The sequence below is a fragment of the Telmatherina bonti genome (assembly GCF_933228915.1).
Source record: "Telmatherina bonti genome assembly, chromosome: 17".
Taxonomy (NCBI): domain Eukaryota; kingdom Metazoa; phylum Chordata; class Actinopteri; order Atheriniformes; family Telmatherinidae; genus Telmatherina; species Telmatherina bonti.
Window position 1 is genome coordinate 14,728,775 of NC_136615.1, and position 144,179 is coordinate 14,872,953.

The window sequence follows — 144,179 nt, forward strand, 5'->3', positions numbered from 1 at the left end:
CCCAGTTAGCCATAAGAATGACAATGCAGTGACTGCAGCCTGTTTTAAATTGAGCCTTCATTCCAAGAAGAATAGGGAAACCCTGCCAAGTTTGTGGGATCCTTCCTAAAAGGCTTCATGGTGCCATTGCTGCCAAAGCTACTTGAGGCAAGTTCTAAGTAAAAGAACTGAATTCTTCTTTAAATAAAATAGTTTAATTTTGCTGTCCTAAATATGTTAATTATATAAAAAAAGAAATTCTTAAAATATTAAAAATTCACATACAGATATAGATTGAATAAGAAAAGGAAAGCCTAAGATATTATATACAAACCACAGAGCATCTGAGATAAACAAATCCCTTTCTTTGGGGACAGACCTAATTTTCCTGTGAAATTTTAAAAGTGGAACGTGAGTAAATGGTTTCCACTTTAGTCGATAGAAAAAGAAGGAAGCAGTAGCTGCTGCTGGCATTGGTGTATGAACAAACTGTTGTCAGCTAGAGCATAGGCATCAGTACAAGTTATGGAAAACCACAGTAATTATGGTAGAAACTCCTGGCAAGCAAACATTACCTCCAGCCCTCCCACAACAAAACGTCTCAGTAGCAAACATATGAAACGACAGAAAAGAGAAGCAAAACAAAAGGAAACTTTTGGTGTTGGTTTCTTTGCTGTAAAAAAGCTTTTGGACAGTAAACAACTCAAATCAGATGCAACAGTTGCAGCTTTTCTTCTGTTATTTTTCTGAGTTTATGCCCTGATTTCTAGCTTGTTTTACAAAAACATAATGCAGGTCTCAACCACCTTTGTAATGTAGGTTATCAAAGAGGGACAGTGAAGGGTTAATGATGACATAGGTGTGGAACTTATATGTAAAAAGAATTACTGATTTGATATGTCAACTACAATCATATAATGTAAGTTGTGCACATGTATATATACCATGTTGTAGTGAAAGGTCAGTGTACTATCAGTAGATCAGAATTAGGGTACACTCTTATGGTTAATGATAATTGGCTATTTTCTAATGAAAACTTTAAATTTCATCATTTTAAATGAAAACATGAAACATTAGTCCTGCCGTTATTCTTTTATTTCAAGTTTAGAGGGCAAGCTCTAGATCCAATCATTTTTAGATCAAGATGCGTTTTTCTTTATGCCACTAATCATTCAAGTCTAAAATCTCCAAACTCAATAGATGAATTGGCGTTGTGTTGACACGTAACTTAGCAAATAATGAATCTTAAATAGACTCTTTAGGCTGGATGTCACCGGCTACTTGTTTTATCTCTAAAAGACAACAAAGATAATAAAGTTTAACAGACAGAAAATAGGATTTTTGCAGCGACATTGTGATTCCCAAAGAACTGTTAGCTGAAAATTTAGCATATCTCAGTATGGTGTGAGGAAACTGGACAAATGGAGGAGAAATGAAGAAGTGTTGAGACACAGCGGATACAGCTGATGAACATGATCTGAAAGGATGTTGTGAATAAACAGGTACAAATCCAGGGACCTGACACAGGAGACATGCATCTGGACCTTCAGTAGATTGACCAAAACCTCATCAAAAATAGTGTCCATGTAGTGTGGAAGTTAAGAAGCTATTGATAAAGAAGGGTTCAGGTTGGATATTCACCAACTCGCTATCCATGCTATAGCCTACCTCTCTATTAAAGATTAACTGACCTGGATTAACTGAACATGCCATGTTTTTACTTTACAAATTAAATTAAATAAGAAACTAGCAAGCCAAAACTAGACTGGGGGTAGAAAATGGAGTCAGCAAAGAATACTTGAACACATAATCATGTAGTTGCTTTATAGTGCTCTATAAGATTTTAATAACCCTGTGATGGACTGGCCACCTGTCCAGGGTGTACCCTGCCTCTTGCTGACAATTGCTGGGAGAAGCTCCAGCTTCCTTGCGACCCTTAATTAGACTAATTGATGTAGAGAATGAATGAAGATGCTAGCAGCAATCACCCTCCAAAATAAGACTTTTAGTCTTTGAGTAATTATTTCTGTAAAAAACAAAAAAATCAAAATGCTATTATTACACAACATCATAGCGCTCAGAGGATAATGCATTCTTTCTTCTTTCATTCATATGCTTGTGTAAGATTTGTCCTTTTATTTTCACAAAATAAATAATTTTTTTAAAAAACAAGAACAGAAAGTGCATCAGTGGGTTTTTGTGTTTTGTGGCTTTTGAGTGTTTTTTTTTTTTCCTGGCCCTTTTATTTTCTTGACAACTATTGGGAGGAGAGACTGTATGAGCTTGGTCAACACCTGTTTAGCATAGTCTGTATGCTCATATGTATACTGCACATATGAGTCAGAGAAACTGGCTGAATAAGGTACTGTGAAATTCCACCTTTAAATCTCTTCCTTCTTTAAACAGGATATGCTGACAGTTTGTACAGTAGGAGAAGCCCCGATTTTAAATTCAAGGCAAGATCTTATGCAATTCACTGCATAATGGAATCCCACCTCAGCATACAATTCACCTCCTGATTAAATCCAGCTTCAATTTCCGATTCTGTACTTATCATCTGTCAAACAGAGCCATAATTCATTCTTATTCTGAACACAAGGCTCTGTATTGCATGTGGATCAGGCCACCAGAGACCAGGGTGGCCTAAGCAGAAACAGCAGGTCCTAGTGAAACCTGCTCTCTCTGGCATAAAATCAGTGTCCAGATTCCAGTGATGCCTTCTGTAAAAGAACTTCATTATGCTCTCAGAATATGGACTAGACAAATATTTGGCTTAGTCATTATGATGCTGTGTCCACTCCCACCATGGACCCAGGTTCTACACCAGGCTCAGTGCTTCTGTATCCCAAAAATGGTTCCCACTGCCTCCCCAGCAACCTGTCTCAGTCCTCCTTCAAATCAAACAAGAAACAAAGTGCTTTTAATTTCAGTAACATGAACCTAAAAGTATTAAAAACCTGATTAAAATAACTGTGTTTGATAATCAGTTGAGTAATTCCAACATATTTTATCTGTAAATTCTCAGTGACCATAAGTCTGACATAATTTTAAAGTAGTCCGGAAGTGTCATTCTCTGCCCCGCCAGACCCCTCCAAACAGATGGCGTTTCACTTCAATGCTTCTGCTCTGCTACTACCTACTCTGCCTACACTCCCCCCTTCCTCTCCATGCACACAACGGTTGTATTTTCAGTTTTGTGGACATTCACTTACATTTCATGTAGATCAACCATGTGGTCCAAACCTTAAATTAAGTTTTTGCCTTGAAACTGAATGATTTAGGTCGGGATAGGCTGGTTTTCCCTTCTATAAATCAGTGGATGCCGAAGTTTACATCAAAGTAGATGTCAAAATCAGATTTAAACATTCAGAGTTATTACACGTATAACTCATAAAAGCTCTTCATGAGGATGAAGCCCAAACATAAACTCTTAAAGGAGAGAGGGCATCTATAACTATTCAAAAGCTGACTGGTATATTTTTTCATGTGTGTTTGTTAAACACTGTGGATACATTCTCACTGTACTGTGAAACCAACAGGCAGATATTCCTGAATCAAACATCATGTTGTTCACTGAAGCTCACATTCACATACTGAAGAACGGACATGGAAAATGGGATTCCTCATCATTTAAACTACAGATGAAACAGTTTATTGGACCTGTGCATGTCATTTTCTACATGTGCATAATGACATGCTGCAGGAAGAAATGAAATTCGTTGATCTGTAATGCTCAATGGAATATCGAGTCATGGACCGCTGCATTTACAGCCTTCGGCTGTGAAGATTATCTTGAACACTTTAAAGTTTAGTCAATGTCAAATAAATTTTTCCAGGCAGAAATACACATGCATGTTGCTTTGGATTATCAATGGAAACACTGTAGCAACAATACAGGAAAAAACATGGAGTATACATACATTAACATTATATATACATTAACAATAAATTAATGTTCATTACTGTTACTTTACAAGAAATATTGCTACTTACAAAAGCCATATTAGACTTCAACATGGCAAAGCATGACCCCTTACCTTACAGGCATTGCAGCTAGACCTCTAAGCGTGTAACGTAATGGGACAATGTCTGCTGATTCTTCGAGCACTTCAGGTTGCATGGTGGAGCATCTGCAGTTCAGTGTTGTTCCTGTGCATAGTTGTTGATCTGTTTGGCATGTAAAAGTTTAGATGCCAGTTCAACACCTGTTTGCTTCCTACAGGAGTGCAGCCTGAGTGATTCAGTTTCTGTAATAGGCAAGGCGAGTTTATTTATATAGCACATGGTGAATCAAAGTGTTTTACAGAGACAATAAAACATTAGAAAATAAGAAGCATAATTTAAAATTGAAACATGAAAGCGTGTCGATGCAAGAGTAAGCAAAGTGTTTTTCTCTGTACATTTTCTTAATTTAATTAATTCAATATTCTTTAATGCCTGTAGAAACGTGTGCAACAGAAGCGGTTCTCATCCCTCTTTCAAATGTGGCCATTAAAACAAAGTAAAAACACCAAACACTATCTTCCAAAATAGCCAACTTTTTAGGCAGTCTGATCTGCATTAGTTCTACTGGATGGATATAAACATACTGATACTATTACAAGTAGAGCTCTTGACTTATCATTATTAAGGATTGAGCTCAAAGATTGGGGACCTTTGTAATGTTGCTTTTGTGTACACAGATTGCCCTCAGCTTTGCTGCATTTTACATATCAACATTGTCTGTGTGTCTACCTTTAAACATGATTGTAAAGCAAAACTGTTCCAGGCCAATGGCTGTGCTTTGTAATCACTTTCAGATGCTTCTGATAGTGGGAGATTATCCCACTGCCTGAGTAAAGTGGGTGCAGGAAATTGGAGAATTTTCTTATAGACACGAGTAATAGGCCATATGACCCTGTGTCCTGTCCACGCCACTGAGATAACTTCCTCTGCAGGACTGTGACACTCATGCCATTAGCATCAGCATGGCCAAAGCAAATGCTTCTTCTTATTGCAGAGACTCTGACTTGGAGCCTAGCAGGCAAAATGGGGTTTACCATGGCTATCTTAGCCCCAAGCACTGGGCTTTCCATTAATGAGATCTCTAGTATATCTCAAGATTTGCTGAAAAGAAGACTATATTTGCTTTTTCATGCAATCTAGAAAAGTAAAGTCCTGCAATAAAATAATAAAAGGCACCATTAAATGTTTTCAATTTAAATGATAATCTCATAACTTCCATTCAACTGATTTTTTTCCAGCAGTGAGGTCCTGCTGCAGAGATTTGCCAGGTGTAGGATGAGCTTGATAAAGGGATGGACCTGCACAGTTTTGTTACATCCTACAAATCAAAGACTGTGCCCATGCAGGAGATTGGCATTGTCCCCCCAACTCTGCCAAGCTTAAGTCCTTTGCCCAGTCTTTGTTGGATCATTTCTGTTGGTCCTTTACTATTTCTGTGACCCTGTAACTCCTGCCTCTGATATGCCACAGGAGTTGGCCAAGTTTGGAAGGGAGGAGGGGAACGCTTATCCTTTCTTTAAATCCACCAAAACTCTCTCTTCAAAACCCCTAAGGGTTATACAATAAACATTTCATTTCCTCTGGCAAGCAATAAGAAGGGTTATGTGATGTAAAAGAGCAGAAATAGCCACTGAGAAATTCTTGTCATTCTGTATTTCTTAGGATAGGTTCATTCCTGTACTTTAAAGCCTCTCATCTGTGAAGGATGAGTTCACATAATGTTTTGCAAAAGGAAAACTTTTTTTCTTTTAAACATAGAAGATAAAGACAAAATCACCTGAGGTTAATAGTATTAGCTATATTCTTGATGAACAGAATATCAACCTTTGAAGTATCTTGTTAATATTTTTTATAAGAAACTTAAAACATGACTTTTTTTTTTACGACACAGTTCTCCTATGCTTCGAAAAACTCTTTATAACTCTGTTATTAAATATTATAACATATGGTTTATAAATTGTTTTTTTTTTTCATTCTGTGGGCATTTTTTTTTTTAAACTAGAGGACTCTGAAGGAGCAAGCAAAGCCGAGCCCCACATTCCATAATAGTGGGGATAAAGATCAGACTGAGTTTTAAGTCTATCCTCTTAGGTTTGAGATTTTGTTGAGAGAAACCTTATCATTTGCTTCTTTCACATTTGTCTCCCATCATCACAAAACCAACTTCATCCTTCATGTAATCTGTGAGATATTAAGACAGCCAACCACTCCCATAAATACATCTCTTGTTAAATTTAATGATCCGTAATAACTGTGCGGCATATTTAAAGACAGAAAATAAACGCTACCAAGAAACAAATGCCAGAAAAATATTAGAAAAACTAGAACCATATATACAAACTAATGTACCCTTCTTTAACTCTTTGGACTCACAAATGTTGCAGTTTACTTTATTGTGCAAGTCTGATGGCTGACACGGAACAAAAATATGCATGACTCTTGGATGTATGCTCATAATGAAATAAGTGTATTACAGCAACCACCGGGTCTATTTGGATACTTTTGGAGTCATAGTAAAGGGAATACATGTGAGACTTGTTAAAATGCATAAATATATATGTGTTATTGGTGAACAATTAATAAAGATGGCAGATAGTATTGAGGTTTCAGACTTGTCTAAAATAATATTTAGGAACACTATCGATATTCTTCTGGAATGATGCAGTTGTGTCTCCAAAACTATTGTCAAATGATGTTAAAACATATAAACATTATCTCTGCATAAGCTGACTGTGATTTAATGAAGCAGAACTAAATTAGAGGTTTTAGTGCACAAAGTGGAGGCAGATTCTTGCTCCAAAATGGCCATGGAGCAGGACTGAGCACCGTCTGTTCTCACAGTTGGCAGACCTAAAAAGGCTAAAAGAGCTCATAATATCCATATTAAAAGCTTCACTGTTCTGGTTTGGGGTCTACTAGAATGGGTTATATGATTCAATGCCCAAAAAATATGTATTGTTCCTGCACTTCTTTTAATGTTCTCTGTGAAACTCTTGGTCCTAATTTGCTCTTGCTGGTTAAAACTGGCAAACTGAGTTCCAAATTTTTATTCTTTTCTTGTTTCACGCACCTAAAACAAACATTATTTTGCACTTGTGCCAGCGCAGGGTCAGAAGAGCCTATCTCGGTACCTTCTAAGCAAGAGGGAGGGTGCAGTCTGGACAGGTCAACAACACAAAGAGGCAAACAACCACTCAAGCGGATGTTCACTCATTGGGAGAATTTAGACACATCATTTAACCTAACCTGCATGCTCCTGGACTCTGGGAAGAAGTCAATGTACCTGGAGAGAACCCACACACAGGAGAACATGTAAACTCCACGTAGAAAGGCCCCAGCTGTAGTTTGACCCACTGCATGTGCAGCCAGAAAGTAGCCCAAACATATTAGAATGCAATATTTGTTTGTGATGGAAACAGCTAAACAAAAATAATTTTTTTATTAAACACATAATTTGATTTGATCACTTAAGTTTAACTAAAGAAGATAATTGGAGCAGATTATTAATGAATGTTTTTTTCTCCTCTCAGGCCAGACTAAAGCAGAAACTCTCCTCTGAGTGCCAGACTGCTTATTACTCCAACAGATTGTTACACCTTGCACACATTACCATTTCCTTCCTAGCCAAAATAAACTCTAGAAATTATTATAGTTAGGCTCCTGTGTGTACCTGCAGTGTATTTATATAAGAAACAGACATTTTTCCATGCTGCTATTTAAACATCACAACCTATGAGAAGAATGGTTGAAGGATGAAGAGAATCAGGCTGTGAGCTTATTTCTTTCTGGACAAATGAGCACCAATTAGTGTTCTTACCCCTTAATTCTTATAGTTTCTAATTTAACATTGTCCTTAGCCGCTTTCAGCCTCCGTGTTTGAGATTTGATTGTTGAATTATGTTGTCTCCAGGACTCTAATCTTTTCAGCCACGCAGGCAACCTTTAGCTTTGAAATGGCAGAAACCATCTGTTAGATGGTCAAGAACATTGGCCAATAAGAACAATGGTCTACAAGACAGTAAGACCACTTGAAACAGAAATATTATGAAATGCATTCATTCATTCATTCATTCATTTTCTGAACCGCTTAATCCAATTCAGGGTCGCGGGGAAGCTGGAGCCCATCCCAGCTGGCTTTGGGCGACAGGCAGGGTACACCCTGGACAGCTCGCCAGTCCATTGCAGGGCCACACAATATACATATTATGAAATCATTTGATGTTATTTAATGTGATACTGTGATTACCTTTAAATGTCTTGATTAACAAAAGAAGACAAGTTTTGAAGTTTATTGAGTCCAATCTGTGAAATTGTTTAAATAGCATCTTTAAACTTTAATAAATGTGTCAGCTAAATCATTTTTAAAAAGACAAATCAATAACTACGTGGAAATAAAACAAACATAAAAGCAAATAAATGAAATAGTAAGCTCAGGATAAAAAGAACCCACATTAAAGTCCCTGGACTGGCAATAAAGGTAAACCGCTGGGCCCCTGAGAAAGGGCTTTAACCCCTAACTGCGCAGGAATCTGGCCTGGCAGCCCACAGCTCGTAGTGTAACTAGGATGGGTTAAATGTAGAGAAGGAATTTCCCAGCTAATTAATAAAGTAAAATAAAATGGAAAGAAAAAAAAAATTGGGAGTGTAAGTAGCTGACCAATTCTGGACAAACTAACACTCAAAGATTCATATAACTACAGTGTTGGCTTGACTTTGGCAATGTTCCTCCAGATGTGAAACCATATTTGAAATATTGCCTCCACTGGCACCGACTCTTGGTGTTTTGAAGAGCATGTTTTAAAAAACATAGCCCTGCAGATGCTGGATAGCTACACACCATGAGGAATCACAACATTCATGCTTGACAGATTGAAGTTTCAAGTTAAACTGGCAAAATGATCCCACTGGTGTGGTTCATTTCGGTGAGTCTGAGATCTGTCTGTCAGCTTTTCTGACTTAGACTAATTAATCTAAAATGTAGTTTTAAATGTATGCAAACAAAGAGGTGAGAAACACATCATCAAAAGAAGTTGGAAATAATTACAGCAGAGAATGAGAAACAACTCACTTGGGCCCCAAAAAGGAGAACGTTGCACCATCTTGCTAAATGTTTCCAAACCTAGTAGATGCTTGTTTCCACACATTCAACCAGTGAGTAACAACTACATTTGTGTTCTTAAGGGTTGCGGTTAAGTTTTCTGATAAAGAGCTTGGAAATATGCACAACAGATTGCATTTCAACATTTTTTTTTTTTGACTGTTTCACTCTTGGTCTCTTGATGGGTTTCAAAAGCGCCAACAAACTATTTTGTAATTTATCTCCTTTTTAGTCCCAACAGTATTATGAACCTATCATTTATAAAGGAACCCCATGTTAACTTTTTATTATAATGTCATTGAAATACATTGTAAAGACTCAATAACATCACTAATCCAATATGAACTGTGACTACATTCAAGTGTCGTGTTAAACTAAAATATGCTTAAACAACCATGGAGCAAGACACGATCCTGAAAATGATTCACATTTTTGGAAGGGAAATTGTGGAGTTTCTTTACTTTCAGATGAATAGATCTTATGTCTTACCCCTCCTGAAGAAAACTCCCATAATTTTAGTTTAGACTGAAATTAATTTTGCATTCTTTGACAAAACTTAGCTCTAGAAGTGAAAGAAAAAAAGTAAACAACACAAATGAATGAACATGTGTGAATTTAATGACTGGTTCAAAAAAGATCTCTGAATTCTTACTTGCATTTTTAACTGCTCTTGTAGTTATGAACTTAAAGGAAATGTTAGCTTTAACTCCAGAGCGAAAGCTGTTTCCACCATTTTAGGAATGGTTTGCTTGGTTTTTGTTTTAATGTGTTTCTGTGTTGTTTAAAGTATGTTTGATAGTCTTCTTGTTTCTGTAGTATTTCTACATTTGAAGAATCCAAGAGGAATTCTGACAGGGGAGCAGAGTACAAAGGTACAATAACTCAAACTTAAAAGATTACGCAGCAGTTGGAACAAATGCTATATGTAACATTTTTATACTACGTCACTTTTGCAGCACAACTGACTGCACGGATCTGTCACTAACACTTGGGATGACTTTGCTGCGTTTAGTTTTTGAATATATTTCCTTATTTTTCCTCAAGCAGCTGGCTATTTAACTCTCGTTGACCACAATGTTGTCTATCAACTAGTAAATCAATTTTTGTTCACACTTTCAGCACTCATGAGGTGAATCTGTTGGTACATGAGGCTGCAGTTGCCTGATGGCGGCAATACTATATCCAGTCACGCAACCCTCCCTCCATGTATTTGCTGTGCACTTCTTTTTTAAAGAAAAAGAGCCTAGTCATGCTTCTTGTGAAAAAATGCCACAACTCTTGGATTTAATGCGTGAAAGTTTGCAGCCCTTACCATTAAAGGCCATTTGATCTTAAGAGTGTGAGTCTTGTCTTAGAGCAAAGAACAAGGATGAGCTAGTTTGTAGCACTTCACATTTCTTTCAAAATACATGCTGATAATGTTAGCGAGCCAAAATCTCATATTACCATTAATATTGTTAAAAGTGCTTTTGGGTCAAAAACTTTACAATTTTGAGGAATGCAGGTTGGTTTTAGTGGATGAATAGCTAATTTAACTTTAGAAATATTTTAGAGAAGCAAATCAGCTCTCACTGTGATCCTCTATGTGGTGATACTCCATCTCAAGTTTAAGGGCGAAGTGGTCTTTATGAAAAGACAGCATCCATGCAAATGACAGAGCGCAGTTCTCTTCCAAACAAACAAACTCTCAGTGTTCATTACTTGTTTTGTGCTGAACTGGACGTCCACTGTGTACGGAGCCATGTTAATCTCCACTCAACCACACATGAGCAACTATAGCTGGATTGACTTGTACTTAGATTGAATACAGTCTCTATGCGCCTCTGTTATTTCTGTGGGAGGGAGCTGAGGAGAGAGACGGGCCATTCCAGTAGCATTTCCAGTGGCAATCACTGAAAGCTGGTCCCCTCATGAGTTCAGGAGACTTAGCGCTCCTTGCGTGTTCAAGTAAGGACTCTCATTTGGTCTGAGGCACCTCCAAGGGTCAACACACAGTTACATCACAGAAGCTGGATTCATGGATACTTTCACAACTCTGATCAAGCTATCTAATGTGTTACTTTTCTTGTTCCTAATCTCTAATTTGCTTCCTTTGTAATTAGCCAAAATATATTATTTCATCCTGTTGCTGACTGTCAGTCTTTGTAATTTAGTTGGTACTGTCTCCTTCTTTCCCGTCTCCTCATTTTGAGCTCAGCACACACACCCTTTCACTATTCTGTCTTCAATTTTTCCTGGATGCAGGTAAATGAAGGCTCTGAGAAGGAGCAAGCGATTATGGCCATTGGCTGCCCTTCCCAAAGACGCACAAACTCGTTCTCAGAGGGGAAAGTGGAGGAAGATGTGTTTATTATTAAATAAACAAAAATACTATCACAGCTGTCAAGTTAAAATTCTGGCCAAAAAACATCAGATTATTCTTTTACTGCTTTGTTTAGGAAGACCTATCTGACATATATGGAGAAAACTATGAGAAGATTTTTCTTCTTCTAAATCACTGACTTTGCATTCAGTATTTTGTTTTTTTTTAATATTTATTTTATGTTCCTGAGATGCCTGAGTCATGCATCTATAAATAGACAACACTACCTCTGGTGGTTGCATGTGCACAATGCATGCTGTAGAATAAGCTGATCCACTGAAGACTCTTGAGTTTGGAACATCCAGGAGAACATACTGACACACTGAACTGCAGCCAAGAGAAAAAAAAAATCATCATCAGGTGTAACAAGATACATATGACCTTAGAAACAGCCGGCAAAAACGTACAATATTTCTACAACAAGAGCTGACTAAACAAATCCAATCCCATAATCCCCCTTTACATGGGGAGGGCTTGTTACTGAAAGTCTAATAGTCAAGGGACTGGGAGAAAATTAGTAGCTAGCTACAGCCAACTATACTTTTCTTTGAGCATATACAATAATTAACTTTATATATACGTTCTTGAACCCAATCCTTAGCCATACCCAGCTGTGTATTTTTAGTGCCAGTAACCAGGCTGAAGCCACTGTCATTTCCCAACAAGGATGCAGTCGTATGCAGCCTTGTCTCATATGAAGCCTCCTGACTTTAAACCACCACACTTGTCCCAGTAAACCAAACCTTAATGACAGGCCTGTCTAAAGTTGGAGTCTGTAAAAATGCTTCTGGGCACTTCTATTTGTCTGTGTCTATTTCCTATAGCTTCTGCTCAGCGTTTATGAGCACTTTTCTTTTATATTTGTGGTTTTTGCTTCCGGTTATGAGACACAATGTTATTTCAGCTGCTTTTTTAAAAAAGAAAAGAAAAAAAAAACAACTCTGGCGATTCCCCTTCAATGTTCCTGGCTGACACAACTGAAATACAATACAAGTGTGAAGTTTACAAGTTTTAATTTCAATCGTTCCTACTTTGAAAAGCTGGCAGGGGCCAGTGGGGCGCTGGATTTTTTTCCCCCTCCTATTTTTTCAGGCTATATTTTGAATGGAGTCTTTCTACAAAACTCATTAATATCATTGCACAGTCACACCTATATTCGCGAACTGAACTTCCTGCAGAAATCCAAACAGGGCAGAAAGAGACAGATGGACTTTTGAGAATTCCCAAAGTTTGCGTCCCAGTAGAACAGCCGGTCTGTGTAGAACCAGGGCTCTGCTCCATGAAGGGCACTCACTAAGGCATCACTGTGACTCGTTTCACTGAAAACATCCATCAAAAGGCTTCATTTAACCAGAGATGAAAGGTGAGCCTTTTAACTCCTTCCTCTATCCTAAGCCTGGCCTGTTGACTTTCTCATCTTGTTGACGTTGCGATGCATAAACATAGAAAGCACCTCTGAGGCTCCTTCCTTCATGATTAGTGATAGTCTGCATGAAGTTCTCATATTTTCTACATGAAGAAAAAACATGGCTGCCACACTGAATCAAATGCTTCCTCTGTTTTGCACAGAGTGCTCCTCATTATAACATGTGTGTTTGCAAACAGCAGCATGCACTCTTGAAGTAGCTGCGCATCTGCTTGGCAGTGAGGCTTGCGTGACGTAAATTTGGTTATCCTCACCGGTCTGCAAGGTTCCACCAGGTCCCTCTAAAGCCAACAGTCTAAATATTTGTAACCATGCTGACCGAGTGTGCCAAAGACACGTAGGCCTGGATCAAATTCCATTCAGAAAACCAATCATGGACACTTGTCTTGTGGAAAGGGTTTGCAGGAGGATTGCAATTATCCACACCTCCACAGTATACTGTAGATGCATTTACATGCCAAAACATGGGAAGCACCAGCGCAGCTAACCCAAAAGATAGAATGTGTGTGACCGCATGTGTTTCTGCAAAATCTCTCTTGGTTTGTTTGCGTGCACCTGGAAACCATGCACCCCATCCAGTCAGCCGCACAGTACTTCATTCATGGGACATCTGCATAAGCTTCAATTTTCTTGTCAAAGTTTGCTTGAAAATACACATATTTCAGAGTAATGCATGACTGTAGGATAAGTTTTGTGACTGCAGGTATCTGAAAAGTTTTGTTTGTTTTGCTGTCCAGTACTCTGATGGTGTGACATTTTTCAAGGAGTCTGTAATATTTAACAGATATTAAGAGATGTTAAAGTGTCTGTCATTTCAGGGGTTAGACTGAACTCGTAATCTTTGGAAAGAGTTGAAGTACATGACAAAAAGCAGCAGGTTGGATTCAGTAGAAAAGATTAAAAAAAAACAGCTTAATGCAATGTGCAAACTGTCATTGGCTGATGAATGCCAAAATGGTAAGCAAACAAAGCACTTTACATCAAACAGAAAAGCACTATGTCATTGTTTCTGGTTGCTATCACCACATGAAAAGCATTAAAAATTAATCAAAGGTATTTCAACAGCACTGAACTCTGTTTTAAAGTTTCATTACACGTTTTATCTTGCAATTATTATTATTATACTTTTCAAACTGATGGCATTGACAGCTCTATTTTATGACTAAGACTGAGACTAATCTATGGTCAAATCACCAGACCTATGCTGGTGCACTCACAACAAAAGAAAAACAACAAAAAAAATATTATTTTAGATCATTATTGAAAACAACACACCTAATGGAAATTAACACAGTGGTGGTTTGAAACATACAAACATACATGTCGTAGCAGATTTAGCAATGAAATGCAAAAGGACACTGGAAACTTTGCTGTTATTACAGAACAGCAAGTGTGAATGTGATAATGTGTAATAATTACTGATGTATAGTGCAAAAAAGCTGAGTCAAGATGTCACTGAAAGTTGTGACAACACATTCCAGCTGCCAGCAGATGTGCAGCATGTTTTGGTGAAAGTAGAAGTATTTGGTGAAATGTTGCTTGTTGGATTTGAACCTTTAACATTCAGCACCAAGGCCCATTGTCATAACCACTAGGCCACAATCTGCCACATATGGATGTATGGAAAAAGACAAAGATTTTCTATTGAGAAGAGGATGTTCAAGGTACTGGCAGAACTACTGAAGAGTTTAATATTTGAATGGGCTAAGTAGCACAACAGACGTAGAAGCTTGAAACTATGGTTTTCTGAGCGTAAGTGTAACCATTAGGATAAGGAAATACTGCAGTACCACAATTTAAACCTGTGACCTTCCAAACCAGAGCCCTTTAATTAAACCACTACACCACCAGAAGACTTAGCAGCACGCTGGCAGTAATTTTTTTTCCAATGACCAGTCAACTGAAAAGCACCATAGACTGAAAAGCACGGAGTTTCTTTTGATTTCTGGTCTTAGAGTGCCATCTAGTGGCCATGTAAAGGAACACTTTTCTTTTTAGGCACTATTAATAGGTACTATTAAGAGGCACTGAGCTGACTTAAAACTGGCCCTCCCTGTCTTTTTTTTTAAAGAATAATTTTAAAAAGCCTTAGCTTACACTAACTATGCTGATTTAATTAGTAACAAACAGATGTTGCCGGTTGCACCAAGCAGCTGGGAGCAATGCATGAATTCAAATCACAACATTGTCAGTATTAATAGGGCTGCCACGTACCTGACACTGGAAACTGGTGCAGACCTCTAAACCCTGGTGAAGCACTTTGCAGCTCATCATGTAAAAACTGACCAATGGCTGAGCTGAATTTTTTTCAGGGTACAATCCGCATTCGCTTTGAATGATTGTCATCCAATCACAAGTTATTTTTACAAAACGTTAAATATCTCAAAAACTTCAAAAACTACAAGCGATGAATCGCATTCACATTGATAATTTTACAGAACAGAATCTCAATACTGTGATTGCCCAATGGGCATTTACAGTAATAAAGAATAAAGAGAAACAGGAACTCATTCACACTGATAATTGAGGGAATGAGGAAAAAGAGAGAAAGTGACATAGCAAGAAATAAGACAAGACTTGCAAATATTAGACTTTCAGTGATTAAAAAGAGGTTAGAGAAGAGAAAAGAGGCAAGATGGATGTCAAATTAGCCTTTTTTATTTGGCATCAAAGTGTTAAACTCTGCCAAACATCAACAGTAGTACTTTAATAGAAAAATAGGTTACATATCCAGGTAACGTACCCTTTTTATTTCTTGTGTATGTCAGATGCAAAATAAGTAAATCAGACCTTTTTTTTCTTATTTTACTTGTAAAATGTTACCTGTAACAATTTTGCTACAGCACTATTATATCGGCATAAGATACCTAAAAGGATTGACAAAAGCACATTAAACAGACTGTTGGAGGTTTGGTAGTTACAGACTACATTAACATATTCATACGATTTCTAACGTCATACTTATAGGGTGGTGCTCTTTCTGCCAATTAAAAGACTACATTGAAGCTGCAACAAGGTTACAAGGAATGCATGTGGATGTGTTTGAGGCATGCATGCTGTATGTTCAGTACGAAAAAAATGCAAACATGCAATACAAGAATGGAAAAGGCTCTTCATCCACAGAGAGCAAAGAACACAGCACATAAACACACCCAGCAACAAACTGGTAGAAGTCTAATTTTATATCAAAGCTGCAGTGATTAGAAAACATATATAAAGAAATTTACAGCAGCAAATGATCCCAAATCATGAGATTACTGTGGAGTTAATGGAGAAATGTCCACATTACTTGCGGGGTTCTTCAGTTAATTAAAAAAGCAAAAAAAAAAAAAAAAGAAAACAGTTGCCAGTGAGAATAGATGAGTGACAGAGATAATAAAGTTACAGTTTGTTTCATGTGTAATCAAGTGAACAGTTAAGCAATTTTTATTTGAAAGTCGAATAAAAATAAAGCAGAAAAAATTCATGTGAGGTAGGAGAAGAGGGAAATCATTTGTTGGAACTGATAAAAACAAAACAAAACCAAATTAAGCATGTTTGAAATTTCAAACCGGACAGCATGGTGCAGTAAATACATAAGAGTGGAACATTTGAAAAAAAGGATTCAATTAAAGCCAAATCAAGAGTGATTAGTCTGATTCTATTTCTGATGTTTATTCTGGTTTTGTTGTTTTGAATTGTTGTTTTTTTTATATTCTTACAAAATAGGTGAAATTTCTCTACATTTTCTTAAAATCTCAGATTGTATTACATACTAGAAAAACTGCATAGCATCCATCCATCCATCCATCCATCCATCCATCCATGCAGCTATCCTCCAATTATGGGTGATGACCAACTTGGAGTGTATCCCAACAATCATTAGGCAAGAGGCAGGGTACACCCTAGTCAGGTTTTTTTTTTTGTTTGTTTGTTTTTTTTTAAAGTTTATTTGACAGGGACAATGTACATCAGCATTAATCACAAAGAAAATGTGCCTAGTAAGATTATAGCTCTCAGAACCAATTTCCATCTGGAGTCTCTGGACTAACAAGACACACAAACATGAATTAAACACAAAACAATGAAAAAAGATACAAAATTTCATAATAAAACAGTAAAAATTATCATGGTAGGTGGCCAGTCCATTGCAGGCTGCAGAGTATATATTTCTTATTTTCTGTTTTAAGAAAATGTTAAATCAGTGGAGTTCTTTGAAATACATTAAAAGTATTCCGCTATGTTTTCCATAGGGACCTCCATTGTATTTAAATGTGTCAACAAGTCTTTCTAAACAATCGGTGTGAAATGTTGCCTCTGTAGTTCTGTAGCTGATCATGTGGGTTTATAAATTATCTACGAAATAAAACATGCCCATGCTGAACCCGTCACAGATAAAAATCTGACACACTTTACCTGTAATTGATCACACACTCTAGATCAGAGATCTCCAACTCGGCCCTAGATCCACAATCCTGTGTATTTCTACTTCAAAACACCTGAATCAAATCAAATGGATTTAACAACCTATCAGGTTCTGCACAAATGATCAATAATTTCAATCAGCTGTGTTGGAGAAAGGATACATAAACCTGCTGGATTGCAGACCTTATAGGACTGAGTTGGAGACCTCTGCTCTAGATACTAACTAAAAAGTGCCAGAGTTAGCCATGTTTAAGGATTTTCCATCACTGGCATGGTTCAAAAGCAGTGGCTCCTATATTTCAACCTTTGTCATGGTAATTGTAGGGACAAAACCATGGTTAGTGATGCTGTCATGACTAAAATGATCTTTGTGAGAAAAATCTATATAGAGCAACTTGAAGAAATTAAAAATATGTATGAGATGCAGGGATGAAGACTGTCTTACCAGACAACACAGATACACACCCAACATTCTTCACATTGCAGCTGAGCAGTGAGGAGTAAACCAAGCAACAACATCCAACCCTAAAAACATCTTTGGAGTTGTGAGAAACAGATCCTGCTTATGGTGAAAATATAATGCCAGAGAATGTTAACATCTGCTGTTTCATAAGCATCGTTATGTGTGTGGATATGTGCTGCAGACGTGTAAAAGAGAAAGAAAGACAGCAGTGAAAGAAAAGAAGCGTCTTGTAGACTTAAAGGAGCAACAAGAATAAAAGAAGGGTTTGCATAATGCTATATTTTGAAAACCAGTGAACTGGCACCTGATCCAGCAGACAGAATAATTTGGTACCACAAGAGAAGTCTTATAGCTTAGTGCACCAAGTCAGATGTATCATTACAGAGTAGTCGTTGCAATATAAAGGAATAGTCGACATATTTTTATGTCTCAAACTGCATAGACTGGAAGTTGGTTCAAATAAAAACCAAAAAAATGAACCTTACACGACTCTCAATAAAAGAAAATTATAAATGCAAGAAAAATTTCAAGCTTCAAGCACTGAACGCAATGAAAAGTATAATAAAATTCACCCTGATGTAATGCACAGATAAAAGACACCATTACAACCAACTCTGCTGAAGTTGCAAATGTTGCAGTGAAACTTCTGCCTGCAGCCCTCACATAAAAAGCAGCTCACATATGACTGGTTGAAAGTCCTCACTAAAACAAAACGCTATTCAGGCCAGATTAAGATCACTTTCTGAAGGAGGACAATGGGACTACTGATCTGGGGCCAGAGGAAATAGAGAAGGTTGCTTTGCCGATTTTAACGTGAGATACACCTCCCTCCAAGTGCTGCAACCATAAGGAAACCGAGGCCAACACTGTACACACTTAAGATAAATCTTTAATCCACAGGCATTTAATGGGAGTATCAGCTGGTTGTACAACAGTTTAAAAATAAGTATAATGAATATAATTAGCTCCTGAAAACAATAACAGCATTTACAGATGGGTCTTAATTCATTACAGGGCATGCCATAGCACCTCATAAAATATCATACTTGTAGTTATACTTATTCATTGACTTCTTTTTATCTTCCTCTGCACTTCCTTAAGAATCTTCAATCAAGCACACAACAAACACAACACAACTGGCTGACAAGCAGAATAAGGAGGTTTGAGATGTTAACTCCTCAAATGTGGTTCAGTGGTGACCACGCTGTCACATTGTCAATGAGTTATTACTTGTTGAAGAGACAACATCCACAGGAACTGCCTGCAGCCAAAAACAATGAAGAATAGGTTTGCTCGGATGCGTGAATCTCCAAAATAAAAAATAGTACACATCTCTGGTCAGTGTAGCATTGGATGTCTAAACCATAACCACAAGTGGTTTGATATAAATTTTCTATATACAAATTTAGGTAAAGCTTTCTTTGGCTAGGTTATAGATTTGTGATGTTGATAATCCATCAGTTTTATGTGAGCTTCTGAGGAGGAAGCTGTAATGAGATGTGTTGGTTTTAATGGACACCCATGTTTTATAATGACTATTATTATAAGACAAGCCTGTCTGTAAAATATATGCTTAAACTTTCCTGTCCAGTGTGACCAAGTGGCATCAGCTCGTCTTTGAGAAGAGCTGAGTTATATCGCTTCCTATTCCCATAATTCTTAGACACTCAAAACCTGAATTTCAGTGTTTGCCTGTTGAAGCCAAAATCATTGTTTTTGAGATATTTTTATGGATTGACTTTGATATTATATTTAAAAGTTTGGGTTTGTGGTTCTGTACGGTTTTTAAAATTATTTTATATGAGAGCAAGAGCTTTAACTTATACTCCAAATGAATTCTATATTTTTGTACTCCTAGGCAGAGTACCTTTTGCCAAAGTAGCCGGAGTCTGGAGTCAGTTCCAGCAGAAATTGAACAGCGTAGACCCTGCAGTCCACAACAGAACTAATAAAGAGAAAAAGAAGCACTTGTACAGTAATTGACTGTCAATTTGGAATTCCCAGTAAGTTTAACAAAAATGTAATTTGTACGAGTGACATTCATGCAAAATATCTACACACAGTTCTATTCTATTCTATTCTATTCTATTCTATTCTATTCTATTCTACAGTAATTTAGCAGACGCTTTTATCCAAAGCGAGAACAACACAAGCACGAAATCAAACAGTAGAGGACATTGTGGGAAGGTGCTAGTGGACTGTCCAGTTGGATGTAGGTCCTTCCATGAAGTGCTGCAGGCTTTTTAACAATAACAATAGCTTGTTATTTGCCTTAGCACTAATGTATAGTAATACTGATGGTTAGCAAAACAAAATCTCTTGAATTTGATAAGTAGTGGTGCATTTAAGTGTTTGCACATGTGACGCCTTCCCATCATACCCTGCTCCAATCATTTATCCAATCCAATCACTACCGTACATTCCCATGCCCTATACTGTACCTGTGTATTATGACCAACTGATGTGCACCCGTTAAGTGCTAACGATCAGCATATTTAGCATTTTGAGTATTTGAGGTTATAAGGTCAAATGTCGGGAGCCATTTTTCTTTTTGTAGGGGAGTGTGTGACGCCTACAAATGTAGGATCACAAATGTGATTTAATTTGTTTTTTTTATTTATATTATTTTATTATTCTGTGTTTTAAGTAAGATTGTATACATAAGAATTCTGAACAAATGTCTGCATTTTGTAATGAGGAATGTTTGATAGGAAAATTGATTGCTAATAAATGCAGACCAGAGCCTGCCTGCCAACAGATCACAGCTCACGCGTCTTTTCCTTCCTGCAAAAATATACAGGACTCAACAGAGGCTTGTAACACACATGTCTCCTTCATTGGCAGTGAAAATTTGGGGAAAAGTAAAGGAGAAGATTCTGTGTTGCCAAGCCATTCTACAGATGCAGTACAAGCCTCTAATAACATGTGATATGGTCCACAGACCAAGTTTCCACTCAGTAGTGCTTCTGACAAGGAGGAGAAAGGAACGTTTTGATAAATGACTCAGTTTGTAAGTATACTTTGACAAGCCCAACCCATTAGTACCAGCAGTGCCAGTAGCAATTATGTATTCCCTTTGAATTGACAGACCACAAGCATGACTACAAAAAATTAGGCTAATTATATGCTGGTGACTTGGATGTGTAAGAGGAAAAATGAGATTTTTAGGTTCTTTAAGCGCATGTTTTCTAATAAATAATATATTGATTGTAAGGGAGTGGAAAATTGGGCATGCAAATGAATGAACAAGCAAAACAATGAGGACATTTCTCATTTGAAGAAATGAAAAAGATGTACAAAGAAAGATACAGGACTAGGAGATGCTTTCAAAGTGAAAAAAAAACAGTGAACAGAGGAAGACATGCAGATGTAGACAATAAATACAGAGAGGAGGACAAAAACAGGCAGAAACTTGAGGTTAAAGACACAATATCAAAACTAACATGAGGAAACATTTGGGAAACTTTATAGCCCGAAAATGTCAAGTGGTAGTAAAACATGGCACTAAAGACAAGGAAATTGTCTTTACATCATCACTTTATGTAACATTTATTTTTGTCTCCATAAAATGTGATGTATTATAGTTTAGGTGAATGCCATGAAGATTCCTTGCTGCACCCTAAGATCCAGGCTATTGTTTTTTACACGCTACATTACAGGTAAGATGCTAGAAGGTTGTTTTACTGCTAAATAAAAAATATGAAATAAGAAAAATACGTTAATTTTTCCTAAAAAAGATGTTTGAAACAGCACTCGTGCTCAATTGCTAAATGTTACATAAAGAAATGCGACCAAGTCTTTCATGTTTAATACACCTAATTTAATCCAGATGGAATCCCTTTTTTAGAAAAAGAAAAAGTCAAGTAAAATATATAGAACTGAAAATTAAAACATAAGGAGTCGAAAGCAGCTGCAGCCAGTGGCACAAACCTTTGGCTTGGCCAAGTTTCCAAAACCTCAAAGGACAGATTATGGAGTTTTGTTTTTTTTTTAAATGGAGAAAGTAGCAGAAACCACAGATGTTGTCAAAAAAAGGAGAAAAAAAACAGGCTTTATCCTTGAGGTTACAGCTTCTACGTGAATGAACATATGCTGGAGGGCCATATGAATGCCAAGCCTCAGCTCTGAACAGCAACCTCAAAACAATCCATCAGGATTGCTCACTGATGAATAAAAATGAACTATCTATGTTCTTGCGTCTGGCATATATGCCCATATAAGTTATAATACAATTATTTCTTTCATCAGTTGTGATATTAACTCCCACTGACCAGCCCCTCAAATCAGCAGCCATGGCTATGCAGTCCCAGGCTTTTTTCTTCAGTGCAAACCCTCTAAATAAAACAGCCTTCTCTGGTTTGATGAGTCCGTCTCTCTTAGGAGATGCTTCTCTTTGAGGAGAGCTATTCATTAGAGCACACCACCCACATGCAGCTTGCCGACCCCTCAACCTCACATTAACAATCTCTACATGCTGTCTTATAATTGCGTATGTGTGGATGTGTGTGTGTGCATTTACGTAGGTCTACATGTGGTTTGAGAGGGGGATGATGGATTTTCCCACTCCGCTGACCCTGTTTCCACTTTCTCTTGGAAAATCCTACCAAACCTCAGCAGAACGTAAAGCCAGGAGTTTATGTTGAGGAGCTCGAAAGAAGAATTACTGCACTCACATGATTCTGGCAACGTTTGAAATAGAACAGTAGTAAAAACAAGAGAGTACACACGTTTGAGCTTCTGGGTTTTTTTTTTTTTGTGCTTTTGGGTATTTTAATCGCAGAGGTAAACAGTGTGTAGCTGGATTTCTGAAGTATAAATGTCTGTGTCTATGTAACTATGTTAGTTTTTAAACAAAGTTTTAATAAATTTAAGGGTAAGATTTGTGTTTGCCTGTTTCATGTCAAATTTTTTGTTAAAAAATAAATTAAAATGTTCTGGAGCCTCTGTATTTTTAATTGGTCACCCTATTTCTAGAAAAAAATGAATGGCTATGTTCTCTTAAACATGCGCCCACTGAGACATACTGTCACATACTACCAGGTTGTCTTTAAATGAGCTTATTTAAGACTTTGATTTGAAACAACTCGTGTCCAAATTGAAGCATGAATTGAGGAAAAAAGCTCTTTATAAGATCTCAAATGTAATCATGAATCATGAAATGCTCTTTTTTTTTTATTCCCTGAGGACCCTGTGTACGTAGTGACAACATAATCCTAGCAGGTTACCTTCCTCTGTATTTGCCAAGCCTTTTGTACTCAGCCAATAAAAGAAAGTTCAGTTTTAGATCAGGTGGTGCACTCAGGCTATGTAGAACATTCCTCCTCTTTGCCTCCAAAAAAAATATTGGTTTCTCTAACTGTATGGTCACTGTGCATCTGCACTGTGAATCGCTTTCCTATCAGCATTGCTGCATTTGACTGAATGTGATATATCCCTGCACTACTTCCCATTTGGGCACAAAATTGCTAAATCCTGATGATATGGCAACACCAACTCCTTATCAGCCTAATTTTCCTCTACTGAGTTATGACTCTCCACTGCTCTTCATTTGCAGGTTGGACTTTTGTCAAGAAAACATCAGTTCTTTTATATTTCTGTCCTGAATTGACATCTGTGAAGAATGGCTGACCCTTGATTAGCAAACAGTTAAAATAGATAAAAGCAAATCTGTGTCTAAGCATTTCCATTGTGCAGAATATTCTCTCTCAGCAATAAGTTGTTGCAAAGTCAAGTTTTGTTGGCTTCAAAACTAAATTGCTCCTGTCTGTAGAGGCAGAAATGCAAAATTCTGTCAAGGCTGTTTATATCATGTCCTGGATTATATTGAAACTTTTCTGTCGTGCTGTTGATCTCAGCTTTCTCTTGGCAAGACAGTAAACATGAGGCAACTATTAGTTTGAGTCTTTAGATGCTTCCATGTCAGCTTTTCTCCACCACTAACAACCAACAAGCTAGAAAATTGTTTAAAATGAAACAAGAAGGGCTTTAGGAACAAAACGCCCACACTCCTGCATGGGTGCTGCAAGTATTGCGAGATTTGGGGTCACAATGGCAACAGGACTCCAAGAGAGAAAGAGGGAGAAATAATAATAGTAGCTGGGCTATACTAACAACCTACAACTCGAGCAGCATGGAGCAGGTTGTTAAGTAATAGTCAGACAGAGAGGCCTATGATCATGGTGTGTTTAATGGTGTTTGGGCTGTGAAGGGAACATGTTGATGCTAATTAGTGCTGATAAGTCCTGCAGAGAAATCTGGGTTCACGTTGATGTATCTTCATCAAATCATTGCTCAAACTAAGCATCAGCCAGGAACACTATAGACATGAAGTGATGGTTTCGTTTGATGCAGACAGACATTTAGGGAAAGTTCTGCAGACACAATGGAACCTGGCCAAGCTGGAGTGAAGTGTTTTGGTGTGAAACACTGGCAGGAATACAGGAAAGAGGAAGGTTGTAGAACACCCACTCATTCTGTGTGGTCAGCTCATTGTGCTGGGACAGAGGCCAAAATTTCCTTTGTGGAATTTAAAGAGAGATTTGAGCAGCATTTAGATGGCATGAAGTTGCAGTTAGTTCACATATTTCTCTCATGTAAACTGGCTGAAAATGAAAATATTAATATTTTTCCCTGAGAAAGTAGGTGTTTAATGAGAGTCCAAAGCTTTTTTGTTGAGATTTTGTGCTGAATTACACAAAAGTTATATTATAAATGACTCTGCATGGAAATGTGTTATGCCCTATGGTGGCCACTAGATGGCCTCCTTAACACAGAGGGAATTATTAACAGTTTACCCCGGTGGTTCAGTGAGTTTAGTATAATCCTGAATGGCTGTTTATAATGACTGAAGTAATGAATGAAAATTTTTATTTTGGAAAATATTAGCAAAAAGGATATCTTAATTTCCTTGTAGCATTTACCAATGTGTATTCAGCCAGCGTATGAGTTGTGTCAGACTGTTCCACAGAAGCATCCCAGTCTGTAAACTGAATTTAAACTAAATATTTCTTTTATTCATTTGCATCAAACACAGGTGGGATGTGAAAACCACAACAAAAAGAAAACAAAAGGGAAAAAAGAATGGGCAAAGTAAGGAGGGAATGACCACAAAGAAGAAGATGCAACAAAAAACATGCTAAAAAATTAACTTAGCCATGTGAAAGCAAACGTGAGAAATCCAAGACTGCACATACACAGTAATATTTAACTAAAAAACTGGATACAAATCTAGATCTGCAACAAGAGTCAGTCACTCCTAAGTTGGATCCTCCTCTGTTTGTTCACCTTAACTTTTTGAATTATTCTGGAAACAGATGAAGTATTTCACTTTACAGGAATGACAAAACAACTTCAAAGAAACTCAGAACACATCCTCATCCTCTAGATTGTATTTGACTTCAGCAGGTTTGTGCTCTTGCTCCAGCTCGACATGGAACTGATGAGAAAAATAACATTTCCTGAGAATACATCGCTTTCATTTGAACTAAACGGTCTTTAAAGAAATTACTTAATGGTTAACATGAATTAAACTCTCCATGATTTAAGAAGCCCATCTAACATTGTTCATGAACAAAAATCATCATGTCTTCAGACAGATTCTTTATGTTTGTTATGTCATTATTGTGGCAATTTTTGCCAAATGTATCATTTAGGTTAGATACCTTCTATAAGGTTTTAACGAGAAGAGTTAAGATATCAGAATATTTCCTTTGCTGCAGTATTTTTTGTTATTGTTTTAATTTCTTTAACCAACAAGTAACACTTGCAACTGGTGTTGTTTATTGGTGCCTGATTAAACCACCTCTCAGGACTTTGTGACCATGTACAGACTGTGCTTCATTCATGCTCCGTGACTCACACACTGTTATTTTGCTAAACGAGAAAGAGTGAGCCCTCCTCTTCACAGCGTGCTTCACCCACACAATTTAAATCATCAAAGCAGACAAAGCGCACTAATGTATATTTATAAAATGTTCAATTGTCCCAGTGAATTGTAATAATGCAAGTATGAACAATAGAAGACCTGAAACCTAATCTCACACACAGATTTGTGTAAAGTCATTTAATTATCTATCAAATCGGATTAATTTGATAATTTTGTTTATAAGCCAGCTGAGTGACATACATGAGACAAACAAAGATTGGAAACATTGTTTAATCTAATTTAATCCAGTAAAACACAACTACCCACATCATTAATCAACATAACTTACAATTATCACATTTTGACAACATGGAAACAACAAACTCCAAACTGTTTATTATGAATATTTGTTCATGTTGAAGCTTCTTGTTCTTACAGACAGATGGAGACAGCCTGCGTCACTACAACAAGATCTTTTTGTTGCAAGTTTAGCCTAAAATGTTCACATCAGCAAAAGAAAGACACAAGCGCACTTCACTGCACTATATACAGTAAGTTGGTGAGAATCAGTGATAATTATGCATCTCTCCCGACTCAACCTGGGCTCTTTGGTCACATGAAAGTGTCCTGCGAAGCGTCATGATGTGTTTAGATCTCTATCATACAGAATACATACACCCTTAGCTGATGCCTATAGGCTTCATAGGGGAACCTACAAAAATAAGTTCAGGATAGAAAACATTCAAGTTAATGTTGTGCAATAGTAGAATTAGGATGATAAAAAAAATATTGATCCTCTCATTTTCAGCTTTTTCAGAAAATGTTTCAAGAAAATAATAATTCCTTTTTGGGAAAATAAATAATCGGAATACCTTTTAAGAATGTGTAAGTTTATCATTCAAAATCAAATAACTTTTATATTTGATTGAACTTTGTCATTAAATTGTGACAGAGTCAAAACAAAATTAATTTATTAAAATATAAAAATGTGTGCTTCAGAAGAAATTTCTTGATTTTGAAGGATTTTATGTTTTATAAAATTGCACACATACAAAAAAAACTGGAAGTAGTTGAAAATTTTCATTTCCATGCCATTTTCATCCAACTTAATTAAGAAATGATTGACTATTGAGACTTAACTCAAAAAAAGGGACGAAATAGAACTCATGGGATCAATGACTTACTCAACTATTAACTATGCAATATAGTTTGTCCCTGTGAGTCGAGGAAGGATAATTTATGTAAGTTTATCTAAGTATGTGTAAACTTTGCACATCACCAGGCTGTAATAGGTTTTAAAATGTGAGCATCTTCCACTTTTCTGTCCCAAGTCTGTCCACACTCTCTCTAACTCACGGCTCCCAATTCCTGCTGAGCAAAACAGATGGTGGTAGCAGCAGGCGTTGTAGTGGATATGTTTCTCTCCTGAGAACCTGGCACTGTGAGTTGGTACTACACCAGCCCTCTGAGCACAGAGACCCACAAAAACAGCAACTGGAACAGGAGCCAGTACTGCTGTAGATGCTACATAGACTTTTCGGACCACATCCTGAGACAGAACATATGCAGTTCCATCGCAGTAATCGGGAAGGTACTTGTTGGGGTAGAGAGCCGGTGGCAGGTAGCCAGGACTATTGGGGTCCCTGTTGGGGGAGTCTCTCTGGATTACCCTACCAAGGTACAGGTCTTCAGGGTGTCTGTGTAGCCCCAGGAGGTAGCTTCCAATTGCAGGGAGGTTGACAAATGTATTCTCTTTGGCAAGCAGAACAAAGCGTGCAAGAGGACAGAAGGTGATCACCCAGCGCAGAGCCAGTAGTGTCCTCTCCGTTGGGCCATGGAGGGTCGACTCTTCTGCAGCATGACCTTGGATCATGTCTCCATAAAGTTCAGACTCTCTCATGATGGCATCCTGTGGAACAGAAGTCTGAGTTGATCCTAAGAAGAAGAGTATTTTCACTGGAAAGCCTTGGATTAGTGTTTGGTTTGCCCATGTTCTCCTGACCGCATCTCTTTGGGTAAAATTAGCTGGAGAGCTGAAGACCAGAGCAAGGAGGAAGAGGTCAGAGTTTCTGCAGGCATCAGGGTTGGGAATAGGGTAGGCCTGGGAGATATTTTCCCTGGCGTTGCCAAGATCTAGTTTCCGTGCTTTCTCCCTCACACCTACAACCATGACATCAGTGTAAACCCCAGGCGTGGGCTGCAGGAGATATTCCTCCACAAAATCTGCGCCAAACAGGAAAGCATGGAAGAGCAGCACATTGAAGAGGATGAAACACCACTGGTGAGAACGCAGCTTGCACAAAGAGCACTGAAGTATTATAAAAGAGAGCGAAAGAGAGAGAGAGATGAAGAGAGAGAATGAAATACCATAAACACAGTTGATCGAATTCAAATTAAAATTCATAAGCCAGAAAGGACCAGCCTTTTACCTGCATGACAGCTGTTTCAGTTGGCCTCTTTTTTATCTGGTAAATAGCTGTAGGTGATGAGCAGACCTGTTGCTGTGGTCGGTTCCACAACAATAACAGATGACAGACAGGGTTTCCACTTTCAGGAAACCCTAGCAGCATGAAACCTTGCACCCAATCACCAAGTCAGGTCTTCATTAAGAAGAGTGTATTCTGCATCATCCATGAAACATTGATGATGTCAAAGGAGTGGGACAAAGAATTATGAAGAAGAAGTAGGTTGCTTGTGATAACGTTGAAATTTAAATTGTGACATATAGTATCATTCTCTCTGGTTATGACACTGACTATCAAATTAGATTAATTACATATTTCACATTTTTAAATCCTGGAGAGAAGAGGTGGGACAGAAGCTTGGTAGTTCAGAGACTGCACACAGCAGGGTGGCCAATAATAAAGACCAAACAACAAAATTGAATTTCAGCAGCAACCAGGATTTTACGTTAGTAAAATTGTTGGAAGGATTGGTCAAAGCCAAATGTATAAAACTGATCTGAATGATCTGGTCTGAAGCTTTGCAAAGACACGGTGGGACCTGCAACCTGCAAAAGTGTACTAGTCTGTATCACAAATGTGAGGTTTAAACCCACTGGCAAACAGGAGACAAGCTGCACCTGACCTAAATTTAGTAAATGTAATGTTGGGAAAAAAACATACCATCAGGGAATGATGTCAATATTTGTTGCTATTTAAGCAGTTTACTTCAATCAGTAGTCCATTGTGCTGGTTTGATTTCAGCTAGAGCTCTTCTTATGTTCACTATCACCTAAGATCACATCAAACTGCGTATTAAGTCATTTCCAAAAGTCTAACATACCTAATTACTGTAATCCTACCTGCCAACCAATTCTATGGCAATTATTTATGACTTTATTTACAAAGCTAGGTAGAGGTTGGTATATTAAAGGAAATAATGAAGGTTAAAAATAAAATAAGAAAATGATTGGATACAAGAATGTACATCTACTGACACTAATGGTTGATGACAAAGTATAACAACTGTCTCTGTAGTCACAAAATATAAAATAAGATGGCTAATCAATGTATGTAAGCATCAATTATGAATCTTATAAATTATTAATGAGTCTTGGCTGCAACAGTTGCATGTCAGTACTTCATAAACTGGTTAGGTTATTGCTTTGTTGGGACAACGCTCCCAACAAAGAACATAGTTTCCCTGAGGAGAAAATAAAATAAGATTTAAAGTGTGTTTACACTAACGCTTTACTGTTTTCAGGAGTTCACGAGTGTTTTGATGTCAAACTACATTTACATAAACAAAGGAAAGGAAAATTTGTAATGAATAGAGGTGTACAGACTGTTCAGTCCTCTAATAGCCAGTTTGCAAAGTGCCAGTCATACACAAAAACAAAAAGTAAAGTAAGAAGGTAAAACATAAACAAAGACTGACGCAATTTAAAGATTACTCAGGGCATTAAATGATATTAAATGGAGCTTCCCATTTGGGACACCAGGTGGCAGTAACGTGCCATGACGTTGGAAATGTGAATCGAGAAGAAGAGGCAGAAGTCACGTTGGTAAGAGGCGGAAACATTTGTCGGTAGTTTCCAAACATTGAGTCATGGCTGCCTCTATTCAGAGTTTGCTGGAGGAAATCTCCGGCGTTGAAGACCCAATAGAAGAGTTACAGAACTTAAAAACAGCTCTGTTTTCCATACCAGTCAGTGCTTTGAGAGACACAGTGAGCGGTCAGCGTTTCGATGTGATTTTCTCTTTACTCAACTCTAATGAAAGGTTGGTTCGGTTCGTTGCATCTTGTTTACAGTGAAAGGGAAAACACTGCCAGCTATCTGCTGAGTCAGTGCCTATCGGTTTTGTCCCCAACAGTTTGCAACTTGAACAATGTTGTAGCAGAACTGGGAAACATTGGCAAGCTAAAGATGCTGAGTTAGCTAGTTGTTAGCAAGCTAATTGGCTACAAAGCTAACCGGTGTTTTATATATATATGTATGTATGTGTATGTGTGTATATATATATATATATATATATATATATTGTATGTAAGTATATGTGTGTGTGTGTGTGTGTGTGTTAAAAATATTCAATAGACAATTCAGTTTAATTCTTACTTTCATATGATTGAGGTAGTTGAATCATAGAGATCAGTGTGTCTCAGTCCTGATCCTCAGGAACATTGCCCTGCATGTTTAGAAGTACCCATACTCTACTAAAAAGAACTTAAAGCTGAGGTAGGTAATGTTTGGGAGCTAGCAAGATCTGAAAGTGGCACCCTGTCTTGGCTCCTTCCCCTCTTGTTTTGCTCCTTGCATGATCCAAGGCTTTTTTCTTACCTTTGCCAAGGAGTTTATGCTTTTACCGGCATTTATTCCATTCAATTAAACTTTATTTATATAGCTGCAAATCAAGGCAATGCCATCTCGAAGATGCTTTACAGACAGGAAAAAAACTTCATGGCAATTCATAGTAGCATATATAAGGAAACCAACAGATTGAGTTGGAGTGCTCAGAGTGCTTTTCTAGTTCACAGTTTTTTCCACCAACAAAATGTCTCTGAGCAAGATTACCAACTTTAGTTTTAATAAGAAGGTTCAATAATCTTAACTGGGTGTGTTGGGGTAAGAACACATCTAAAACAGTGATTCCTGAGGATTTTGTTTAAGAAACACTGATACTGATCAAAATGGAGGGATTAAAAAAGTAGGAAAAAATACCTGCTGTTAAGATTATTTACAACAGCATTTTACCCAACTAGGTCTCTGACAAGTTCATATATTTACTGGTAACTGGTCCAATGCAGATTAATAACATTAGGCTAATTTACAAAAAATTTAGTAAACTAAATAACCGGTAATTGCAGACGTATCTTAAATTTGTAAACTGCTACTTTCTAATGGGAGCTGTGTTCACAGGGAGCAGGTTGAGCTATGTGTGGACATCCTTGAACGCATCCTAATGGCCCTCAGCCCTGTGCACCTGGTCCAAAACTACAGAGCAGAACTGGAAAGGGGTTTGACCCATCCTAATGAAACAGTTAAGACACTAGCCTTGACACAGGTAGGCTGTGTGTGGGCACCCATTGAGGGGGAAAAAAAGGCTAAATAAATGAAATAATATTAAAATTAAAACTTTAACAGTACCAGTTATTCCTGATTTATTCTGACAGATTGGCAGAGTGGTGGAGCACCCAGATGCTGTCAATGAGATCCTCAACAACCATGACATCCTTCGAGCTGTGATCCTCAGTATTGGAGAGGACAAGATCGCTGTGGCAAAACAGGTGATACCTGAGGCACTGAAAGGACATTAATGTTACTTAGGTGAAGTTATAGCTAACAGTATAATGTTTTCTTTTTTCCCAACTCCACTCAGGCGATTCAGTCCTTGTCTAAACTGAGTCACTCCAAACCCGGTTTGGATAAATTATTCCACAGTGATCTGCTGAAAGTCATAAAGGATGTGATGGCTAAAAGTGACATCATCAGATACAGAATATATGAGGTATGGGCAAATGGTTTGACCGACAGGGGAAGTAACAATCTTTGGAGTAATTTCTAATTACACACTTTTTGAAAGATACACTAATTATTTTAGTCCATGTATTTCTGTGGAGGCAGCAGTGTTATCTGAATGTGGCTCTTTTTTTAAGTTTATACTTTATCTTTCTGCTTGTTTTTCTTTCTGCTTGCAGCTGGTGATTGAAATCTCATCTGTTTCCCCCATTTCTCTTGGTTACTGTGCCAACAGTGGCCTCATTTCTCAGCTGCTCTGCGAACTGACAGGCGATGATGTCTTGATCAGGTAATGACTTGATCAGCATAAGGATATATTACTATATATGTTACATTATATTACTTCACATCTGACACACTGTCATGTTTTTACAGTCTCACTTTTATCTCTTTAATTATACTGATAAGTTCGTCTTCTTCCATTAGGGCTACAGCCATAGAGATGGTGACCACTCTGGCTCACAGTCAACATGGGCGGCAGTATTTGGCTCAGCAAGGTATAATGGATAAAATCTCAAACATGATCAGAGGAGCAGAAACAGACCCCTTCTCCTCCCTCTACCTTCCTGGTGAGTATTTCTGAAAACTTTTCTAAAGTTTACTACTGTCTGAAAATCTATTTACATGATAGGTTACAGACTTCAAAGCATAATCTCGATTTCTTTGTCTGTATTTTGGATAAATTAAGTTCACCTGAAGCATTAAATGAACTTTGAGCTGTCAGTCGCATCATAACAAGAAGAAAATGTCAGTATGTGAAATTCGATTAGCTTTAAAGGATAAACAAGTACAAACTTTGTGTTTAGCCCCTTACTATGTAAATGTTACTGCTTTAGGTTTGGTGAAGTTCTTTGGGAACCTGGCCATTATGGACAGTCCACAGCAGGTTTGTGAGTCCTACCCAGCCTTCCAGAACAAGGTGTTTGAGATGGCTCTTGATCCAGACCCTGTGATGATGGGGGTGGCCCTGGACACTTTGGGATTACTTGGATCTACTGTAGAGGGCAAGCAGGTTCTGCAGAAAACGGGTAGGTCTGGTATTTTTGAAGGCCTCCGTCAAAGATCATCAATATGAGTTGCTTGTTCTAAAAATGGTTATATAGGAGATTTTGAAAAAAATATAGGATTAATCAGTTTTTTTTCTGTTTCTTTATTTATTTATTTTCTTTAGATATTAACAAAACCGGAGGTTAAGATATGTCATGTAAACCAGGGACCCACAATCCTGGTCCTAAAGGTGTCCTGCAGGTTTTCCTTATGGAACACGTCAGACTCAGATAAGCTCTGCCTACGTCTGCTAAATACACTTTGATTTGAATCAGGTGAGTTGCAGCTGGGACGCTTGGAAAACCTGCAGGACACCGGTCCTCAAGGACCTGGAATGAGGATCCCTGATGTAAACCCTATAAAGCGGAAAAAGGACCAGTTTTACCATGATTTGATCTTCTAAGATATTTTAAAAAGGATTGCTAAAATGCACATGGTGCATTGTTCATCTTGTGTTAGTTAAGTTCAGGTGGAGGATTAGTTTTTCCATGTTAGGTTACAGATGCTATTGGACTGTCTCATAATGTTGAACCTTACTTGCTGTAGTTATCACTGATGCTGTAAAATCACAGCTAAACATATTTTGTGTTTAGGAGAAAAAATCAAGGCAGTTTTGTCAAGAATGAGCCAGCTTGCCAGTTCTGGAGCTACTGAGCTTAGAGTTCGCAGCTTGGAGGCCATATCACAACTTCTTACCTTACAGGTATTTATATTGACATGTGAAGTATGCCCATATGCAGAAATTAAGTTTTGTTCCGTTATTCAGTTTATATGTTTCCTTTGCTTTTTCCTTTTTAGCCAGAACATCAAACAGAGGACCTTTTGGCCCTGACAGAATCCTGGTTCCACCTACTGTCTAACCAGCCAATGGACATGATTCGCAACATCAGCACTCAACCTTTTCCAGAGCTGCATTGTGGGGCTTTACAGATATTCACTGTAAATATTGCCTTCCTTTTGTAACTGAATTTCAGAAATTGTGAAATGAACAAGTGCACCTGATAATTAATCATTTCCTTTTTTTTTTTTTTTAACCTATGAATTTATCTCTGTACAGGGGTGTCGAACTCCAGTCCTCGAGGGCCGGTATCCGGCAGGTTTTTGTTGTTTCCCTCCACCAGCACAGCTGATTCAAATCAAATGCATCCAGCAGCTTCTTGTCAACCTGTTTTCAAGTTTTCGGTCAGGTGTGCTGGAGCATGGAGACAACAGAAACCTGCAGGATACCGGCCCTCGAGGACTGGAGTTCGACACCTGTGCTGTAAGATGTCACATAGACATGTGACATGTCCGCTACTTTAGCGATAATGGTTTGAGAGTGTGTGCATGTGCATGTTTTCCAGGCCATTGCCACTCAGCCGTGGGGCCAGAAACTAATGATAAACACTCCCGGATTCATGGAGTTTGTTTTGGATCGTTCAACCGGTCAAACAAAGGATGCCAAAGATGCCAAGTTCGAACTGGTGGGGTCACTTGTGGGTTCATCCACAGCAGCAGACATCCTGGGCAGTCAACACTACATTCGCCTGAAGACTTATCTGAAAGAAGGACCTTACTATGTTTCAGCAGTAGCTTCAGTCAGCACAGAAGGAGCAGACTGAATGAAATAAAGTCATGTGCACATTATCAGGGTTTTTTTTTTTTATTGCTTATGCAGCAAGTAAATTACTGACTTCTGTGTTCTTGAAAACATCCCTTTTTAATACTCTGCTCTAAAAGTATTAGTCTGTGGTTAAAAAAAAAAAAGTCTTGGTGTTGCTAACTTGAATTAAACATTTTTTTTTTTATTTTACATAAGTTTAAAAATCTAGTAAGGATCCCCAAGAGTTTAAATGTATGTATAGAAAAAACATTTGGCTGAAAAAAATTTGGACTGTGAAATTAATAATATCTGTTGTGTTTAACGCTGCAGTTAGCGTTTTATCAGGCAACACGTATCATACATTTATTATACTGGTGATAAGGAGGTAATATTACCCACCTGATCTTCCTCGTTCTTTCTCTTTACTTTAATAATAAATCAAGTGTTATTTGCCAGGTAGATACATTAGTATAAAGGCCCCTAATAGTATTCTTAAAGAAGAAGCACAACTTCAAAAATATTTTACATTTTTGGTCTTTTTTTTTTTTTTTTTTTAAACAAATTATTCAACTTGAGGAACATGGCCATTGCAGAAATTGATAAACATGTTTATGTAAGACCTTAAGCCATTTGTCATCACAACAAATTTTAAGCTTTTTTTTTTTTTTTTTTTTTTTTTTTAATGGTTGAGTAACATCCGAAGAAGAGTTGAAATAACTGGAATAAAATCAGATTAATTTGTCTTACAGTTTTTATTTCTACAGTTTTTTTTTCTCTCCCTTTCATCTTAATCTGATAACTTTATTGAAATGCAGTGCTTATGCATTGCTGTATCCTTTAACACCAAATACTTAACATCTTTGAACCATGTTAACGTAAAACTGCTAAATAAATTTCAATGAAAATTTGCTGACACAAATTCAGATATGCCATAATTAAATAACAGCTTCAGTTGTTCAACAGCCTGAGGTGTATTTTGCACTTCATGATGCTCCACCCATTTCCAGTGCCCGACAGGTCCGGACTACAGGAAGTCAGTCTTGTACATGAACGCTTACTATGAGGCCACACTGTTGTAACATGCAGAATGTGGCTTGGCATTGTCTTAATGAGTTAAGCAGGAATGTCCTTGAAAAGAATGTCGTTTGGTTGCAGCATACGTTGCTCCATAACCTGTGTGTACCTTCCGGCATTAATGGTGCCTTCACAGATGTACAAGTTACCGATACCATGGGCACTGCCACTAACACACCCCCATACCATGACAGATGCTGGCTTTTAAACTTTAGCCTGACAGCAATCCAGATAAACTTTTACCTCTTTGGTCCAAAAGACACAATTTCCAAGATTTCCAATAAAAAAAGTTACAGCATACTTTCCCATTTTGCATCAGGCGATCTGAGATGAGTTCGGGCCCAGAGAAGCAGCAAGTGTTTGAGGGTGTTGATATCAGGGCTTTTGCTTTGCATGGTAACTTTCACTTGTAGATACAGCGATGAACTGTCTTGGCTAACAATGGTTTTCTGAAATGTTCCCGTAACAGGTGATAAACATCCTGTACACAATGATGTTTGTTTTTAATGCGGTGCTGAGAGAAAGACAGTCATGGACATTCATTGTTATTGGCCTTGCTACTTACGCACAGAGATTTTCTACATTCTCTGAATCTTTTGATTATATTATTTGTTGCTGCCGCTGATGAATTCCCCAAATTTCTTGCACTTTTACACTGAGAAACTTACTCACACTGGGATTATTTGCTCATGCAGTTTTTCCACAAAGTGTTGAACCTCGTCCCATCCTTGCTTGTGAATGCCTTTTGAGAGATGCTCCTTTTATACCTAATCATGACACCCACCCACCAAAAAAAAAAAACCTGTCCACCTTTGGAACATTCCAGATCTAAGAGCCAGCCAACTAGAAAGTCATGACTGATGTACAGTTGCAAAGAAACACAAGGCACACAGTGGCTGCAGACACCATATGGAGACAGCAACTTTACAGGTGAAAGGTTCTGACTGAAAGTTTATCTTCACTGTTCCACATGCAAGCTCAAGCCATTACACCGAGGGATTATTCAAAATTAAGCCTTAAAATTGTGTAGCCCTTAATTCTGTACATACTTTACATAATTATACCAACTGAAAAACGTTTGTGAATTTTTAATATTTCCCATCTCTCAAGACAAAATCTAACACAGCTCTCTTTACATTCATCCATTAGTGAAAAGGCTTTTCTCCAGTGAGTATTGACTCACTCCCAAACATCAAGCATGAGCTTGAAACTCTTCAACTCATGTCACCTTCTCCACTGTGAATCATATCACTTCTCCCACGTCTTCTCTGTACTTGCTCCAGTTGCATCATCAAATAATCAAGTGATTATATTATAGAACATCTCGACTTTTTCTTATTTCACGTTTTGCATTAGTGACCTGATAAATGGCACAGGGGCAGAATTCTGTTTTATTGCCAAAGAAAGTCACATGTAGCAGTTATAAGATTCTCCTTTACACATGTTTTGTCAGTCTTAGGATTTGCTGCAAGCACCCTCTTTGTTATGAAATTAATATAAAACTTACCATCTCTGCAGATGCATGTTAATCCTGCAGAATTTGTTATATTTCCTGGTGTCTGCTTCTCTAGAGAACATTGCTGGTTTTCCCAAGTGTAAGAGGTCAAATGATCTTACAGTGACCAAAATGGACACTCAACTTGACAAATTATACATTCAATCTATCAATCTTGTAATGAGATGTTTACATTTATTGCTGTAGATTCACCAGAACGAGGTCTAAATTAATTAAAAGTAAATGCATAAAGCAAACAGATTGACAGTTACAATTTAAAGCAAATATAATTCTTATTTGGTGCAAAACACACAAATAAAACATGATCTACAGATGTGTTTAGGTAGATGGTCAGTGTTATGAAATGCCAGGTTTTCCATCACACAAGAAGGTAAGCTGGTAACTACCTGTCAGAATACAGTCTTGTGGCTGATCAGTGCAATCATATCATAAATAACCTGCTGAAGTTGATATTTCCACTTATTCACAGAGGAAATCTCATGTGGCCAAGTGTAAAGGAGAGCTGAAAGGACTCTAAGCCTCCAATAGATGGAGCTCATCATTCTTGCTCCTGAACAAGAGTTGGGTGATAATTCAACAGTTATGTTCACTGTTGCAGACCTGTCTTCTGCATTGCCTACAATATTTCCACCTTTAGACGCTGCCAGCTCAGTCTTCTGCTGCCAGACAAATAATTCCACGTGCATCTTCTTAGTTTGTCTATTTAAAGAGTATATTAGGCTTCTGTCGTTCTGCCTGCAGACGTGATCTGCGTAGGCTGAGAAGAAAAAAAAAATCACCTTCAAAATGCACCTGTATAGGTGAGACACAAGTTTACTGGGAGGAATCACTTTCTTTTCTTACAAGAGACCACCCCTGTCTGGCAGGTCGCCCCCCCGATGCAATTAACCCAGGAAGACGACTTCGCAAAGGGAGACTCACCGCCGACCGCCGCAGCTCTCCGGTCCAACGGGAGCGCCGGATCTCCGGCCAAAATGTGCAGTGAATGCTACGTGAACCAGTCATTTGTCAACGATGACGGGACTGTGAATGGCCAAAAGCCACGGTAAGAAACACAGACACACAACTTTTCTCTGCATTTTATGTCAATTTGGCTTGTACACAAGGTGCTTCAAAAGTTTTTTTTTGTTTGTTTGTTTTTTGGATTAATAACTTGCATGCTTTATAGAAAAGGTTATGACAAATGAAAACTGAAATATTTCATTTGATTTTGGGGTTTTTTCTTTGGACAGTTGGTGAGCATGTTAACTTGAACATTTTTGTGTTTCATTCAACCTCTCCTGTCAGCAGGCAGCTGTTCAGCTGTTCACTGTCCTGCTGTCTCAACATAATAGCTGACAGATTATATCTAGAGTGAATATTGTTGCACTATCAACACTAAAAATTTCATTCTGTTGTACTGCAGCTGAACACATGTAAAGTTAAACTGAACATGAAATGAAATTAACAAATAAATGAATTTAAAAAAAAAAAAAAAAAGCGTTAATTAAGCGTCATGTTAATTACAAAACATTTAAGGCAAAAAGTTCCAAAATTGCCATGTAGATAGATCAGTTAAACACACGTCCATATGAGCTGAAAAGGCAACTTTTCATTTGTCATCTGCTGGGCTTTTTTTTTTTTTTTTAAAGAAAAGTCACAAGCTCTTTGTGTTCATGAGATCTGAGTGCTGCCTTTGCTGTTGTGTTTTGCTTGGTTGGATTGCAAACAACCGCAAGTGAAATAGACTAAAATGAACCAACTAAATAAGACAAACGACAGGATTGTAACAAACAGTGATGGCGAGAGGATAAAACAGTTTTTTTTTTGTGTGTCTGATTGGAGGATGGTGTGTCCTGTGCTTCAAGGAGACTTGAAACAGCAACCATCTTCACACCTCACCATAAACACTGGAGTCATTGTGTTAATTAGGAGGAGAATGTGAATTTATTTATTTGTTTATTTATTTATTTTCTGCAGCTGATTATTTGGCTGATATCAAGACTTGTCCATGATGTGAATGCACATGTGAGCCTTTTAATCTGAACTGTCTAATTACTCTGTTGTTTTAAGCTTCCCACCTATTTCCCCTTTGCATTCCACTCAGACTCACATCTTAGGATTGTGCAAGCATTTAGAAAAACCTCTTCAGTAGTATTGATCATTTTTCAGGTCTGAGTTAAGGATAAGCTCTCCCTATGTCAGCCTTGGTGCTCAAAGCGTACTATGACTTCCACCCACCATCCAAAAACCTGCATGTAAGGTTAATTAGTGATTTTTAATGAACTCCTAGGAGTGAGCGTGCGCATGCATGGTTGTTAGTGTCTTTGTCTCTGTATTGGCTATGGACTAATGACCTGTTCGGGGTGCACCCTGCTGCTATGGACAGACTACAGATACCCTGAGACCCTGAATTTGATAAATTAAGAACAGAAAATACTTGGGAGGATGGCTGGAGATTAAGATTAAGCAAAGTCATGAATCTATGACAGCAAACACATAGGGTTGTGTTTCATTGATCAGGTGATGAAATAAGTACCAGACCGTTTGCTTAGATTCCTTATTGAGAGGGTTGTGATTGCTACAGTGGGTTACACTTGTTTTTGTGATTTGTTTTTCTGTGCAACTACAAATGAATAGATTTATTTTTGGACACTGATGCCTTGAAAGTAGTTTTCTTATCTAAAATATATCACATAGTTACATTTTTCTGTGTTAATCTAAGAAAAAACTTCCCTGAAAACAAAGAAGTTCTGAACTTTAAGAAAGCCATTTCCAAACTTCTAAGTACACCTTTGAAAACAGAGCGTGAGAGCACAATAAAACTCTTCTGCTTAGGCTTGAATGGTCACACATTAAGCTTTTAGAAACAATTACTGTGTTTATTGTGACATCTGCTTCATGGTAATAAAGCAGTCATTACATACAGTGTTTTTCAATGATAATGTGTTGAGTGACTACACGGTATTCATTTTTTACTGTGTGTCTTCTTTCTTTTTTCTAACCCATGATTGTATGCATTTCAGTAAAAGCTCACCATTTCACATGTTTTCATCCCATCTTTTATTTCTTTGTTCCCTTTTCTTCCTTGTGCGTGTTTCACCATTTCTTGTCCTTGCAGCTTCCTTCACTCTTTACAGCCCTTCTTTCCCCACCCTTCATTTCCCTTCTGCCTCTTTACTTTTCTTCTCTCACTCCTCCAGCACTTCTTCAGCACCGCTGCAGACCAAAAGCAGCAGCAGCGGAGTCATCTTGGACATCTCATCTCTAAAGATGGAGCAGCAGGAGAGTGAGGTGCCTCCACTGCCGCCTCGTTTCCGCTTCAGAGACCTGCTGCTTGGTGACCAAAACTTTCAGAATGATGACAGGTATTCACCAGCATGGACATGAAGTGAAACTAGACCGAGAAGTGCTGTTAGTATGGTTAGCGACATCAAATAGGCAGAATATTCTGTCAACAGTAAATAAAAGTGTAAAAAACTGCAATTATATAAAATATATATATCTATTGTTTACGTTTTTAGTAGTTTGTAGATTTATTATTATTTTTAAGTAAAAGTGATGGAAGTCATGTTATTAGCGTACTTAGATATATTAGTTCTCATCTTGGTGCTCGGTGTTTATGAACCTCTAGACCAATTTATTTCCCTTGTTTTATTTAAAATAACAATAACATTAAAAGCAAGTTTCAGTACAAAGTCAAGAGCCACTTCTCATTTTTTTAACTTTAGCCAGGAATACAAGCAATAACTGCAAGAATTTATGAAGACGTACAAACAGAAATGAAATGAAAAGACAAAGCAAAAACTGAGTCAACTTTGATGAGCTTGACAGTCAGTATTTTTTATGACCACCTTTCAACACAACCTGAACCATTTAAGGCTATTTTTTCAGGGATTTTCAGGCTTCTTGAAGAACATTTCAAACCTTTCCTTTAAATGTTCGCTGCACTTTGTTAATCAATCAGATGCAGGTTTTGCTTCAATCTTTTGTCAGGTTTTTGCTGGATTTTCCATCTTTGTACTTTGAGTTAATAGTAGAAAGTAGTTTTTATGCCTGTCCAACAGTATCAAAGGTGTTTTCTTGCAGTTATTTAAAAAGAAAGAAAGAAAAGAAAAACAACTTTACACGTTTAATTATAGATTACTTTGTCTTATTAGAGCACTGGTTGTCTCATATGGTTTTCACTTAACATTTGTTGACTTTTGTTTTAACAAATGTCAACAGATGTCCCTAATTGACATTTGAACCCACTTGATCCACCTCTGTAACTCTTTTAGAGGTTATATATTAACATAGGAGTGGCTCTGTGTTTAGTTTTCACCCTGTCTATCCTGTGCAGTACACAAGTGCAATGTGAAGTGTTCTCCAGATTTCATGGGAAATAGAACCAGAAAAGCATATGTGCAGGGACTTGGTGCTGTCCATGGTTCTGAAAACAAGGGCCATTTTTTAACTTGTATGTATGCGTAGGAATATTGCTTAGCTTTTATACATTTTTGGGATCTGAAACTCAAATTACTTTGTGGTGTAATTCACATTTAAAACTGGGAAATGGATCCCATTATTAGTCTTTTTGTTATTCGATTTTTAAAATGTATTTCTTTCCTCTTTTGCCCCAGAGCTGTATCTCAGTGGAGTTTTTTCATCATGAACCAGATCTGTTCTGGACTTTTTGGCACATACTTAGACTCAAATTGGTCTCACCTATACTGAGATCCTGTAAATGTAATTTTACATGAATATGAAGATGCATCAAGCCTCTCACATTACAGTGAAATTGTATTATTTAAATATTTTATGAGAAAAAGCACGCACTGCCAAAGCTTTTAAGTCAAAGATGACCTTTCCCCCAGCTGTCCATGCTGCAGTAATTTTGATATCATTTTCCTGTTCAGTCCCTGCCAATGAACCTGCATCCTGTTGATGGTTGATAGTGTTGCTGGAGGTAAAAGATGCTTCAGGTTATGTTTGCAGCGGTCATCCCGCAGGTCTGTGTAGAACTATGTTATTGAATGTGCAAATGTCACTGGTCACATCTTAACTGGGTTATCCATCACTCAGATGTCCAGTAGTAGTAGCAGCAAAATATCAGCTTTAAATGGAGTCCTTGTACATTGCTGCATTCTGTCTGCAGTTTGAGCTTCTTGCATTTTTTCCATTTCAAAAGCCGTTATTATCCTGTTTCTAAGTGGGGTCTTTATGTCCTAATATAGCAGAATAATTTCTTATTTTTTCACAGGCAGATGTCACAGTGTGGGGGGTAAAGTGCTCCCATGTAACTTGGAAAGCCACATTAAGTGGCTTTACCTGCGTGGGCAAAAAAGGGCTCAAGTGCAGCGGCCAATTCCGGTGTTTTCTAAAGCACTGACTCATGGAGGAGGTCATCTATAAATTAGTGTTTCAGACTTTCTACATTCAGAGTGGACAAAAAAAATGTGAGCGGCACAGAGGAGAGTAGGAAAGTTTCTTTTCCTCTGGTTTCAAGCATCAATCGATTTTATAGCTGACGTCTATCATTTTTATTCCAGACGCTCCACATCATCAGAGAGCCCCCACCACCCCCACTCCAATAAAACCTTTCATTGCTTTCTCCTATTAGACAGAAATGCAGAGAGAACATTCCTCTAGGTTCTGACGTTTATAAGTCATAAAGACTATTTGAATCATTGATAATACTGACGCGATCTGAATACCATTCAAAGATAGACAACTCCATTTTTTTTTTTTTTTCCCTCTGGTAAGTTACTGAGAATGTTTATAGGTTTGTCAGGTGCTGCAGTACTGATGGAGAGGACCATGCTGCAGAAGCATCAGTTAGGGTTATTCCTGTCATGGTAATGTTGCTGTGGCAACAGGCCCGCGCACCAGGAAAAAAAAAAAAAAAAAAAAAAAGAGAGCAATTGTATACAGCTCTAAAAATATTCCAATTCATCACAATAAATGATTAATCCAGCACAGTATATCTCATGTTGTAGATTCATGTTTAGATTCAGTGTGTATGTTGTTTTCTTAGATGGCCGTAAAGCTGGAAAATAATCATTAACCGAGAGACATAGTTAAAGCTGTGTTATTTTAGAGCTGCACAGCAGCGCGTTGGTCAACAAGCCCCATACTGGAAGAATTAGGACTCGTTGCACGACGCAGCTACAAGTGTCCTACACAATGGATCCAGAGATCATCATCCACACCTGGATCAGTCCATCTGTGGGCACCGGGAGGTCAGACCCTTTTGGTAGTGACGCTGGGCAGAGGTAGGGCCATGTGAAAAAGGTTTGCTTTGTGGCATGTGTAATGTTCTAATTTGAGTGGAAATGAACTGGGTGTACTGATTAGGGGGCAGATGCATGGAACAGACAGGGATTAATTGTAATTATTGCTTTGCAGATGAGCTAAAGTAAGAAAGAATGTGTCCAAAAACTGCTGAGATGCACAAAACTGCCTGCCTGCTGATTTATTTTATTAATAGAAAGTCATTTGTCTCATTAATGAACACACCTGCTGTTGCATAAAGAAGTGCTGCAGCTGAAAACGATTAATTTCTCCTTGTCAATCCATTTTTTTCTGTTCTTATGCAACAAACATTTAAATTAATTTCCAAATTGGAAATTTGCTTAAACCTAAAAAATATTTCAAGTGTTCCCGTCTTGTGATGAATCTTCTTTATTAAATTCTCTATTTGCACTCCATATAATCTGTTCAATATTCATTAAGTCAACTTACTGTCACATAAAAGAGTAAAACATCAAATTGCTAAGAAACAGCAGCACAAGCAGCAAATCTGCTGATGTTCTCTCAGTTGACTAAATGATTATTCCCTGGTTTTAACTTTTGGGCTTCAGAGCAACATGACACTCGTGTTGCTGATGAACCCCCTTCAGGCAATCTGATCTGTAACAGACTTGCGTTTGCAAAATTTGCTCAGCTGCAATTAGTTGTTTAAAAAGATCTAATTAGCTGCACATCTCATTGCCTGGTGCTCCAATGTGGCATTGCAGTGTAACTGATGTCAAACCACTTTGGCTTGTAATTGTGTACTCAACAAGGGCTGATTAAAGGTTATTATGTATGCCCTTATGCGCATGTCTTATTATGTGGGTAGAGGTAGGGGAGACCCTGAGAGACAGACAGAGCAGTCTGTCTAATGCTTCTCATGCGACAGCTAGCCCTCAGCTTGAGTGTTTCTACCTCTAGAGCTCATCTATGTCCTGCAGCTGCTCTTCTGGATAGAGCAGATGTTCCTGCTGTTTTCAGACCTCATTGCAGAATTGTTCTCTTCCTCTTCATCCATGGGTGTACTTGCCTCTTGTGAAAACTTGTACTCTTTTGCAAAAGCAGTGGGGAATATAATACTGTTCCAGCTACTCAAGCTGCACTCTCCTTCTAATAATGATCCTTTTAACCAAAACTTGGGTTTGACGCTGAAGTTCTGAAGCTTCTACTCAACTTTTTCTTAAATTCTTCTGATCTCTTAGGTCTGCACTTTCTCTCGTTCTTATTCCATGTTTACACTCTCTTCTGAGATCCGCACTTTGAAGATTATACATTAATGAAGCAAAGCTTTATTGCTCTGCTGCATGCCAGTGCAGTTGTGCTTGATCATGTCTTTGCTCATCTTTTCCCTTCGGGTTTTATCTGACAAATTTAATATTTGTGCAAAGTTAATCTTTTTCTAATTGTATACTCTCCAAGTAAGCTGTTCTTTCTTCATACTTCAGAACCAGTGCTGTGTGTTGCTTTTGGCAAACAGAATATGTAAAGAGACCTGAATAAAAACATGATTTAGATTTTATTCTTTATTACATTTCTCAGATTTAAAGTTATCTTTTATATTTAAATTAACACTGGGCAGAATATCAGTTTGGTAGGCTGATGTTCCTTTATCTAACATTTAGTTACCATCTTATTATCTTTAATACTTTCTTTAAAAAAAGGCATTTACTGGCTAAAACTCTCTTTCATACTGCTTTTGATGGCTGTGATTCAAGCTGATTTGCCTGTAGAAACCCTGGTTTGTAATTGTGAGCAATATAGAAGATTGATAATGATCTAACTCTCCTCAGGCAGATGGTTAGAGAAGCATCTGTATGAATATTCATGCTGTATTAATATCTCTGTTTTGAAACATCTCTGTGACTATGTTTGCTCATGCTGCAGGTTCTTGTTTGATGCTTTGCCTCTGTTTTTTTCCCTGTCAGGGTGCAGGTAGAGTTTTATGTGAATGAAAACACCTTCAAGGAGCGTCTAAAGCTTTTTTTCATCAAGAACCAAAGATCCAGTAAGTAGCCGTCTTTACATGTACCTTAGTTGGCTGTTACATAATGCATGAAAGAAACAACACAACAACAACTGACTCTGGGGGCTTATTAGCATATGGAAAACACAGGGGAGGATTCCAGCAAAATTTTTGACATGCATCCAAGCAGGATTTCCACTTCTATAGCGCTTTTCCAGTCATGCTGACCACTCAAAGCGCTTTACATTACATGTCACAGTCACCCATTTGCACACACACTCATACGCCAATAGGCACATCAGGGGGCAATACAGGGTTCAGTGTCTTCCCCAAGGCATGTAATCAGGGGAAGCCTGACCTTCTGGTTGGAAGACGACTGCTCTCCCAGCTGAGCTACAGCCCCCCTGTATTATTGTAATTTACAATATTGCTCTAGAATTGCTCTTTCTCTTTTCTGTTGTCATTAGGCCTCAGGATTCGTGTGTTCAACTTCTGCCTGAAGCTGCTCACGTGTCTGCTGTACATCATCAGAGTAATGACGGATAATCCTGGTCAGGGCATCGGCAGCAGCCACAGCACTGCACAGCAAAACACTCAGAGCAACAAATGGTTTGTTCACACACGCATATTACATTACTTTCATTTAGCAGATGCTGTTGTCCAAACTTGTATGTTAATCATGCTAAGAAATAGTCAAGAACCACACAGACATCACTCCATACACTTTGTGACAAACAGTGACACAGAAGAGTAATGGCTGTAGAATACTAATAACATACTGATAAGAGACCGATGGATTTATCTTATTCTACTGCCAAATAGTGATCTTATCGTATATTCATTAACTTTGATTTCTATTTCACGTCGATCCCTTTTCTGTATGACTGATGCTCTGTAGCGTCGACTGCCAGTGGAACGGATCAGTGCAGGACAGAGAAATTAACTGGTAAGCAGCAGAAGGTGTTATTTCAATTCTTCGCTTCGTATGTTGCCTCATTTTCTATCATTCACCTTATTAGTTCATCTGGCATCAGTGTTTTTATTCATACACGGTGCCTGTTGTCAACATCCATGTAAAGATATACCTGGCTGCTTGAATAATATACAGTATTTGCCATTAATATTATATTTCCTCTGTGATATGTGAGAGTGTTTATTATTAAATACAGTTACTAATTAAATACTGTTGTTTGCTCTTTTTTTTGTCAGGGAGTTGATCTTCTGGGTAGATAGGAAGGTTCCAGTCTGGGCCATTCAAGTGAGTTAGATTAGATCTATGAAAAATTAAAAAATAATAATAATTCCAATACTTTATTATATGTTTTACCTGACAGTGTTTTTAGTTTTAGATTGCTTCTTTTGTAAATAATTTATTCATCTGTTGTGGTCTTTGTTTATTGTTTGCACAGGTGATTGTGGCCATCATCAGTTTCCTGGAAACTATGCTACTAATGTATCTGAGCTATAAGGTGAAAAAACAAATACAAAAATGACTAACGAAATATATATGCTCTGCCTTCCAGGATAATTAATGCATTATGTACGATTGATGGCTTAAAGTGTGTGAGACTGACAGCATGTAAGTGGTGTAATTAGCGGCAGTCATTTGTCACAGCTGTATTAAGGATGGATGGTAATTGCAGGATCTGGTTGAGGTTAAGGAGTAAGTGGTTGAGGAAGATGAGAGAATACAAAGAAGGAATGTGTGTATGCTGTGTGACTCATAGTGTATTGTGTGCTTGCAAAAAAAGAAAATAACTGTGTAAGTCTGTGCTTGTTTTTTTTACTTTCAGGGGAACATTTGGGAGCAGATATTCCAGGTGTCTTTTCTTCTGGAGATGATAAACACAGTTCCTTTCATTATTACGGTAAACCTTTGAAATCTGCTACAAAAACCCTTCAAGAGGGTTTGTAGGTGCACAAGCATGATATGTTAAAAATGTTTATTGTTTTAACATATCTGACACTCGGTTTTTGAGTTATTTCTTACCATACATTAGCAGAAAAACTGGACCTGCTGGAGATGGATGAATTCACATAATCGTATGTCCTGCTTACATCCAGTATTTACTTCACATAGCGCAGCGAGTCAGGAAATTTGTATTTGACAAATAATTTTTCATTATAACAATAATTCTTGGCAATTAATCTTGTATTGTTAGAAAGTCAGATTGTTTCCTTTTAAATAGTACAAAATTTGAAGGAAAATCGCTTTTGTCGGATGAGCAGCAGTTGAATGGAGTTAACTGGCACCTGATTTGCAGCAGCTGTGATCCTGGATTAGACTGGCTAGTACACTTGGTTAGGATCATAAGGTCAAAGCATGGAGAAGATGTAGAAAACTCTTTACTGCTTTCTGTACCAATAGTATTAGAGGTTTTGGTGGAGGCAGTGTGATGGTGTGGGATGGCCTTTCAGGTTTTTATTTTGTAATTAATTGTGGTATGATGAATATTAGTATTATATAATGAATCCATGCATTACACAGTGTTAGAACACCAGGATGCGTAGCAGAGTGGTGTTCTAGACGAAGCGCCATGCATTATTATCATGTAATGCATGGTTCCTTGCTATTTAATCTGCTTATACCATGGTCCCACACTGTACACATTTTATATAAAATGTTAAATATATACTATGCTAAATATACTACAGTATAGGAGCTATTTTATATTAGCCTTGATTTACTTTTTATATCGAACAACCGCTGTCAAGCTACAGGGTTTCTCTCATTCACTTGTCAAAAGCCAACTGATCTGAATCAGTTGATTAACGTGTTGCTATGGTGACGCCCGTAACGGAGGGATTTTACAGGGATTTAACTACGTGTGCGTATATATGAAAATAAAGCACGCTAGTTGGCGTTAAAATTTTCACTGACCATGGTATAAACATGTCGTTATAATGCTGTTCTGTCATTTTTGCTCTATAGCTGCGGTAGTTTTTCTTTTTGTACAACTTCAATCATAACACTGATTAAATTCAGAGGATCAGCCTAGCAAAAAGCTGATATGACAAAAAATAAGCACATTGCTCTTGTTTTTGGTGTTGAAACATTGAATAATAATAAGAATTTGTCATCAAAGGTATCAAAAGTATTTCAATAATATGTAGTTTCTACTGGAATAAATAAATAATTCCTCTTTCCCTGCAGATCTTCTGGCCTTCAATAAGAAATATCTTCATTCCTGTGTTTCTCAACTGCTGGCTGGCTAAATGTGCTTTAGAGAACATGATTGTGAGTGGAAGACCTAAGCCTAATTGTGTCTGTTAATGATCTTGTATCAATCATCATTTTAATGACTGTTTATGTAGAAATAATCACCATTACATTTTATTACTCTGGTTTATGTAGCCGTTTGTGTTCACAGTCAGTCATTCATCAGCAAGACATTCCTCTCCTGCTCATTGTATCATATTCATTATTTCATGCTATGATGATAGAGAAGAGGGATTCATTTTCCAAAGCAGTAGGTGTGGGTTTAATGTCTTGATTTTTCAGCTTCAGATGTTCATGTGTGTTTTTCATTATGATACAGAATGATGTCCACAGAGCAATCCAGAGGACTAACTCGGCTATGTTTAACCAGGTCCTTGTTCTCATCTGCACTCTGCTTTGCCTCGTTTTCACCGGGTGAGGCTGCTTTTTTAACTTTACAGCATTGAATGTGGCAACATTTTATCCCTTTGTGTGTGTGTTCAAATAGAATAACATATTCAGAGAAGTAGAAGCAAAGCAGATGGATCTGTTGGTAAGGTTGCATAATTTTGTAACAGTTAGTTTGCTACAGGCTAATTGGAAAATTGAGAGAACGGGATCTGATCTGATGTGCAAAAAGAGAATCAAAGTACAGCAATAATGACAATGAATAAATATTTTGGATCTGAATAGAGTAGCTCCTTTAACTTTCTCCAGTGCTATTTAACTGAACTTTTAGGTTTTGTTGTGTTGAATTACATTAATTGCATTACATTACAATTAATTATCAGAAACTTTAAATTAGCAACTATGGGTGCAGTTTCACAGATTGTTACCCAAAATACACAAAATACACAAAATATGTCTTTAAAGGGGATCTATGATGCTATTTCTGAGCTTTATACAGTGTTTAATACTCATCAGACATTTTTCATACCCTAAACACGTTTGAGTTTTACAGCACTCTCTACGTTTGGTTTCTATGACGACGGAAACGATTGGTTTTAGAGAGTTTTTTCTACATCGAAATTTTAGTGATGTCCAGGGGGAGGTACTCAGTGATTGATCATCTTCTCTAGGTTGTGCACGATCACGAGAAGAAAGCCACGCCCACCTTCACTGCTTAGTATAACTACTCCTAGCAGTTGACCAATCAGACGCAGCACGCAGGCAGGACATAGGGCGGAGCTTCCTCATCGCTAGTTTCTGGCAGAGGCTGATCTGAGAGGATTAATACAAAATGAATGAAGGGGGTTTGTGAAAATTGTTTTATTATTTATTGCCCTTCTGGACTTGCATATTAAATTAAATTAGACTGAAATGTGCATATGAGAGTCGCTTTAAGCTAAGAGCTGGGACAGGCCCCCTACATTGGAAGGGTGGGTATTGCAAATAAATGGATTTTATTGTTATAATTTAAACAGTTAATTTATTCACTCTATCTTGTTTGTTCATTTGAAGTCTGCATCTCTGGTATCAATAACAATAACATTTTGTAACCAAAAATACTGAGTATGTGTGCTTTTGACTAATCTTTGTGGTGTAGCACATGTGGGATTCAGCACTTAGAACGAGCAGGCAAAAACCTCTCCCTCTTCAAGTCCTTCTACTTCTGCATTGTCACCTTCTCCACTGTGGGCTTTGGAGACGTGACTCCTCGCATATGGCCTTCTCAGCTGCTGGTCGTCATCATGATCTGTGTGGCTCTGGTGGTGCTGCCTCTGCAGGTTGGAATTACGTTGAGACTAATGTTGGCTTAACGTTTACACTTTCTCTTCGTGAGGTCCAGTTTAACGAAGCATTTTGTCAGTTTGAGGAGCTGATCTACTTGTGGATGGAAAGGCAAAAGTCTGGAGGGAACTACAGTCGTCACAGAGCTCAGACAGAGAAACATGTGGTGCTGTGTGTCAGCTCTCTCAAAATCGACCTTCTCATGGATTTTCTCAACGAATTTTACGCACATCCTAGGCTGCAGGTACCAAAGGACACCCATATGTTGTGTAATTTTCTTCATAGTTTGCATGGTAGACATGGTTCCTTTATTATCCTCAAGGATTACTATGTGGTGATCTTGTGCCCGAGTGAAATGGACCTTCAGGTGCGGAGGGTGCTGCAGATTCCTCTATGGTCTCAAAGAGTCATCTATCTACAAGGGTCTGTCCTCAAAGACCAGGACCTACTGAGAGCCAAGTGAGTAACATTCAAAACATGTTAAACCTTTATTGATCGAAGCCCCACATTTTTATATTTTATTGGGCATACAAAATACCTGCCTCAAGCGAAGGAGTTTAAATATCTCGGGGTCTTGTTCATGAGTGAGGGAAGGATGGAGCGTCTGCAGTAATGCGGACTCTGCGCCGGTCTGTCGTGGTGAAGAAGGAGAAGGCGAAGCTTTCAATTTACCAGTCGATCTACGTTCCTACCCTCACCATGGTCATGAGCAGTGGGTCGTGACTGAAAGAACGAGATCTCATATACAGGCGGCTGAAATGAGTTTCCTCCGCAGGGTGGCCGGGCTCACCCTTAGAGATAGGGTGTGGAGCTCGGTCATCCGGGAGGGGCTCAGAGTAAAGCCGCTGCTCCTCCGCATCAAGAGGAACCAGATGAGGTGGCTTGGGCATCTGGTCAGGATGCCTCCTGGACGTCTCCCTGGTGATACCCCAGGAAAGACCCAGGACATAGTGGAGGGATTATATCTCTCAGCTGGTCTGGGAACGCCTTGGGATCCCCCTGCAGAGTTGGCAAATGTGGCTGGGGAGAGGGAAGTCTGGGCTTCCCTGCTTAGGCTGCTGCCCCCGCAACCCGACCCCGGAAAAGCGGGAGAAGATGGATGGATGGATGGATGGATGGATGGGTTGATTGGTTGATTGATTACAGTCAAGGACATAAGCAGCCAAGCCATGTGCGAAACATGCCCAGATTAGTAAAACAATGACAAAGGTTGTTGGACACAACCGTTTTGCTCAGCATTCCTGGATCTCTCATGTGAGAGCTCCTAACCCCACTAAAGCTGGGGGATGTAGTTGTGCTGAAAATGGAGTAGTAACATCTGACTTGGCTTTAGATCTGAATGGCTCCCTGACTGACACATTTTCAGACCCAACAGGGTTTTCATATTTTCAAAGTTGTTTATAACAGTTATATTGACTTCTTTTGAGACTTAACTATGGAGGGCCAGTGGGATCTGACACAAATTATTTCATTTTTTTGAGTCATGAAGGTGTTATGGATGAGATTCTAAGTAATTTCTGACTGTATGTGAAGCCAAGTATATTTCTGTATCTTTAATAACATTAATGAGTCACACTTAACAGGACATTCAAACAGCAGCTTTAATTAAAGCTGAATCCACTTTGACAAACAGGGGATTTTGAAAAAGATTTGGAATATTTGTATGTATTTTTCAGAATCACAAATGGTATTTTGTGATAAATGGTCTGGTTTTACAGATCGTTATCTCATTATGATAGAAATTGACCATCTGTAACGCAGCTTAATAAAGTGCTGTGAGTCTTTGTAGAGCTTCACAAGATATATCTCATTTTGTTTAGTCACCTGATTTAAAACAGAATAGCTAAAAGAGAGAATACGCTGAACCAAGTGTGGCAGATCATAAATCATATTAAGTATTTTCACGAAAATACTGTAGTTTGTACGACTTCACTGTATGTATTGGGCAGTGTTTTGAAGGAGCAATTAGAGGTAAAAGGCTGGGTGTGTGGCGTGCTTACATCCTGCATCTGGCTGCATTTCAAATCCTCCCACACTTGTTTTGAATTCTGCACTCCTCCGGCTGTGTTAATCATATGCAAAAACATTTTCACATTCTCAACACATTAAAATACAGTACATTTCAAGTCTTATGTGTGTCTGCTTAGACTCTATGCAGGCAACGTTAAACTCAATTTTGTGTAAAAAGATACTGTTTTCTTCTTGCAGTCTAAATCTCCTTTCAACTGAGTCTTCTTTGACAAGATTTGGCTTTTGTATTTCTTTTTTATCCGTCTATTGTGGTTATGTTTTATTGTTTGTCACCCTGCTGCAGAATGGATGATGCAGAGGCTTGTTTCATTCTGAGCAGCCGTAATGAGGTGGATCGCATGGCAGCAGTAAGATAACAATTACTTAAATCATTAGCGTTTCTGAGCGAATCATTAACGCTAGCTGTGAGAAACACAGTCACTCGTTAAGTAGAAAATTTACAATGTTTTGGTATTTCTTCATAGGATCATCAGACCATCCTGAGAGCTTGGGCAGTGAAGGACTTTGCTCCAAACTGTCCTCTCTATGTCCAGATACTGAAGCCTGAAAACAAGTTCCATGTTAAATTTGCAGGTAAGAGTTTATTATGATAATTTAGCTTTTTGGCCATCAAGTTAACATGAAAAAACACTTTGTATAAGGAAACACTTGTTTCTTTATATTTTTGGACATTTGGATGGTTCATATATTTGACCAAGACTCCTTAAAATCTAATGAATAATAGCAATAATAAAGAAACTGTTTTGGATTAAGTAATAACTAGCTATCACCATTAGTTTCTGTTCATACCTGTGATGTCCCCAAACAACCATTGTTGCAGAGCATCTTACAATTAGGTATGTTAATAATTTTGATACATAATAACCTCTTGGAATTCAACAAACAAGAAATAAACTTAAAGTGAAAAAAAACAACCTAAAGATCTGCAAAGCGGTGCGTACAGCTCCCGAAAAACCGAGATTTCAGGTCGTGTTAGACTAGTTTAAGTCAAGTGATCATAATACAACTTAGCTCTCATTCTGATAACATCTTCTACCATTACGAAAAAATTTGCATAAGTAGAGATTTTTTTTCATAAACTGTTTTCATGCAAGTACTGGAATCCTGAAATGTTGAAGAGATGTTCAAGAGGGGTGTTTTGTGAAAAATACAAATGTCAGCAACATTCACTCAGGACTTTCTGCAAAGATTACAAAATCTCCTGAACATCACAAAGCATTTTGTGGTTGCATTGCATCTGAGTATGTGTGCTGCTGGGTTTGTCATATCGGCTAGTCTGCATGCTGCTGTACATGCACATGCAGCATGATTAGTGACACAATATGCAGCCTCATCTGCTCTGTTAAACAAGACGTTTTTTAACAAATTTAATGCCCCACATGTTGGGGTTTCTAGGCAGCCATTCCCTTCCCACCTTGTCTCTCTTGCATATCCAGCAAATATTCAACAATAAGAGGTGGAAAAAGACCAGACCAAACTGTCTGCAGCATTTTCCCTAAAATAATTCTTGTGTTTGGATGAATATTACTTTAGTGTTCTCTGTTTGCATTGTGAAGTTTTCATTGAGTCTTTTTTGGGGGTAAATTTGAACACAAATAATTTCTAAACAAAAAGATGAAAAAATGAAACTCTGTACCCCCTCCTTGTCAGATAACAGAGACTGAGCTACTGACTAAGCATAGTACATAAAACTTTACTAGCTAAGGAGAGAGTTGTTAATCTGGTTTTGGAGACTAAAAGGCAACTACAGGAAACAGAATATTGAACCTGTATATGTCTGACTGCCAAACTGAGAGTGTATGAAACGAGCACCATGAGTCTTACACATTATCAGGCAAGTTTGCCAAATAAACCTTATTTTGTCATTTTCAACTTGTAGCCTATTGACACCAACGTTTTTAGCTTAATCATATCAAAGCTGCAGTTTGTTTAACATTAAACACTTCAAAAGCTCTGATTTATTGTTAAGTTTTGTAGAAAAAGACAACATAAATGTTAAACTCATACAGGTAGATTGTATGTGATTTATTTATTTTTCTCTGAAAGGCAACCAGCAGTCGCTCCATTTAAGTGCTGCAAAAGGCCAATAGCCATAAAGAAAAAGGTTACTGCGCACTACTCCCTGTAACCTTTGCAAGGGTTAAAGAAGTGAGACTTCCTCTGTTATTGGGAACGAAATAGAGGTGTTAAGTGGGACAAAGCAAAGTGATGTTAGAGCTCACTGATCCTGTGTTAACCTTCTAACTCTATTTAACATTACTCTCTCCTCTGTATAAGATGGTACTTATGTTCAGCCAGAAAGTAAATCTTTTGGCATCTCATACTGAAGCATATTTATTGAATCTGATAGCATACCGTATTTAGCGTAACGCCCGTGAAATGCTTCCCTCTTACTGATTTGGATATTTCAAAACAGAATTCCCTTTAGAAAAGTGAGCTGTTTCATTTGTTCTTACAGACCCACAGAAGAAACTCAGCAAACGTTAGAACAAATATCATTGATCAAACTCAGATCTTTTATATCTAACTTGTGCATGTTTTATAACTTGTGTCACTTTAGCTGAATGTGTCAAAAATGTTCAACTGTAAGTAAAATTTAAATGTCTGCCAGTACAGATCAGTTCAAATCTAATGTTCAAGTGCAGATAAATTAAGTTTGAATGCAGTGAACATTATTATGTGTTCATTGTTGCGTTTTTTTCATAACCACATTTAAACCACAAACATTTACTGAATAATGACCACATTTAGCTCCAGCAGTTCAGGCATTCAGTTTATTTATCAAACAAATAATTGTAACATGTAAAATGTACAACATAAGTCTGAAAATCATGCTGACATCTTATAAAGTAATGAAAAAAAGAAGCTAGTTATTAATATGGACCATTTTCAAACTGGGGGAGATTTAAACAGTAGCCTTTCTGTGTGAAGTTTGCATGTTCTCCCCATGTTTGCCTGGCTTCTCTCTGTGTACTCCAGCTTCCCCCCAACCCAAAGACATACATGTTAGGTTAATTGCTATGGTTAATTGATCCTTTCTCACATGTAAGTCACTTTAGATAAAAGTGTCCAAATGACTGGAGAATGAAAAAAGATGATCATATAACATGATTCAGGAATCAGTGGAACTGTTCGTGCTACATCACTCTGGCTCAGTAATTTGTGAAAAGTGATTCAGTTTTGAGGCAAAATCTTTTTACATTGTGAAAAAATAGGCAATTATCATACAGACATATACAACTTTTTCTCTTTGGTCCGTTTTGCTTTTTTAATTGAAGAAATGCTTGGTAGAAAAATATAACTCAATTCTGCAAATACAAAGTTTCTGTCCAATATTTAATATGTATAACTGAATGCATAATGCACATGCATTTGGTCTTCTCTAATAGCTTATCAATCACGAACCCTCTGTGTTTGTAACCAAAGTTTTAATGACTTACAAATCACCATTACAGGAATCAGTGATTCAGACCACTGAGTAAAACTGGTAAAATCCACTGGGTACACATGACTGGGTAGGCTAGTATAAAAGCTTTATGCTGGGGAATTTCCTTAAAATTTCAGGTTGAGAAATGAATGTGATCTTGTCTATTTGATTTGCACTTTTACTTACTTGTTTTCTTACTTCTTCCATCAATTTTCCTCTCACAAATAAGCATTTTAACATCTTTTGAAATTTCTTTAACCTAGGCAGCAATAATACAAATAGTCATAGCCAATATGTACAGGAGCATAAAAAAAAGTTATAATTTGAAAATCTTACCGTAAAAACATAAAAAGTATAATTTTGTCATGCGACAAATTTTATTTTAACATGAAACGTTTGGTAAATTAGACATTTCTCTGACCTACTGCATGCTGTTTTTCTTTTCAAAGACGTATCCGGTTTATATTCCATTATTTCCTCTACAAAACATTTAATGTTATAACATAATAAGTGTCACATTTTTGTAATAAACTATCACATTATAATGCGATATGTTTCATGTTTTTACAATAAAACTATTAAATTCAGCTTTTTTTATGTAGCACCACTTCAAAACAATGTCATCTGTATTTGATTCGAGCAAATTCATGATAAATAGCCCAGTTAAGGAAAACCAACAGATTTCATTGAAGCTTGACTTCCGTCCGATCTCCATCCTGACCACGCACGAGGCGACAAAAGACTATCATGTTATAATATGATAATGTCACAATATTTTTCATTATGGTTACAGTTCTACGCTTCTGTACATAGATCCAACAACAGAGAAGTAGAAGATCATGATTCATATGTAATTTAATAACCATGGTAATGCCGCTAGACCATCAGAAATCCAAGGTCTTTATAGTAATCACAGACTTTTTATCCTGTGTTTTGGTGATTGCAGATGTATTTTCTATTACTGCAGTGTGTTTTTGGGGAGTCTGAATTTTGAGTGTAATCTCTCTAAAATCTCCTTAAAAGAAAATACTACATGCCGACTGTGTTATGAAGAAGTTAAATCACTTTGAATCATTTGACATTTCAGTATAATTTGGAATGGGTTGTACCACCTCTATTATGCTCTGTAACTATTTCATCGTGCTCATTTCCAGATCATGTTGTGTGTGAGGAAGAGTTCAAATATGCCATGCTGGCTCTCAATTGTGTGTGCCCTGCCACTTCCACCTTGGTCACGCTCCTTGTACACACCTCACGTGGACGGTCAGTCATCTTCTGTATCCTCCTCAGTCTATTTGATTTCTCTTTGGTGTGAGTGTATGCAGTTTATTCGCATATTTCATGTCTGCTGAAGTATAGACAGATTCTTGGACCGATAAAAGTCTAAGTTTATTGAGACGCTCTGCAGGAAGTAAATAGAGCGCACCAATAGGCTGCATGCAAAGCGTTACATATATATATATTTTTAGAATTAGGTGTTCTCTGGAGGAGAGCTTGAAAAGCTCTCTGGCAGAAAATCGTTAATCACAGCATGCAAAAGATCACTTTTACAGCCAGTGGTTTATGGAAAAAGCTTGAAGGAAGAGTCAATACACTTCACCACTCACTGTGTTCTTGACATTTCTTCAGAAAGTAAGGCTTTGGTGGTGGGGTGTTTTTTTTTTTGTTTGTTTTGTTTAGTTTTTTTTCTTTTCTGCATTTAGTTACATTTGCTATACAATGTCGCAAATGTGAACATATTTTACAGTCTGTATGACCGTCTAAATATACTATATATACTCCATATAGTATATGTGTGTGTGGGTGTATTTGAGTGAACATGAGAGCATGTTAGAGCCAAGATGTATGACACAGATGGATCAGTCTGTCTGCTTTCACCAACTGACCCAGTGCAACCCCAAGGGTCAGAAGAGAAATAGAACTTCAGATGAAGAGCTTTCTATTTATAAATGATAAACATAAATAGATGTTAAAATGAGAGTTTTATTATTTCATCGTCATTTATTATTAAACATGTATTTGGTGTACTGATTTGTTTGTATTTTCTTTGAATGACACAGAGAAGGACAGCAGTCTCCCGAGCACTGGCAGAGGATGTATGGATGTTGCTCTGGCAACGAGGTCTACCACATCCGACTGTGTGACAGCAAGTTCTTTGGAGAGTATAATGGCAAAAGCTTCACATACGCCTCCTTTCATGCTCACAAGAAGTGAGTGCACCAAAGTATCTTTTTCAGATGCTGGAAAGCAGAAAATATATTCCAAATTTGCAGAAATTTACTGTCTGTTTGAGCAGGTGGCACCTTGAATAAGTAAAGCAGATATGATTTTATATTTTGTTTCCTTCTGTTCCATTTTTTTCTGAGCAAAACATCTAAAACACTTTAAATGATCCTTATGTTTAAATTATATCAAATGGTTTATTTGCTTACTTGTCAAGAGTTGAATGAGGATTGATGTGCTTTCATTACACAAGCAGAAAAACAGCTCACAAGTTATTAAACTGTACAAGTCAGGAAGTCATCACTGTTGGATCTCAGTCCATCTTCTTTGCTGTTTTTATGATCTTACCAGCTGACGAAAATTTTCGTTCCACTTTTATGTTCTGTCTTAAAACCTTCTATTTTTAACATTTTAAAAGAGAACAGGATAGACTGGCATGCACACAACATAAACCATTTATAAATGTGCAATGATAAGCACATACACAGTACTACACATTCAAACTGGTGGAACTTATATTCATGAGTAATTTGTGCAGCCCTGCAAAGCCATCATCGTTTCAGTTGTCAGGGTTTTACAGATCTAGAGCGTCGAGGAAGTCAGATTTCTCGCCATTTAGATTGGCTCTGGATGATCCATACATTTAGGTAAGATGAAGATTAGAAGAAGGAAGATGGTTTCACTGAGAGACGTTGGAGAAAGAAGGGCACATGTGACTGATTTAAATAGCAGGTCCATTTTATTCCAACAGTTCGGTCCCTTGGTCTTTCTTGGAGACTCACCAGCTGAATCAATTGTCATTGAAACACACATGTAGGAATATATGAGTTCTGCAACAGTGTTCATGTTGGTGAAACATGTCAAATTAACATCAACACTGATGCCAGAAGCATTGTTTTCAGCAGACCTTCACATTGCTTGTCCTTCATACCCTTGTTCTCTCCCATATGTTTTCGCTTCCAAGCCATCACCTTCAACAACTCCAATCACTTGCTTCCTCATATATCCCAGCCTTTACAGGTGTCATAATCGTGACATCAGCACAGACTCTCATCACCTGTCACTGGCTTTCTTCAGATGCTGTACGCTAACACCATGAATGTGATTTCCAGGTATGGTGTGTGTCTCATTGGTATAAAGAGAGAGGATAACAAGAGCATCCTGCTGAACCCTGGCCCACGCCACATCATGGCTGCCACAGATACCTGCTACTATATCAACATCACCAAAGAAGAGAACTCAGCCTTCATCTTCGGTCAGGAGGAGAGGAAGGGCCGTCCTGCCGGGGGAATCTACGATGGACCTTCACAGCTTCCTGTGCACAGTATAATTGCTAGCATGGGTGAGAAAGATTAAACATGTTGGTGGGATGAAACAGGTCAAGCAGGTGTTGACTAATAATATCCAGGTTTCACGTCGGATTTAAAACAGACTGCATGTGATTATAGGTACTGTAGCCATGGATCTTCAGAATACAAGTCCACCCGACATCTCAGGCGGTAAACTGCTCCCACCTACGGTTAATGGAACAGGCAATCGCAGACCGAGCATCGCTCCAGTACAGGAGATAGCTGACTCCACGTCAATCCTGCCATGTGACCTCCTCAGTGACCAATCAGAGGATGACTCTGTGTTTCCTGATGAAAAAGGCCACTCACCTACTGAGTAAGGACTAGTTGTGATTCCCAAACCTTTAAACTACTCATAGTTTGACCATAAATACAATATAATAAAGATTTTCTTTGGTAAAAGCTGCTGACATCAGTAGCTATACTTTAAAACTGCAATTTCTATATAACTTAATTTTATTTGTTTCTATTTTTGTGATCTTGATACCTGTAGATATTTTTTGACACAACACGTGATATTTTTGTAAACTTTTGTACATTTCATAAAAATGACACCTTCATGTTTTTCATACCCTCCAACCAGAAGGTATAAGCTGCAGTTTTTTTTTTTTTTTTTTATGAAATCTATCATTCATACTTTCTGGATTTGCTTTCAGGTATGTGAAATGTTATCCTCCTAACTCTCCATACATTGGAAGCTCGCCCACCTTATGCCATCTGTTGGCTGAAAAAGCGCCGTTTTGCTGCCTACGACTAGACCAGGTGGGCAGTCACTTTTCCTTTAACTTAGTCACTTAATTACACCTTGCTTCAATCTTTCCATCTCTCTTCTCTGCCCTTCACTTCATGAAAGCATTCTTAAAATGCCTCTGTTTCTCACTCCTTCTTGCAGGGGTGCAGGCACAACAGCTTTGAGGATGCAAAGGCTTACGGCTTTAAAAACAAGCTCATCATTGTATCAGCCGAGACTGCAGGGAATGGTCTCTATAACTTTATAGTGCCTCTCAGAGCTTATTACAGATCCAGGAAAGAGCTCAACCCTATTGTGTTGCTGCTGGATAACCCGTGAGTTTGTCTGCACACACATATACAGCAATGCATTGTTCCTCCATTTTTTTTTTCCAATGCAGGCTGTCACCATGTCACGCTGGGACACATTATGTATGTTGAAAGCTTGCGTCAGCGCAGCACTTATGACAAGGCTGTGGAGGTGGGACTCCTTTGTTAGTCTTGATGTTAGATTACCACTATTGCTCACAGTTACTGTGTTTTAGTGACAAAGAAAAATAAAAACTCTGCTCTCTGCACCTCCTGACAGTCACCATGGTAACTTACTTTGCCTTGAACCTGAATAATATATTCTGATAGAAGGAGAGAAAATGATTTCTTTGGTGTTCCACGTAAGCTTTCATTTACAGCCCCGATGTGTCCCTTTCCAGGCTCCACATGCTAGCTTTTTGGATTTTCATTGAAACATTAACTATTAACTGTGCCTTCATACAGTGGTCTGTCTTCCCTTCCCATCACTTCTGCGCACACAAACACCCACGCAAATGGATACGCAATTCAGGCACTTACGACAGCCTTGGGTCTGTAGTCAGCAGAACTGAACAGATGCATAACGAAACAACTCTCTCTCTGTGGCAGAGAAGGACAGACAGTAATAAAATCTCAGTCAGAGCATTCAGTAACAGATGGACTTATCCCTCAGCCTAAAATCACTTCACCCAGTGTGATAAAACTCCTGATGGCTCCTGAGGGTCTGGTACTTACAGTAATTTACAGTACTTAGAGTTGCACATCATCACATCAGACACATGTAATCCCTGAAGCAGCTGTGAACAGGTTTCTGTTTTTAGTGTTTAAGACATACGTCGTCGTGGGATAATCTTGTATCAATTTTGTATTTGCTGGATGCAGTTGCATAATAAATAAGGAAAAAGTTATATTAGGACAGTGACTCACCAAAACAGATTCAAGTCACAGTTAATGAGTTTTAACTTAATGTACAAACACTTGACTCTAAACAGAGTGAAATTTCAGATTTTTAATATGCACAGGAATTGTGGCAGCACAACTAATAAGAAAAAGAAAAAAATGTTCTGATTCACGTATGCATATGATCCCATTTCTAATTTTATGGGGATTTGCTGGCATTTACTATACAACACAAATTCAGGGTCAACTCTATGACTGCAAAGTGCTCAGGTCCTCTGGCTGCAACACAACATCCCTCCTCCACTACTGTGCTTGACCCTTGAAGCCACAGATGCAAATAGGACGCCTGGACACTCTGACATGTAATACTTGGTTTTTTGCAGGCTTATTTCACAGTCTGACCTTGAGATGAATTTACTGGTACATCCACTCCTCTAAAGATCATTCGCTTTCCTAAATGTTACTCACTTTTGAAGAATTCTTCTCATTGCTCCATATTGTTTGGAAACGACCTTCTAACTCTTCCGAGACAAATGGGTTGATGGCAATTGTTACTTCTTGTTTGATTAACAGCACCTGGCTGCTACTTACAATCTTCATTCCTGTGGAAAGACTGAGGTATACTTAGCTTTTAACACACATGTTTTGTAGAGACCAGATTAATATTTCCATTTTGTCCTGATAAGTACAAACTCAGAACTAAAAGAGGCTGTTTTTTTTTTCTCCCTTTTGCCTGACTAGATATGACTCTTTTTCAGGGGTTCCAATGCAATTAGATAAAAGCTATTTTGTTGGACACGTGTAGATTGTTTCTATTGATTTCAGATGGTAAAAGGTTGAGTTGTTTTCCAATAAGAAATTTGTGACCTCAAATCTGTTTGTGAGAACTGCATGTGGTCAAACAAGCTCTTAATGAAAGTGAAACAGACCAGCCTGAGAATGCAAAACTTTGAAAATCCAAAAAGATAGCAGGAGCAGTCGACAGTTTTGTTCATTACAAAGAAACAAAAAAATTCACTGATGAGATTGCTCACTTAAAAAGGTGTAGATGTCTGCTGTGGATGTGTGGAGAAAGTGTTCAAAGTCATTCAGAGGAAGGGCTTTTTTTGTCTTTTCCCAAAGCTTTCTTTGAGTACCTGACTTATGTTTTTTGAATTTGTTTATATAATTTTGGCTTCTTTTATGAAGACAACAATAGAAACAAAATGATCTATTTGTCTCTATCACACACTCTAACTGCAGGCCTGATAACCACTTCCTGGAGGCTATTTGCTGCTTCCCAATGGTATACTACATGGCTGGAACCATAGACAAGTAAGACTTCAAGATAACCCTCAGCTTTCATCATAATTGCATTCTCTATTACAGCTATTATTTCATTTAAATTTACTGAAGAGGAGTTCGTACCTTGCTTAATTTAATTAGATGTTCAATATGTTCCTGGCAAATTGGTGTGTGCTGTTACTATGATGTTTATTATGTGTGCTGCTGTGTTTTAGTCTGGACAATCTGCTACAGTGTGGTATTATCTATGCTGATAACTTGGTTGTTGTGGATAAAGAGAGTACCATGAGTGCTGAGGAGGACTACATGGCTGATGCTAAAACTATTGTCAATGTACAGACGATGTTCAGGTAGGTAATCCCTCCTGATCACTACCCCCACTGGACGGTGTGTTTAGATAGCAGTACTATTGAAAAGATTATTTGAAAGTCTGGTTATAAATTGTAATATTACATCTCACAATTTTTTTCCCTTTTCTTCTTTTTCTTTTTTGGTTTGTTCTTCTGTGACATTCAGGTTGTTTCCCAGCCTCAGTATCATCACAGAGCTTACTCATCCATCCAACATGAGGTTCATGCAGTTCAGGGCGAAGGACTGTTATTCACTAGCTCTCTCCAAGCTGGAGAAGGTCAGACAAAACCTCAAAGCTCACAATTAATTGTGTATCAGAAAAGACTTTTCCAATGAACAGTCAGAAATCAGCAGGCCATTTAATATTGTTGTGCCATCTCCCACAGAAAGAGCGTGACAAAGGCTCCAACTTAGCCTTCATGTTCCGCCTACCTTTCGCTGCAGGCAGAGTGTTCAGTATTAGCATGCTGGACACCCTCCTCTATCAGGTTGGTACAAAGCTGCAGAAAAACACAGCGCTTCAGATGACTCTTCTCAGAACCAGGTGAAAGAATGTGTCACAGCAGCAAGATGCATCTAAAGCAATAGAGCAGCCTTTTTTCTTTAATCATAAAGCACAAGTGCCCTCTTGTGTTCATTCACTGAAACCACTTCCTGCTTCCAACATGTTAAGCTAAGATTTTTCTGTGATTCTGTGTCAGTCTTTTGTAAAGGACTACATGATTCTTATTGCAAGGCTGCTGCTGGGACTGGACACCACTCCAGGATCAGGATACCTCTGTGGAGTGAGTCAGACAAAAGAAATGAGTCTGCAACCACATTATCTGTTCTAAACTATACTATACGATACGATAAGATACGATACGATACGATACGATACGATACGATACGATACGATACTGTACTGTACTGTACTGTACTGTATGAGTGTAGCTCTTTATCTCTGTCATCTCTAGATGAAAGTAACAGAAGAAGATCTTTGGATTGGCACTTATGGTAGATTGTTCCAGAAACTTTGCTCCTCTAGTGCTGAAATTCCTATTGGGCTCTATCGCACAGAATCCCACGTTTTTACTACTTCTGAGGTGAGAACCAGGAAGAAATTTTACTATATTTCTTTATTTTATACCTATTTACATATAATTAATTACACTAATACTGACTTATTAGACTCATTGGATTTTTTTCCTGAAATTTCACGATAAAAGAAAAAAACAGTTGATTCTCTGTAAAACATCTGAATTACTTGATGTCGCTCATATCAGTCCCAGGTGTCAGTCAGTGTTGATGATTGTGAAGATACAAAGGAGAGGGGAGATGAGTCTCGGAGCAATGACCAGTCAGACTACCCCCTTCGGAGGAAGAAGAGCATGCAGTGGGCCAGGCGTCTGAGTAAGAAAAGCGTGAGGTGGCAAGGAGGGAGTCGGGACTCGAGCAAAGACCACGCCCAACGTATTGCACAGCAGCGCCTCAACCTCTACAGGCGCTCTGAGAGGGAAGAGTTGTCCGAGCTGGTTCGCAACCGCATGAGGCACCTGGGTCTCCCCACTTCTGGATATGGTGAGAAGGGACTTAACTCACTGAAAATCAAATGTTCTGCCCCCCCAGGCCCCCGCCCCCTCTTTTTTTCCTCATAACTTAAAAGTCTTTTTTTGCTTTAAAATGTGTGTTTCCTCTCTGACTGCAGAAGATCTGACCAACCTGACAGCTAGTGATGTCATGAACAGAGTCAATCTAGGATACCTTCAAGGTGATGTTTTGATCTCATATTCAGTGATGTTTGAATACAAGGCTTTTATTGTGCTGACTGTGGGGGTGTTTCTATTTCAGATGAGCAGAATGATCACCAGAACACTCTGTCCTATGTCCTCATCAACCCTTCTCCTGACACACGGCTGGAGCTCAATGACATTGTGTAAGTATTACTACTTTATGATGCACCCAATGTGAGGAGGTTTATTCTATTTCATTCTGAAGTAACGCATACAACAGAAATGCGATGACATGAAAACCCAAAGGGTAGGTGCGGGGGCAACCTGTAAAGCAGGGCTACACAATACAGTCCTACAAGGACCACAGAACTGAGCAGCTCTGCTGTAAGGTGGATTTTTCATGTTTTTTAAATTTAATCCACCTACAACTCAAGGTTATGAAGTCCTACTTTAATTTAACCCATTCAGACCCAATGCAACTTGAGTCCTTTTACATAATCAAACTTGATAAAAATGGGAATGGGCCAGTGTTTTTTTAAGGAATTTGAGCAATTATACACAGAAATATTAATAAGCATAAAGTCAATGCCAATTACTTATTATAAAGACATGCTTTTCTGAGCAGTTTTTAAGTTATCCAAAACTTTCAGCTTTGAGAAAGATCTTTGAGAAGGATTTTTTTCTGGAGGATACATAAAGCATTTATGGATTAATGCAGTTTATATTTTATTTCTTTATTATTTATTGCTAAAATTACTGTGAGAAATGAAAATGGGGTAATGTAAGAATTATTGCTTTGCTTCTTTCCAATGCTCTGCAGTGTTAAATTTGAATTTAATGCCATTTTAATTAATTGTTTTGAGCTTTCTAGTCACAGATATTGAAGATAGTAAAGCAGTAAGTGTTGCTTTTCACCAGGCTTCCAATGGCTCTGCCATGCTTGTGACCCAGACTTGTGACTTACAGCAGCCTTTGCTTATTGATGTTGACAATGCAGCTAATAGCAGCATTTTAGTCCAAACCAAAGTTCCCTATGAGAGCAATAAAGTGTATCATAACCAAGATCTGAATCACTTTGCATCTGAAGAGCAAAATACTAATCTTTGTTGTGAATGGAGACCAAACAGACTGAAAAGAAGAAATTAAATTAAATAAAAATGTGGGTCACAACGTGGTCAGAAACCTTTGACCATGGCATTGGTGTACCACCCATGTAAATATTGCTTCAGACCCAAGCACTTCTCTCATCCATAGTGCTATAGGCAGGTAAATCCCCAGCAGAGCAAAGTATTCAACCATACAGCAAAAAGCTGCAGAAACAGCTCTCCCTAATACTCTATATTGCAGTTTTTTTTCAACAATACCAAAATTGTCAACATGAATAATACTACTGTTGTGTAACTTAAGCAACATGTTGTATCCATATAGAAAGCTGTTCCCTTTTAAAGATGTTGAGTTAAAATGAAAGGAATCCTCTGAGTGCAAACACTTTTGTTCTCTCTCAGGTACTTGATTCGTTCAGACCCTTTGGCACATGTTCCAGAGGAACCACCTGTTCACAGCAGCAGCCTGAAAAAGAAACACGAGTCCACCATAGACACCCGAGAGGACACCCAACTCTGATCCCACACTGCAGTCCACAGATGTATTATATTAGTGCCTACAGCTTGTCCGATGGCATATGATGTCATCTGTGACATTTTCATCCTCATGCTACAAACACTGTACATAAAAATAGTGCATTTATTTATTTTAGCCCTTTCAAATGGCTTGTCAGGGAAAAGTTAGCTGACAAATGGTAGTGCAAATACAGGTGGAGTGCTTCATTTGGTTAGAGTTACTGATTTGGCAAACAAAATATCTATGATCTCTGAAATCAGCCTCCTACGGTTCAATTTAAATATCAGTGTAATTTATTTTGGAACCTCAGTGTTTTTGACATCATATCTAAATTTCCATGGCCTTGCTGATATTTTACTTTTCACCATCAGTCCAATAAATTTAACATAACTTTTAGCACTAAGTGACTGAAAAGAAACACATGCATTAACATTTTGAAAGACTTTTTTGTAGCTAAACCTTAGAGGTTGTTTTTCAGTGGTGTTGAGGTCTAAGTAAGTCATGTATACATGCTGGTAGTTATTTATGTTTGCTGTACTTCATCTCTCTGGTTTCAGCACCACAAAAACTCAGTTAATCTCCTTGATATTCAGAATAGTTCCACAAAGAAAGTACTATTTAACTTCAATCACTGCTCGGTTAGAAGTTTGCTTATTTATCTCAGTGATTGTTTGAGTATCTGTATTTCTAGGAATTTTTGCATTTGTACATACAGTATTTTAATGTTGAATATATTTGTATTTTAGTTTTCTGTGCACATTAAAGTGCTATTAAATATTTTAAATCTGCGTAAGTGGTGTGATTATTTTACTTTAGCTGTGTGTCTCTAATCCATCCATCCATCCATTTTCTGCCGCTTATCCGGGGTCAGGTCGTGGGGGAAGCAGCCTAAGCAGGAAAGCTGAAAGCAGGGAATGAACTTCCCTCTCCCCAGCCACATTTGCCAGCTCTTTTGGGGGGGAGGAGGGGTCTCAAGGTTTTCCCAGGCTAGCTGAGAGGGACATAATCCCTCCAGTGTGTCCTGGGTCTTCCCCAGGGTCTCCTCCCTCCTCCCTGCTGAAGTGTTCAGCAGGGAGGCATCCTTGTTCTTACTTGTAATTTACAGCAGGTAATGTCACTATGTATAAAAAAAAGTGCTGCAGATTTCCTCATTGGACCTCCTTGTTAACACAAGGGGGTCCAGAGTCAGTTCTCAGGCGCTGCTGTCCTGCAGGTTTCAGTTTTGTGTTGCAGATTTTGGTACTGTTCATAAACACGTTTTGTCTCAACCACAACCAACATATGATGAATCAGTTGGATCAAAGAACAGTGGATAAATGAATAGAGACAGACATCTTGGAAAAGATTCTAAAAAGAAAATATAACTAGAAAAAAAAATAAAAACAAAAAAGCTAGTCAATGAGGAAGTAACAAACTGCTACAACATTAGCAATAAAACAAACCTAGTTGCTTTTTATTATATCTCTTTTGAAAATAAATAAACAGAAAATATAACAGTAAAATAAGACGTAACATCTCTGTAACAGAATAAACCCCAAAATAGTGCTTGCTTTTTGGTGAACATAACTTGTACTTAACGTACAAAAAATACTACTTAAAAATGTACAAAATGCAGCAAACAAATATCAAGTATTGTGCAGTTTTCCAAAACGTTTTATCAGCCACTGAAAAATGAGTTGTTACAAGGAATTTACTAGCACTGAGCCACAGAGGCAACATTATAAAGTTCACACGTTGCCAGAATCCAGTGAGCAATTTAAGAGCAGTTCAGCTCAGCGACATGAACCAGTCAGTAATTTCAGATCAGTCTGAAGGTAAAATAACAAGGTGCATGACTGATATATCGCAGTCTTAAAAGCACCTCCTGTCTGGGATAAATAATAAAGTATAATTTCATTTACTTAAAAAAAAAAACATATTTCTTCCACTGTAACAGTGACAAACAGCTTCAAACAAACAAAAGAAAAGAAATCTAAAGAGCTGCATAACAGAAGTTTCAAAGCATGATAACTGAGTAAAACATTGAGGACCAAATCATGCCAGAGTGCATTCAGCTCCCATGTAACACGAAAACCCACACACATCCTCAAAATCCACTCAGTAGAAAACAGGACGAGACATTGCCACATATTAACATCCGATCCACACATACATGAAAAAAATGTCTCTTCAATCCTCCCTTTTCATGAAAGCATGTACCAGCGGCAGCAGCATTACAGTCTGTATGTGCAGGCTGGATTAATCACAGCAGAAGGGTATATTTTTTGCAAAGCTGATAAAGCAAACTTTACAATACATTGTCTTAATCACTGCCTGCCAGTAGTAACACTTGGTTTCAGTATTATGTTTGTTATTGTAATGAGATGGAGCAGTATTTAACTATGAAGTCCAGTTTCTCTTCAATGTGACATAAATATCCATCATCAGTAGTGTTTAAATGATGTGAGACACGCATACAAATTCAAATACTGAAGTGTGACATGCAGAATAAAAAGCTAACAAGATAAAAAGGAAAACAGTGAACTGGCAGGTGCTTCACTCTGTATATGTAGCGCTGCCTCAGACCATCTAATCCCTTCCCTAATGACGTGACTGTCTTGGGTCCTGCCCAGCAGTAGCTTATAGAATAGAAAGTTCTTTCGCTCACTTCCTCCGTGCACTCCCTGGTCTCTTGACCTGCCAGAGGTGATTGTGGATAGTAAGGGCGTCCACGCTGACAGACACGTTCTTAGCAGGGATAACAGTGAACTGCTTGCGGTCTGAGCTGTATTTATAGAGCTTGTCAACCATCTTGCGTGTGATGCTTCGTGGGCCGTTGCCTGTGAACTTGATGATCTCCTCAGTGTCCGGTGAGTACGAGTAAATGGCGCGGAACTGGCATCCACCATCACGGAAGAGGATGATCAGGTGATTGGACTCACATTTTTCTAACTCCTAAGAGATGGAAACAATACACACTTTTATTAAATATGGCTTAAATGTGCTAATAGTCTGAGTGAAATAGATGAAAAACAAATCCATCTAAGACAAAAAATACACAGATCGCTTTAGATGCAGCTTCTACAAATACACATAATAAATTATCACAACTGACCTCAAGGATAACATTCTTCTGGACCTCATTAACCTTTCCAGCCAGGCAGCAGTGTGCGATTGCATTGATGATGATGGGCTTGTTGGACTTGGAGCTCGGCTCTTTAAAGAGTTTTGGACCTTTCGATAAACAAAACACATGCAAAAATATTCATGTGAAGAGCAAGATGGTGCAGAAGAGCAAACTAGCTATGGCTGTTTTCTAATGTTTAGTCTGTACTTAGCACATACACCCAAGAAACACATACACAGCATCCGTTTCATGTGGTTAAGTAATAGGAAATGTCGGAGGGCTGATCCCAGCTGTAAATTGAGATTACGTATCTGATCAGGCCAATCAGCAACTAAGGCAGTTCTCATGAGATGTTTACAAGGTAGTAGCATATTCACTTGTACAGTGTTATTGTGGAAACTTCCAAATTGGTATTAGAGCACAAATGTGTGTATATTGGAATTAAAGTGGTCTCGCAGCTTTTTCCACCAACAATTTTCTCTTTCTCGGCTGTTTAGCGGGATGAGGGAAAAAAAACGAGCCGGGTTGGGGAAATCCTTCCTGCATTTTCTCAGCAGTGAAGAAGCTTATGAAATAAAAGTAATGAACAACTTCAATTCGCCCCAAACGTTTTGATTGGTCAGTTTTTATAGATTTACAGTAAACTGAGGGGGTCTAACTATATTTCTTATTGTTCATGTTTACAAATTGTATAAACTACTATCAGGACGAGGAACCACTTCACCTAGTGTAAAAAAAAAATGTCTGACAGTTTTTGATGGAAAACATGAATTAAAAACGTTTATTTACAAGAGACAGTTGACCGTTGAAAAAAAGGACCTGAACAAGATGTACAGCCTCTTCACCAGTACCATCAAATGAACAAGGAAGTGACTCCTTATCATTTGGAAAATGTTCAGTCACGTTCAAGACACTCCCAGAATCAATGCTAAGAGACTCTAATGTTGTTCTGGTTGCTCTTTGTGATTTTTTTCTATAACTCACCTGTATATAAGTAATTATTTTCTACTTTTCTGCTTACCATTGTACTCCACTGATGTGATGGAAGAGGCTATGGAGCCGTTCTCCCAGTCTCGCTCCATGTTCCTGCTGGAGGCCCTGCTCAGCATGGGGAATGACTCCATAGAGCACACAGACCCAGCCCTAAAGGACAGAGCAATATGTCAATCCAGTAGCAACATGTACAAACAAAACATATCAATCATTTCTGTATTAAAATATGGAAATTCACACCTATTTGACTCTGCTCCTCCAGAGATGACACTGTCTGCATCAGTCACCAAAGACAGCGTCGATCCTCGATGACTTAAGCTCAGATCAGCTGAAAAACAAAAAATCATTTAGTATCAGTTTTAGTTTTACATTTCTGAACACCAGTCCAAATGTATAATCATTTAAGAGACTTGGATTAACAATCTTTAGTCACGCTAAATTTCCAGTCCCTACATCTTGCATCTAAAATAACTCACAGAAAGCTATACATTAAAAAGTTGATACGATGGAAACAAAGGAAGCAGCTGCTCTATAAACTGACTCCTCCTATTATTGCTGGCTAAACTTTTCTTATCAGCTGTGCATGCTTAATATGACAACATGCAGAGCAGGTAAGAGTGTTCACCTCCCCTGCAGCCTGCTGCTGAGCACTGGGCTTTAGTTAACACGGACACCTTCAGATTATTACCTGTACAACACATATGCACACACACTTAAACAAATGCGCAAGTCAGTGAACACAGACCATAAAGACAAAGACATGGTTCTAAATGGCCAGAATTAAAAATAAGATGGCACGTAGGACTAAAATAAACACTGTTTATTAACAGGAGCTGTTCTTACGTGTGGCGGATCCTTTAGAGAGAATGCTCAACTCCTCACGGTGCAGTGATTTAGGCCTGTTTCTGCGTGATTTAGTTCTTGTTCGAGGCTTGACCAGACCCTGCTCTTCCATCAGGGCTTCCTGCTTCCTCCGCAAATATTCCTGTTTAATCAGCTCTCGGCGCGCTTTCTCTTCCTCCTTACGAATACGCTCCTCCTCTGCCTTACGCCTTGAAAAATGGAGGAGAGTTAAGACTTAATGTTTTATATCCTAGTGTCCACCTTTTTCAGATAATTCATAAAAGTGCAAATTTGCATGAAAACGTACCGAGCCTCGTCACGTTTGAGCTCACTGTCTGCTTCCTGCTGCAGCTTCCGTAGTCTTGCCTCTTCAGCTTTGCGCTGCTGTTTTTGGAGGAAGGCAGCACGTCGTTTTGCCATCTCATCTTCTGCCTTCTCATCATCCTGGAAGATAAAAAAGAAACTTGTGATATGTCACATTGCAGTTTACAGAAACTTCATAAATATGCATAAATATGAGTTTTACCTTGAAGAAGAAGCCCAACACATTCTTCTGCTCGCTTTCTGCTCTGCAGTCTGTCACATCTGCACCGTCGTCCTCAACTGGATCCTTCAGCTCTGACAAGTCGACCTCAATCAGCTGACTCCTGATCCTGGTGTTCTCATCACCACCTTCAGAGCTGGCAGCTTTTTTCTCTATTTTTTCTTCATCCTGTGATGGAGATTCAAACGTCTTGCAGATAACTGGTGGTTCCTGTAGTTTTAGTTTGCCAGAGAAGTGCCCACTTCCCTCTCCAGTGCCTTCATGGACTCTGAAGGTGGCGTTTCTCTGAATATTTCTCTCAATTTTGGAATTCTCAACAACACTCCCTGTTTCTTGCTCTCCAAGTGTACCTTCATTTGGGGAGAGTGTGCAGTCTGGGATGCTTGACTTTACAGAAGCCGTCTTGCTGTTTTCTTTACTCTGTTTCCGCTCTGATGCTTTGCTCCGTTGGCTTGAACTTAGCTTGGGAGGATGCCGGGAAGGGACAGAACTGCTGCCACTAATATCGACAAAGTGAACTGCAAAAGATTTGGAGTCTGAGGTAGAGGAAGGTTCTTGTGTTGTGTTGGGGGCTGTGCTTGGGTCAGTTTCTACAAGCTCTGGGGGTGAGGCCACACCCTGCTTCATCAGTAAGTCTTGCTGGAAGGAGAGCTGCATCATCTGCTGCTGAATAGAATTAATAGCTTCGTTGAGTAGATCTATGGAGCGGGAGCATTCATTCAAATCTGGTTCAGAGCTATTATCCTGAGACAAAGTGCTCCACTTGTTGTCTCTGGCCATCCGTCCTGCCTCTGTTTGACCTTTCAGCACATCAAGGCAGGAGTCATCCTTGCAGGACTGTGCCTTTGTTTTTCTCCTTTCTGCAACTGATAGTCCGGGCGATTCCTGGGAGTGTTTAAGAGGTAAAGGAAGTGTGTCACTCTTCCCTCCACCCTTCTTAACAATGTTCAAGAAAGCAGCTTTCCCAAGCTTTAGTCTCTGCCTCGCTGACAGGGTCTCCATCTTCTTCTTCTGATACTCGATGGCACGCCTTTGCTCTTCCAGCTGCATGTGAAGTTGAAGCAGCTCTGAAGGCACAACCGAAGGACTCACCATTATATTCTTCCCTAAAACAGAGTTTGGCTCCTTCCCCAAGGAGAAAGGAGCAGTCTCAGAGCCATCTGGTGTGGTTTTTTGGGAGCTGCTAGTACTTGAGTATCCTTCACGCAGACCAAGTTTTAGGAGTTTTCTTTCGGCGAAGCTGGTCATCTTGACACTCGCGCTGCCTGAAGCGCTACAGCTGCTCGCCCATGATACAGTACTGGGACAAGGACTTGAGCGTCCACTGACGTCTTCCTTATCCTCCCGCTCGCTCACCTTCAAGTCCTCTCTAAGTTTGGCTGACTCTCCTTCCACCTCTCCAAATTCCATCATGGCTCCATCCTCAAAGAACTTTGCCCTACCTGTTTTCACTTCTTTAGTTGGATCCATCTGATCATCCTCTTCCTCATCTTCCTCAAGGTCTGCTATGTCAGAATCAGAGTCGTGCCCGGCATCCAACGGGGAGGAAAATGGAGTGTGGAGGTCCAGCTCCCCTGACAGATGAAGAAAAAAACCATGGGCTTGTTTTTTCCCAGACTGAGAGACACATTTTGACCCTTCTGTGGAAGGCCTGAGAGAGCTACTAGGTGATCTTACCACAGGTGTTGATCTTCTCTGAGAGGTGTTTGAGATATTGACAGCTGTTTTCTTAACTACTTTACAGCGGCTCTCACCACTTTCCTGCTGCTTGCTCAGACTGATGCTTTTCTCTTTGGCTGGCTTAGGGATGGTGGGCATCAAAGGCTCCAGATAGAAGCTTTCTGCTTGCTGGTTCAAACTAAAGGGTTTTGAATCATGCTTAAGATTACACGGAGAAACGGAAACCCTTGAGGATGAAGTTGCATTCTGTACTTCCAGCTCATCCTGCTCCATTTCACTTCCAAGTCTAGGTCGAGAAAATGCAGAAGGATGGATGACAGAAACCAGTTCCTCTTCCTCTATTTCTTCTTCTTCATCTTCTATGCGCATGTGACTAAGCAAGCTTTGACCACTGAGTCTGTGCTGACCTGAACCCAGCATGTGTTTGGGGGTAATGCTCATGATGTTAGAAGCTAAGCTGTCTTTGCTCATGGTGCGAGCCAGACTGATGCTGTCAGCGTTGTCCTCTGTGGCAAAATGCAGGGTATAGGGCACTGGCTGGGACAACGGCCTAGATGGAGTAATGACAGAAGAGAAAGAAATATGCACTAAATTATCCAATTATAATGAATCACAGAGCAAATTCAAAGTACTTTTGTGTCACTGGGGGAAAAGCTATAAACATGGATTTACCTTGCCTTCCTCTCTGGCCATGCCAGTATGGAGCCCTGATAATGCCCATCAGCTTGTGTCACAGAGTTTGACCTATTTCTTAACTCTGTAAAAAAAAAAACCACACATTAAAACACATTTCCAAATATTTCCAAAGACTAAATTCTATAAAGACACCTTCTGGGTGGAATAATAATCAAAGCATTTTGTATTGGAATGTTACAGTCCTAAAAAATTCAGTGAAATAAATGATATATTAAATAAGATATTATAACATATTATTATAATATATTATAATAATATAATAAATCATTTTTCCCTAAAGTTGATAATTAAATAAGAAAATACATACAGATTACATTCCCTCAATATATCTAACTTCGTTTGTTTCATTTTTAATAGTCAAGTTTAGGAGCAGAACCATTTTAACAGTAAAATATCCACAAATCTTCTCCTGCCCTTTACATATGTTTGTTTTCTCTCTATTTTATCTCTTTCTTCTGCAAAATAATTATTCAGTATGTCAACTGATGCTGTGGTCTTGCAAAAATCTGTTTTAATTGGGATTTGTAGCAGCACACTGAGCACCAAACACTGGGGTGAATATTCACTGATATGTTACCTGAAGTGCTCTCGCGAGCCACTTTCTGCTGCCTCTGTCTCAGTGGCAGCAAAGGGTGAGATGGACTTGATGAGGTTGGTTTGGAGCTGTTAGAGAAAGACAGAGTCTAAGTTTTCTGTTAAATTACATTAATAATCTGAAATGATCTAAAAACATATATAAACAAAGTGTTGCCATTTGAGTTTTTACCGCTCATAAGAAAATGCTGCATTATATTATATTATTAAATAAATCTTTAAACGTACATCTGTCTCAGTATGGCATCTCTGCAAAGACACCATTACAGATTGATACCTGAGTTCAGGACTTCGGGTTGTGGTTAAGATGTCAGCTGAGTTTGATGAGGGAAGGAAGCTCCGTTTGGTGACATTGGAGATGGGGGCATAGGACCGAGAACTTTTAGGCTGAAGCAATAGTCTCACTATAAAAAATGGTAGAGGAACAGAGATATAAAAAAAAAAAAAACAACCATGTCATACAGGCACACACACCTGTTTCAGTACATCTTCCTATGACTTTAATTTTCAACTCTCTTATGTAAATTTCAACTCAAAATACATGGAAGTGGAGAGTGTTTTATACCATCTTTTATATCCTGAAGGTCTCTGGGCTGCACAAAGTCTGGCTTAACATTCTCAAACCACCAGAACAGCTCAGCAATGAAGACCATAACATTATTCTGTAAGATATAGTTAACAAGGACAGTTAGGAGAAAGGCATGACAATAAGGCAGACAATCCATTTCTATAAATGAGAACGTTAAAGAGAGTGATTGCTTTAGATTTTCCTCACTCAGTTGCTTTTATGACATATATGATTTATAAGTCAGGAAGCTCAGTTATTTTAATAAAACAGTAATTCATATTGTTGTTTTTCTTGTGGGACATGTTGTGCATTTACACGTAAAAAAAGAACTAACATAAGGTGAGGAGATGTGGTACATTATACCAGCATACAAAAATCCTTATCCAGATCTAGTAACCATAGGCAGGATTTTTTTTTTTACTTTGAAACCAAAAGACTATTGTCTACAGTAACTCTTTATAGATTAATCCCAAACTTTGTGAACATGAAATGTTTTGAGTCTCACCTTTAATACTGGTGGAGCGTATAGAAGGTCTTCAGGCTTTAGATGGAAGCATTTATTCAGGTACTCATTAGAAAACTCTGTTAGTAGGTGGATGTTGTACACGCTGTCAGCTATGGAAGGAACCTCCTTCAGGCAGATATCTGTACAAAGCACAGCAGCAATGTTCAGTGTGATCTTGCTAAAGCTGACTGATTTCAAGTTGTAGATCAAAATCTTTGTCACATAGCTATTTACTGAATTATTGGTGTTAGGAAACATTAGGAAAATACTGCAACAACTCATATTTGTATAAGTTATATGAAACTTTAACCAAAATGCAGACAGCTAAGCTTTGCACAAAATTTTAAAATTTAAAATTTAGGTTGATGGAGCATATTCTGGTGGGTTCTTCTTAACCTGTAATGTTTGTTTCCAGACTTAAATATATTAAAATATTAAACCTAATCTGAAAATCTTAAAAAATGAAAAAAAGAAAAATGTAGAAGTCTTATGTTAAGGTACCTTCCAGTCTAATAACTTCTGGGCAGTAGAAGTGGATGACAGCGAGTAGAGCTGTGCCATCACACACATCCTTCAACAAGTCTTCTAACTGTGGGAAGTGCTGAAGTGTTCGACCTGACAGATGATCTCTGCGGTAGCGCACCTAAACACCAGAAGAGGGCCCAAATTTACACAGTGAAACAAACTTATTTGACAAAAACTGAGTCACGTTCTCACACATCCCACAATCACAACATTTGACACACTGCAACTCATTCCTGCCTCACTTTAACACATTTACTGTACAGCTGATGTATTTACTTGGTTTGCAGTGCTTTACAGTCTGTCTGGAATAACATTCACTCAGTTGGAGCTGTATTTTAACAGGAGCACCTTGTGCATCTGTCCTAACATACAGTACACCAATGCATGACTTGCTGAATAAACTGGTGATGAAGACAATGAGTTCAGGTTTATCTAACGATGAGGAGGGTTAAGGGGCTGGTGGATGTGAAAAAAAGAATGAAAAGAACAGAATGAAATACAGAAAAGGGTGAAAAATGGATACATTACCACACGAGAGAACTCCACAGGTTCCAATAAGCAATGGGCCAGAGCATGCAATAAATCAGGCTGGTGAGGAAGGAAAGAAATGATTGGGAGGATGTTAATACTGAAATGAGATAAGCTATAAGTGGACATGTGGAGTTATTTAATGAGTTTGAAGTGCCTGGCAGTTCATATCATCTCTGATAGGCACTTTACCTTTGTGTGGATATTTGAAGGGAGCAGAACACAGTTAATAAAATTACATAAGGGTTTTAAAATGAGTGCAAATGAGTATGAAACAAGATTTATGTACAATATTTCCTATTTTACCACTAAACGGTATGAAGCCACTAGGTTTCATACCCGGAACACTAGAGGTCGGGAATCGAATTGAAAAAAATCTAAAACAGGGATTTTTTTGCTTCACAATGTTAATATCGAATTATATTTTTTCCAGAATCTTTTTTTTTCTCAAAGAAATAAAAATAATCTATGATAAAAAATTTTTGTCATTTTTATTGTTTTTATTGATATTTTCTCTTGTCTTTTGGGCATTATCACAGCAGAATGATGGTCTGGCTACTGTGTTGTTTTTTCCTAATTGAAAATAAGAAAAATGATGAGCAGTTCATTCCAGCTTATTGAAAAATGAAGTCACTTGGGAAATTAGTACATTTTGTTACTTAAGTGTAATGCATTTTTTAATCGAAAATCGATTGTGAATTGAATTGTCACCCCAAAAATCGGAATCGAATTGAATCATGAGCTGTTGTTATATTCACATCCCTACGAAACACACTTTTCCATATTAAGATAACTTCTATAAAAACCGGCATTAGCTAATATCTGGCTTTACCTAATTGACTGAAAGTGTGCTGCCCCAAAATTAGACTGACCCAAGAAACATGCAACTCAAAGGACACACATACATTCACACACACTCACACAAGAGATCGTAAGCATTTGCACTTACAGGTACAAGTTTCCAGTACCATTTGGAGGGAGACTAGCATCCAAGACAAACATAGGGAAGGAATTGGGAAGGGGGGTCAAACAGGAAGAGCAGTAGAGAGGTCAAGGGTCAGAAACAACTACAGGAAATCAGATTATCTCCTGTCAGCAAGGAAAGAAATCTGATCTAATCTGATTTTGACAGGGATTACACTGAAAAAAAGCATTAAGACTTACTTATTTTTCCAAACAGAACAAAAGACACTTTAATAAAGCTTTGACAGTTAACTAAAGAAGTATCCCTACAATTCTAGCTAAGCTTAGCTTAGCTCATGTAGATCGATCATTTAAAAGATTTAATGCTAATTTTGACAATCGAAACTTAATCATATTGGTATACACAAAAACGATACAGCTATCTAAAAATTCAACAAAACATGATGTTTCCACACATGAACTCTGACTACAGGATCATGGGCCAGTGATTTGATCTCCTGATCCCTCTGTCTGCATAGCATGTTCAACATTACCCCCAACCTTTCAAGTGTCTGTGATAGAAAACACTTCTGTATACGCAGAATAAGAGGCACTGTATTAGTGTGTGTATGAGTGAATGAAGAATATAAAGCGTTCTAAGTTTTTAATGAGACAAACTATCTTAATATAGACCATGCACCATTTATATTGGTAATACGTGTAGTAATACTGTATTGGCAAAATTTAATTTTCAAAGAGGGGAGAACAATTAATAGAAAACTAAAACAAAGAGGGTAAAACAGCAAATTCCTGTCAAAATAGATGCTCACTGTACATAATTTTGAACAATAACCTAATTTAAATCACAGGTTTAATCAGCTTGTACAAGAGAGTGCTAGTAAAGTCTGCACAATGTTTGGCTTGTCTCTTACCTTGATTTCTGTTTTCCAGTAGTTCTCTTCTTGGTAGTGACTAATAATTAATCTATTAACCTATCCCATAGTCTGGATTAAGCTATCAGTTCTGTTATATTCAGTATGAAAACAATGCCTTTATGGTCTCATTTATTCCTATATCTATCAAATTACTAAATAAAGATATTTGATGGTTTGGAGACTGATTCTGTCACCCTAGCACTGTATTTGCCAAAACTTGAGCTCTTTAAAAAAAAAGTACTAATGCCTTGATTTGTATTTGAAAGTTTTGTATTTTAAATTTATTCCCTTTTTGAAAGTATTTTAGGGCACATTATGGTGAATTACTTTCTTTTTTGTTTTTACACAACCTAAAGTCTTGCAACTACTGCAAAAAAAACAGTACATGGAAAAATAAAGCAAATTCAGTTTGGTTTGATTTATTTGATTCCATGGCAACATTACATTTTCCAAATAAATGGAAAATTGGGAGCTATATTTTCAAACCACTATTCTACATAATTTAGACAGACACTGGCACACCTTGTGTCCACATTTTGCCATCACAAAGTGATGTGAGAATCACAGTACAAACAGGAACTTTCTGTTAAATCATTGCAGTGAAAGATTATGTATTTTCTTTTCCACATGACTGTGAATGCTTGTAACATCACAACCAAAGGGTCAAGAGACAAAGACAACAATACTGCTGAAGAAAGAAGCTCTTCAATACAAGACACCTTAAACAATGATAATTTACTAATGAAAAAAGAAACAAAGTGATAGAAAAGCTATGTAATATAGAAAAATGTATAAAAAGTCCATTTACCTTTTGGTGACTGGGTGACTCAAGCAGATGTTGCTTCATTTTACACTCTTTCTCAGTAAGCTCTCTCATCTTCATGTTCACCTAAATACAAAAACATAATTTGCACCAGAGAAACTTAAAAACAGTCCAAACAATCCAAAAATGAACACTGACATTTCGTTATTACCTTATTAATCCAAAAGATCATTCCATCTTCCAGGTCATAAGGAAGCTCCTTGGGGGCACTGAAGTTTGCAAAGCGCTTCACACTGGCCACCACCTTCTCTATGCTGATCATTTCCACTGTGTAGGCCACCATCAGAGCATCAATAAGGTGGATGTGGGAGCTCTGGAAGGACAGACATTAGGAGTTATCTTTAAATCTAACAAAAAACACATATTAGCATATCTAACAGGCACTGAGGCATTTTGAAGCAATCCTTTATGTGACCTGAATCAGAATCATGGGTTTATTAATAATAAACAGGTAAGCTTTAAACATTGTTTGCATCAATCTATCACATCTATACAGGTAACAACTGCCTTAAAACTCTAGAGTTTCTCTTCTGGAGATAATGTATGAATCCACTAATGCAATTCTGAGGAGAACAACATGAACTGCTGCTTTTCAGCTAGCTTATGTTCTCACAACTAATATTTCTGAAGAGTGAGCCATCTATTATGATTAGAAAATGGGTTTTCAGTTTAAAACACCACACATTTGGCCTGATAAATATTTAGGTTGCAGACACCAAAACCTGCAGAACTGCCCGATCCACTGGTGCAGAATTTATTCTACTACTCTTGGCTAAGATTTGGTTTGGAAAGCATAATAAAATGAGCTCATTACCAGATGGTGGGTGTGGGCTGCCAGTTCACTTAGGTTACACTCAGTGAACAAAGAGTATCCATATTTACAGAAATATTTCCTGACAAATTATTATTTTCAAAAGAAATACTTTATTTAAAAAATATAGATATTTGAGCTTATTGGGGCAATGAAACAAGTTATTCTGTATACATTGGATGTACTGAAATAAAAAACAATATAAATGATCATTTGAATTCTTGTGACTGGTGTGATCACTCATTGAAATCATCTTAACATTCATCTATAAAGCATATATGAAAACAAAATTATATTTGAAGCCTTTTTCTAAAAGAGTGCAAGCAGAAACTAAGTTTTATGTGTGTAAATAAGTGCAGTTAAATATTTAAGAACAAAGGACAGATCTATCTCATAAATAAAAAAAAAAAAAGGTTTGATATGAAACTGTGTACCAAAAACACGGTGTAGCAACACACAGGCAAGACATGTCTGCAACTGGTAGAGGACCCGTCACACTTTTTGAGACACTTAAAGCAACTTTGGTTGTTTTTAGATGTGATATATGAAAAAAGGTGATACCATCTGAATTGACCTGCTACACGCAGCATCATTGCAGAACCAGTTCTTTCTTGTTCGATTTATGCATAGTGTTGATTTGTCCAGGGGTGACTAAATGGGTTTTTGGATCCAGAGAAAATACAGTATTTGACACAATTGGCATAATTGTGCTCAGTAATGGCTGAAAAATGCTCATTGTGTCTCCCACCTCAGGTGGTATGTGACCCCAAATCCACTTGAATATGAACCTAAATATATCTAGTGCTTAGTACTTCTCTGCAACTACAGTCCCAATCACATTTCACAGTTTGTGAAGTGGTATCTGTCCAGAATCCTGTCTCTGCCCTTCCTACACAGATCAGGTCATTCTGAAGATGCATTCATGTTGGAACACACACATTTCAAGATCTTATAATCATAACACCAGCAATTCAACAATAAGTTATCAAATATTTGCCACAGGTGTCTTGTATAAGTTTTGGCACCAATGAGGCAAAATTTCTACTTAAAAATAACTATAAATACCAACTGAATAATTATTACTTTGAAAAAAGAAGGGACATATGTAAATGCTGCATTCTGTCAGAAGAACAGCAAAGCTATTTGCAGTTTCACTCTTCTGCTTCGAGATTCTGTGTATAATCATGGGTACAACTGTGTGTAAAATAACCCACATCCCTAATTATAAAAAAGTTATAACATAAGTTGGTCAATTCTACACTTTGCATGGAAATGCACTCTTACATATTTAAGCATGTGGACAAATAAAGGTCAATTATCTGTAGGTGCTCCAATGAACTTTGCTTTTAGATATTTAGATTCAAATAGTCTACATGTCTGTACAATGTTCTCTACCTGGAGGAGAAAATACAAAGAGTACATTTGTGGGGAGTATGAGTGAATGCAACGGCAATAAACTAAAAGTTTTGCATCACTGTGCAGAGAAACAGGCAAACATCAGGTATATTCTAACAATCCCAGCTGTTACAGATTCATTACAAATAAAATTGAATTTAAAAAAAAAAAGCACAAATTCAACTTTGGAGTATCTGCTTTGTGGCTTGGCCAGTTTGTGTCAAGCTGAGTATTTATGTTGGAGTTATTTGACCTCCAGCCTTATTGCTTGTGTGCGTCAAGTGAGAACTCTGATTTTATTTAGGCTGATATGTTTAAAAGCACATTAAATTTCAGGTTTTTAGTCTCAACACTTTTTACCCTACATGGTGACTGAGATGCCTTCAAGCAAATCTATCAGCTATGAATGTGTGTAAGTAACACTAACTGACGGGCTCTGGACAAATGAGGGTAGGACAAAGAATTCTGAAATGTATATAGTAAATACCTCCAGCATCACAGATCACTCTACTTTAAGGATTCTGGGATACTACTTTTAATATATTAAAGCTGTGGTAGGTAATGTTGGAGAGGTAGCAAGATTTGAAAGTGGCACCCTGTCTTGGCTCCTCCCCCTCTAGTTTTGCTTCTTGAGTGATCCAAGGGTTTTTTATTTGCAGATTTTTCCACCAACAATTTTCTCTTTCTCGGCTGTTTAGCAGGAGGAGGCAAATAAACCGAGCCAGGTCTGAGAAATTCTTCCTTCATTTTCTCATGTTTGCCTTCCAAGTTTCTTCTTCACTACTTTGTATTTTCATTCCAACGCACTGTTTTTATGCAGGGTGTGGCTATCAGGTATGCGGGGGAGGAGGGGAGCCGGGTGAAGAAGCTTACAACATATAAGCAATGAACAGCTCCAATTCAGTCCGTACGTTTGGATTGGTCAGAGATTTTACAGATCTACAGTAAACTGAGGGGTCTAACTATATTTCTTATTGTTCATGATTATAAAATATATAGACTACTATCAGGACGAAGTACCACTTCACCCAGAGTAAAAAAAAAATGTCTGAGCAAGATTACCCACTATAGCTTTAAGCCTTTGCTTTAACATCATATTACTGATGGCATCAAACTTGACATGATGAATTACCAACCATTTTGATGGGGGATGAGCTGAGATCCAGCTCAGAAACAGGTGTGTTGTTGTTCTCCAGGACATAGATGCCTTTCCTGGAAAGGGCTTGGATGACAGACTGGTGGCTTTGGAGGGATGCAGCCTGCTCAGCAGGAAGGATGAGTCCATACACATGGCAGTAGAGCTCTCCAGACAGCAGCAAGCGGATGACGGGGGGCTTGATATGTTCTTGCTCATACTGGTCCGTATAGAAAGGGTCTTGAAGGTCTGGAGGGATATGATCTGGAAGAAGTAAAAAAGGCATGTATGACAGAATTACTAACTTGTCCAGACTGCTAGATAAAAGATAAAGCTCCAGCAGATACTTGTTTTCCTTTTTAAACATGCATTAAGTCAAAAATCACGCCATGCATCTACATGCAAACATGTGAGTGCCAATGTCTCACCATGTTACATAACAAAGGAGCTCCCAGTGTGCAGACTATCAGGGTATTAGACTGTCTTAGGAGAAACCAGTGGAATAACACAGCACTAAGAGAAAGTCACTAGTAGAGCTGAATGTCTGATAGGCATACTGAGGAATGGAGGCTTTAATTCAAGAGCTAACAAGACTAAGTGGTTATACATAAGCTTACAGTGTTGTCTGGTGTTTTCCTCCTAGTGGACACAGACGTAGGAGAGCTATTTTTATATGCATTGGACATGTTAATCCAGAGTTAAGGCCTACAGCTCTTTCAAAATGTAGCTTTCAGCACATTCTGTAGCTTTAGACAAGACACGAGAGACAAACGAGGTACCAGAAAACTTCTGACAGAATTGAAAACTGGTTGGATTTTCTTAATATAACAGAACTAATACGAAAGGAGACTATATTACAATGTGGTTCCTATTTTTTGGTTTCTGTAAATCACACTGGTCATAGCTGATTAGATATTGCTGAACAGATTTTATTTCATACTGTCAGATAAGCTGATCAATAACACTCATTTCTGTTCATTAAACATGAAACAGGAGTAGGAAGGAAGGAAGCTTAACTTGACATCAAGACTAAAAGGAGTTAAAAACAATTCACTTGTATTTTACTGCATTTTTACTACAAACGCAGGTTTAGCTTTTGCTGTTGTTATCTGTATTTGTGCTCTATATTGTGTTTCTGTACTATGTGTAGGACATTTCTGTGTAGATAGAAATTCAGAAAGCTACAGTCTAGAGCTACAAATTAAATAAACAATTACATACATATTTTTTTAACTCATTATCACTAAAGTACTGGCTAGATGCAGTAAGCAGAAAGTAAATGAGTGCATATCTTCAAATTGCAAATTAGTCTTTTAACATTTGTGCAGCTCTCATAGGTGGCCTGGAAGACACCCATACAATTGTGATGAACTGCTTTCTACATCACCATCATTCTGTAGTTGCTCATTATAATGCACTGGATGTTTTCGTGGTAATTTTACACACAGCTTTTATGGAAAAAACCTTTTTATTTTGTCTGATTGTGTATATATCATGTCAAGAATCTCCAAATTTTGGCAATGAATTTTAAATTCATTATATGTTATATAAATGCTCAAAATCAAATAAATAAGAAGGTGAACAACAATACTACATTATATTTATACTGTAGTCAATACAGAACTGCTAGGAAGGCATTACAGCACAGATAAACCAAGGCATTCACATTTTGCTTCACATTAGAGTCCATTATGACTGAGATATAAAAGACAATTATGCATCCATCAGTAGAAAATACACCACACAGCGGTCTTGGATAAAAACTCAAGCACACTGTGAAGACCTCAGCTGTGCCTTTCAAAGCACACTGCATGCTTAGCACTTGGTCTATATACAGTTTCCTTTTCACTCTCTACTGATATAGCTCAGCCACATGCACAAGAGAATCCAGATCGTGTGAGAAAACACTCTTCTACACCACGTCAGGTCTGATTTCATCTGACTTGTTTTTCTCCAACCCCTCTCACTATTCTTTACCCTGTCGTCTCCTCAGCCTCAACTGTCCCACAATGCCCTTTCGTCCTTCTGGTTGCTATGGAGATGGGGAATGCTGGCATGGCTAGAGGTGGGGGCTGGGATGCTGTCCCATCTCCTGCTCACTGGATCAGTTAATGGTCCCTGACACCAGGAAGTGCTTGTCTGAGTGTGTGTGGTAAGAAGAACTGAAATGCAAGGCAGGTGCTGTCCTCTAATCCTAGGTGATAACACTACTTATAATTTTTTGTCCACAATATCCAAGCTTTTAAGCCCGCTATGTGAGAATTTGAGGGGAATTAACGAGAGATGTGTGTATGTAAAGTCTTTGTTCCTATTCTTTTGGACACTAGGTCAAACTGACCAGCAGAGATCTTGCTGGCAGTTGAGGCAGGGCTGAGCTCTGTAATGGAAAGACACTACTCTCCCATCAACTAAGACAGCTTAGTGGTAAAAAAAAATCCCTGAGGCTGTATATTGAGACTACACAGCCTCTATGCTGAAACACCCAGAGGAACACATCAGAGTCCCACCTTGCAGAAAATAATGAAAAGGCTACAGCCAGTCAATCGGGTTTTTATGTTTAATGCAACTTAAGCATTAAGTGTAATTTTGTAGAAAACACACAATTCTCATAAATAATATAGACTGATTCAAGGTATGAGCATACAATGGTTTTCATTCAGGTAAAAATAAAAGGAGCATAGGCACATGGATGTATTATCTTATGAGATTATTGTATAGTACAGTACAGATGATTGTATTGTACAGGTGTATGGCAGACACCTGATTGGCACATTACTGACAGACAGACATATAAGAATGATATTCTAGGGCCAGTGCAGATCCCACATCACTAGAGTTTGTGACCAAATTTCATCCTCCAAGAGGAACATGCTGAAAAGAGCCAAGTTTTTTCAAGAATAACTCCAGAATTTGTTAGTGGAGAACTCAAAACATGAGTGAATGCCAACAAGAGAATATTGCATTGGGATTTTAGCATATGTTTTGGGGGCACCACCAACACATTTAGCGGTGTTGCTCATTCCACAGAAGTATGATCGTTAATTTACACCTCCTTTTAAACAATGTGTAAATGATTCATACGCAAACTGTGTGCTATATCAGACTTTCACAATGTACAATAAAACACTGTTTGGTATTATTAAGGGAAAAATAATCATCCAGGGAAAATGTCCTTACTTTTTGTGGTAAGTCTGTAAATACTGGAATTCCTTTTTAAATATCCGCCTGGGTAAAAGCTATAAAATATAAGCTATTAACAGTACACGATCTATGTACTGTATGTATAGTAAATTAATAATTCATGTAATTATTTATTAACTGACAGACAATAAGCTGATAAAACATGTGAAAACCAAGAGACTTATAATGCTGAAGTTATTTTTCACAATTTGTTTTATACTACAAATCTGAATACATATTATTTTTAGCTCTTTTCAAAATAAATGAAGGAATAAATGCTTTCTTCAGTTTCCAGTACAACATTGTATCAATGGTTTTGTTTCTCCAAGGCCATTAATAAAGATGTCACGAGTCTAAACAAACAGGCTGTGTTGAACATGAAGCGAGCCCTCAGGTCCAATCCCATTAAACACTTAAACATGTGACTGGCTGTGCTGGCTTTAACACCAGCGCACAGACCTCTCAGTACCGCTGTGTTTGTGAGATGCTTTGCATTTTAATCCAATGACAGCCCAACACGCTGGCTAACCAGGGGGGTGTGACTGTATTTTGTGTGTGTATGTACTGTGCAGTAACATTATGTATTGGGTATGACATTAAGTATTCTGAAGATACCAGATTTGACTAGGATGCAGCAATTCTGTCTAATAAAGTTCTCAAAACAAAGTGTTTCAACTATATGTTCAATCTCCGTAAAAAAAAAAAAAAAAAATTAATTTCCTTTCTAAGTGTCTTAATGAGATATTGTATTTGTGTGCAAGCAGACACATTCTGTGACAGCAGACCATCGGATCATTTTAAGGAGTTATTGTTATGCGTTCCATCTAAATAAAACATGATTCAGACATGCTTTTGGAAAAGTTGTGTGGACATTTTTTCTAAGAGTCAATGTAATATCAATAAAGGTCATAGATATCAGTAGGTTTGTCATGATTGTGAAATTCTTTCTTTTATATTTTTGGTTGACAAATAACTTATTAATTCACATAAACTTTAATAAACAACAACAAGCATTTATAGTTTTATTTTTCATAAAATTTTCAGATAACAGCCGAGCTACATCCAGCAGACAGAGTTGCGGTGAAATTATGTTATTAAAACAGCATATACTTGATCAGTCAGTCAGCTGTATCAAATGGTATATAATGATGTGTAAATATCACATTTTTTGTTAGTTTCACTTAGCTATTTGCATACAAAAAAGAATGTAACAAATATCTAGAGCAATCTATTTTTGGAGATTATTGTTGTTTAGGAACACAGCTTGCTTTTTTTTAGCTACATATGCAGGTTAAAGTTTCATCATGCAAAGGAAAAAACATGTGTTAATGTGATGTTGTCTTCTCTGGGCTGTTGCTCATTTAAAATGGACTGAGGCAAAGTGGAAAACTGTTCTGTGGTTGAATGAATGAGAATTTGACATTCTTTTTTTTTTTAAATAATGGAAACCACTTCTTCAGGATTAAGGGCCATCAAGCTTGTCATTGCTCCTTTAAAACCCTGCATCTTTGATGGCATAGAGCTGAATTGGTGCCTATAGAACTGGCCTCTTAGACATGTGGAGACGCACCATCAATGCTGAAATGTATAAACAGGTTTGAAGGCATGCTACAACCCCATACAGTCATCTTTTTTATGGAACACCTAACAAATTTGATCAACACCGTGCTAAATAACAAACTGCATCTATTAAAACAACCCAGCTTTTTAGCAGAAGATTCTGGTTGCTGGATTGGCCTTCTTGCATCCGAGATCTGCTATCGACTGAAAGAGCCACATCATGAAAAACAAAATCTGACAAAGAAAACATTCTTCACCCAGGAAGGTCCAGTAACTGGTTCCCTCTGTTCTCAGATTTTGCATATTGTTGTTAAAAGAGGATGAGATGCTGCATTGTGGTAAACATGGCCCTGTCCCAAATATTCTTAAACGTGCTGCTGGCATCAAATTCAAGATGAACTCCTGCTTTTCATAAAGTTGTAAAATGTACTTTCCTCGTTTTTTTTTAAGTTGTAGTGTAAATAAAATGCTGGTTTATTAGAACTGCATTCTGTTCTTTTTGTCTCCAGAACCTCTAAATGTTATGATAATTTTAAGATCTCAATAAAAACAGTGGTCTTGTCACTTAACAGTGGTCCTATCTGTTCTTTAAGCAAGTGTTGTTTTGCATTGAAATCAGTAAATCAGTCTGTGTTGATTAAAATGCTCCTTAGTGTCCCTGCCATACCAAAGTAAGCAGGGGTGGATCAGATTAAGGAAGACAGGAAACTTGGCACAGTGGTAGTGATGATTTGGTGTTTATTATAGGGACCTGATCTCTGTCCTAGAACAACACAGTGTTGAGTAACAACAGTGCTGAGAGTTAATGCCTCAGCCTGCAAAGCAAAGACCAAAATACTAAATACACTAATGCTAAAGAATAAAGTGCTCCAGCTGATCTTGTGATTTTGGTCACACTACTGTGGTATGACACTGTTTTGTTCAAATTTGAGAAAGTCATGTCTTCACTACAAATTAAAGGTGTGTTTTAACATATTTGGAAGAAGATCAAACAGTTTCCACCCATTCTCAACATCATTTTACTGAGTCATCCAGTCCAACAACACCACAGGGAGGGAAACACCTCCACGACTCATAAAACAGATGCAATACCAGAGAGTCTTCCTATGCTTCAGTATTCCCTTTCAAATACTTTGTTATCATGCTCATAACAAAGACAGTGACTTACAGGGCTGCATTAATAGCACAGCTGAACTAATACTCACACTCCTTAGAGCAGCCAGTGAGTGACACAAAAACCTACATTTCAGGAGGAGTTTCCAGACATTTACTTTCAGCCTTGTGATATAGAGCAATCGTTTCAAATGTTTAACAAACCTTGGAACTGGCAAGGCAACTGGCCTGTGTTATAGACTGATCCCTAGATGTCAGCCGCAGTTTTTTACCAAGAAAATATTAAGGTCTGAAGTGCATCTCTCATGGTTTGGAAATATTTTCCAGAAAAAAATATACTCATTATAAAAATATATTTTGTGGCATAGATTATTACAAACAGAATATGACAGATTTCTAATTAGGTTTGTAAACTATTCAATCCTTAATTAAGTATGTTTGAACCCTTTAATATGAAATATTTTCATGTAAAAAAAATTTAAAACTGAGCTTTATTTGATTCCTGCTTGTTATTTTTAACCATGTTGCACAATTAAAAAAAATACTATTTAATCCGTCAGCCATACCCTCTTCATCCTTTTGGAATCAAAGGGGACTGGAGCCTAAATCAACTGGCACTGGGAGGGAGTCTGTTACACCCTGGACAGATCAGCAGGTCATCACAGGGCTAACAGACAGACAGCACACACCCAAAAAGCATGCAGACTACACAAGCAAAGGCTTCTGGGTTTAAACCCAGAACTTATTTGTTTAACATTGACAAAGACTTGATTTTAACATTGAAAACATACACTTTCATCAGAAAGAAGCAAATGCATTCCTCCTTGATGTTAAATACTGTAGTTAATGAGTGTGACTTAATTGAAGATGACTACAGTTTGTCACCTGCTAACTAAACAAATCTTCAGGCAAATGTACAATGAGGTGGGTGGCTTACTTCAGCAGCCAGTAATAAAATAGTAGTAATCTCAGTTGTCTACTTTACATCTGCAAATAATAAATCTATCATTGCTTGAGTTTATTGAAATACTCAACATAGTCTCTTCCCACTGTACATGATAAACTATTACAGCATTTACACCAATGATCTTCACTAAAAACTTGTCTTTTTTTTTTTTTAGAACAAATTAGCTCATCTACAAATGAGGCTACAATATCAGGCTGCTTACATCCTATCAGGGTATATATAATCAATTACCTTTTGAGAGCATAGTCTCAGTGGTGCATGGAAAAACTCTAGAGAAGCCTTACCTATACCATAGGCTTTGGCAAACAACCAGCGGAGATTTGCGTCTATTTTGGCCCTTGCAGAGTCATAGAGCTCCAGCGGAACAACCTGAGCCTCCATGCCTCCTCCTCGTCCTCCATCACCATCATCTGCTGCTGCTGCTCCCCTCCAGGTGCTGTCCCTACCAGCACTCACATCCATCCTGCACAGACACAAAGATATTACTGCTAGTGGAAGCAAACAGCATTACATCATCGATATTAAGAACAAAAACAACCAGGGCCTGGCTCACCAGCTTTGGTGATGTATGAAATCACACACATTGGCATACATTGTCTACCCTGCTTCAGCTGTATGTGTCCTTGATGACAGTGATTATTCCAATACCAGGTACATGCATGCACTCTTAAATCCCCACACAGACACTATTTACTTGCATGATAATCAGCTGATTATTTGTCGAGTCAAAGCTGCACTTTTATACATAACAAAAACTGTAATTTTGTAACTAGACAATCATAACTAACCAAAATATTGACAGTAGTCTGACAGCTGCCGTTTGTTATTTTATAGCAAGTGCATGTTTGACAGTGTCCATTAACATGAACGTAGCGGCGCTAAGTTCATTGTATTGATGACATGTCAGCTAGCTAAACTGCGCGCGCACACCTCGAAATGTATGTCTCAAATAGAACAAAAACTCACCTCTAAGAGCACATTTGGGTCCTCTCGGTGTCTACAGCTTGGAGTATTTTTGTTAAAACGCCAACATGCTGGCCTGGCTTCAGCTAGCGGAGGAATAAGAGAGACTCCTCCCTGTCCAGCGACACAAATCTCTGGCCTGTCAGGATAAAGCGGCGGCTGGCGGCTGATGCTCGTTAATCCAATAATAAAAAACCTGATTGGCAACCATTCGGAAGTCTGTTTTCGGGGGAATTATTAAAGTACAAAAGCCGACGGTCTCATGCTGGCGTTGTCAATGCTTCTGTCATTGGGTGTAGCGGGTCTAACGGTGCCGGAGGATCGCTGTTGTAGGAGCCTGTCTCTATGGGGACGGCGGGTGTTACCTTTAGTTATCTCGACTGCAACACACCTATCCACCTGCTGGGGGCGCTGTTAGTCCGCACAGTGTCATTACAGGATAATTAATAAACACTTTGTTAGTGTCACCAACTCTGGTCATTTAGGGCCACCATTCTGCAGGTTTTTGTGTTTCCCTGGCACAATACAGCTTACATCAGGAGTGGGCAACTCCAGTCCTCCAGAGCTGCAGTCCTGCAAGTGTTTCCCTGCTGCAACACAGCTGACTCAAATCAATTGGTAATTTGCAGACTAGTGCAGAGTTTGATCTCAAGCTCTGCACAAGTCTGCTAATTACGCCTGGTGTGAGTCAGTTGTGTTGCAGCAGGTAAACTCCCCAAACCTGCAGGACCGTGGCCAGACCGAAGTTGCCCACCCTGCCCTAGAATTTCTTCAACTACTCATGTTATCCACGTCTTCAGAACACGAGTTGGCAAATTTAGGTAACCTTGTTGAAGAAGTTGCAAAGAGAAAAACTGGGAATTTGTGTACAATTTAATTCAAAGCAAATAGCCAGTGTTAGCTAATGAAGTTAAGATTTTCAAATGATATTTATGAGTCTTTTTGGTATGTGAAACCTTCTAGGGGTCTACATAATTGACCTAAAAGCTGTCTTTTGCTGTTGTTTTATTCATTTACGTTTACATCTGACAGGAGATAAAGGTTTTGGAGACGATTTTTTTTTATTTTTTTTTTTATTTTTTTTTTTTACCCCAAGAATATGCAGAACTTTTCAGTGCTAGTAAAACAGGGAATCATCAAATTGCAAACAAGATCCTTTCTATCTTTTCAAATTATATATATATATATATATATATATATATATATATATATATATATATATATATATATATATATATATATATATATTTATATATATATATATATATATACATATATATATAAAACACTGTTATGACGTAGTCATATACAATACATATTCAAGTCTCATACAATAAGATGCCTGACAAGGGCAAACATGGAGGGTTTTTGAAAGATCCTGAAAACATAATCCTGATTGGTGAAGCTGAGATTAGAAGAGTTCATGAAAAAAACCTTTGCAAAACAACACAAGGAGCGTGCAGCAGTGAAAGTGGTGACTTCTCTGCTGTGCAAGGCACACCAAGCTCGCTTTATTTTTTCATGCCTTAAAAAGTGCAGGAGAACAAAGCTCATGCACACTTCTGCAGCAAAATGTTAAGGTTGATTACGGCTTAATCAGATTGTTAATTATGGAAGACAATAGATCGCTGAGGTGGAGCCAGCTTTTTGAAAACCCATATTGGACTCTTATTCACATAAGGCAAGATCCCAAACTACGATGACTTTTTACCAATTTGCACAAACTTAAATTTAAAAGGGTATCTGTTGTGTGACAAATGCTTGGCATTGAGCGGAAATAACCACGAGGGGGCGACATTGTTCAACTAATTAACACATGAAAATTCATGAAAATTTGTAAAGTCCCCGTGTGCTGAGAAGAGGGGAGATGTGGATGCTTTCATTTCAAGTGGTCCTGCAGGAAACTTTTTTTTTTTTTTTTTTTTTTAAATTGACTGATCTAAATTTTGACAGAAAGAAGAAAGCAAGGATAAACTAAAACCATTTAAATCGTTACCTGTATTTCTTTTTCTAGGTTAAAATACAAACAACTTCATCTCAACTTAAGAAAACGGAGAAAGCTTAATTAAAGGCAATGATATGAGAGGATTGATGTGTGAGTTCTGCGATGGACTGGCGAGCTGTCCAGGGTGTACCCTGCCTGTCGCCCAAAGCCGGCTGGGATAGGCTCCAGCTTCCCCGCGACCCTGAATTGGAATAAGCGGTTCGGAAAATGAATGAATGAATGAATGATGTGTGAGTTACATTTATCATCATTGCCTTTCCTTGAAAAAAGTGGATTCTGATTACACGTTCCTAAATCCACCTCTGCAGGAGCCCAAGGGGTGTCAGATTAATCCCCCTATTTTTGACAGGTGGTCACAAATATAGTACATTTCAAATCTCTTATTATGAACAAACTTAGCTAAACTTTGTAAACCCAGCATAATGTAAAAAACTTTCCACGAAAAGTTTAGAATACAAGTTATAACTTGTCTGTATTTTCTGTTAGTTTTTCATTAATAATCAAAATCTCTGTTACTACATTTTACTTTGTCCAAACATTGCACATGTTCGACCTTGCTGGAAACTCCCTAAGGTCTATTTTTTCTTGTAGTTTAAATGTTGATCAGCTGACAGCGGAAATGAACAATGCAACTCAGTGAAGGTGTTGGTTTTTCTTTTTTATACCAAAGATAAGTCAACATTTGAAATGAACTTGTGCTGTCATGTTAAAGCTGTCATGTTATATGTGCTATACACACTTATCTCTCACCAGATACTTACTTTTCCCAGGCCTTTTGCCAGGTGATTGTCATTTTAACTAAATATGAAATTAAGTATGAATAAGCTGTTAATTCAGTTATTTGATTAAATGTTGTCTTCTACAGTAAAATAGCACAATAGTACCGCATGAGACCTGTATGTATCCCTTTTCTGTCAGAACAAAAGCCAAAGAAAGTTCATTGGTGTAACAAACAGAGGCTGTAATCAGATTCAAGACAGTTAGTTTTTTGCTTTCACCTGTTGTTGTTCAACTTGATAACCATAGAAGACAAAGCTGCATTGGGTCAATGTCAAATATGTTGCTGGAGGTCATTTAACCAGACCCAAACCCTGAAAAAATGATCATATAAGTCCAATCTTTAACATGAGGTCTTTGTTTGTTCCTTTAACAAAATGTAAAATAAAAAATTTCCAACTTTTTTAGGGATATTTACAATTTATGACCATGTGATATGTCAAAATTTAATAGTATAATCTTCAGCTTTCTGGTGCATTAAGAGGCAGAAGACAAAAATCAGATTGTGTTCCACAGGATTTTGAAAGTTTGTACCATAAAGTGATGCTAAATGTTTCAGAAACTATATTTATCATATATGTCATGCTGGGTTCTTATGGATTAAAATGCTACATAATGTGCAGAATTTAGCATAAGAAAAATTATTTATAAAGCTTTCCAAAATTTTCTTAGCATAGATAGTGATGATCCAATTGCTGATTATTTTTTACTTAAATTTCAGATCTTTACAGCCTACCTTTGTTTGATATTGTTGCATTATATGTGCAACAAAGCTCAACACCACAGCAGTTCAAAAGAAAAAAAAAACAATGAAAGAAAGAAAAAAGTATTCTAAGGCTTAACAGTAGTTTTTTATTGAATCATGACAACTTTACAAAACATTTTAATCAGGACATATTTCTTTGCAAAACTACAACTGTGCATGAAAATTCAAATCCAGTTCTTTTTTTACTTCTTAAAAACATATTTTTTACTTCTGGATTAGTTTATAAAACATGACATTTTGACACCTTAAACCACACTCCTTTCCAAAGTGCAGATGATGTCTTTACAACATGAAGGTCCCCATTTCTTTAAAAAAAAAAAAAACACACAATGCTTTTCTCCTTGAAGACATTTTTTTTCAAGAAATCTGAAATGTATTGCTTTTCACGGGAAAAACAAAAACCACACTGGCAAGTTTCAAATCTGGCAAATGTAACATTTAGACATTCTACAACAGGTCTGCAATTTAACACTCACCAGGTTAAACACAGTAACCATAATTGATGATTTGTAACACAATCTGAAACAAAGAGCCAATCCTTGCATCATAAATTGATCACAAATCAAATTACTCACCACCAGCCAGACCATAGTTCAATATTTAAGAACAGGCTCAGCTTTATATTGATGCTTTCAAACTATAGAAAGTATCTCTCAGCCAATAAGAGATATTTGTTCTGTGCTTAAAGGTCCAAAATCTCCAGTTTAACCTTTTCTTAGATAATGTTTTTAAATTCATTTTGTTCAGAGAAGACAGTGTAACAAGTGACATTTGGTAAGGTGACACTTTTTCATAAATATATTAAATCAATGTCTAAAGACTCAGTGATAAGACTTAGTGAAATGAAGTTCAGCAACAAAACTTGTCACTTAAAAAGAAAAAAAGGAGGTTAAAATATAATTACTTAATACTGAACAATTAGAATATTCTATAAAAGTAAAAACAAAATATCTGTACAATGGCAGAATAAACCTTTGTGAAAACTGATGTGACAAAAGATTAAAATAAATCTACTGAATATGTCAAACAAAAGACAAATAAATAACCAGTGTACACATCAAGGAGGCTTTCTTTTTGTATATACACTCCCTTTCAACAGTTTCTAATGCTCTCATATACAACCAAACAAAATAAAAAAAAATTAAAGCATAAATATAAAATAATCTTTTTCTTTCAGGTAAAAAAAAACAGACATAAATAAATACAACATAACTAAAGTTGTCCTTATTAGTATTAAAAACTTTATATAAAAAGGAGTATCTTCAGTCTTGACACAAGTTTGTCACCGTCTTTCTGATCAAAGTTTGTGTTTATATCTGTTCATTCTGAGGGTACAATCCATGTTACAAGTCTTTATTTAAACTGGTCTGGGATCAGATTCATTTGGGAGTGGATACTTGTAGGAGGGCTGGAGATGCCCTCTGACCAATCAGACATGTTGGAATGTGGGGATGAGCTGGACCACTGGTCAGGGGAGCCAGGAGAGGGGGTTAGAAAGGGGTGGTCAGGTACCTGTAGCTGGTGGTTAGGTGTGTTGTCCATGGGGCCGGAATAGCTATGCTGGGAGGGAGGGGTTAGAAACTGGGTGCCGAGCATCTGCGTCTCCTGCGGCATCACTGTGTGGATGGGCACTGAACGGCCTGAGCCGCTGTTTTGTTGCATGTCAGAGCCATTCAGCTCAACGCTTGGGAAACTCTGGCTGAGAGTTTGACCGGCGGTGGCAGAGTTGGAGTTCTGGTGCTGGAGCTGCCGTGAGTGAGCCTGCATCATGTGTGCAGATGAATTTAGATGGCTGGTCTGCAGATTCTGGTAGCCCATAATCTGAGACAAAGTGGCAGTACTGACACCATGCAGGGGACCCATCATGTTATGTGTCATGGGTGGCCCTTGAGTAAAGCTTCCTTGCTGGCCTATACTGGGATGCATCCTGGAGACCCAGTCGCACTGACCTCCTCTGCTGCCACCTATGGATGTTGTGCCCTGAGCGTTCGGACTGGATACGGGCATGTGAGAAAGACGAGGTGGGTTAGGGTCAAAAGCCATGCAGCTCATATCCTTCCCCATGTTCATCTGGCCCGTATGGGAGTCTCCACTGCCTTGTAGGAGATTAAGAGACATAGGTGGGGACTGCTGGAAAGGTGAAGGCATGGGAGGAGACGCCACATCCGAAAGATAACCGTGGGGTGACTCCAGTGAATCAACTGGGGAGAGAACAGCTGATGTGTCTAACAAGTTACTCTTCCCATCTAGAGACTTTTTCTTCTTCATCCTGTTGTCTTTGCCACCATCCTTGCCTCCTTTCCCCCCAGAGCTAAGTTTCCGAACCTTCTTGACAGAGTGACTGGGTTTGAGGTTGCTGAGATAGTCGTTGGGGGAACAGAGAGGAGGGGAAAGTGTGGAGGTGCTGAGTGGGGTATTGTGGAGCCCAGGACTTCTAACCACGTTGTATTCATCCAGAAGACGAACAATATCATGATGCATACGTTCCTGGGCGATATCCCTCGGCAGCTGGTCAAGATGGTCAGTGATCTCGCGGTTGGCAAAATGCTCCAGAAGAACTTTTGCAGTTTCAAAACTGCCTTCCCGGGCAGCGAGGAACAGTGGTGTCTCCTCCTGAAAAACGAAAAACCCAGACAGACATGGTGAATAAAATTTACAATGAACTTCCTCTCTTAGCTTCATCACAGTGGCCCTTTTACATACTTTGTTATCTTGCATGTCCTTGTTGGCGCCATTTTTCAGCAGCACCACGGCAGCCTCCACATTGTTTACAGCTGCGGCCCAGTGGAGAGCAGATTTGCCTGCAGAGATTGCATAACGAAAAGGTTTATTATAACTCTCAGCACAATGAGGCTTGTGTAAGGACATGTGAAGATCATAGACTGATTAAATGTTAGCTACCAGAATCATCAGTGGCATTAGCATCAGCATGACAGTTGATAAGCTCTTCAACCATGCCTTCAACCGCCAGTCGGGCAGCAAGGATTAGCGGCGTTGTTCCATCATGCATTCGGGCATCAAGATCAGTGGCACGATTTCGGATTAAAATCTGTGAGGAGACAAACTTGTTTAGTTAAATTATCTTAAAATGCTGTGCAAAAACACATGTGAGACACCAGAAGTGTGAGAAAGTACCTGAAACACTCCCTGTGCATCTGCAGCGACCGCAGCATGAAGAGGAGTTCGACCCATGTTATCCTGAACGTTGGCATCTGCACTGGATTCCAAGAGACGTTTGGCGGCATCTGAGCGGGCATAGCGGGCGGCCAGGTGTAGGGCAGTCTCACCTGTCCGATCGGTCTGGTTATGGAGGTTGGCACCCTGGTAAATGAAGTCAGAGATAATTTCTGCTGATGGGTCCTCTTCTTCTTCACTGTTACCAGTCTCCAAGCCTCCACCACTGCAGGAGGCGATCATAAGGGGGGTGAAACCATCTGAAAGGAAAGCAGGAGATAGTCAGTAACCATTTAAAAGAAATGACACCATGTAAAATACACTAAAGAAAGTATAATTATGGGGGAAATTAATAATGCTTAGTAATACGATGTTAGTCTGCACACGCACCTGGTCCTCTAACGTTAACATCCATGCAGTCGTTCTCTATCTCTCCCTGAGGAGGCGTAGGCGCTATGGATGCAATCCTCAGGTCAGCTGCATCCAGGTGTTGCTGGGTCCATTTCCTCTGGTCCGTATGATCGCTCAAATCCAACATGGCCTGTTCCTCAAGCTGATTAATACATAAATGAATCCGTGTCAATGGTACATATGATGAGTTACATATTTATATATTATATCTTAACTATGGGAGATGAATAGAATGTCTTACTCTGAAGCGCCTACATTCTGGATCATCATCACCCCATTCATTTTGATTGTCATCCATTAGGTTGATGTCAGAGTTTTTCATTGGTCTGATTAAAAGATGACAAGAGGAAGTTCATTAGACCATCTTTACTACAGTTAATACACAAGCAGTGTAAAGGATTTGGGCATTACTGTCTTAAGGAGTCATATTTGAAGTCTGCTTACTTCAGTCCCACTGAATCCTCTCCCAACGGTTCTCTGCGTTTCTTTTTACTGGGCTCTGACACTTTGAATCCTTCGGGAAACCACAGTTGGCCATGCTCCCGTCGCCGCTTACGAGACACCAGGACACCCAGGCATACAAATCCCAAGGCAGCCAAGCCCAGGAAGACCACATACATAGGGTAGAGCTCTGGTATGGGAGGAGGAGGAGGACTCACACCTGGTAAAAAAAAAAAAAAAAAGTTAAAATAATCATATATCATTACGATTTGAATAAGGTGAGTAGTTTGTAGATTTTTTTATACATAGTGAATGCAAAAGAGCATTGTATATGATGACATACTTGTGACAGCTTCAATATAGGGGACATTGAGATTCCCACTACTGGCCAGGGCTCCAAGGAATGCAGCAACATCTGTGGCACTCTGGAAGCATTCAGTAGACTGCTGGTAACACTGACGGTTGTCAACCTCCAGGTAAACAATGGACCTATAAGCAGAAGTGGGTAGAGACATTATAAATTGTACTACAATTATATTTAAAAGGATTTAATTGCCTAAAATGTTCAAAGATATCCTGTCTTCCTACCCTTTAACTTGCAGAGGATCCAGCTCTCTGCGTTTCCGTGAGCTGGCTGTGGAGGACACACTCTCCTTCACCTGACTCAAAACATTGGCCGGCATTGAAGCCCACTCAGGCCAACCGTCTGAAGAGTGTTTCAGCACGTTGTGTTTGACCAAGTCTTGTTCGTTGCCATAGTAGGGAAGGATCATGGGCTCTCCTTTGGCATCACGGCGGAATACCACATTAGTGTGGAGAACGCTGCTGAGCTCTCTGAGGAAGGATGAGGAACTGTTTTTAAGCACTTCTGGGACAATGTGAACCACCAGCACAAGATGTCCGTCTGCAAGCTTCTCTGGCATGTTGTTGGCACAATCCAGGCCGTCCCATTCACACTCTGCATTGTTGCAGCCTTGATCACAATGGCCATCAGCATAATGGTCTTTACAATACTGATCATATAGAGGACTGTGGGGGGGAAAAAAGGAGGAGTAAAATTGTATTAGTATTCGGATACAAAAACACAAATGATGACCCCAAAAAGTTGTTTTTGAACTTACTTGCACTGTTCTTCCTGCCCTTGACAGTCAAAGCCATCATAGAGACACCCTGGGCTGTTGCATTGGCCGTCACACTTCCCATCATTGAAGTACCGCCAGCACTGCAGAGCAGCGGAGCAGTTTTGCCAGGGATCATCGAAATTAAGCGAGCAGTCACCTCCATCCCAGCCGCAAGCGTGGTTGTTGCACAGCGAATTGCAGATGTGGTTCCCTGCCCACTCATCACACTGAGGAAGTTCGCAGCTCACTTCCACTTCTGGTGGTGGGGTGATGTCTCGACCAAATCCCCCGACAAAGGAGTAGTCCAGTATGTGGCAAAGTAGGCCGTTGAAGTTGCTAGGACAGCTGCACTGGAAGAATGGAGCATCAGGAGTGATGTGGCAAGTCCCGCCATTGTAACATGGATTGGAGATGCAGAGGCTGTCAGTGGGTGTTTGACACTCAGGCCCAGTGAAGGCTGAGGGACACAGGCAGCGTGGACCCAGATGCCCTGAGACACATGTACCACCGTTCCTACAGTTTAGACTTCCACAAGACCAGGAATCATATTCGCAAGAAGAGCCAGTAAAGCCCTGGAGACAAAAAAAAGAGAATTTATGATAAGCAATGTTGCTGCGTATGAATAGAGACAATAAATAAGCTTTTTAAGATTAAATAAATATCACAGCAACACTCACAGCGGGACATTTACAGATGAAACCATGAGGCGTGTTACTGGCAACAGCACATGTCCCTCCATTTTTGCAGGGTCTTCCTTTGCAGCCGTCAAAAACTTTGTCACAACGCTCCCCTGTGGAGCAAAAGCATTAAGTACACACACTTTCGGACATTTATGTTGATTATCTGGTATGTTATCTGCTGCTGGATGTACATCAGTACCTGTATATCCAGTACGGCATTCGCAGCGATAGCTGTTGGTGAGCTGGATGCAGTTGTAGGAGCCTCTGGGGTCACATGGATCTGACAAACACTCATTGACATCACCTTCGCAGCGTTCTCCTACGTAACCTGGTGGACACACACACCGGTAGCCACCAATGCGATCCACACACTTGCCATTGTTGAAGCACTTGGGCTCATTGGTTAATGGGTCGCTGAAGGGGTTGCAGTCATCCAAATTGATCTCGCAATGCACACCTACAGGAGGCAGAAACACTGGCTCAGGCAACACGCATATCTCAGTTTGTTTTAGCGTTTTGCATGTTTGCTTACGACATATATTTGATTTGCAGGATTGTACCTTGTGTTCCTCTGGGACAGGAGCATTTGTAAGTGTTGATGAGGTCGATGCAGGTCCCTCCATTCTGGCAAGGCTGAGACTGACATTCATTGATCTCTTTTGAGCAGTTCACACCATGGTAACCAGGGACACACTGATGGTGGAGAAACATCAATATATGTTTCAACGACTCAAATTTTAGAGAGGTCTCAGACTAAATAAGTGTTGGTAAAACAAAAGAGAATAAACACACTTTTGATGCGGTATGCATTCAGTTGTTTGCACGGTAGAAAATAATCAATAACAAATTCATCTCACCTCGCAGCTGTAACCTCCGAGATAATCAGTGCAGGTTGCTCCATTCTGGCAAGGATTGGGTGAACACTCGTCCACCTGTTCCTGGCAGTAACTTCCAGTGTATCCAGCTTGGCAGCGGCAGTAATGTGTGTTTCCAGCATCCAGACATTGGCCTGAATTCCTGCACAACTGAGCCACTTCAACACCTGAAGTCAATGCCAAAAGTAAAACACATGGAATAATCCCATCCGAAACCAGATGTAGATTCAGCGTGTTCAAAAATAGATGCCGCAGCAAGTTATCTAAGATATTGTACCTTGCTGTTTGGCTGCAACCTCACAAGAAACACTTGGAATGTCACAGTACAGACCAGTCCACCCAGTCTGACACTGGCAGGTGTAAGAGGCTCCCTGCTGCCAACAAGACCCTCCATTTTTACAGGGGGAAGAGTCACACCAGCGTACAAGATTCTAAAAAGGAAACAAAAATGAAGAATATAAATGGGGTGGGGGAGGTCCTACATGACATGTTACATCAGCTGATCTTGTGAATCCTTTACCTGACAATTGACTCCTGTGTAGCCATGAGGACAGGTGCACTTGTACGTCCCATAACCATCAAGGCAGGTGCCTCCATTAAGGCAAGGCTTAGAGTCGCACTCGTTTATATCATACTGGCAGTAGCTGCCAGTGAAACCAGTTAAACACAAGCAAGTGAAGGTGTTGATTCCGTCCACACATGTGCCACCGTTGAAGCAAGAGCTGCAGAAGACAAAAAGGTTAGAAGGTCACTATGCTCACTTTCAGAAAGATTACTGAGCAACTGAGTTTAATAATGAAATTGAAAACCACCTGTCAGTGCAGTCATTGGTGTTGATCTCACAGTTAATACCACTGAAACCTGGTGGGCAGGTGCAGGTGTAGCTGTTTACGCAGTCAGTGCAGTTGGCCCCATTCTTACATGGGCTACTCTCACACTCATTTATGTCCTGCTCACACCTGCGGCCACTAAACCCAGGCAGACAGGTACATTTGAAACTGCCGATGTCATCATGACACAGACCGCCGTTACTGCATGGATCTGAAACAAAAAAAAAAAAGATTACAGTTAACAGCTGATGTTAACTGTAAATGGAAACTAACATGATTGCAGATCTCTTCTTACTTGGCTTGCAGTCATCAATGTCTGTCTCACACTTCTGGCCAGTGTAACCTGGTTGGCACTTGCACTGGTAGCTGCCCATAGTGTTGAGGCAAAAGGCACCGTTGCGGCATGGACTTTTCACACATTCATTGATATCAACTTCACATGTTTGGCCTTTTGTGAAGAGAAAAAGACAAATGAAAAGTTTTGGGGTTTTTCCAAATTCTAGAGGATAGAGATATATATGGACAAGGAATTCCAAGTGAAACCATGCACATATGCATACCTTGCCAACCCTCAGGGCAGATGCAGGAGAAGCTCTGATAGTCTTCAGCTTCTTTACATATTCCACCATTCTTACAGGGTCGGGGGCTACAAGGGGCCAGGAGGGTCTCACAGTTGTCACCTTACAACAGAACATCAGTGTTAGCATTTGTTTATTACCAATATTAGCCTCAGAACTCATAAGATCAATGTTGATCCAAATACACACTTTCCAATATTTTTTTTAGTAAAACAGCTCACTTTTGAAAGTAATATCGAATTCTAAATCCCATTTTCCACTTCACTTCCTTATCCATTTCCATGACCAGTTAACCAAACAGGAAGGGCCTTCCAGTTTCCTGCTATTGTGTGATCATAGACAGGAAACAGGACATGGCGGAAGAGGGAATTGGGCTTGGAGAAGCGTCTACCTCCACAGCTTCTATTAGCCTGTGTGGCATGTTATTGTAAAACACACATAGTATGTCATCCTCACAAAACAGCCAAGCAGATCTTTCCACTCACAGATGTCAAAAACAGGCACCCCTATTAGTAGTTGTTGGGTGATGTTTTCTCAAAAAACACAGGACATGATAAGATAATCTTTTCAAAAAAGGCTGTTTTTGCATTTTTGCACAAAGCTGAGACAGCAGCAAACTAAACTGGCTGTCCAGAGCATAGCCTGGTTCTCAAAGTGAAGATGTCACTCCATGTCCTACCAGTGTAAGGCAGCAAACAGTTGCACTTGTATCCAGCAACATCATCGATGCAGGTTCCCTGGTTAAGGCAGGGGTTGGAGGCACACTCATTGATGTTAGTTTGGCAGTTAGGCCCTACAGCCACAAGATTAAAAAAACACACTCGGGTTAGATATAGGACCAAAGGGGCAAACTCTGTGCCTGTAAACAGAAAACACCAACAAGGTTTAAAAAACTGACCAGTAAAGCCAGCTCTGCATGTGCAGTGGTATCCACTTGTCATGTCCTTGCAGGTTCCCCCGTTCATGCAGGGGTTGGACTCGCATTCGTTGTTGTTGATGTCACAGTTTTGGCCGCTCCAGCCTGAGTCACAAGTGCATTTGTAGCTTTGGAAGAAATTGCAGACAGGTTAGTCTTTTTGTTTTGTTTGGGTGTAATTTTAACACATTTTGTCTTTAAATTGGTACAGCGCTCACCCATTGATGAGGTCCTGACATCGGCCATGGATACACGGGTTGCTGCCACACTCGTCCACCTGTGACAAACAGGTGGCATCATTGTAGCCCTCTGGGCAGAGGCAGGTGAAGCTGTTGATGCCATCCACACATGTCCCTCCATTATGACACGGATTGATGGCGCAGTCATCGATGTTGATGTTACACATTGTGCCTGCAAGACAATGAAATAGCATTTTAGGGATAGTGTGGCAAACATTCCTTTGTAAACCAATGCTTGATAAATATCTCCACTACCCACTGTAGCAGCCAAATAGCTGCTCTTTGCTTCGCTTTGGTATTGTTTAAGCCTTTCTAATCAGCTACCTAATGTGCTCTGTACAGCTCTAATGTGAGCCTGGTCTGGTGGCCCCTGGAGGCCCTTTTACCTCACCTCCGCTAATTCAATGGGGCCTTGTTGAATAGGCAGAAGAAGGGTTTCAGCTGGATCTGAAAAAGGGAGGTGCTGCCAGGAGAGAGGGAGGAGGAGGGTTGTGGCCATTCTCCCTATTCATCATCCCCCATCACCCCGGTTCTGCAGAGAGCTAACCTCACCCAAGACTGTTTACAGGGACAGAAGGCCAGACCCATTTCACACACGGCCGAGTAACAATTCAAACCCCCTTCTGATCTCCTACCCACCTCCCTCCTCTTATGCTCCTCATCAATCAGGAAGGGGAGGGTCTAACTGCCTGATCTTCAGTCACAATAGTCCTCTGTCCCTCTGTGTGTCAGTCCTGCTGTTCCCTCCACTCTAACCCCATGAGCACAAAAAGATGGTGGGGAGGGAGAGGAGGAGGGATGCACAGCAGCCTGCACACACACATTTGTTCCCTTGCCCCTTCCTCCTTTGTGGAATAATCACACAGCAACTACCAGCCAGAACTGGCTCTGTTGGGCCATGAAGGGGGGAAAAAAACATAAGAAAAGTCCACTCGCAAAGATAAGAATTTATCAGTGAAGTTTTAAATTCTAATACATGTCGAGTAAACAAGGGGCCTGGAAAGTTGTGGAGGGAAAAACATTTAAATCTGGATTATCAGTGGGATTTGTCACGCTGTCACCAATAAACATCTGATATGTGATTAAAGGCCAGCCTTGTTTTCTTTTGAAGGATCACCTTACAGAGTCTTTCCAGGCTCAACGTCACAGTCTTTTCAAAAGGCAAACAAAGTTTGTGCTTTGTGTGTATTTGTGTGTATCAGGTTTGGGGGCTGTGCTCCCTTTCTTTCTACCTCCCTGTCCCACACAGGCAACCTGACACCATTGTTCTGAAGAAGCAGACCCGGTGGCCACCTGTCCTATCTGCCCCTCCAAAGCTCAGGGGACCATCCCCCTTGCACCTGTAAACTCCTCCCAGTGCTCACCTGTGTAGCCTGGCTCACATGCACACTCATAGCCATTGATTTTGTCGATGCACCTCCCATAGTCACAAGGCTTGCTCTTGCAATCGTCCAGGTTAATCTCACAATTGAAGCCTGTTGATTAGAAACATAAGTAAAAGAAGATATGAGAAAAAACGTCAACAGCATCTCTCGAAGAATATCTTCGTTTTCAAAGAAAACTCCAGTCTCACCAGCAGTGCCTGCAGGGCAGGAGCAGATGTATGAGTTCTCCCTGTCCTGGCAGGTTCCACCGTTCTTACAAGGCTGGCTCAGGCACTCGTTGATGTTGGTCTCACACAAGCGACCAGTGTAGCCAGGGCGGCAATAGCAGGTAAAGGATGCCAGGCCATCTTTACACGTGCCATAATGGCAGGGATCAGAGTAGCACTCATTAATGTCAATCTCACAGTGCTGCCCAGTGTAACCTGGAATGAAAAAGAAATTATTAAATGGCTGCCAAATTTACAAGGAAAGGAACACAAAAGATTAAACATGAAATTTCTAGAATTTTCACAATAACATACCTTCAGCACATTCACAAGTGTACTTGTTGGGTCCATCAGTACATTTAGCTCCATTCTTGCAGGGAGTGCTGGCACATTCGTCAATATCAACCTGACAAAGGCTCCCTGAAAATCCTGTAGATACATTGCAAATGACGATTAAATATGTGAAAATGCCAAAAACTGACTCAGCTCAATATATTCCTTGAATCATATCTACAGTGTGCATAATGTGAAACTGGAGAACAAACTAATTTGCATTTCAAGTGGGTCCACAGGACGCTGAAAGTCCTTACAAAACCATTCCACTACACTACCTCCGACCTCCCCCCTTCTCAGCTTTTACTGTTCACTGAAATCTCCCCTTTCAAATCACAACACAATGGCCTCCAGCTTACCAGCTATAAACCAATCCCTGCCCCCAATTTTGGCGCTAAACTCTAACACAAACTTTCATGCCCGCCAAATATGCTAATGTGTGTGCAGCCTGGTCCACTTTGTTTAGTTCACCCATAAAAACATTCAATAAGAGGTAAATCATTACTGTTCAGTCTGCGAACCATGTGTGCAAAACTGATTGACACTTTGGTTGATGATCTACTCTTTTATCAAGCCTTCGCCGCTTCAGTTGTCTGACCGAAAAGGGTCTGAATTAGATCAAATCAAATGATTTTCAAACTCATCTTTTTTTTCACTCCAATATTTAAAAGATTTCCAGATATCCTCTCACCTTTGGGGCAATCGCAGTGGAAGGAGTTGATCTTGTCGATGCACTTTCCATTATTGAGACAAGGCTGACTGGCACACTCATCTGTGTTGATGTGGCAGAACACACCTTCATATCCTGAAATAGGAGGAGAATAAAAAGAGTCAAACTTCTCTTCTTGCACTAGGACATAAGACTTCAAGGGAACATTCTGTACATTGCATTTTGGATTTCTCCCTTCAGTGAGCTGAAAATATTCCTGTCTAAAGAAAATGTTTGCAAAATTTTTAATATAACAACAAGTTAGATTATCTCCCAAAGCAAACACGGATAGAAAACTACACAAAGTGCTTCATCTTTTTATCTGAAGCTCTCTTTAAGTATGTGTTGACATCATCATTTCATGCCTATACATAAGTCTGCTCACTGACAAGGTTTGTCCTTTTTAATCACTGCAGTATTTAAATCTATTAGCAGATATCCTCAAAATGGAATTACAAACATGTAAACTGTGGGCTTTATAATTATATCTCAAATAGTTTTTTAAAAAATTTATTAAGTTGAATGTATTTAACCATTTAAAGCCCTTTTTATTTTGCTCCACTTGTCTGACCTGGCATACAAATGCAGTGGAACCCTCCGATCTGGTCGAGACAGGTGGCGTCATTATAGCAGGGATTGGACATGCATTCATTCACATCCATCTCGCATCGTGGTCCTTCATATCCTTGAAGGCACTTGCAGTGGAAAGAGCCTTTTGTGTTGAGACAGCGCCCGCCATGCTCACAGGGGTTGGCACCTACAACAGTTAAGTTACAAGGTGTCCTATTTCTGAGTGCTAATATATATTTGAATATTTTCACAACTTTGAAGGTTTTTATTTAGAAACTAAAAAAAAGCTGTCTGCATAACTTACCAAGAGAGCACTCATCAATATCTAAGTTGCAGGCAGAGCCAGTATAACCTGGAGGACAGGTGCATATTGCCTTTCCGTTGACTGGGTTGGTGTCACAGTTTGAGCCCTTTTGACATGGGTTGCTGATGCAGGCATCATCAAGGTGACAAAGCAAACCTGTATGTGCAAATATTCCACATTTAGTTTATTTTGCAAGATGATGACTTGATCACACAGTGCATCTGGAGGGACTGCAGGGAGTTGTACCTGTGCGTCCGTGAGGACACTCGCAGAAGAATGAGGCCACGCGATCATGGCAGGTGGCGCCATGATAACAAGCTGCACTAGCGCAGTCATCAATGTTCTCGCTGCAGTCATCTCCAGTCCACCCATTGACGCAGACACAGTGGTAGCTGCCATGTGTGTCGTGGCATGTTCCTCCATTCTGACACGCATTGGGCATCAGCTCACACTCATCAACATTTTCAGTGCAGTACTGACCTAAAAGAGATGACATAAAGAAAGGAGCATAATTGCAGTGTGGGATAAGTTTGTTTTTTTCTATCTTAACTATTAAGGTAATTATAAGGAAAAAAAATGAACGTGAAAGATCACCTGTGTAATGAGGTGGGCACTGGCAATTGTAGGTGTTCACCCCATCCACACACACACCACCATTCTGGCAGTTGTGACCTGGACAATCATCAATGTTGTGCTCACAGTGCTGGCCTGTGAAGCCTGATAAACAGACAGAACAGGACCGTAAGATTTGAAGAAGTGTAGTAAGAAAGATAAAGACAAAGATTTAGCAACACTTGGAATAATCAGACCTTTCCTTCTTTTTGTTATCACTGTGCTTAAAAAGATAAGGTCTCTATATCCTCGTGGCAAACTGTTTTATTTGATTGTCTCCTCCTCAAACATCAAAGCCTTGAGTGGGTGTTTTACCGACATGATAGTCTGATTAACAATCAACTCGGGGCTCTGCAGGTGCTTGTGCAGCTTCGCTATCTAAACGCATTCCACAGCAGACACCCACGAGAGACACACAGCATGGATTAAACTTTAACACACAGCCCCTCAATATCCCTCATTCAGCTGGATATCTAAAGAACATGCTTTGCAGAAAAAATAAACAGACAATCAAACAAAAATTCAAGTAACAGAAAGATTCAGTAGTGGTTAATTTAATCCTTTTTTATTAAAGCTTTCTAATAGTGAAAAAAGGAACGTTTTTTTAGTGGTTTGAAAGGGAAAGGTTTCTGTAGAGCTGGTGTGCTGGTTGTAACAGCAGCAACCGCAACACTGCAACAACAGCTTTGCATACCAACACAATAAAGCTGGTAGACAGACTGGCTGTTATTTAGGTGAAAAACAAGATATTTTTGTGAGTTTGTGACCTAGTGAATGGGGTGTGCATATCTATACATCTATGTGTATCTCTGCCCCTTTGTGGGCTCAATGGTGATTATCAGGAGGAAACGTCTGTGTTACTGCATCCTGTCAGTGGAGGCTGGCAGAAAGAAGGGAGTGGGATTAGTACCACCACCCAAGCAGATTTTACCACAACAAGTTTTTTTAGGTCAACTGATGTAATAGGAAAACACTACAACACTACAACAGCCATAACATTTCCACATGTGCTATAAAATGACTTAGACAACTCTTAATCTGCTAATTTATGCTTAAATCCATGTTTGTATGTTACCTGGAAGGCAGCTGCAGTCGTAGGTGGTATCGCCCTTCTGGACACAAGTACCTCCATTTTGGCATGGCGAAGGGCTACATGGCATGTAGGGGGTCTCGCAGTGACGGCCAGTAAACTCTTGAGGACAGCGGCAACTATATGAGCCAACCTCGTTCACGCACACACCACCGTTATTGCACGGAGAAGGAGTCAGAGCACACTCGTTTACATCTTGCTTGCATGTTTGACCATGGAAGTTGGACGGGCAAGTGCACTTATAGGTGGAATCTAAGGCTGAGCAATGGCCACCATTTGCACATGGATTGGAAGCACATGGGTTAGGTATCTGGCAAGTTTTGCCTGCAAAATAACATTTAAAAAAAGAACATTAATCAGGATGGTTAATGGTGAAACTGAAGAAAGGAAAATTACACAAAAATCAAAGAGTCTTAGTGTGTTAAAACTACATACCAGACCATCCTGGTGGGCAATGGCAGCGGAAGATAGTGAGAGTGATCAGATCACATGTTCCTCCATTGCGACAGGGGGAGCTCATGCAGGCATGGTTCGTTGGGGTCAGGCATAGTCTGTCAGTGAAACCCAGGCGGCACACACAGTGGAAATCAAATGTGTTGCCATGGGAAATGGCACGACATTCGCCACCGTTGCGGCAGGGGGATGGACTGCATGGGCTGGGGTACTGACACCGACTGCCTACATAATCACTGGGACACCTGGGAAAAGACAAACAAGAGATGGAGCCATGATCATGTTTAGAAAAGCTGTGATTAGAAAGTCATGGTCTGGCTTTCTCAATATCATGGGAACAATTACAGAAACAAAAGAGGAATAATAGGAGGGGGGGTAAATAGGGGGAGTGGAAGGGGACTGAAAGTTTCCCGCCCAGCAAAGTCCCACTGCAGTGGGACAGGGAAAGCATGTTGTTGTAGTGTGTCTCTCTGGATTAGACTCTCTCAGAACCTTGAAAACACATTCTGCTGTCTAGCCTGGCCATAACAGCCTGTTCCCATCTACCTTTTGCCCCCACGCTGTCCACATTCATCCTGACTGATTGTAGAGATCAAGGGGACTGTGCCGCCTATGGATGCCCCGTATGAAGCTGTGCATTCAAGCCCTAAGCTCTCCGCTGTTTCCCTCCCCTCCAAACAAAGACAGTTACTACTACAGTCACATAGCTCCAAGAAGCTGGTTAGTAGAACAATACAGTTCATGTCATTCATATACATATATATTTGTATATGTTTATATATGTATATATTTATATACATACTTATATGATTTGGATTCCACATATTTGAAATGCTCAGGCTTCATCTGACATGCAGCCTATACATGACGGTGGGGTCCCATCTGTCATGTAAAGCAGCATTTAAAGTCAGCAAAAAAGTGTTTATGTTTGAATTGGGGCTAGTGTGACAGTGTGCAGTTGTGCACGAGTCTATGAGTGTCTATGCATAAGAAAGGGCATCTGTTGGCCTCCGAGTATCTCCACAGGGAGCAGGTGCGCATGTTAATGAAGGCAGCTGTTGGACAGGGCTCCTCCTCCTCCTCCCCATCCTCCTTTCTCCTCCTTCTCCTCTCCGCTTATCCCTCTTCTTCTTCCTCTCCTCACCCTCCCCTCTGTTCCCTTCTCAGACGGGGGTGCTGAAAAGCCAACCTCTCCTCTGGGGACATAAAGAACCCATGTGAAGTCAGCTGTTGCAACTTCTGTCTCTTCAACTCCACCATCTATTCTTAATTCCCCTCTTCCCTACCTGTTCCTGTTTTGATTTTTAACACATCCTCTTTCCTGTCTAGCTTTCTCTGCATTGCTGCTTCTGCTCATGATCAGATTTTCATTGCTCTGTTTGCTTATTCTTCTCCTGTGAGAATATTTTACAGCTCCAAGCAGCTGGCTTTTTAAAGCGCTCCCGTTAAGTCGCACAGGATTGCTGAAAACTCAGTTGTTGACTTAGTTAGGTGTGACCAGTCGGATGGTTTTAACAGTACAGTGTGCCCCTACAGGGAGCCTTGTAAGTTGTAATTAGTCTGTCTGCTTCCTATTTTGTTTTACCATAAAAAACATGCTGAGCAGTCATAAAAAAAAAAAGCCACATTTGTGATATAATGTAATGAAACGAAGATGTTTTAACATTGTGTGTGTGTCCCCTTTTTGTGATTTCGAGATAAAGAGCCACTGAAAAGACAAGCAGCACACACCACGGCAACAGGTCTCTCCCAGCGATGCAATGTCCCCCCAAGCCAGAGCAGATGCTTCCCTGACCTCTGACCGTAAACACTTTTGTGACTGTGTGACGGCCTCTTTGCCTTCTCTCCCCTCTCTCCTCTCTCCCCACTGGGCCTGATCTACCATCTGTCACTCTGGGGGCGACATTAACCTCAGACACAAAACCAACCCAACTGTGCAGTGGAAATGCCACTGCTGTATAAAAGTCACATGAAAAGATTGGGGGTATTATACAGTAACCCTTAATTTTACTTATGAAGTATCTTAACCTTTTTGTTCTATTTAATCTTCCATTCCTAACATTCACTCCCCCTTTTTTCTTTCTTTTATATTTGTTTCTCCCTCTCTTCTTTTTTCACGTTGTCGACTTAACTTGTGTTCCTTTAGATTTGTCTAATCATTAGCCAAGATCTGACCCCTGCAGCCCACATCTGTTACAAAGACCAAGAACAGAACAATGTAGCTTAGGAAAGGAAAATGAAAAAAAAACTGTAGCTGGAGGGCTTTAAACTTTTAAATACAATGACTTTACTGCACAATGTTGGAATCAATAGTAAGAAAATCTGCACCAACAAGCAGGTCGTACAACTAAAACAAGCACAGAAACATGTTGTAAATACATCTTCCCTTGCACGTTTATGAAACTAAAAAGCCAAGAATTTATCTATTTAATTTCATGCCTGCCAGAGAATATTGTGATGGCTTTAGTAAAATACCCATTTTCTAGGAGATCTTGCATCAGAGTTAAACTTCTGACAGAATAAAACTGAGCAACTGATCATCTGCAAACCACCACTTTCTGTCATAACTTCAGCAATGTATTTTCTAGAGGCAAACGCAAGGACATGCTATTTCTACAACTCTGGGAACACATCTTTTTTTTCCCAGTAAAAACAGGATATACACCTGCCTGCTACTGCGTTAACTATGACAGTTATCAGATAACCTGTAACCTAAAGTTCATTAGTCAGATTAACATCAACCAGGTGGTGACACTACAGCATCCTCAATCTGGATGCATTTAAAGTTTCTTCCCAGTCTTTCTTGTGTCTTTTAGCAGTAATACCAATTTGTTTGTGGGAATAAGCAATGATGAGGGGTAGATAACAGTCCTATCTGATCTCATTAACAAGTGGAATCTATGAAAATAATCAAAAGATAGAAACATTTCCACATACACATATGAGGAGATGTCCTTCCTACATTTGACAACTAGTGCTGGTGAATGTCAACTTTCAGCACCCACTACTGCAAAATAGCCTCTTATCTGTTCGCTCTGACAGCACAGCTTTGATTGTTCCGCTCTGAGAAGCTCCAGATGGGTCTACTCAGAGGCCACCCCAACTAAAAATGTGGGAAACACGTGACTGCGTTGAATAAGTCTCTTTACAGTAGCTTCACCAGTGTTGTGTCATATTGATTTGCTTCCAAGTAGGTTAAAGAGGATTGGAATTTCACCACAGCATTTCAAAACCCTTCTTCCATGCTGGATCAGAGGAGTCCTGGCATCTGGAGAATGAGCCCAACCAGGGGAGTGGCAGCCTCGGAGCTTTAAGTCCAACATCAGCAGGCACACTTAACCCTGTCATGAACTTACATGCTCCTGATTTGCTTAGCCTGTGCCTCCAAAGAAACCTGCCTGGTAATCCTATAGCAGGACAAATGAAGAGCAGCGTTCTTTTAGTGGTGCTGAACTGGTCCTAGACAGGTCTTTTAGGGGTGAGACATTTTATCATCAATATGCAACACCAGACAACTCTGTGTAAGGTCACAGAGATCTGAACGCACCAACCGTCACAGACTCTAAGTCAACTCTTTCTTTCTAGTCTATTTCTATAAGACGTTTTGCGGGACTTAAGACACGTAGGGGGAGAGTTAAGATGTTTCCTGGGTTTATTATTAACTGTCAACTATGACCAAAACAGTGTCTATTTCAGCAAAGCAGCATCAGGCGTGTTTGAGGTCATCAACCTTTAAACCTCGGTATGCCCTCGTTACTGTCCCACACATGGAACTAAATTTGACTCACACGACAGTATGCCTTTCCTTGCATGCTTTCCAGCAGCTCACATAAGAAGGCAGCTCCAGCTCCATGGGAAACAGGAAGCCCCGGACCTTCAGATAACCTCTAACTTCGCTGAGTCCTTTCCAAACGCTTTTATAGATGCCTGTTGTTGTTTGTGTGTCTCATAGATGTGTTTGTACATGCCCACAATGTTGCTTTCTTCTTTTTTTTTTTTAATTTTCAGTCAATTTTCAACTGTAGGAAAAAGGGGTCTTACAGTCAGTCAATAAAATGAGTTTTCCCACTTGAATTTGAAGAATGTAAACAATGTTTTACTTACAAGAATTCGACAGTGCTTACACCCAACCACAAAACCTAAAGTGCAGCTGCCAGATCTGAGCTTCTGACATGGAAGAATTGTTGATTTGTGGTTGAGTCGTATATAAATTTGCATCACGTATTTGTATGATTATGCACACAACTTTCTTGAAGTCTTGCACAGCATGGACACTTTATGGATTGTCTTTTTCTTTAGAACTTTGGCAAAGAATGCTCCATTGCTTTGTTGATAATGAGAATGACTTTAAATCAAGGTGGAAAACAAACAAATTAAAAAAGATACTCTAAAAATAGATCAAGTACCAAACCTTTTGTTTTCATTGCACTAAATATATCAGGTTTAGCCAGAAAGTAAGGAAAGCATCCTTCTGAGCAGATACCAAGATCTTTGCAAATCTATATGATAACTGATTATCACAGTTTATACCAATCCTAACGTTTTTCTCTATGCCAGCATGTGATATACTTCTGTACCCGTGGGAACTGTGCTGGAGGAGGATTTAAATCTATCTTACCACTCAAATCTGTGTCACCATATGCCTGCACAGAGCAGCATAACCATAATGCACGAGTCAAACATAACAGTAAAAGTTAAGTGAGTGGGGATTTTAAAGACTTCTTAAACTTTTGACATTAGTAAGACTGCTTGAACCACTTCTGGAAACCCCTCCCTGCTGCAGACGCTGCACCCTGACCCCTGATTCTCCCTGCGCACCCCAGGACTGATAGCTGTTTGGCTTGGGAAGGATGAATGATTAATGAAAGGAAAGCAAGGAGGAAGAGAGAGTGCGGGTGGGTGAAGTGATGCCCTCATCCTGTCGGTTTTTAATTGGACCGAGCAGAGATGGGGACCACAAAAAGAGCTTTGTGGGGGTGGAGGGAAAGTTTCTGTGTGCCAGTGTGTACACACGTGCGGAGGTCTGTATGTGTGTGTGTGTGTGTGTGTGTGCGTGTGGATAAAGTGTGCAGATTGTGAATTGGTGGCCCTAGGCAATAGTAGCACAAGCTCTTCAATAGCACCTCCTTGTCCCCACAGACCAGAGAAGTGCCTGCTATGACCACATGCCCTCAGGGTAAACCAGGCCACCTCTGAGTTTCTATACAGATGGACAAAAAAAATGATGCCACAACTGGAAAGTACAATACAAATGTACCACATTCAGAGTGCATCTGTTTTGGCCTCTAGGCAAAAAAAAAAAGCCAGCATCAGCTTTCTCTTGTCATCTTACACAAAAACATTCAAGGCTGAATCCCAAAGCTCAGACTGCTATGAAGGTATGTTGAATATTAGGTGTCTCATCCATAAACCTAACATCAATCCACAGTCTACACAAACAGCCCACAATCTGCTTCCCTGTGTCTGTTCCCACTTGTTTGTCCCCAAATTTCTGCACTTTATTCCAATTAATCTCACTCTCGACATCCAATCCAATTACATTTCACAGCCATCTGGCTTTCAAATGGGGATCACAAGCAGTAAGGTTGGGGAGGGTTGGTTGGGGTTGAAGGGGGAGGGGGGGCGGTATCCATTCAAAATTAAGGAGACAAGCCTTTTTGAGGGGGTTATGGCAGGGGTTTGGTGTGTGTTGTGGTGGCTGTGGCATGATGGGAAGCCCCACTCAGATTAGTCACACAGCATTATTCTGACTGCTGGACAATGGGTGACGGGCGGCGGGCGAGCCCCAGCTGTCGTCCATGAAAGAGCAGAACAACAAGATTTAGGACTGGACGCGTACTCTTACTTTGCTGGCGAGGGGGTCTTGCATTCATTAACGGGCTGCTGTTGGGAGGTGGGCTTTTGTCCAGCTACCCCTCCATCACCTCTCGAACATTCTGGGTCTATACTCACTTTTTTTTCTCCACTTCTCAAAAGTTTTCTCGTTTTAGAGAACGCAAGAGTGGAGCAATGCAACTCCTGGAAGGATACAGGAGCACACCAGCCCAAAAGAAACTTAAGGGCCTCTGGTTGCTGGGCACAAGGCGCGCTCAAAGGCTGGAATGAAAGGGGGAAATATGTGGCCCCTTTTCTTTCCAATCCAAAAGCACTTTCAAAGACCAAAAGGGCCCACTACTAAGACTATACACATTTCAAATACCACACAAGGACAGCAGCTAATATTAGTGTGTTGGTATGGTGTGCAGTGCAGTGCAACATCAAGTGAATCACTTGTTGCTGCTTTTTAGTCTTCTTTTAGGTTGTTACTTACTTGCATTCTCCATTGCCATTTGAGATGGCTTCACACCTTCCTCCGTTTAGGCATGACTCAGTAGGCAGGGAGCATTTTAGACCTGAGGAGAGCAGGAGAAATATTTAACATATCCTTAACTCAACATTAACTCTCAGTCCACAGTGTATGCATGCAATCTGTTGGTGTCACCGTGGATTAGGCAGTGCTGAAATGATCAGTGAGACATTATTCATCTTAGACTTTGCACAAATCTTTAATCTCGCACATTCTGATCTTTTAATTGATTTGTTACACGACTGTCCGTGGGGGATACTCTAGTGGAGCCTGTGGCGGACACCGGGAAAGCCAAAGCGCGTGGTGCGTGGCTTTGGGAGCGCACGCTTTTGCGTGGGGAGAGCGCGGCAGCTGCGGGGCTCAGATGCGGAACAAAAGAAATCAGAGTCCAGCACGAGCCATAAAACACTCTCCTCCGGCATTGTTTACCGGCAGACGGGGGTAAGGGAGCGCCCCCCACCCACCCACACCCCACCCAGCACACACAACACTCCCACACTTGCAGACAAAAGGTGGCCTCCCTCCCCCTTTCGCGTCCCCCCTGCGTCAACACACGCACCAAACTTCTATTATCTCTGATGTTATTTAAAACCTGCTCGCAGAACAAGTTAAAACCAAGTCATTTAAGTCATTTCATTTCTGTTACTTTAAAATTACATAAACAAAAATATAGTCTCCCAGTTAGTTAATAATTAGGCTGTAAATAAGTTGTTGCACTTTCCAGCGGAATCTGGTCTGCTTGTTTCTAATGTTTGGTATCTTTAAGAGACTAGAAGGAAGTCAGAGGCCAGCCAAGCTCGGCAATTTGTGGCTTTTTTCTGAACTCTTTCCCACGATTAGGAAACACTCTTTAAAGCAGTTTTGCTATGCAATTATATCCAGAACTTTAACCCCGTTCCCTTTACTATAATGCCAATATATTGTAAAAAAAAAATAAATAAATAAAAAAAAAAAAAAAAAAAGAAAAATACATACATATATATATATATATATATATATATATATATATATATATATATATATATATATATATATATATATATATGATCGACTTAATCTGGTTTTTACCAATTTTTTTAAAAATCAATTTAAACTTACTGAAAGTAACTTTAAAGTGGTTTAAGTTTCCCTGTTGAGTGTAAGTCTTGCCATTCTCCTCTTTTTTCCAGTCAATATTTATTCATTTACTAACTGAAGAAAGTTTACCTTGTGAGAGGACGATTGCTGGAATCAGAAATGTCAGTTTCACTAAGAAACGATACATTCCTCCTCTTCAACTTCACAAATGTGGCTGACTCCCGCGTTGGGTTCGCATAGATCCGCAGTTTGACACTCCAGATGTTGCTTGAAATACAAATCCTTAGTTGCAGGGTAAAAGGGGTAAATCCAGCAGCTCGGAGAGAGTGAAAGTCTTCAACAGCGCTCTCTGTTCTTAGACATTAACCTGCTGCCTTTCGAGTTCTCAATGAAATCTACAGGCAACTCTGCAAGTTCCTCCCACTGCTCCTCTTCCTCCTCCTCCTCCTCATCTGGACAAATCAGAGCCTCCCCCTTCTCCTCATGCTGCAGGACGAACAAACACTCACGTTACTTCTCATGTCGACTAAATATATTAATACTAAATAGTCCCTTATCACTTCAAACTAATAATTTTTAGTCATTTGAAGTAATAAATAGGTTCTTTAGAAGTATGCATGTCAATTTTGAGTTAATTTAAGTCAGTACGATTTGAGAGGAAAATGCTGCCAAATTTTGATTCAAAATGTTACAAATATACTTTTTTTTTTTATAGTTTTGTGACAGATATTAATTTTAAAAAAAAAAAAGAAAAAAAAAAGAAAAAAAAAAAAAAGAAATGGCCTTAAGTCAAATTTGACAAAATAATATAACATGAATACATTAAATATCACATGTAGTGCTATATCAGTTTTGTTCTATAGTGCGTTGTCAACTTAAAAACTATTGTGGGCATATGTCACATTTCTAACATTGTGGTCCCCCACAACATGCGACATACACAGTTTAAATCAGCTGCAACTATGTTGACAGCTATCATTGGCTCACGCTTATCTGGCATTTTTCCAGAATCTGATCCCTCTAAGCAGCATGGATCCTCCCATATTAAACAAGACCTCTAATCCTGCAGCTTCAACTGAAAAGCCTATTGAGAAAGATGTAAATGGACTTCATGGCACACAGCGTCATTTTTCAGGACTATAAAATATTATCTTATAGTAGTTTTGATCATTTGTTCTGGTTGTCATTTAGTTCAGATCCTCTCCTGGAGGCACATACACTGTATGATAATGATAATGATGCTTTGTCCATTCAGGACTGCTTTCTAGGGCTGTTGCTATTCAACCTATAAATGCCCTTCACATGAAATCAGATACAGCAGTAATGCAGCTTATCACAGCTACGCAGGTGACTCCGACTTACTTCATCAACTTACTTTAGTCAAGCAGAATCAGTCGTTCAAATACAAATAAATAACTTTCAATCATTGTGTTTCATTCACTTAAAAGTGCAAATAAGACTGAAATCTTCAACTTTAATCACCAATAAAAAACATTAGGGCTCAGGTGCATTTCAGAACTAACCATTCAAGCTTGGTATTTGACATTTTAAACAAAACAAATTGAAGCTTGCGTGTTAAAACACAATTTTGATTAACTTGTGTTTTCATTTCCAGAAGGGTTAGGTATATTTAATTCCTAAACTTAACTAGTTGCAAGTCACACTAAAGCCAGAGGGAAAACTTAAAGCTTAATAAAATGTTAGGTCAGAAATTAGTTGAAATTCAAGTTTATTATTAAAATCACCAAGCATCCTCTCTGACCTTCTGACAAATGATTTTGCACTATGAATGTGTCACATTCTTTTTCTAAATGAACAAAAGCAACTGACTCAGGGGGAAAAAAAAGAAGAAAACACCCAAACTAACTAATCTACTCTCCTTGGCATGATATATTTTAGAATGCAAACAACAAAAACTTTATCTCATGAAATAAAGATACATTTCAGCTCCACAGTTTCAGTTTTACATCACAATTCACTGCTTACATTCTTTTTTGTTCACAAAACTGTAAAAGCATTAAACTTTTGCTGTATTTTATAATGCATAAATGCGATTGCATGCATGCAGCATTATGTTTTACTGTATTTTTATGGCATTTTAGCTGCACTTTAAAATACAGTACTGACAGTGAGAGTACATGCCTGTGTCACGTTCCTATTATTCCTTTTTTTCTTCTCCCAGGGCAAGTGAAACTGTCAGGGAGTTAACTGCAGAGTTTCAGCACCCCAGGGCAAAGATTATTTCATTACGAAGCCCACGCACATGCTGGTCCTTCTGTTGGTGTAACTGCCAAATGGACTTGTGCCAAAAGAGGATAGCTCTCTTGAGGTGCATGAAGTGTGGGAAACATTGGTAGAACCGAGAAAGAAAAAGGGAGTGTGAGCAAATAGTTACAAATGTATTACACGACTGAAAAGTAAATGTGTGGTGTTGAGGGAATCTGTTGGCCGTATGAAACGAAAAAGATGTGCACGGGCATGCAGGAAAGCACCTGACCCACCGTGAGAAGTGGCTGATCTTCCAGGCACACGCTCATCTCAAACCATGGCACTCTGTTCCTACTTGCTTTGATGCAACCATGCTTCACATGGAAAAGTGGTCTTTAAATTCAAAAGTGCTGATTTTTCAGTAACATGTTAATTTTATCTGTAATGAAATCTGAGCTCTGTTGTGTTCGTGAGGCTCTTTTTAAGTTGAGATATTTTTGGAGGGTTAAAAAAAAATCTGAGGCCATGAGAAAATGCTCTGAAATGGATTCACAAGGTTGGAGAGGGGAAATCCCAAATCTAGGAAAATAAACTCTATCAAAGCTTAATATAGAAACAAAACTCAAAGAGGTCAACACACAGTGCAAGAAAACAGAGCATTTTCTTTGAGATTAAGTATGAACGTGACTGCCCTCTACAGCACAAACTCTAGCTGCTCAGAGCTGTATCATCTGTCCTTGAGCTTATAGTAATTCTTTCAACTCACAGTCACTTCCTTCCTTCTGTGGGAGTTGTAATGGATTGGAATCCGAAGTTGTGATAAAACAATAAGTAGCACACTTTATCAAACACTAAATGATGTCACCCTGTGTTCAGGCCGGAAGGCCTCACCAGAGCTGGAGATAATATTGTTAGTTCACACCCAAACAAATACAAGAAAGTCCCAAAAAAAAGCACATTGACCTCAGATTATGTAGTTAAAGAAATTTCTCACTATATACTTCTCCTAAAAAAAAATATTGACAATGAGTTCACTGCTGTCACAGCAACTATTGTTTCTCACATAGTAAAATGACAGTTCAGAATATGTTGTGAAAGTAATGCAGCTGTAGATTCCTAAGTATGTATATCTGAAATAATGCACTTTGGATTTAGCCATTTCACACACGTGTTAGATTTACTTAAGTGAAGTGGCGGCAGCGAACACTGAAAAATTCTGATTTGTTGTGGTGATAATCTTGTGGTTGGCGGTCAATGTTTGATTTCTGAAATGATAGAATAATGCTTGAAATGAAATCACTTAGAAATACTTTTATCAGTCCCAGATGGAAAATGCATCTGCTTTGAAAATGAGCTTGAATATAATAAAAAGATGAGTAAGATGATCTTTAACACCTGCACTGTCAGGGGATTCAGCTTTTATCTAATAAAATCTCATTGACTTCTGACCTCTTATGCTGAAAGGTCAGATGTTATGGATGCTATTGCTCACACTAAGGAAATGGTTTTCTCTGGAAGGAAAAAGTTTCTATGAAAAAATGGAAAAAAATAATTCTACATGTTCATTATTACATGCATTAATAGAAACTACATAACTAATTTAAATTGAGGATGAAAGAAAGTCAACAGGCTAACAAACCCTCCTGTATCAGTAGCCCCTACTGCATAATTCTTAAGAAACAAAATCCAGAATATCATACTAGTAGTTGGTTCATCAACAGCAGGTTCAGGAAATATTCTAGGTTTATTTAAAAAAAAAAAAAAACACAACAAAAAACATAGTTTTATCCCATTAACAGCAAAGAACTGGGGGACATCTTACATTAGCTTAACTCCTCTGGCTGTTTGGACATCCTGGCCGCAGGTTTTTTTTCAAAAGTCTCAAAGACTATGGAGCCAGATGTGTTACAGGTTACAAACTTGTCTTTAATTTTGTGCATCTTCCCAGAGTCGCTGAAGACAACTGTAGGCCTCTGCTTAAAAGGGGCATCCTATATATGATGCAAATGAAGAACTTCAGGCTTATCTCAAATCTTCAACTTTTCGGTAAGATCATTACAAAAGCTATTTTTCATCAGCTAAATCATTTTTTTAAAACACAAAAAGAAAGCAATGACATCATTGAGTTAAGTTTTACAGATGATGGAAAAATATCTGTTTTAGCTTTAGTGGACATTTGATACAGTTGACTACAATATGTTCCTGAAACAACTGGAGAGCTGGGTGGGGCCTCTCTGGCAGTGTACGAAAAGGGTTCAAAACTTACTTAGAGAACAAGAAGTATTTTGTCTCAGTAGGTAACTTTACATCTGCGCAGACAAGAATTACATGTGGAGTTCCCCAGAGTTCCATCTGGGGGCCCCTTTATTTGACATGTACATGCTCCCTCTGGCTTGGGTCATAAAGAACAACAACATTATTCACAATAGCTATGCAGATGGAACACAGATGTAAATTACAATGTCACTAGGAGACCAAGGCAATGTACGGGCGCTTAGTAAATTGATTAATGACTGGATGTGCCTTCACTGTTTTCAGTTAAACAAAAACAAACTGTCACCACAAAGCTTTATACTATCCACCTGAAAGCCACCAACCAGGCCAGGAATCTCAGTGCAGTGATGGAGTCAAACCTAAATTTTGAAAAACACATCAAGAGAATCTCAAAATCAAGCTACTATCACCTTAAGAATATATCAAGGGTAAAAGCAGGACATGGAAAAACTTGTCTTCATCTTATTGTAAGTATCTTTATGGGTCTGCGTAAAAATCAATTAGACAACTGCACCTTATTCAGATTGGTCCTCATGATGACTACAGTTGACTTTAGGTTTATACACGCATTTAAAATTGTTATGAATATTGTCCTGAAAACCAGACAACAGATTTGTTTAAATGTTACTTATATAAACTTTAATGATAGAAAAAAAAAAGTCTGGTCAAAAACAAAAACAAACACTTCAGCCAAGAATCTTCATTTGAATGTTTATTACCTTTCTTCAACAGAATATTAAGTTATAAAGATGGTTAGTGAATGATTAAATCATGATTAAACTGATTTTTTTTTTCTTTTTAAAAGGCAAGGTAACCATTCCTGGATGTTTTGCAATTTATACATAATATTTTAAACAGTATTACAACATGCATTATTCATTCTTCATTATTGGAAAAAGATAATCAATTTGCTTACAGACTTTATTTTTTTAAAAAGAATCATATTGTAAAAATAAACCAAATGCTTCTCATTTTTCAATCTATTTCAAAATTGTTTTAGGTAAGGAGAAAAAAATAATAAACATATTTGTAATATGTCATATATATTTTAATAATAAACTATAAAAGCACTCAGAGAGCGCAGACCTCCACCAAGTCATATGTAGTAGCAAATGTATATGTAGTATATGCAGTATATGTAGTAGTACCATAGTCATATCATAGTCCTACATTCAGTGCAGATTGGCTTGTTGAAAACAACTTGCAGCCAAGTTTGACACTCAGAAAGTGCTTTTATTAGATTTCTTTTTAAGAAAGATTTTAGGAACTGTTTATTTTTACTTTTCATGTAGAGACAATCCCATATGATCAGATTATCCTGTCTCTACCTGTCAGACTCAATATTTACTGAAGGGCTTGGACTGTCGTTTGTAGGAAAACAACCTCTTTGTTGGGAGTTTCAAGATAAGCAACTAGAAAAGCTCATCACTAGGGGAATATTGTCCCCGTGCCCCCACCCCTAACTCCCTGCCCCCGCCTCCACCCCCACCTCGCGGTGTGTGGAGTCTTTGTTTGTTTTTTTCACACAACTCCAAATCAGACAACAGAGGTCCTCAGGTGTCCCAATTATCACCTTCTGATAGCCTTCTGATAGACTAAATACATCTAGTATTTAGTCAAGCCTCTCATATGTATGTAAGCAATGCTAATGTCAAACATGCCCAGACACTCAGTAATAAGAGCAGTGATATGGATCAGGCACATGTGCGTCATGTTTACCCCCCTGGGGCAGGTCAGCACATAAGGGGGAGGTTAATCATCCATCTGACAGTAATGAGAGGGTATTTGGACCCAGTTTATTGCACATAATTGTCACAATTTAATATTTTCACCCAGTCAGGCTACAGTTTTATTCTGACAAAGTCCTTCTAATATATTTTGGAAATTACCACGACTAGGAAAAGTTCTGTGACCTGAAATGTGTATGAACTATTGATTCCTGAAGGACAATGGAAAGCAGGAAGGTGGTAGCCCCGTGCTGTCCATGTGGACAAGGCATGCATATCCAACACTGCTTTTGTTCTTGAGGTCCTTCCCCCAACTACAAACCCCAAAGTGAGAACAGTGCAGGAAACAGCCTCTAATTCACAACCTTGTGGCAGAAAGGATAACTGGACAAAGAGAAACCGACACACTGTTAAAACTTTTATACTTGTGAGGCCCCCGCTGGCAAAATGCATAGCCTCAACCACCACTTAACTCCACTTTACTCACACCAAAGTCTAGCCTTAAAGCCTTAGGCCAAGTCTTACGTCTAAATTTGTCCATCGTTTTCTAAATTAATTTAGTTGCTAACCAAAGCCAAGTCAACATGCGGTTCAAACTTCCTAATTTCTTCAGAGACAGATGACACAGGCAAACTCAGGGCCAAAAAAAGAAATCACCTGTATCAGCAAATAATCAGAACTGATCATAAATTAGATTTGCTGCTCCACTAAGCAGACATTCATAGCCTTTAATTAGGAACATTGCCTTGGCTAAAGTTCGTAGCAGTGCAGCAGGCCAGGCAGTTGGTCTTTACAGGCTCACTGATCCAAACCTTAATAGCTGCTCAAATAGACTGGAGTTGCACAGTTTGAAGTTTGTACTCAGTTCAGAGGCTGACAGACAAAGCAGCACAGTCTTATTTGTCAACCTAGCCTTTCATATTTGTCTCCCTATTATACAAAATCAGCATGTCAGAGTACATCTCCTGCGATCAAATGCTGCAGAACTGAATGAACAAAAATACTTGTCATCCATACAACCTATTCAAGAACATATCAATACGATCTCAAACCTACAGCTGACCCAGCAATTCTTGGTCTGACTTGTCATCTGGGTTAAGAGGTATTATGAGAGTCAGACAGCTGAAACAATGACATGGAGAAGTGAGAATGTGACCTCTAAATGCATTTCCTGTTATCGTGCTGCTAGACCAGCAGAGAGTAAAAGTAAGTCAATGTCTGTTGTCTATAATGACTTTAAGACATGACAAAACCACAGAAATTAACTGGAGGTGTGTGTTTTGAAGTGTGTCTGCACGTGTGTGTGTGTGTGTGTGTGTGTGTGTGTGTGTGTGAGGGGAATATGAGAGGAGATATTTGTTCAACCAAGAAAATTATACAGACAAGATTAGGTGCCGGAGCTGTGGTTAGGGGCTTTAGGGGTGTGGAATGTAAACAAGGTCCAAGCAGAAAAAGACACTGAGAAGATTCTCCCAGTGAAACTCAAAGGGACCCAAGGACAAAAATTGGTTCAGTTAAATGCATTTGTGATCACAGACACTACCAGCAATATAGACAAATAGGCGCCACTACAACTTGGTTTGTAGACCTGACATGCAAGTTAGTGCATGAGCTGTGCATGCACAAGCATTTAGAAATGTGATCAAATCAACCGCAGGCAAGCTGTTAAGAGGGTTAAATGTCAAACTGTCCAGTTCAGCAACAGACTAATCTTGAACTCTGGTGCAAAAAGAAGTCCTGCTTTGCTGCCATTGCTAGTCCTTACTTGTGAAAGTAGACCAAACAGAGGTAAGCATTGGAGCTTATTATGTTTTCAAATAGTATGCCAGTTTCATGTAATAATAACAACAGCGTGAAAGATTTCTGTGGTCTCTTTTTTACATGTCAGTTTGGCCCTATGACTTTTCCTATTGCTAATTCTTCAGCATGTTAACTCTGACACCCACATTTGCCTTTAATAATTTGTTATGCCTCACCAATGGTGAGGCATAACAAAGGAGTAGCAATCTAATGTATCTGAAGACGCAACCATAGTTTGAACACTGAATTATGTAATATTTCCTCATCTTCATTCAATCAAAGTGTATTTATCTGTTGTTGTCTAGTATGTGCTTTGCTGTGAACAATTTAAAAGTAAGAAAGGATTTCTAACATGAAGTGGCAAAGATGGAAATAGAAATGATTTCGAATAACAAGTACACTTGTGAATTGACAGTAACTTTCAGAGGGTAATACTCTTCCAGATATAAACACGTTTTCATGTGTTAGTGGATCCAGTGACTCTAGCGGCAGCAATGGCTGCACTACTGGGAACATCTTCCAAATTGTATACATGTGTACTGTCTTTTTCTATGTGCCTTTTAAGCCGTTAACCCAAAAGATGATCTGTCACCTAGTAAACACTGTGAAGTCAGTACTGCAGTTTGTCAACGCAGTGAAAACTGGAATATGGAGGCTATGGAGGCTATGTAAGACCTGCAGACAGTAGTTATTATGTAAATATCTCATTTTAAGACAATGAAAATATGACAGTTATTTTAGTAATGTGACGTGACAGTTTTTGATTGTCACAGACCTTTGACATTGTTTCACATTTACCCTTAAAATAGCTATTACCCAATTGCACTATTAAAAAAAATAAAGCGATTTCTAATACCTTGCTTAATTGTTTCATGAATAAAAACAACTTTTTTTAAATTTGATATACCTAACAATCCTCCTCTTAGTAGTTAGTACTCAATTAGTGCTCAAGCTTCTTTTCAATGAAGACATTATGGTCTGTATACATGCAGAGTACTGTAATAATTCGGTAGGCTACAAATAGATAATCTTTAAACCCTCAAGCTGCAGGCCTTCATGCATGTGTGATTCATGTCAAGCAGTTGTTTAAACTAAGTAATGACAGACTCAACAGAATGACACCTGGATTAGATTTTTTAGCAGCAGCTGCTCTGTGAGACTGTATTTTGACAGGTAATGTGAATACTTCCCACTTTTTCTGCATTAGGACACCAAAGCTTGACAAACACACAGGAAACACGAACCTATGGGGAGTTTTGCAAATCAGACACCTGAACTGGAACACATAACTTTACTTATCATAGGTCATCATACTGGGTTACTGTAGTCGTTTTATGAGCTATAGTTAACGTAGCATCACTTGATAACATGCTACTACTCACTATAAGTCTACAAGTACCTCTCGGTATTCTCATGCTAGCGCTGATAGCTTGTGCGAAACCATTCGAAGATAGTTATCAGTCACCCTCATTCCAGTTCCCGTCTTTTTATTTCAGGGCACACCTGATAAGTGCCCTGACTGTGAAACAGGAAAACAGTCACCAAGGGGTTATAATCATGGGGTGAGATGGTGGGGGTAGGATGCATGCAGGAGAGTGGCAGGCCATGCCACAGTGATTATTATTGAAAGAGTTATGGGATCTGCATGACTTTGTGGTTACAAGACAACCTCAGGAATTTGTTCTGTGGCCTTGAGATGGTTACTAGCATGCATGTGTGTGCGCAAGACAGGGGAGACGAAAGCGGACGCAGACGCTGAGATTTCCACTCGGCCTCCAGTTCCACGTTCATTACAAATCCGTCTGAGTAAAGTGAATGTTAAGACGCTCCAAATTAACCCTGAGAGTTTCAGAAGCAGCCTCAGCTGTCTGTGGTATCACTTTCCATCCAAATGGTATGGAGGAGGCCTGACAACTGTCACCCTGACCTTGCTTCTCTACACCACTCTCACAGGCCGCCTACTCTTAGGCAGGGTGGGACGAGATTACCAACATTCACAATCTCCCCTGTCTCACCGAAAACACAGCCATCTGCCAGTCGCATATACATGGATATAATGGGGTAGCTGAGTGCCTGACTACACTAACATGGTAGGATCTCAGCATCTGTCCTTAAACAGGTTGTTAGTTTGCATGTTTGTGCAAGTTCATCACCTTGAATCATGGCAGAAGGGAGACAGTATAGTTTTGCAAAAACTGCTGACTGGTTAATTAGCTAATTAGCAAGCTATGTACATCTAATTTGCAAAACTAAATGTCATAGAGATAGGACACGTACCTCTCATTTTCACTCTACAGTACATCCTAATGTATAACTTGTTCTCTTCACTAATCTTTCCTGTAACTTTGTTTCTATCTTTTCGTCTGACTAGAGATTAAGTTCTCTCCACAGAGAAAAGGTTTGTCCTCTTTCATTATGTGGGCCTCATCTTCCTCTTGTTTATGCCTTGTGACTATCCATTATTGCGCACTATAGGCTTATCCCATGTCTACTGATTTGTTTGGAAGCCTCAAAACATAGGATGCATCATTCGTGATAAAGGCTATAGCTAAATGAAGTAATCAAGTCTTCGTTCTGGTATGCAAACAGAAGATCCATTCATTTATGTTGACAACACTCTAATAAATAGTAATATACCCTCTTAAATTTGGTTGGTGCTGTTTTTTTTCTCCAGTTGAAAATTTGATCATAGGCCAAAAGTAAGACATAATTTAATGGCAAATTTTGTTTTGTTTACATGTCTCTTGAAAGAATGATTTATTGTGTGTATTCAGCTGAATCAAACTGTTTGACAATGTTCTTCTGACTGAATTTGTAAGTCTCCAAAACATAACCTACCCAGATAATATTGTGGGAGGCTGTAACTTAAATGGGTTGCACATGGTCCAAGCTCAATACTTTTACATCTTGACATTAAAATTTATATACACAATCTAAAGTGCATATTAGTGCAGCCAAATTCCCAATAAGGCTACTCTCATTCCAATACTTTTCTCTTGTTTTAGTCAAACTGTTATCATAAATTGTGACTGAAAGCATCCTATTAATAGCTTCTAAACAGTGTCTTTGTCTGATAAAATATTGATTTTATAACAGCATCATTTTACAAAATTGCCAATACAGTTACTTTAAAGAAACACTTGTGCAATGATTTTGGCTTTAATTACATGTGTAGTGATTTTTTTCACTGAGAATTCCAGAGGCAGCAGAGTCTAGAAAATCGTTTCACATAGTCCATAGTGTTGCAGCATGAGACATGCTTAAGTCAATAACTGAATTGCTCTTTCATGCAGGAGCATCTCAGAAGACCAGGTCTTAGAAGACCACCACAATGTGGATTTTTCAAATAAATTTTATTTGAATAGCACTTTTCATACAAAAGCATATCAAAGTGCTTCACATAAGAACAGTTTCACACTTAAAAACACGCACACACATTACCCACACACACACACACACACACACACACACACACACACACACATACACACACACAACCCAACCCTTTCCCTGACTATTAATGAATAAAAATTAAATAAAACTTCAGGACATTTGTACTGAATGAATAAAAAAATTGAAACATTATTATGCAGTATCAGTTAAACGTTTTGAAACATTTTCCCATCTAATGGAAAAATTTTACTTTCTTAAAAAATTCCATCCATCCATTTTCTTACCTGCTTATTCCAATTGAGGGTTGTGGGGAAGCTGGAGTCTATTCCAGCAACCACTTAAGGTACACTCTGGACTGGTCACCATTCCATTACAGGGTCAACAGACAGACAAACAACCATTCTCACTCACATTCACTCCTAGGAACAATTTTAGATTACTAATTTACCTAACATGCATGTCTTAGGACAGTGGCTTTATGCTAGCAGAAGCAAAATATTTGCATAAAGTGTTAGCATGTTAGCATGCAAACAGTTGTTAACTAATCATGTTTTCCTGGTGTTTTTTTCTTTAAACCAAAATCCTGGATTTGATAAAGTTTGATTTGATAATAAGATTAAAGTTTTGGGTTTAAAATATCATTTCCAGAGAGTTTCATCTACCAAAGTGTGAAGACATTTAGTGGTAAACCTTTAATGTTAGTCAAGATACACTTTAGATGTGATCAAACCTGACACATACTTAATCTGAAAGATTTGGAAACACGTAAGGTATGGTAAGAAAATAGAGCCAGGCATTTTCAGTCTTACAGTGAAACTTGGCATTGGATTCGAGTGGTTACAGGTGTCTATCAATGAGACGTGACATGGAAAATGCAGTGACAGGCGCTCTTAATCCTTCCAATGACAGACATGACATTAGCCATTCCAGTAGCGTGACTAGACTGTGTACATTTCAGATTCAACCACATGGATGTTATTTGTTGACTGTGAATTTTTCTATTCTAAACCCAGGCACATTGTCTGTAAACTGTGAGTACCAACCGGGAGCCATCAATTAAAGCCAAAACTGTCTTCCCATTAAACTGGTATCTGATACCTGATCAAGGCTACTGGATTCAACCAAGGCCAGGCTGTGAGGAGAGGAGGGAGGGCAGCGTCCTTTGGGGGATGCTGAAGGGTGTGTGAAGCGGTGGCTTGCGTGCCGTCAGCCAGCCGCCTGAGGGGGATGCACATGGTGCCAACAGCTGCCATGGTGAAACGCTAACCCTGCTAAATGCTCCGTCCAGTAAACAACGCTGGGCTGAACACATGCCAGTGGGGGAGCCTGGGTGAGGAAGGAGAGAAGAGGGGTGAATGGGGCGACCCAGCTGACGCCGTGGAGAAAGGAGAATTGACCCCTGTGATATGGATTATTAAAGTGTGGTGGTCACCATTCTGGGGGGCCAACATGGGACATAACAGTAAGGGGAAACTCAAAACCTTCTTTGGCACACTGAGCACCATGTAGGCCACAAGCCGCAGACAGGAAGCCCCAGATTCAGGAGATATTTATATTGGATGTATTAACACACACAGAGCACACCACATGCATGGAATACTGATGACAGATATTTTTATTTTTTTCACTGTAGCCAAAGACTAAATGTGTTGGATTTATTTGATCCCACCATTGGATATTCAATGCAAAGGGCGTGTAACATTCATTTTTCACACCCAAGTCCAGACACTTGAACAGCTTAATTTACCTTTTAAATTGATAAATGAAACAAACTTTTCAAAGCCTGTTGCAACCATTGGAGCTGGTGCAGGTTCCCATGCTCCTGAGCCCCCGAGGGATTGGCAGGAGCAGATGTGACGTCTACACTTCCCCCCCTCAGTCCCACCTTAAGTTTCTCCCTCTGCTGCTTGTAAAACAATCCATCTTCCACTTGTAAAAACATTGCTCTCCACTTCAATTATCTCCTACCCATAACTCTCACTTTAATCAGCACGGAAAGAGAATTATCCCTAATTTGGTGACGTAATAATTGCATCCAGTTGTAACTGATGGTTAGATGTGATACAGGACCGTTAGCGTAATCTAATAAATGCTCTCCAAGCTGTCATTTCATGTCTGGCAATGATGCACAAAGAAGCACAAACTCAAATAAAGAAAATCACCCAAAGTCTCAAACTTCTTTTCACTCAAAATCTTCAGTTAGATGCAAAAATAAATCACCACTGGGATATATAGCTGAATTTACTTTTTCCATATGTTTGACAACCACAACAACAACGTCACCATCTGGTGGCGTTTTCAAGGGTGAGATGGTGGCCCTACAGTCATCTGTTGACAGCTGGCTCACAAATTCTCTTTGATACTTCGCATATTATTATATGTTGTGTTATATTTCTTGGTGCATCTAATTCTAAGATTTGTTATCCTTAAAACAACAATAAAAATACAATATATGTCGAAAAGAAGGGTTGTAACAAGTAACTTTGATTCCTCTTCCTTTGTGCAGCTACATGTTTTTTTAAGAGGGTTAAATCCAGAGATTATCTTTAAATTGTATAAAGTGAATTTAGTAATCAAATTAATTAGGCAATGTGGTAGAATGACAAATTTCTTTGTACAGGAAATGGAAATTGTAGATGATGTCCCTGGTCTTGACAATCTGAGGCTGCAGGCTGTGTAGAGCTTAAAAACAAACCACACATGTTTGAGGCACTTAAACATAAAGACTAACTATGTTTGTGCTCTTTGCACATTGACATTTGTTGAGGAAATGTTGTTTATAATTTCTGCTTATTAATAAAATCCATCATCAGCTGCAGCTTGAAATACACTGCCATCTGCATTGCAAAAACAACCCTATTATAAAAGATTAAAACTGTACAACCACTTATAAAAAAGTTGTGATTTTACAGAAATATCACTTAGAAAAATAACCTGTTATTACTTATACTTTTAGTTTGTTAAATGCAATATAAAACATTTTAATTTAGTTTGTTAATATCCATCCAGCCTGAGCACATACTGGAATATTAGTTTATTATGAAAGGAAGTGGGAGCGTCTATGATAGGAGATCCTTTCTATCATCCTAATCTTTCTTTCTTTGATTGCAAGACCAGGTCCACACCTGCCCATGCAATCTTTTCTATCACTTTGGTAACCACAACTTGGTGTTTGTGTCCTTTATCACTGTCTCTGGAAAGACCATGACATAGTCTAATAGTTAAAAGATTTGTTCCTAAGGTTAGGGTTAGACTTAGAATAAGGGTTTAAATGTAAGGCATATGGCTATCATGAATAAGGTTATTATGCAATACAAGTATTTTTGAATGTGAGCAAGACAGGGAGATTAAAAAGAAAAAGACAAGGCAGAGAATGGGTGTCTAGACATTAATGTTTGTTATGCCCTTTTTTGACTATTCAGAACATATCTCTGTCCTAGCTCTTATCTCAGTTATCGCACACCTGCCAAGCACAACAGCTGAATACAAGCATAGCAAGGATGAACTCACACCGGTGCTATTATCTGGAGACTGTGCCATTAGCAAACTGCAGGGCTCAGGTTGATATTCAGGGTCTTATCAGGAGTTTAGACAGTGTGGTTAACCAAACATTAACCACTCTACCCAGCTTTCCTGCAAACACAGCTTTAATGACAGGGTAGACAGAGTCTCTAAGGACAAACATTGACATTTTCATCATCACTTCATACCCCCAGGAAGTGACGACCTCAGATAATGATGGTTCGCTAACTGTGAAGAAGTGATGTGATCTTCTGTCTCTTACATTCATTTTTTTTTTTTTATTTAAATGGAAAAGAAAAAAAAAGATATGGTTCTTTAAAAGTCGCAATGAAATTAAGAAAATATTTCTACAACATTAAAAGTCAGTTTTAAATAGTAGTAGGTGACAGAAAGATTACACTTTTTAATGACGATATACTGAGTTAAACTTTCGCTGCTTTTTCAGAATGCTTACAGCAGTTCATTCTTCCTCAATGAATACAAACAGTGGTAAAATTGTTGCAAAGTGAGGCAGGTAGGATGAAACATGAAATGAGAGGCAAGGCATTTGTGGTTGTGGTGTGCATATGCTGGTGGGGTTGCACTTGTTGTTTACCGAGCAAAGAGTCTGTGAGAAACAACATGAGGAAATTCTGTCATGTGAAACCTGAAGAGCAACTAAAGTCCTAGCACAACATCCTGAGTTACATTGCTAGACTATAGTATGTGACCATTTCACAAAGGTTTGTTCAGCTGCAAAATATAGTTGAAAACAGGACATTTTGTCATCCTATTTATATGCTGTTGAGGAGTTATGACTAAGTTTTAGTGGCTGATAATTCCTTTGTCTGCATAAAGTTCAGTCAAGCTGGATTTAAAAAATATTTTGTAAATATTAAAGATAAAAAGAAAAAGCAGAGTGTTCAGTACTTTCCATTACATATTCAACTATAGAAGTTCTAAAATAATCCCCACTTCAGAGCTTGCCATCTTTATCAGTTCAGTTTTTTTATCACTACTTTGGTTTTTTGCTGCTACGCCAATAGATAACTGCAAAGAAATTGCTTTTCCACAGACTTGTAAAAGATACACAACACCTTGCTGCAGTCACTGAAGCTTCCTCAAGATGCAGTCTGTCCTGTCATTTCTTGTATCTAGGTAATGCAGGTAATCGAGAAGCATCTATTTTTGGAGCTTTTAACATAAAAAAAAAGAAGACTAAAATTGTTTTGTTTTGTTTTGTTTTTGTTTTTTTTACAGCTACAGTTTCTAATAGACTGGATAATATAAACAGTTTGTCCAAGCAATATTTCGTAATATCTGAAGTATCATATCCAATTACATTATTTATTCTGTGTCCTTATTTTAACAAGCTGTTACATTATTAGCAAATAAATTGTCACACATGATTACTCAACACACTCCAGCTACACAAAAAGGATAAGGCTAGAGGTTTTTTGTGTAATCATGCAGGTCTGTTCCAACCTGCCTCTGTGGCCTCTTAAGATACAGTCTGCTGGGAGGTGAGGTTTCGGTTGACAAGTCTGAGCAAAAGTAGAGGAAAATGAAGCGTGAGAACCAGATACAGTAGTCCTCAAATCGTGGCTGGTTGAACTCTGTACTAAGTGCACTTGGTTTCTTTCATTCATTCTAATGCTCTTGTTTTTTTCCACTAAGTTTCATATCCCCATTTTATTTAAAAATGAGAATTTTTACATTAAGATTTCGCGTGATTGTATGTGACATAAGTGCACCTTGTGGTAATGTTGGAAATCAAAATCCAAGTGGATGACTAATACAGTAGTGAAGGATATTCATTTTAAAGACCTACTGCATATATGGACAACTTCTAATAATTCCTTGTCTGTTAAAAGTAACATGACTTACAGACAATATCACCAATGGCACAATTTTTAGACTAATCAATTTCTTTACAAGCTAAGATTTTAATTAAAACATAATGTTGAAATATGAAAATATATAAATGAGCAACAAAGGGTTCATGTTAACAGTCCATATGTAAGGCAAGGGAAGTTTATTTGCATAGCAGCTTTCATGTAAGGAAAGTACTTTCAACACAATTCAAAATGCTTTAAAACTAACTTAAAGCATTAGAGTATTACATATGGTCAATAGACTCTTGACCTGATTAACTGTTTAAATACAGAACCTGTGATACAGATTATACAAATTTGACATTGTCATTCACATTTTATATGTATACTGGAAGTCACACCACAAGGGTAATGTAAATCAAAACTTTTCTCTAAAATCATCATATTTTGTCAAGTTTATTGCTTTGTTTTAAACCATATATATATTTACATATATATATACACACATATATATGTGTATATATATATACACATATATATATATATACACACACATATATATGAGCTCAATAACATACAATAATAAATAAAATAACAACTTATCTTTATCATTTAATAGTCATCAATGGAGGACAGTTTATTATCTTGCCTCTTACCTTAGCTTTTATCTTTTAGGTCATAATATAACTTCTTTTTATCTAAAGAAATACCCTGCCTTTATCAAGTGAAACTATATGAAGGAACAGCTTTTTACACTTGCATTTAGAGTTTACATATGAATTGAAGTAATGGATGAGGCCACAGTGCCACACGCTGGACAAATGCACTTTTGATTACACAATCGTGTGATTCCTATTAATGATTGTTAATATGTGGATAGGCAAATGTATACTTTGGGTAAATGTAATGCGTATAGTACTCCAACTTAAATAGATTTGGTACATTTGTTTGTTTACTGTATCTTGTTTCTGTCAATTGATATGATTTGTGTCAGCCACTTTATCTTTTCCTCATGTAGGGACTGTAACACAACAAGGTGATTAAAATTGATATCTTACAGTGTCTGCCACTTTTCTCCAATTCATAATTGAATGATGAAGCTTTAAACTGTGTGTCTACGAAAACTTTCTCTCTGCTTTTTCCTTTTCACTGTAAATTACTTTTATGTGCATATATTTCTTAAAGCGGCCAGGACATGCAGCGTGACCATGCTCAATACATAAACAAGCAACAGCAAATACTCAATGCACACAAACTAACTCTCCATACTGTAATGTCTACACTGTAAACAGTAATTGACTATATTTACTGTCACTCACAACCATTATGAGTCCTGCAGCATGCACAACGGTCTAAACCAATGACTTGCAAAATCACCCTAATGATAAAAAGAAAGAAAAAATAAAATAGCAAAATACGTCTCCAGGATCACATCTAAATTAGTATTTATGCCCTAATATTTCCAGGCTGCAAGATAAAGTGACAGGCAAAGGTTTGGATTACTTTTCCCATTAGATTTAATCGGAAAAAGTGGCCACAATTTTGCCTGGTACTAGACCTTGAAACTACATCTGAGTGTAAACACATTTCTCCTTTTATGTATTATTTTAACATTTTGATCTCAGTTTCTTCTTAGATTAACAGGAAACATCAATTTAACCAATCACACTTTTGAATATTTAATTGTTTGGAATAAATTAAAACATCAAGAGCACTGTACTGTACGTCCATTACCTTACCAGTGTGCTTGTTTCAATAAAAATGTTGGAATATCAGAATTTTGGATTCAATAAACTCATGTTAGTCTAAGTCAGAGTTGTTAAGAACTCAAAAAAGTAAAACTGATCGTTTATCAGCACAGCAGTAATATATATGTATATATATATATATATATATATATATATATATATATATATATATATATATATATATATATATATATATATATGTATAAGAACACAAGGGATTACAAAGCAAGATCAATTATCTGTTCTAATTTAAGTTAATTTTAGACTGAGACTGGTATGTGGGCTTAGAGTCAAAACATGTACTTTTCTTACCCGGAGATACTGCTGTCCTGACTCATTTTATGGCAGGGTGGCATTTATAATTTACATTTTTGAAGTCATTGCTGACAGCCCCGTAACACAACACTGAAATTTTGCTCCAGATGTTACAACTCAGTTCTGCACCTAGAGGACAGGTGCAATAAGCCTTTCCATTGATTGGGTTGGTGTCACAGTTGAAGCCCTTTTGACATGGGTTGTTGATCCAGGCATCATCAAGGTGACAAAGCAAACCTGTAGGTGCAAATATTCCACATTTAGTTTCTTCTGCAAGATGATGACTTGATCACACAGTGTATCTGGAGGGACTGCAGGTAGTTGTATCTGTGCGTCCAGGAGGACACTCGCAGAAGAATGAGGCCACGCGATCATGGCAGGTGGAGCCATGATAACAAGCTGCACTAGCGCAGTCATCAATGTTCTCGCTGCAGTCATCTCCAGTCCACCCATTGACACAGACACAGTGCTAGCTGCCATGTGTGTCGTGGCATGTTCCTCCATTCTGACACGCATTGGGCATCAGCTCACACTCATCAACATTTTCAGTGCAGTACTGACCTAAAAGAGATGACATAAAGAAAGGAACAAAAGCTCATTTTGGGGTGAGTTTGTCTCTTTAATGTGTGAGTGTTTTTTTTTAAATCATTGTTTTAACCATAAAGTTTGTTAGATAAGAAAAAACCCACAATGATCACTGAAATTATTTAGAACTGACTAAAGTATACTACTACTAATAGTAGTAGTAGTAGTAATAATAATCATTGAAAGAATAATAATAATAATAATAATAATAAAAGAATAAAATAATTATAATAATTATAATAATAAATTACTGAATATTGTACAATTTTACCTACCCCAATACACCTGACTGAACGTATTGTTTCATCAAGAGCCTTGTGCAGAACTTCACAAGTTTTGGTTTGAATCGGGGGCATTGCAGCATGGAAACATGCAGGACAGTTGGTGATCTCTGAACTAAATTGTAGCATATTGGCTCCCTTTACGTTCAGGTAAAAAAATATCATGAACAACATTCTTAACTCTGAAAATGTCCAGATGGATTTTTGACTACATTAAAAATCTTTAATAAGTCATGTTAAAACCATGTTTAATTAAATTTCCATGTTTGTCTGCAGAATTTTTGGAGCTCAGCAAAGGAAACGAATAGTCTACATCAGGAAAAACATAAGATATATGATTTGATTTGGGTTTGGCGCTAAAAGACTTTGGACTTGGCTTGCAAAAAATGACTTGGGAACATCTCTGTTATAAGACCATTAAATTATAAATCAACAAGTAAGCTGACTTAATCTGGTTTTATTTCTTATTTACAAAACTTCCACTAAGTCAGTTTTTGTAATGGTTCAAGTTTCCATTTTGAGTGCCGGTGTTACCATTTTCATTTTCTCCAGTTATTGTTTATGTATTTATTTATATATTTAAGAAGGTTTACCTTGTGGAAGGATGACTGCTGGAATCAGAAATGTTAGCTTTAAGAAACTATACATTTTTCCTCTTAAACTTCACAAATGCAGTTGACTCTTGCAATATGTTTTCATAAATCCACAGTTTGATACTCCAGATGTTTGCTTGGAAATAAAAATCCTTAGTTTTGAAAAGGGTAAATCCAGGAGGACTGTCAGTTCATAGATCTTAACCAGTTGTGTTCAAAGTTAAATCTGGATGCAAATCTGCAAATTCTTACCACTCTTCCTTCTCCTCCTCCCAGTGTGGCCAAATCCGAGCCTCCTTCTTCTCCTCATGCTCCAGGAAGGACTAATACTCCCACACACCCCAGTGTACACTAGTGATCTTAATATTCGGTTGTTACTTGGTGTAATGAATTTACTTAGGTACACTTTAGAGACATTATCATTTATTTTAATTTAATTCACTAATTTCAGTCAGCAAGATTTGAGAGGAACATTTTGCCCATTTTTACTTGAAATGTCAAAAATATGCTTTTATATCATCATAATAATTATTAAAAGCATGATTAACAGACAAGTTGAGTGTGGTTTTTGAAAAGGCAAGGACTTGAATTCAAAATACTTGTAGGCTTTATAGTGTAAGAGTTTCTATGGGTCTGTCGTATTTATTACATCATTTTCTTGTATTTAGATCTTAAGAACTGGGAATTCTCCTGCTGCCTTATTTTTGGATATCTCAAAGCACCGATAAATGAAATAAAAAAGTCTGTCTTCATATATATTGCATAAATTTAATGCAATTCCAAAATGGTTAAGATGATGAGTAATGTTCATAGAATTTTAGAATTAATAGAATTTTAAAAATCCCATAAAGCGTTGATTTACTTAAATAACAATGTGGAAACTGAAACATCTTACCATTTCAGGGAAAATATCAGTTCATTCTTAATATAATAATCGTAAAATGTGTCAAAGATTGGGCAACTAAAGGAAAAAGGCACAATTACAAAACAACAAAAACAACTTACGAAGCATATTACAATGAATTAGTTTGACTGGTTGCAGACCAGTATCATGACTGAAAAAGGAACATTTCTGAGAGGCAAGGAGGTAGCCTCTTGACTTGCTTAACATGGCCAAAGCCACCTGTAGGTGCAAATATTCCACATTTTACTACAATCATGAAATGAAAAGCCTGGCCAAAACCATGTTAAGCAAGACAATGTCAAATTACTTCATCTATCATGACAGCATGGCATTGCAGGAAATGAGTCCAGGTGTTAATCTGACAGGATCCAGAAATTTTACCAACAAAAAACAATGATCATGAAACGAAAAGCCTTGGACTACTATGCAACTAGAATCCTGCATCAGACAAGGATGTAATGGTAAACTGCACCTTGTTTCAGGTTATTTGTTAATGTGTTGCCGTCATCCAATTAAAAATTAGAAAGGTTTTTCCATAAAAATGGTAAAATGACAAATATTTAACACCGGATGTTGTTTATATCTTATTAAACATAAATTATAGATTTATGAGATTTGTAAATTCATCCTATTCCAAAATTGCTAACCTAAAAAATGACTTTACCCATCCCAGTTTCTTTGGAAAGAGGGATAGGTTGTGTTATGCCAATACATTATTAATTAGGTTCTCCTGATTTATTAGAAGACCTTGCAACATTTAAAACACTGTCATATTATCAGCAGATGCGTTTTCACATTGATGCAGTGAAGGATTACTCAATACACTCCAGCAGGTCTGTTCCAACCTGCCTCGGGGCTTGTAGTATTTCGAGACAGTCTGTTTTGAGGTGAGGTTTCGGTTGACAAGTCTGAGCAAAAGTAAAAGAAAATGAAGTGTGGGAACAAAACATGTTGTATTAAACTTGTGAGTGGTTGAACTTTGTACTGAGTCCATGTTTTTTTTTTCATTCCTTCTTTTTCTTTTAAATAACTCTTTTTTGTTTTTATTTGAAACAGGCCATTTTCACATGATGATTGTATGTTTTGTATTTTGGAACTTGGGTTGTATTGAAAATTAAAGTTAACAAGTTATTAACATTACAATAGTGAAAGTTATTTATTTACACAGAAATCAGCTCATCTTTTGATGATCTAAACATTTAATTAGATTGATGTGTACATTTTTGAATCTCATTTGTTATATTGTATTTCTGTCATCGCTGCCAATTTTTAAAACATGTCTAAATATCCATTTTTATGGTCTGGCATTTAATCCAGTTTGAGATTCTGCTTTTTAGTCTGTCTTATGTACTCCTTTATTGTTTTTTGTTTTAATGTTTTAATTTCTTTTACTTTTGATTGCTTTTATCTTTTTATCTTTTACTCCTTTAACTTCTATTGTCATAATCCTGTCTTTTATGATAAGGCACTTTGTTGCAGTAGGGGTTGTGTGAAAGTGTTACATAAATAAAGTTACGTTGAGTTGAGTTGTCCGTCTGGATTTATTTTGTGATGTTATTCTATAATATTGACAGGTTGTCTGCTTTTTCAACTAATGTCCTTCCCTGTTCTCTTATTTGTTTACTGTTCATTACTTTGACTTTATTACTTTTTTGTATATCATATTTCTTATTTTGATTTTGTAGGCTATGCAGAACACTTAAATGTTCTTTTGCCATGAACAATGACTATGAATTATTTATCATTATCACTCATTATCACTTACTGGGTGACACAACAGTGCGGCCTAGTGGGCAAATATGTTGTTGTAACTGTATGCACCTGTGCTCCTGTTGTGAGAATATTGCCGTTTAACTTTGCAGTCTTATACACACACACACACGTGCAAAAAAAAAGGGTCTCTTTATGTTATACGCTTCCATATATGTATATATATATATATATATATATATATATATATATATATATGTATATATATATATATATATATATATATATATATATATATATATATATATATATATATATGTATATATATATATATACACACATATATATGTATAAATATATATATACATATATATATATATATATATATATATATATATATATATATATATATATATATATATACATATATATATATATACTTATGCTGGGAATATAACGTATAACGCTTTTATTTATTTATTTTCATTTTGGCTCTGCCTCAAACCTACGTTAACCAATCAAGCAGAGCTTCATGCTGTAGTCTATGTCTGCATTGCTCAGCATTATGTATTGTGATTTTCTTTTTCTTTTTTTTTAATTTTTAAAAAAAAATTTTTTTTAGTAAAACGTTTAAAACATATTTTCCATGCATGTACAATCGAAGATGGAGTAAATGTCTGCTGCCTATACTGACAAACCAACTTTGTATGCAATTTTAAAAATATCGGTTTCTGTTTCAATTCTACTTCGCTTGATTATGATGGATACAACCAGAGTACTGTTTTGAAGTTGCACAAGCCCAAATACCAGTTAGTCAGTTTTTCACACATCAACTGATTTAGATAAATGCACATAGGACTTTTAACAAGCCCCGCCCTCTGGCGACGCAAAGGTTGTTTGGCCCGTGACGCTGCTTGTACACGTAGCCTAGTAGGATGTGTTCATTGAAGATGATGGCGGTGTGTCAGACTCACTGTCCTGGATATTTGTAAGAAATTATTTATCTATGTACGCATTTCCGACATCGGGTAAGAGTAGATATCTAACTTCATTAATAGTGTTACACTCTGAACGTTTTAATCTGGTGTCATTATGAAGCATTGAACTGTTACCATGTAGTTAGCGCAGGCTAGTAAGTTAGCAATGCTAACTAAGCAGTGATGCTATGCTAACTGACCAGGCAGTGAACCTGTTAAATTACGCCAAATGAGTGACAAGCGACCTGTAACGTAGCTCGTGTATTCCTGTCGGTGCTGACTGTGTTGGAAAAACCTAATGCCATCGTTTTCGTACTTGTCTTTATGCCAACTTTGTGTCGACTGAAGATATCAATGTTTTGCTCGGTATGGCGTTCAGGACATAATGAGCTGTGCAGCGTCCCCGTTAGCTTTTGAGTAAAGCACTCTGGACCCTTCCTCTAGGGCAACTTAAAGTGAAACTTAATGTCGAACAGGGCCATACCGAAGGGACTTAGCCTAGGTTATATAACAAGTTTCTCACAATGTTAATAGTTCACAGTTTCTGTCTAACTTTTAGACTTTTCGTAAGTTGGAATATTGGCAATGCTAACGTTAGCTTACATGTTTGCAGCAGCGATTGATGAATTTATAACCCCTTGGTAGATCCGGGATCACGTTTAACTCACCTGGCTAATTTGCGTCCAGCGTTAGCTGTGGCTGTCACTGATCTCCCTTTCTAGCATTTCAAATTCTCCTCGCAGCTTTGATATTCAGACACATGTACAGCGATTGTATATGAAGGACGACAGCATTTTTATCAAGGAATTTACAAGCCTATCTTTTATAGGCGGTATTGCTGCTCTCATACCATATAATTGCAAGTGAACAGTGATTTATTTTATTTTATTTTTTTTTTATGTAGAAGTACACAGATTAAATGAATTTTCAAAAACTGTGACCTCAAAGTAATTCTGTTTCAAATATCTTCCGGAGTTTGAGTTTGTCTTACAGCAACCCTAAAAACATTTGATCACAGTTTGAGAAGTGCTGACAGTCAGCAATTTTCTTCATAACATTTGCAAATTTACATTCCTTGAAGTCTGATAACATTAATTTAAATTGTATTGAGTTTGTGTGAGAGTCGCTTGCAAAGGGAGTGATTACATAACGGTTTCCAAGTCAAGAGACCAACATACCTAAACTATTTTTTGGGGTTAAAAAATACTTAAACTGAGTTTTGGGAATGAATATATATATATATATAGTGTGTGTGTGTATATATATAAAATATTAAGGGATATAAATGTTAAGTAATGAAATTAATGAAGAATTAACATGTTTATTGTAATTTGTGTCTCATGGAGGCTAAGTATTTTCACTAAACTTTTTCTTTAAATATATATTTCACAGACATGGTTCTGTTTACAGAAATATAAGACAAATACCTACCATTTAAAAAAAAACATTTTGAATCTGATCTGATTATTCTACTGTAGGTTGGTCTTTCACTATAATCAGTCATTATTTGTGTTTCAGTATGGCACTAAAACCACAGTAGCAGTGCAATGTTATTCATATATATAATTTTGAATAAGTAGGAAAAAATGTTTATATAGATAGATGTTTGACCACTACTGTGTGTAACTACCAAAGCACCTTAAAGCTGATGTAGAAGTTGCCACGTCGCACTATTTACACTAAGGTGTGGTACAGTTAATCGAAGAGACATGCAGCTTTTTGTTAACCATATCTTTTCCTTTTCTCTACCCAGCTACGCCTGACCTGAGTCTCTTCAGCGATATCTGTTAAAGTGAGCTGGTCCTCGGACCTGTCAGCTCTGCAGACATGCAGCCTCCTCCTCGAACTGGACCTCCAGGGGCCTCTGGAGGCCCTCCTCCCTCTGGGCCCAATATGTTCCGCAGGACCAGGCCTCAAAAGCATGCAACAGTGACTACTGCCACGATGCCCCCAACTACACAGCCAATGACAGACCCTTTTGCGTTTAGTAGAACTCCTCCTCCAGTGGCTGCAGGTGGTTTCCCAATGATGCCTAACAGCAATCCTCCACAGTTTCAAGCCCCACCTACTACCATGTACTCTCAACCTGGCTCAGGGCTTCCTCCACAACCACAGACACTGGAAGATGTCCCAGCTGTACCATCTGGTCCCCCACCATCATCTCTGCCTGGGGTGACCCTATTCAACCCCAACAATACAGTAACCCCTGGTGTTTTCCAAACACCAAGTTCCACAGGATATGTATCCTCACATGGTGAACAGGGCTATTTTAATTCAAGAGAACATGCGCCATCTGTGTCCACAGAATCACCACTTATGGCGGTAGCCCCAGCACCAACTCAGACACCTTTCAACCAGGAATTTCAAGGACAGTCTCCTTCTCATCTCATGCCCTTCCAACCGCTACCTCCCACCTCTTCCTCTTCCCAGTGGGCCCCTGATAACTCAAGTCGCCCTCCATCAGTTCAGAACTATTTCCAGCCAACTAGTGATCCACCACCACAGCCTATAGCTACACACAGTCAGATGTACCCCTCCCACAGCCAGTCACCCCATCATAATGCCTCCACCCCGCCAACTCAACCTGGGCATCCTCACAACCAGGCTTCTCTCCACCCTGAAAATTCTGGAAAACCACAGAGTTCCCAATGGCCAGACCCAAATGGACCACAGCAGCATAGTTCACATTTCCAAACTCAGAGTTACTACAGTCAAAGTTCTGCCCCCCAAGACTCCTGGTTTAACCAGCCTCCACAGGACCCAGGCTACCACCAAATGGGGAGTGGCTTAAGCTATGCTCAGCCCCTTCCTGACTCTGCTGGATCTCAACAGGCATCCAGCTCAGGACCTGGACCTAGTTCTGTCTCTGCCTCAGACCCCTACTCTCAGGAGTCTGGTACACTCTCATTGTTCTTCAAAGACAATGATGTTGAAAATGAGGAGACACTGGCTAGTGAAAGAAATAAAGCTGTGAATGGTATTACAGGATCTTTTCAGCATCACAGTGGTCCACAGGTCCACAGTGGTCATGAAGAAGTTTCTTTGGATTACCAAGGAGTTTTTCCACAAGATCATTCAAATGTACCTTATATGAATGAGGACAATCATCTTACACAAGGAAGTACCCAGAAGCCACCTGACACCCAGTTTGACCATGTTGAGAATTTGGAGTGTGTCCCAAACCAGGAAGTTTTACCCAGTGAAACACATAGCAGTCTTGTTGCATCCCATGGAGTTGACCAGTTTGAAACTGGGCCCAACCTGGAAACTCCAGATTCAATTCCAAGACCCATGAGGTCTGCCAGTGTATCATCCAATTATAGCAATATGAGCCATGGAAGTGGAACTGGCACTCGTCGGCACCAGGGAGTTGTGGGCACCTTTATTCAGCAGGAAAGCCCACGGCTGACTGATGATGCTAATCTATCTGCTGCTACAGGTGGCTACTTCGAGCAGATTGATACTTCTCCAGCTGGAGATGCAAGCGTCCAACAAAGCTCCCTGGAACAGATGTGGCCTCCCACACCAAGCCCTCCAAAACCAACTGGTAATTTTCAAGCCAGTGCTAATAGCTCTTTTGAACCTGTGCGCTCACATGGGGTTGGGGTGCGCCCTGCAGAGGTTGATAGGGCTAAAATGGTGGCAGAAAAAGGCACAGATTATAACTCTGGAAATTTGGAGCAGCCACCAGATAATATGGAAAATATTTATGGTTCAGGACACCCTCAGCCTGCTGGGACTGGAGGTGGAGTACCTCATTTGACACACCCGGTGGTCCATTCTCATTCCAGGCCTTCATCGCGTGCTTTTGGCACCAGTCGACCCTGTGAAAGTCCTGCCACTACTCTTTGGGCTCAGAATGATCCTACCAGCTTGGGGACTAATATCTTGCTCGCCCCTGCTGCGCCGACAGTTTTAGCCCCTTTACGAGAGCCCAGCACTGATGTCATTCAGCCACCAGAGGATGGTCCATTAGACCTGCAGCCCTCTAAAAGAACCCAGACAACTTCACAGCAACACTCAGAGAATCTAGAGAACCCACCAAAGGTGAGTGATGTAGAGCCAGCTGACCCTCAAAGCAACCTGGGCTATGCATCTCTCCTGGTATCTGATTCACTTCATCAGCCTGTTTTAATTGCCCCGCCTGTTTCCAATTATAGTGTGATTCCTCCAAGTACACCATCTCAATCATCTAGTCAGAGTA

General features: G+C 38.6%; 5 protein-coding genes across 6 annotated transcripts in view; 2 read left to right on the forward strand and 3 right to left on the reverse strand.

Moving 5' to 3' along the window:
• Positions 1 to 26,838: 26,838 nt before the first annotated feature.
• b3galt9 (beta-1,3-galactosyltransferase 9) lies at positions 26,839 to 28,036 on the reverse strand (the record flags this gene model as incomplete). Its single annotated transcript, XM_079257027.1, has 2 exons — positions 26,839 to 27,909; positions 28,031 to 28,036. 2 exons carry the CDS (start codon positions 28,034 to 28,036, stop codon positions 26,839 to 26,841), a joined length of 1,077 nt encoding a protein of 358 aa, XP_079113153.1.
• Positions 28,037 to 29,632: 1,596 nt separating this feature from the next.
• Positions 29,633 to 65,983, forward strand: LOC306768458 (potassium channel subfamily T member 2-like). Its single transcript, XM_079256827.1, has 40 exons — positions 29,633 to 29,824; positions 30,961 to 31,105; positions 31,215 to 31,328; positions 31,421 to 31,549; positions 31,740 to 31,849; positions 31,987 to 32,129; positions 32,397 to 32,588; positions 33,201 to 33,310; positions 33,406 to 33,546; positions 37,646 to 37,824; positions 39,962 to 40,126; positions 44,957 to 45,036; positions 45,462 to 45,603; positions 45,893 to 45,940; positions 46,204 to 46,252; positions 46,404 to 46,463; positions 46,788 to 46,862; positions 48,149 to 48,232; positions 48,534 to 48,628; positions 49,740 to 49,920; positions 50,004 to 50,168; positions 50,247 to 50,383; positions 52,239 to 52,302; positions 52,420 to 52,528; positions 56,537 to 56,645; positions 57,443 to 57,592; positions 58,718 to 58,947; positions 59,054 to 59,270; positions 59,611 to 59,716; positions 59,847 to 60,019; positions 62,135 to 62,206; positions 62,392 to 62,526; positions 62,693 to 62,804; positions 62,914 to 63,015; positions 63,229 to 63,312; positions 63,484 to 63,612; positions 63,793 to 64,087; positions 64,215 to 64,277; positions 64,358 to 64,442; positions 65,745 to 65,983. The coding sequence occupies exons 1-40, from the start codon at positions 29,652 to 29,654 to the stop codon at positions 65,860 to 65,862; spliced, it is 5,070 nt and encodes a 1,689-aa protein (XP_079112953.1). The 5' UTR covers positions 29,633 to 29,651; the 3' UTR covers positions 65,863 to 65,983.
• A 2,519-nt stretch (positions 65,984 to 68,502) lies between these two features.
• camsap1a (calmodulin regulated spectrin-associated protein 1a) lies at positions 68,503 to 89,725 on the reverse strand (the record flags this gene model as incomplete). Its single annotated transcript, XM_079257104.1, has 19 exons — positions 68,503 to 68,793; positions 68,954 to 69,072; positions 69,987 to 70,108; positions 70,199 to 70,286; positions 70,584 to 70,646; positions 70,802 to 71,010; positions 71,109 to 71,245; positions 71,328 to 73,575; positions 73,698 to 73,782; positions 74,299 to 74,384; positions 74,593 to 74,719; positions 74,881 to 74,977; positions 75,389 to 75,528; positions 75,890 to 76,031; positions 77,391 to 77,423; positions 79,088 to 79,168; positions 79,254 to 79,415; positions 82,445 to 82,707; positions 89,548 to 89,725. 19 exons carry the CDS (start codon positions 89,723 to 89,725, stop codon positions 68,503 to 68,505), a joined length of 4,671 nt encoding a protein of 1,556 aa, XP_079113230.1.
• Positions 89,726 to 95,127: 5,402 nt separating this feature from the next.
• On the reverse strand, positions 95,128 to 116,390 carry notch1a (notch receptor 1a; the record flags this gene model as incomplete). Its single annotated transcript, XM_079256677.1, has 34 exons — positions 116,254 to 116,390; positions 115,012 to 115,093; positions 108,684 to 108,946; positions 108,234 to 108,572; positions 107,141 to 107,263; positions 106,793 to 107,026; positions 106,547 to 106,702; positions 106,244 to 106,429; positions 105,655 to 105,768; positions 104,946 to 105,059; positions 104,613 to 104,846; positions 104,404 to 104,514; positions 103,019 to 103,211; positions 102,783 to 102,928; positions 102,564 to 102,677; positions 101,867 to 101,986; positions 101,602 to 101,754; positions 101,289 to 101,517; positions 100,997 to 101,198; positions 100,754 to 100,907; positions 100,459 to 100,643; positions 100,162 to 100,294; positions 99,801 to 100,058; positions 99,599 to 99,711; positions 98,922 to 99,493; positions 98,389 to 98,829; positions 98,144 to 98,289; positions 97,804 to 98,020; positions 97,601 to 97,685; positions 97,339 to 97,501; positions 96,910 to 97,208; positions 96,676 to 96,823; positions 96,478 to 96,575; positions 95,128 to 96,387 (listed from the first exon to the last, which is right to left on the reverse strand). The coding sequence occupies exons 1-34, from the start codon at positions 116,309 to 116,311 to the stop codon at positions 95,128 to 95,130; spliced, it is 7,443 nt and encodes a 2,480-aa protein (XP_079112803.1). The 5' UTR covers positions 116,312 to 116,390.
• Positions 116,391 to 139,937: 23,547 nt separating this feature from the next.
• The window catches only part of sec16a (SEC16 homolog A, endoplasmic reticulum export factor), a 16,667-nt gene continuing 12,425 nt past the window's right edge, over positions 139,938 to 144,179 (forward strand). The window contains exons 1-2 of one of the 2 annotated variants that reach the window (XM_079256679.1): positions 139,938 to 139,986; positions 141,729 to 144,179. The exon at positions 141,729 to 144,179 is cut by the window's right edge and continues 950 nt beyond it. In XM_079256679.1, the coding sequence (XP_079112805.1) occupies positions 141,803 to 144,179 (2,377 nt within the window). In that variant the 5' untranslated portion in view covers positions 139,938 to 139,986; positions 141,729 to 141,802. Of the gene's footprint in view, positions 140,027 to 141,728 lie in introns of both variants that reach the window. The other variant, XM_079256678.1, reaches the window with a different exon arrangement.

Bases quoted from the DNA above. Each gene is read 5' to 3' on its own strand.
- LOC306768458 (XM_079256827.1), top strand. From the start codon at position 29,652: ATGGCTGCCTCTATTCAGAGTTTGCTGGAGGAAATCTCCGGCGTTGAA. The intron at 29,825-30,960 runs GTTGGTTCGGTT...CTGTGTTCACAG, and splicing joins TTACTCAACTCTAATGAAAG to GGAGCAGGTTGAGCTATGTG. The intron at 45,037-45,461 runs GTAAGTAGCCGT...TGTTGTCATTAG, and splicing joins CATCAAGAACCAAAGATCCA to GCCTCAGGATTCGTGTGTTC.